Genomic DNA, 142,870 nt, shown 5'->3' on the forward strand with positions numbered 1-142,870 from the left:
CAGCACCTTTAGGTTCCTCCAGAGCCTCACGCGGGGCTGGGCTGGGGGCACAGGCAGGTGTGGGGAGGGCCCGGGGGGCTGGGGGTGGGTGTGGGAGAGCTGGAGGGCATCCAGAGTGGCGGGAGCCCTGAGGGAGGCCAGGTGGGGGGAGCTGCAGCCTCAGGAGAGCAAGGAGAGACGTCTTTGCGATAGTGACGCGATGGTGCCCGCATTCGCTGCTCTGACACCCGCTGGCTCCGGAGCAAGCCTTCCCGTGTCCCTGTCACACCTGCTCTGGCCCCCGCTCACTGGTGGATGGTGCTCTGAACCGGCTGGTGTGAGCCTGGTCTGCGCCTGCATGGGGCGCCAGTCAATGTTTCCTGCCATGTCGATGCCTCCCCCTCCCTTCCTCCCTCTCTCCCTCCCCTTCTCTCTCCCCTTCTCTCCCTCTTTCTCTTCCTCTCCCTCCCTCCCTCCCTCTCCCTGCTCTCCTTCCCTCTCTATCTCCCCCTCTTGCCCCGCATCAAATCAATGAGCACAGACTCGGGGGAGGATTTTTAAAAAGTCCCCAGTCCCCCTCACCTGTCACTTTCCAACCTCCTGCTTCGTTGGTTCTCAGCACTCCTCCGAATCTGCACACCGAGTGTCCTCTCTCTCTCTCTCTCTCTCTCTCTTTCTCTCTCTCTCTCTCTCTCTCCTCTCTCTCTCTCTCTCTCTCTCTCTCTCTCTCTCTCTCTCTCTCTCTTCGCTGTTTCCCATCCTAGACCCCAGGCTCTAAGCATAGAATGTGTCTATGTGGTTCGCTCCTGCAATCCCAGTGCTGGGAGCGGGACCTCCCATGTATGAGAGATAATGGAATACTTGGCGAGGGAACAAATGGACAAATGCGTGGATGAGTGAGATGGTGCTGGAGTTGGCAGGTGTCTGCCTGGGGGCTCCCCCAACGGCGTGGTCTCTGGTAAGAGGGACACTAGGAGCCCCCGGGTTTTCCTGGCCACCTCTGCCCCTGCCCAGGAGCTGCTCAGCAGCCCGGGCTGTCCAGGTCTGTGCGGGGAGCCCCGGGCGGCTCCCGGCCGGAGAAGGCGGACGGCACCAGAGGGTAGGCCTTGGCCCATGAGTTTGGCTAAAGAAGGACTCAGATCCAGGACTCAGCCGCAGGGAAAGTTTATCAGAAAGCCGGGGGCGGCTCAGCTGGCTGGGCATCGCCCTGTGCCCGGAGGTCACGGTGTGAACCACGGCTGGGTTCCGGCAGGCACGTGCCCACTTTGCAGGCTCGCCCCGGGCGGGATGAATGTTTCACTTATATAGAAATATTTCTCTCACATGGATGTCTCTCCCCCCTCTTCCTCTCTCTGCTAAGTCAGTAAAACAGCATTTTTAAAGAGAAATCACAGGGAGAAGAGGGGCAGCCGTGCCCTGTGGACTCAGAACCAGTTACAGAGGCCAAAAGGGAGAGGAGAACGGGCCCTTCGTCCTGCGGGCTTTGGTGCCCCCAGAGGCGGCGGGGCTCGCAGGGGGTCTCAGACGGGTGCCCTTCCGGGCCTGGGGCCCAGCTGGCCACGCCAGGGCGGGAGACATGGTTGCTGCCTGTGGTGCCTGGCTCTGTTCCCTCTGGTTTGTGCTCCTTGAGCCACCTCTGAGTGTTAGGGAGACATAGGTTGTTATGGAGACAGGCAGCTTCTGCCAAACAAACAAACAACAAAAACCCAAGAGAAAAAGAGAAAAGGAAGCCATGTTACAGATCTAGTATGTGCTGTTAAGGGAAGATGCTTAGAACATACTCCGTGTTAGGGAGTGAGATATCGGAACACCACACAACATGCATGTCTGAGTCTATAGGGGGTTCCCCACCCGCAAGGATTTATTCCCGACTTCACAGCAGCCTTTGAGGAGGTGGTCATGGGAAAGGTTTTTATTTTCTACTTTTCATATTTGTATTGTATTGGTTGGCATTTTACAAGTATGTGCTCTAGTCATGGCTTTTAAAAGACCTCATTGCACTTGAGGAAAACCTTTGTTCATAAGTAAAACGGGGCCATGGTGGTGGTGAGCTTCCTGTGATGGGCGTTCAGGCAGGAGCGGAGGAGTGGAGGAGCGGGAGGCAGGGGCTGTGGTGGGATGCACCCGCCATCTCTGAGAGCCGGAACCTCGGAGGACTCATCGCTTAGCGACTTGCTTAGTGGCTGGTGAGCGTGGGCTCAGCTGCGGGCCTGGGGTTTGGCTTCCCGCTGCCCTGAGTGGGCCTGGGCTCTGAGTGCTCCCGTGCCAGGCCCTGGGCTACCCGGCTGTGCAGCCCTCCTCCAGGCACTGCCAGCGGAGGGCATCGCTGGGGAGACAGTGGCTGTGCTCAGCCACGTCTTCCGGACACCGCAGGGAAGGAGGGGCAGCGTGATGCGCGCCCGCCCGACCCCGCGTTGCTGAGGGCCCGGCTCTGCCCGCAGGCCCATGGCGCTGCCCTGGGGGGCCCTGCTGCTGGTGGGCGCTTGCATGTCGGTGGTGTGGACCTGGCCTGAGGAGGACGGCGAGGACGTGGACGAGGACACCATGCCGCAGCCCCTGCACATCGTGCAGGAGGGCCACCTGATGGTGCTGACAGCTGCAGGCCTGGCCCAGATGCTCAACCAGACCCGCTTCCTCCTGGTGCTTTTCTGTGAGTGCCATCCCGGGGCGGGGCCATGGGGGAGACCTGCTCCTTGTCCTGGAGGACAGAGGAGTTTATGTATTGCTACACACGAGAACACATGTTACTAACGTTAGAAAACCATGTGTATGTAACCTCATCTCCACCCCAGAGGAGAGTGCAATGCATCTGCATTTGGGCAGCCTTCCTCCGGGCCGGGGCTCCATGGGGGAGGCGGAGAGGAGGGAGGGCCTTCCTGAGGGGGGACCACTCAGCTGGGGCCTGGGGTAGGCAGGCAGCAGCCCAGGCCAGATCCAGACGAACAGCTTTCTGGCAGCAGAACCAGCAAAGGCGGAGGCCAAGGAGCCATGTGCCGCTGTGGTTGAGGAGAAGCCCTGGGGCGCTGCTTATGGGGAGCAGCGGAACCCAGGCCATGGCGATGGAGCCCAGGCCATGGCGAGGGCGAGGGCGAGGGCAAGGGAGAGGGCGAGGGCGAGCGTGAAGGTGAGGGCTTTGCTGGCCGGCCCCGAGGGCTGGAGGGTTGATACCCATGGAAGGCCCAACCCTGGGAGCACCTGGACACTGTGAATTGCCCTCAGAGTGCAGATGGGTCATCCTCAGAACACTGTCTCCTGCGTGAGTGGGAGCCTGGTCTGACATGGGTTTCCCACCCTCAGCAACAGGGGCACTGCTGGGGCCACTCCCAGCCGTGCGCGGTGGGCAGTGCCTGTGTCTCCGCTAGAGGCACACACGCCAGCTTGAGAGCAGAGATGCCCCAGACATGTCCACCCGTGTGAGGAGGCGCTCCCCTTCCTCAGGGGCTAACTCCAGCCCTCCCCCGCTCGCTCTGGGGCTCACAGGGGGCGGACTCTCTGCTAAAGGCAGCAAACACTGGCTCTCGGCCATTGCCACGGCCACGTCTGCGTTCTGCGGCAGAGCACAGCCTGTTCACAGGCTCGCCCCACCCCCAGCGCCAGCCACAGGCGGGCTGCAGCCTGGGGCGGGTGACAATGCTGCCACCGCCTTCCTTCGCCAGGAACAGTGGTTCCCTCGCCCAGGAACAGTGGTCTGCTGGGATCCAGACATCTCCATGGGACCCGTCCAGAGGGAACCTGTCAGAGCTAGGCCGAAGGTTGGCCAGCCAGGTCACCATAGTGGTTCCAGTGGCTGGCACTCCGGTGCCAGCGCTTTGCTTCCGTGTAGGACCCTCCTCAGGGGCAGGACCCACTAACTTCTCCTTGTACAGACAAAGAAACCAAGGCACAGCCATGTTCTAAAAACATCTTACTGGGCCTCAAGTACCACAAGCCACGTGACTGTTTCATGGGGGAACCTAAGGCGTTTGAGTTCAGCGAGCGCCCGACATGTGCCAGGCTGGACAAGGTGGCACTCAGGACCTGAGGAGGCTGTGCCATCCCGGCGTCGCCAAGCCTGGCCACACCAGCGCGTCCAGCCGGCCAGGGCATGGCCACAAGCTCTGAGGGGGACGTGTGTGTTCATCTCACCTTGACATCCTCACCATCGGCCTCCTCCTGGTGGCAGGGCCAGCGACCCAAGAGTCCCCGGCTTCTCTCCCACTCCCACCCAGATCTGGTCTTGGCTCAGCACAGCAGCCCCCCAGGGCACCTCAGGCTCCAGCCACTCCCTGGCTCCAGCCCCCACCGCCTCCCCGGGCTGTCAGTGCTGTCAGGCCCCCCTGGCCATTACTTCCCTCTGATTTAATCTCCGTAGAGCACATACAGTATGTCAAACACAAGGCCCGCGGGCCAAATTCATCCTGCCAGGCCTTGCAATGTGGCCCGCACCGCGCTGTCATCACTGCACTCCGCTGTCAGTTTATGACATTGTCAGTTTATGACTGTTCAGTAAACCATTCGGCCCGCAATTTAGGTTGGATTTTAGATTTTGGCCCCTTCTCTGATTGAGTTCGACACCCCTACGGCGTAGAGCATTCAGAGAACCCAGGGCAAAGTAAGTCAGGTCACATCTCACTGGCCTCTCACCCTCCATACCTTCCACCGCCCTCAGGGAAAGACCAGTCTGTGCAGTGGCCTGCAAGGCCCTACCTCAGGGCTTTGTGCCTCCTGTTCCTCTGCCTGCACACTCCCTTCACATGTCACATGGCCTGCTCTCACCGCCTTCAGTTTTAGGAAATGTCCCTGCTCGGCCTCCCTGCTCAAACCCAGTCCCCTGACCCTCCGTGTCCTTAGCTCTGGTGGGCTTTCTCCCTGGCACTGACATCTGACCAGAATTGGCCCACTTCTTCCTTTTGCTTGTGATCTGTCTTCTCCAATGAGAGCGGGGTTTCTACCTGTTCATTGTCAATCCCAGCACCTACAGCAGTGCCCAGCTCAGGCAGATCCTAACATAGGATCTTGTGTTTGCCAGCTGGCTGGGTGGCCGGCTGACTGGTTGGATGGCTGGGTGGGTGGGTGGCTGGGGGCTGGGTGGATGGCTGGGCAATGGCTGGGTGAATTTCTAGGTGGGTGGATGGCTGGCTGGGTGGATTCCTGGGTGGGTGGATGTCTGGGTTGGTGGCTGGGTGGCTAGGTGGATGGCTGGGTTGCTGGGTGGATGGGTGGGTGAAAGGTTTGGTGGCAGAATGGGATGGGTGAGTGGATGGGTTGATGGCTTGGTGGCAGGGTGGATGGGTGGGTGGGGGTAGATGGGTGGATGGCTGGGTGGGTTGGTGGATGGATGGGTGGATGGCTTGGTGGCTGGATGGATTGGTGGGTGCCTGGCTGGCTGGGTGGATGGCTGGGTGGTGGGTGGATGGCTGGGTGGATGGGTGAGTGTCTGGGTGGGTGGATGGCTGGGTGGGTTGGGTGAGTGTCTGGGTGGGTGGATGGCTGGGTGGGTTGGGTGAGTGTCTGGGTGGGTGGATGGCTGGTGGATGTCTGGGTGGGTGGATGGGTGAATGGCTGGCTGGGTGGATGGCTGGGTGGGTGGGTGAGTGTCTGGCTTGCTGGGTGGATGGCTGAATGAAGCCCCATCACTGTTATAGGCAGGTCTTTGCCTTTGGCTGTCAGCTCCTGGCTATCACAACATTCCCTCCCTTTAATGTGGGAGCCTGAGTTGGTGTGGAGCTGTGAAAGCCCCCCATGGGCAGCCACCCCCGATGCTTCTCTTGCATGGAGCTGCTCCCTTAGAAGCCCAGGTTTGCACGCTGTCAGCCACAGGCCAGCCCAGGCCCACCGCTCTGGGAGGCAGCGGGAGAGGCCGGCGGGCAGGGCTGCAGCCTGGCTGGTGCTGAGGGAGGGCACTGAAAGCAGTGATGGCCAAGGCAGGGGGACATGCATCCTCTGTGGGGGAAAGCCCGACTCACTCGCTGACAGGGTGTTTGGTGAAAAGGACCACTCACTTCCTGGCCAGTGGAGGGCTGGCAGGGCCGATGCCTGCTGCTTGGGCTGGCTTTCTGGTCTTGCTTCACAAAGACTTCTCTATAGAACTTGAAACCTGTCTGTGGCAGTGGGGTGGTTTCTGTTCTCCAAGTGCCCCAGATGGACAAGGGTGCTGGAAAAAGATGAAGGTTCGGGCTTAAAAAGAAGCCAACGGCCCACTTCCCTGGCTCCACCCCCTGCCCAGACAACAGGCCATGAGGGCCCAGGTGTGAGGGCCCAGGTGTGAGGGCCCAAGTGTGAGGTTAGGTTTGAGTATCCAGGTGTGAGGGCCCAGGTGTGAGGGCCCAGGTGTGAGGGTCCATGTGTGAGGGCCCAGGTGTGAGGGCCCAGCAGTGTGAGGGCCCAGATGTGAGGACTCAGGTGTGAGGGCCCAGGTGTGAGGGTCCAGGTGTGAGGGCCCAGGTGTGAGGGCCCAAGTGTGAGGGTCAGGTTTGAGGGTCCAGGTGTGAGGGCCCAGGTGTGAGGGCCCAGGTGTGAGGGTCAGGTTTGAGGGTCCAGGTGTGAGGGTCCAGGTGTGAGGGCTCAAGTGTGAGGGTCAGGTTTGAGGGTCCAGGTGTGAGGGCCCAGGTGTGAGGGCCCAGGTGTGAGAGTCAGGTTTGAGGGTCCAGGTGTGAGGGCCCAGGTGTGAGGGACCAGCAGAGTGAGGGCCCAGGTGTGAGGGCCAGGACATTTCCCACCCTAAGCCCAGCCAGGAATTTTTTAATTTAAATTTTTAATACAGTGCTAGAAGACTGGTGTATGAAATTTATGCATGGTTGGGCCCCCTCGGCCCGGCTTGCACCTTCTCCAATCTGGGATCCCTCAAGGGATGGCCAACTGCCAGTTTGGCCTGATCCCACAATTGGACATTCCTCTCAAAATCCAGGACTGCTGGCTCCTTAACTGTTCACCTGCCTGCTGGCCTCATCCCCCTAACTGCTCTCCCCTGCCAGCCTGATTGCCCCAACCACCTCTGCCTCAGCCCCACCACCATGGTTTTGTCTAGAAGGTTGGCCGGAAGACATTCACTCTAATTAGCGTATTACCATTTTATTAGTATAGATAATTGGCATACAATGTTATATTAGCTTTAGGTATACAACATAGAGATTCACTTATATTCCTGACAATGTGATCATTAGGCTGTCACTGTACAAATTTTTTTTTTATTTTTAAAAATATTTTTATTGATTTCAAATTGGAGGGAAGAGGGACAGAGAGATAGAAATATCAATGATGAGAGAGAATCATTGATCAGCTACCTCCTGCATGGCCCCTGCTGGGATCAAGCCCACAACCAGGCATGTGCCCTTGACCAGAATTGAACCCAGGACCCTTCAGTCTGCAGGCCGATGCTCTATCCACCAAGCCAAACCAGCTAGCGCTCACTGGGGGTGGCTTCAGAGGGTGGGGAGCATCACAACCTCTTCCTACAACCCCACTTCCCTCCCTCCATCCCACACACTGGCCTCCTTACTGGAAAGTCCCCTGCATATTTTATGCAGTGGGAGGGCTGTGGGCCATTTGGCCTGTCAGCTCCTGGACTTGCCACAGGAGGGTGTTCCTGCTCTCCTGTCTCCCTGCTGCTCCTCTAGTGTCTGACCATAAAAATCTTACAATAATAATAGCAGCTATTACATGTCCTATCTAATAAAAGAGTAATATGCAAATTAACAATCACTCCGCTACATCCACAAGCCACGCCCCAAACCAATCAGGAGTGAGTATGCAAATTAACCCCAACCAAGATGGCTTTGGCCACAGAGTGAGCAGGAGAGAGGCTTGGGTTTCCCCAGCGATAAAGGAAGCCAAGCTTTCCACACACCCTGGCAGGCCCAGGCTTTCGCTCCAAGCTACAAAGTTTCAATTGTAGAAGATAAATAAACCCCAGATACCGGGACCTCTGCTTGGGTTTCCGGGGTATGTGGCTGGCCTGCAAACACCACAGGCCCCTTGCCCAGGCCACCCCACATCCCAAGGGAACCCTCAACTTGATCCAAGACACCCTTCAAGGCAAACCAGCTGGCCCCCACCCATGCACCAGGCCTCTATCCTATATAATAAAAAGAGTAATATGCAGATTGACCACCACTCCAACACACAAGATGGCTGCCCCCATGTCAAATATCCTGCCCCATGTGGATACAAGATGGCCACCACAAGATGGCCAGCAGGGTAGGGCAATTAGGAGGGATCAGGTCTGCAGGGGAGGGCAGTTGTAGGTGACCAGACCTGCAGGGGAGAGCAGTTAGGGGCAAACAGGCTGGCAGGGGAGCAGTTAGGCATCAATCAGGCTGGCAGGGGAATGGTTAGGGAGTAATCAGGCTGGTAGGCACAAGAGATTAGGGGCAATCAGGAAGGCAGGCAGGCAAGGAATTGGGAGCCAACAGTCCTGGATTGTGAGATGGATATCCTATTGCTCGTTTAGCACTGGGATCGGGCCTAAACAGGCAGTCAGACATCCCTCAAGGGATCCCAGATTGGAGAGAGTGCAGGCTGGGCTGAGGGGCACCCCTTCCCCCGTGCACAAATTTCGTGCACCAGGCCTCTAGTGTATAATATAATATGCAATATGTTAAAACTTATTTTATGTATGATGTATGTATATATATGTTGTATAAATACAACACACATACAGTGCATGTTGTATTTATATGTAACTGTATATTATTACTATATTAACGCACAGTAACAGCATGTGCTGAGGGTTTGGCAGGCTAGTGGGGGTTAGAGAGCCTCCGCGTGGGTGCTGATCCTGGCTCCACGCTGCCACGTGGCCCTGGGCAAATGGGTCATTTTGTTGCCATCAGTTTCCTCCTCTGCACATGGAGATAAGAAGATGTACCCATAGGGCCCTGGGAGGATTAGTGGCGTAACTCATGTAAAGCTCTTAGGCACTTCTAACCGACTGTTCAGTGAACCCATTGGTGTGACAACCCCAGGAGGCAGCCACTGTTTCCCACTTTCCTGTGAGGAAGGTGGGTTCGCAGGGTAAATCACCCAAAGCTGCATCGTTTCCAGGGAGACCAAAAGCCCCTCCCCCAACACCTGATACGTGTCTTCCAAACTGGCCCTGGCAGGGCCCACGTGGGCCATCTCTGACGCTGACCTGGCACCAGCAGAGGGTGAGATAGGCAGGGCACACCAGATGGCTCTCCCCGGGGAGGCAGCCCAGGGCTCAGTGGGCCCCCCTCGCCCACTCTTTCAGACGACCCGTCCTCCAAGCGGTCCAGGAACCTCGCCGCGGAGCTGGGCAGAGCCGTGGAGATCGTGGGCAAGGGCAAGAACGGGCTCGGCTTTGGCAAAGTGGACGTCACAGTGGAGAAGGAGCTGCGCCGGGAGTTTGGTGTTCAGAAGCCCCCGGAGTTGAAGCTGTTTTTTGAAGGCAACAGGCTGGCGCCCATCAGCTGCAAAGGTAACGGTGCTCCAGTCGGCGCGGCAGGGGCAGCGGTGGACACACACACACCAGCATCCCGGGGGCTTAACAGAGTCACAGACTAGTTACTGCTCCCGAGAAACCCAGTTAGCAGCTAGAGTGGAGAGGGGGCTCGCTCCTCACCACCGTTCACAGACCAGCCTCCTCCCAGCGGTGGCTCCTCTGTCTCCTCCGCGTCCCCCAGTGACGGGCAGGCCGCAGGGGGGCTGCTGGAGGCGGTCATGGCCCTGGTCTGCCGGTGGCAAATCACTTCTCTTCTCCTTCCGCTGACCAAATTCTGCTTCAGGACTCCACCCGCTGACACGCAGAGCATGTGTGCGGAGGAAAAGACAGGTTCAGTGAGCTTCTAGCTACATTCTCTACAGTTTGCATGCCAGCTGGCAGGTTCTAGAAAAGCACATGAGCTGGGATAGTGAGGTGCATGATTTATAAATCACCAGAGGTCAGAGAGTGAATTCCTAACTCCACCGGACCCCGCCCCCAATCTTCTCTCTGGAACCATTTCAGTTTAAACCTGGTCCCAGGCCAAGGAAGCACTGGCTGCCAGAGGGAGCTGAGAGGTGATGGAACCAGACAGGCTGGGGACAGGCTGGCTTTGACTCTTCTGTCATCACCCATGTCAGCCACTGACCCAGTCAGTGGCTGGCTCCCCCTCTGGATGTGGAAATGCTCAAGGAATTGTGTGCTCAGTGTGGCTCATGCCGGTCACAGCTCTAAAGGTGTTACCTGAGGCGGTGCCCCGCAGGCCCAGGGGGCAGGTGGGAGGAGCCTCAATAGTCAGTATTTTAAGCCTTCGGGCCAGGTGATCCCTGTCACAGCTGCTTAAGTCTGTGGATGCAACGGACCAGCAGCCCTGTGTAAGCAGGTGGGTGTGGCAGAGTGCGGATAAAACTTTTCTTATGAAATCAGTTGGCGGCCAGATGGAGCTGAGGCTGGCTGGCCTGCTCCTGCTGTGCTGCTCTGAGTGAGCGGCAGGAGGGTTCCTCTTCTCAAATCACTGCTTTCCTGGCCCCCCGGCAGGGCCTGGGAGGCTTAGGTTCCTAAGGGGCAGGTTTAGGGTTCGAGTGGGCAGAGTTGCAGGGCTGTCCAGGAGGCGGGCCGGGGCCTTTCCCACCCCCTCTTCCTCAGAGTCCCCACCAGGGGAAACGGCGTGGGTGCGGAGGGAGGGTGAGGGCCCGGACGGTATGCTGCTCACTGGCCATGAGAACTGGCCCAGCCTTTTGGTGTCTCATGTCCTCAGCAGAACAGAGTGGGTGCCACTTCTGCTGACTGGCAGGCTCCCTGAGCTGATAAGGGTGACAACATGACTTTCGTGAAACTCTGGGGGAGGCAGGTGGGCTTAGTCTTGTTGGGGCAGAGCCCCGGACCACAGGTCCAGCTCCTCAAGGCTGGGGCTGGACTGGGCTTTGGCTGTTTTTGAGGGAGCGGACATAGGTGCCTTCGGTACCTGCGAGGAATGCATGCACAGGGGGCCACCAGCCAGCATCCCCCGGGCAGCACTGTGTCCTCTCCTCAGACCCGAGCGCCAGGACACACCTGCCCAGTGGGAGGAGCTACTGCCAAGTTCAGAGCTACCTCAGTCCCATGGGGTCAGAGGGGCAAAAGGAGTTCACGGATCCTATAGAGCAGTGGTTCTCAGCCTTCCTAATGCCGCAGCCCTTTAATCCAGCTCCTCATGTGGTGGTGACCCCAGCCATAAAACTATTTCCTTGCTACTTCATAACTGTAATTTTGCTGCTGTTATGAATCGTAATGTAAATATCTGTGTTTTCTGATGGTCTTAGATTGAGACCACAGGCTGAGAACCGCTGCTGTAGAGCCCAAGACCATAAACCTAAGACCATCAGAAAACACAGATATTTACATTACGATTCATAACAGCAGCAAAATTACAGTTATGAAGTAGCAAGGAAATAGTTTTATGGTTGGGGTCACCACCACATGAGGAGCTGTGTTAAAGATCATGGCATTAGGAAGGTTGAGAGCCATTGCCATAGAGTGTGGCCCAAGGTCAAGTTCCCTAGATCCAGCTGATAAGATTCTTCACCAAACTCACCCTAAGTGACTTCTTGGGCACCCAGTCAGAGTCAGACACGTTCAACTTGGGAAGAGCAGGCTTGCTACACAGTTCCCGGGGAACCGTGGGGCTCACGTGTCTGTCTCTCTCCAGGAGTGGTTGAGTCTGCTGCCTTGGTCGTTTGGTTGAGAAGACAAATTAGCGAGAAAGTGTTTCTGTTCACTGACATCCACCAGGTGGCAGAGTTTGTGAAAGCCAGGCCCTTGGTGATCATTGGCTTCTTCCAGGTACTGAGTTCAAGAGGTGGGGTAGCTTTTCAGTGGGAGAGGAGTCCTGTGCCTGGGGAGTGGGGCGTGCTGGGCTGGGGGAGAGGAGAGGTTAATTCCTTGGGTTAATTTCTATTCTTCATTTTCCAATGAACTGGCTTTCTGGGGGAACTGCAGGGTTAAGATGAAGAGAGAAAAAAAGAAAGCTGAACGGGTAGGCAAAGCTGATGAGGGAGGTGGACAGGGGTGGAGAAAGGAGACTAAGCTGGTTTGATAGTATAACTGACCATTTGGGGTTTATTTAGAATAGCATCGAATAAACAATTTTCAAATTGTTTCCCCATTTGGAGAATGGGTTTCTTTACATCTTACCTCATTTCCTGTAACCTGGATGACTCCTCCCCTTGTCAGTGAAGTCAAAATCCTGGCACTGAGTCTACCCCTGGGAAAAGTTACTCTCTCGCCTGTCCCACTTTTTGACAGTGTTTTTGGCCCTAAATTTTTAAGCTAAAAAATGAAGCTGAAGCTACAGCCATATCTTGATACCAAAGTTATATTTGATGCTACATGTGGCCAATCAATTGCTCCTTCTGAAAGCAATTCAGGAATACATGTTACAAAGCCCCAAGCCCTCTAATATGTGGGGAAGGTCTACACTATCAGCTCTCTCCATCATCTCTATGAATTTGCCTATTCTGGCCTTAGTCATGGCCATAACAGTATTCTGGGCATGATAACTCCATAAAATGGGATTGAGGTGACTCAGCAAAACCTCAAAAGTTGGAAAGGTAAGGAGACAAATTGTTCACCACTTCCACCTTGACCTTACGTGAACCAGCATCTTGCATTTCTACCAACACCTTACCATCATCCTTCCCCAAACAGGATTTAGAAGAAGAAGTAGCAGAGTTGTTCTATGATGTGATCAAAGATTTCCCAGAGCTGACGTTTGGAGTGATGTCGATTAGCAATGCCATTGGGCGTTTTCACGTCACCCTTGACAGTGTCCTGGTGTTCAGAAAGGTAGGCCTTTGAGCCCATTGCTATTGAGGGGTCTCTAGTCCAAACAGGGGACTGTGCATGTATGTATGGGTTTTGGGTACCAATTCTGATTCTGCCCCTTATGAGCTAAATGCCACTGACAAGTTGGCTTTTGCAAAATCAGTTTTCTGACTTTTTCTGGCTTTTGTAGCCCTCCTCCTATAAGCTCATTCTCCTTTCTTCAACAAGGATGTGTTATTAAGTTCCACTTTCTGCCTTGTGTTTTCTTCTTGTCCACCCACCCTCACCCACCTCTATCAGCAGTTACTATTCAGTCACCCAGTGGCTTACAAGCCTCCACACTCCAGTCAGTTGTGTCTTTTCTCCAGACCTTTGTATCCATCACCAAATGTCTCAACATGCCAAGTCTTAATCTCCCCTCTGAGTCCCTTTCCAGGGGTTTTTCTCTCTCCAGTGGTACCACCCTCTCTCCCATTACCCATCTGAGCAAAGCCAGTCAGCCAGGCATCATTCTACACCTCCCTCTTCTCCATCCCGCATAACCAAGTCATCACTCCAACCCTACTGATTTTAAATCCAAAGATCCCTTGCATCTATCCATTTTTTTCTACTGCTTCTTTCCAGATGGAGTGACCATTATTTTCCACAGCCCAATGCAACATCCATCCAACTGATCTACCACAGTCTCTTTTGTTCTCTAATGAGCAGCCTTTCGAAAATTCACATCTATTAGCCCATTAATGACTTCCCTTTATTAATCCTATTATTATAGGGAAAAGACTCAAGTCCTTAAAGAGACCCACAAGGCCTTCCACAGTCTAGTCTCTATTACACCTTCCTCCTTCCCCTCTGGGGTCTAGATCTGAGCTATCCAGTATGGCGGCTGCTGACCATTTGTGACTATTTACATTAAGATGTTAGTTCCTCAATCCAACTAGCTTCACGTGGACAGTGGCTACTTCATTGGGCAGCTAGAGTCACAGAGCATTTCTGTTTTCACACAAAGTTTCACTGTGGTCCGGTTCCTTGAACATGCCTACTCCCTCCCCCCACCAAGCCAAATCCTTACAATAACCAAGCTACTCATAGGTGTGGCTCAGAGAGGTTGGGTTATTTGCCTAAGGCCACACAGGAGGTAGGTAGTCATACCCAGAGCTGACTGATCTTTAGAGAAGACTATGAGCCCATGGAAATCACTGAAAAGTGTTAATTCAGAGATTAAAATAACTTGGTTTGTGTTTCTTGAATGGGACAACACAGAGTCCAGAAATAGTCCCAAATACATATGGTGATTTACTATCTGATATCTCAGGTTAATAGGGATATGGATGTTGTTCAATGACTAGCCATTGAAAGCAAAACACTAAAGCTAAATTCATGAATCACTCTTTTCACCAAAGTGATTTCAGATTAATCCCTGATTAAAATATATAACAATGAGACGGTGGAAGGGTTAGGAGATAGCACAGGGGCATTTGCTTTGTGGTAAAGTTCTTTATAAAGCACGACAGAAACTCCGAAACAAGGGAAATAAACACTGCTACATTCGGACCACATAAAAGTGTAAAATGTCTGCAGAAAAACCCCATGGCAAAACCAAAGCCAAGTAGCCAGCTTGGAGAGTGCCTTGGGGAGAGATCTGGCCTATCCAATGGTTAAGGCTATGGCCCTGGTGTCAGATGCCTGTGCTGGACCCGGGCTTCCTACCACCAGCTTAGAGACCTCGGGCAAGCCTCCTCACTGCTCTGGCCTCGCGGCAAAGCAGGAGGACCACCATGTGCAGATCAGGAGGAGTTCTGAGGACTGAGTGAGTCAGGGCATCTGACGTGCTCAGAGTGGTGGCTGGTACACAGGAGACCTCAATGAGTCTAGTTAGCATCATTAGAATAGGTTTAAGGCCAGAAAAGACTGGACTTTATCTGGAGGACAACAGGGTCTATGAAGTGTTTAAGCAAGAGAATGACACAGTCAGATTTGCATCCTAACAACTCACTGTGGCTGAAGTGTGGGCTGGACTGGAGGACAGTGAGGGGAGAGATTAGAAGACCATTGGGAATTTTTTCACGAGTGCAGAGAACAGGTATGGACTAGACTCTAGAGCACATGTGTCAAACACAAGGCCCGTGGGCCAAATCCATCCCGCCAGGCCTTGCAATGTGGCCCGCACCGCGCTGTCATCACTGCACTCCGCTGTCAGTTTATGACATTGTCAGTTTATGACTGTTCAGTAAACCATTCGGCCCGCGATTTAGGCTGGATTTTAGATTTTGGCCCCTTCTCTGATTGAGTTCGACACCCCTACTCTAGAGGGTAGGATTGGTGAAGAGACGAGAAGGAGATAAAAAAAAAAAAAAAAAGGAGAGAAATTAGGAGATGACTGATTCTCCTTCCCCACACCTAGACTTCGATCTTGGGCTACAGAGAATTACAGTGTTCCCTCTGCTGACCAAGGTCCTTCTGAGAATAAGTCATCAAGCAGGATTAAACATGTGTAGATTAAACATGCATAGATTAGGCACCGAGACCCTTAATACCTGATGGAGGCCTGACCCGAAGGAAGAAAGAAGAAAGAAAGAAGGAAGGAAGGAAGGAAGGGAGGGAGGGAGGGAGGGAGGGAGGGAGGGAGGGAAGGAAGGAAGAAAGGGAGGGAGGGAGGGAGGGAGGGAGGGAGGGAGGGAGGAAGGAAGAAAGGGAAGAGGGAGGGAGGGAGGAAGGAAGGGAGGGAGGAAGAGTCCCTAGCCACAGGGGAGTTCTTAGAAGTTATCAAAGCCCCTTAGCAGAGCCCCTGCATGTCCCAGAAAGGGGTTTGCCTTGTATTCCTGACACACTCAGTCTTTGGTCAGGAGCCGTGGGAGGGCCATTCAGCATGGCACTGACTGCTGGATTTCCGAGCAGGGCAGCGGGAGTGCCGTCCACTGCACTCCTTGCCTTTGTGGATCTGAGGTTTCCACGCCACCACACACCCATGGCCTGTGGCCAATCGCCCGGCTACCTTCCTGCTGCTGTGCCTGGATCATTGGATTGCTTTGTCAACAGGGGCTTCCTTTAGTCCCCCCGGAAAGTGTGCTGTTTATGTTTATTGAGAGCCTGTATCATGGGAGCTGACGCTGCCAGTGTTTCCTTTTGTCCCAGGGGAGAATCGAGAGCCGCCAGGAGCTCATCAACGACAGCACCAACAAGCTTGTCCTCAACCAGCTCATCCGACAGCACCTCTCCGGCTTCGTCATTGAGTACAGCACCGAGGTCAGTGAGCGAGCTCCCGGGAAGGGCCGCCTGGCCTCGGTGGGTGGGCGTGACCCGTGTCCTTGTCATGCAGAGTAAGGACCTGATTTATCAACTGCACATCCGGAACCACATGCTGCTTTTTGCCTCCAAAAGCTGCAAGTCCTTCGGTGCGATAATGCAGCATTACCAGCTGGCCTTGGAGGAGTTCCACTACAAGGTCTGTGCGGCACCTTCTTCTCTTTTGTTTTAATAAAAAAAAACAAAAACCTTTGTTGTTGAGAGTATTACAGATACTCCTCTTCTCCCATTGCCCCCTCCACCTGGCTCCCCCCCACCCAGGCCTCATCCACCCGTTGTCTATCCACAGGTAATGCCCAGGTGCCCATCCAATCTTTGGCTAATCCCTTCCTGTCCCTCCTCCACCCCTTCCCTCCAAGATTTGTCAATCTGTTCCATGTTTGCATGCATCTAATTCTATTTCCTCCCAAAAATGTAGTTTTATTGATTTCAGAGATGAGGGGAGGGGGAGAGAGAGATAGAAACATCAATAATGAGAGAGAATCATTGATTGGCTGCCTCCTACAAGGCCCCAACTGGGAGTTGAGCCCACAACCCAGGCGTGTGCCGTTGGCCAGAATCAAACCCAGGATCCCCTTCAGTCTGCAGGCCTATGCTCTACCCATTGAGCAAAACCAGCTAAGGCTAATTCTATTTTATTCATTAGTTTTATTTTATTCATTAGATCATTTCATTTATTTTGATTTTTAGATTCAATGTTTGATAGATATGCATTTATTGCCATTTTCTTGTCATATTTTTTTTTATCTGTTTCTACTTCTCCTTCCTCATTTCCTTCTTCTGCTCTGTCTTCTGGAATTGGCTGAGTGGCCTTGTGTAATAGGTGTTCTGCAGGGCCCAGTGGCTCAGCCTCCCCAGTCACCTGAGCTGGGCACTCTAGCTTGGCTGGGCGTACAGTCTTGTACTTGAGCCTTGATTGCTGTTGGTGTCCAGGCCAATTGGCTGTGTGGATCAGCTGCAACTACAGTGAAGAGCTGCTGTGCAGGAGACACTCCTATGGGGCAGGACTTGCTTCAGTGGGGCTTAAGTGTATCCCTGTGGCTGTGTAGAGTTGTAATCTGGTGTGGTCTGAAGTTCACTGGATGCATTGGCTTTGGGTCCTCCTGGGCAAAGTCAGCCACTACCTGGGGCCACTGGGCAGGAGCTACAGAGAGATCTGCAGATGGCTACTACTTATATTGGGCCAAAGAATGTCCAGATGAGTCACAGCTGTAAAGCAAGGCAGGCTGGTGCTAGTGCCAGGTCTTGGGCCTCTTATTGATAGGTATGGAGCACGCTGACACCAGCTGCTACTTCTTTAAGAGATTTAAGCAAAATCTGAAGCCTGAGCCAGGACAGGCCATTCATATGGAAAAGCAGCTGCAAACCACTTGGATGGGACTGCAAGTTGGATGGGGCAGGATCTCAGGAGTGAGCAGTGTGGATCATGCTGATGGAGATTCAGATATGGTGCCAGTCAGCTCTGCAATGGGGGAGGTATCAGCACAGGAATAATGACCTCTGTGAGCACCCCTCTCTGGGAGAAAGCCGCCCCAAGTTCCTGCCCTAATGGCAGACCATCCAGTTCCTCCTTGTATGTCCCTGGATTCCCCCAAAGCTGCCACCTGGCCCTGGAGGTCAGAGGAGACAGGACCTTGTCAATTCATGTTCTGGCCCTTTAATACCTGGGACTCCAGCAGCCTCCATGTCACTCGGTCACAATTCCCACTGGTTTTTACAGCCTGAGGTTACAGGGTCTTCTCTTTCCAACACTGAAACCCTGGGCTGGGAGGCTGGTGTGGTGTTGGGACCCCTTGCTCCTCACAGGAGGCTTTGGAGATATCCCTCCCGATTAAAAAAGTGCCACAAGTGGGTTTTGGACCAGCTCACTTTGTGCCTCTTCCCTCCTACCAGTCTCAGCGCAGTTTATGCTTAACTTCTCTAGTTGTAGGATTTCCATTCAGGCAGTTTTCAGGCAGTTCTGAATGGTTGTTCTGTGTTGTGTGAATACCGGCGTCTACCTACACCACCATCTTGGTTCTATGGCACCATTCTTTCTTGGGGCTCCTGGATGATGATCCCAGACATGAAGACCCAGACACCATTTACTTGCCTTGCTGGTTATAAATGAAGCCAGGAATAAGTTGCATATTAATTTATATACCAGTTTACTGTTTTGCATTTCAGTCCTATGAATTCTTTGCTATTTAATTTTTAATCTTCTTTTTCTTATTTTTGACATTACAATGTCCCCCCTTTTTACTCCCTGTTGCTCTTTTCCTCCAATTTCACCCCCCTCTCCCTCTGGCTGTAGCCACATTGCTCTCTGTGTCCCTGGGGTGTGCATATATGTTCTTTGGCTATTCTTTCATCCTGTCTCCCCCTCCCCCTCTCCCTCCCCTCCTCTCTGACATCTGTCAGTTTGTTCCATGTGTCCATGCCTCTGGTTCTCTTTTGTTCATCAGTTTATTATGTTAGATTCCACATATATGTGAGATCATATGGTATTTGTCTTTCTCTGACCCCGAATAGTTGTAGCTATTTGTGGTCTTATTTCGCTTAGCATTAAAAACTCCAGGTCCATCCACACTGTCACAAAAGTTAAGGGTTCCTTTCTCTCTAAAACTGTGTAATATGTCCTTGTGTAAATGTATCACAATTGTTTGATCAGTTCATCTACCAATCGACACTGGGCTGTTTCCAGATCTTAGCTATTGTAAATAATGCTGCTATGAACATAGGAGTACATGCATTCGTTCTGATTGGTGTTTCAGGATTTTTAGGATATAGTCCCAGAAGTTGGATCACCAATCCAATGGCAGTTCCATTTTTAATTTTTTGAGGAAACTGTACTGTTTCTATATCAGTCTGAATTCCCACCAACAGTGCATTAGGGCTCCCTTTTCTCCACATCCTAGCCAGCGTGGTTTGATTTATTGATGGTGGCCATCTGGCAGGTGTGAGGTGATATATCAGTTACCTCAATTTTCATCTTTTAATTTTCATTTCTCTGTGGTTAGTGACACTGAGCATTTTATTCATGTTTATTGACCATCTATATATCCTCTTTGGAGAAGTGTCTATTTTGCCCATTTTTAATGGTATTGTTTGTCTTCCTAGTGTTGAATTGGGTAAGTTTTTATATTTTTTTGATATTAACCCTTTATCAGATATGTCATTGGTGAACATGTTCTCCCCTACAGTGGATTCTCTTTTCACTGTGTTGATGATTTCTTTTGCTGTGAAGAAGTTTTTTAGTTTGATGTAGTTCCATTTGTTCATTTTTTCCTTTGTTCCCCTCAGCAGAGGAGATATATCAACAAAAACATTTCTATGAGAGATGTTTGAGATTTTACTAACTATGTCTTCCGGGATTTTCTCCTTTTCCAGTTCATTCTTGTGTGTGGTATAAGTTGGTGGTCTAATTTCTTTCTTTCTTTCTTTCTTTCTTTCTTTCTTTCTTTCTTTCTTTCTTTCTTTCTTTCTTTCTTTTTTTTGCATGTATTTGTCCAATTTTCCCAACACCATTTATTGAACAGACTGTCTTTACTCCATTGTATGCACTTGACCCCTTTATGTAATATTAATTGACTATAGAGGCATGGGTTGATTATATATATGCCTGTTCTTGTGCCAGTCCTGGCTGTTTTGATTACGGTGGTTTTCAGTATAATTTGATATCTGGTATTGTGATTTCTCCAACTCTGTTCTTCTATCTCAAGGTTGTTGTAGCTATTTGGGATCTTTTTTGGTTCCTTATAAATTTTTGGAATATTTGTTCTAGATCTGTGAAATATGCCATTGGTATTTTAATAAGGTTTGTGTTGATTCTATAGATTGCTTTGAGTAGTATGGACATTTTAATAATGTTAATGATTCCAATCCATAAACACAGTATATGATTCCACTTATTTGTGTATTCCTCAGTTTATTTCTTCAATGTTCTATATCTTCCAAAGTCCAGGTTATTTACATACTTGATTAAATTTATTCCTAGTTACCTTAATATTTTTTGTTGCAATCATAAATGGGATTATTTTCTTAGTTTCTCTTTCTGATAGTTCATTATTGGTGTATAGAAATGCAATTGATTTTGGGATATTGATTTTGTATTCTGATACTTTGCCAAATTCATTTATTAGATCTGGTAGTTTTTTGGTGGAGTTTCTAGGATTTTCTATGTATAACATCATATCATCTGTGAACAGTTATGAGAAATTTGAGATGCAGGAAACAAAAGACAGAGAGTCCGGCCAGTTTAAAGAGGGAGGTTTTAATCTTGTGCTCCTGGAAGAAATTCGCTGGTCTGAGGATGGGCCAGGGAAGTTCACTCCAAAAGGGAGTATCAGTACTTCTTTTATACAGTGGTTTAGTCAGGGGAGGGCAGAGGGCATGAGCCATGTGGAATTTCCTCCTTGGGCCAGGATTCAGGTAGGAGCCAATTACCTGCATCACCATCTACCTTCTGGCTGCATGCATCGGCTCTGGACTTCCCCTCCTGTGGGGCCGGTCTATGTCCGGGCTTCGACCTAACAATTGACAGTTTTACTTTTTCCTTTCTAATTTGGATGCCTTTTATTTCTTCTTCTTGTCTGATTGCTGTGGCTAGCACTTCCAGTACTGTGTTGAATAACAGTGGTGAAAGCAGACATCGTTGTTTTGTTCCTGATCTTAAGGGAAATACTTTTCATTTTTGCCCCTTGACTATGATGTTGGCTGTAGTCTTTCATATATAGTCTTTATGTTGAAATATGGTCTTTCTATTCTCAATTTGGTGAAAGTCTTTAAGCATAAATGGGTGCTGTATTTATTGAATGCTTTCTCTGCATCTATTGATATGATCATGTGATTTTCATCTTTCATGTTGTTTATGTGATGTATCACATTTATTGATTTGAGGACATTATAATAGCTTTGCATCCCTAGAATAAGTCCCACTTGATCATGTTGTATGATCTTTTTTTTTTTTTTTAAACATTTCTTTATTGATTTCAGAGAGGAAGGGAGAGGGATAGAGAGCTAGAAACAACATCAATGATGAGAGAGAATCATTGATCTCTTCTGCACACCCCCTACTGGTGATCGAGCCCACAATCCAGGCATGTGCCCTTGGCTGGAATCGAACCTGGGACCCTTCAGTCTGCAGGCTGATGCTCTATTCACTGAGCCAAACCAGCCAGGGCATGTATGATCTTTTAATATTTTTCTGGATCGTGTTTTCTAATATTTTGTTGAGGATTTTAGCATCTGTGTTCATCAGGGATATTGGCCTGTAATTTTCTTTCTCTATAGTGTTTTTATTTGGTTTTGGAATTAGGATAATGCTGGCCTTGTAAATATAGCATGGAAGTCATCTTCCTTCCTTCCTTCCTTTTATTTATTTATTTGCTAGTTAATCCTCACGCAAAGCTATTTTTTCATTGATTTTTAAGAGAGTGGAAGAGAGGGAGAGGAGAGAGAGGACATTGATGTGAGAGAAAGACATCGATTGGTTGCTTCCCACATGCATGCCCTTGAACTCAGACCCAGCTAAATGCCTTTGACTGGGAATGGAACCTGAGACCCTTTGGGCCTGACTTTCTGACTACTGAGCCATGTTGGCCAGGACCCTTCTCTAATTTCTTTGGAATTGTTTGAGGAGGATAGGTATTAGTTTGTCTTTGAATGTTTGGTTAAATTTATCTGTGAAGCAGACTGGTCCAGGACATCTGTTTGTTTGCTTTTTTTTTTTTTTCTTGCTGCTTAAATATCATTATTTGTTATTGGTCTATTCAAGTTTTCTGATATTCTTGATTGAATTTTGGAAGATTGTAGGTTTGTACGAATTTGTTCATTTGACCCTGGTTGTCCCATTTGTTGGCATATAGTTGTTTGCAATATTTTTTTTTTACAGTCTTTTGTATTTATATAATGTCAGTTGTTTCTTTGCTCTTTCTTTTCTTAAAAATAATTTGTTTTTTCATTGTATTTTTTTTCATCGCCTTTATCTCCTTTATGCCCTATTCCACCTCCACCCACCCCACCTCTGCAATCACCACACTACTGTCCCTGTCCATGAGTTCTCTCTCTCTTTCTATATTTACTCAATCCCTCTTCACCCCTCTCCACCCCACCCCCTCCAACACACACACACACACACACACACACACACACACACACACTCTACCAGGGCTGTCTGCCTGCTCTCTATGAGTCTGCCTCTGTTTTGTTTGTTAGCTCAGTTTGTTCATAGATTCCAATATGAGTGAGGTCATGTGGTGCTTGTCTTTCTCTGTTGCTTTTTCACTTACATATGCTCTCCGGGTGCATCCATGCTGTCGCAAAGGGTGAGACTTCCTCTTACACAGCGAGGAGTGTTCCACCGTGTGAATGTCCCACAGTGAGGAGTGTTCCACTGTGTGAATGACCCATAGTGAGGAGTGTTCCACCGTGTGAATGTCCCACAGTGAGGAGTGTTCCACTGTGTGAATGACCCACAGTGAGGAGTGTTCCACTGTGTGAAGGTCCCACAGTGAGGAGTGTTCCACTGTGTGAATGACCCATAGTGAGGAGTGTTCCACTGTGTGAAGGTCCCACAGAGAGGAGTGTTTCACCGTGTGAATGTCCCACAGCTGTTCTATCCGCTCACCTCCTGGTGGGCACTGGGCTGTTTTCAGATCTTGGCTGCTGTAAATAACCCTGCAATGAACACAGGGTGCATACATTTTTTCAAATTAGTGTTTCCAGTTTCTTTAAATAAATTCCCAGGAGTGGAATCGCTGGGCCATAGGCAGTTCACTTTTCCATGTTTTGAGGAAACTCCATACTGCTTCCCACAGTGGCTGCACCAGTTGGCATTCCCTCAAAAGTGCACGCCACCCCTTTCATTTCTGATTTTACTTTTTTGGGTTCTCTTTGTTTTTTGATGAGTCTGTTGAAAGGTCAACCAATCTTATTTGACTTTGAAAGAACAAGCTCTTGGTTTCATTGATTTTTTTGTATTGTTTACTTTTAGTCTGTCTTATCATTTATTTCTTCTCTGTCTTTATTTCCTTCCTTCTTATGCATGGCCTGTCCTGTAGTTCTTTCTCTGTTCTTTTAGGTGCAGAGTTAGATTGCTTACTTGACATTTCCTGCTTCTGGAGGTGGCCTGCAGTGCTCTAAGTTCCCTCTCAGGACTGCTTCCCGTGTCTGAGCCTCCCCGTGCCTCTTCCAAACCTGCCAACCTTCTCTCACCGGCGCTCCTTCTCTCACCTGCTCTCCTTCTCTCACCTGCGCTGAGTGTGCTGTGCAGACTGATGGCTCCGCGGTGTTTCTCTGGGAGTGTCCCTCAGAAGCCGGCAGCTCAAAGCAGCAGAGTGTCTGGCACGTGATTACATTTCCAGGCTCAGGCATTGCACACACTGAGGTTAAATTCTCCTCCTGTTACCAGCAGGTTTTGTTTAGTGAGTTCCTTAAGCTCCCCACCTGTCACCTCTGGTGCACAGGGAGCTTGGTGGTGAGAGTTAGAGGTGCTTCATGTAAAGCAACAAGCAGATGCGCAATGAGTGGCGCTCATTATTGCTGTGGCTGTCCTCACCATTAGAAACCAGTCTGTTTTCTGAACACCATGCCTGTCCTGCTGCTGTTTCCCCACCTGGACCAGGGCCCGACTTGCTTCCCTTTTCTATTTTTACAAGAGGCATTTTTTTATTTTTTTTAAGAAAGCGACTGAAATTTAAACAAAACAATGAAAAACTCTGTAACTCCAAAAGAACACGGACTGAAGTGTCCAAGCCGCAAACCTGTTTAGTGGTTCGGGCTCCATTCCGCCCATCAGTCCCCTATGAGGTTCCAGGCACAGCCACGCTGCCGGAATGCATTCCTGGCCTTCCCATGGCTGTGGCGGGTGTGAGGTGATCGCTCTGGATTTGCCAGTTTGCTTCCTTACGACAGGAGTTCCACGGGTGTTGTTGACTGAATGAGTGACGTCACGGATGTCCTGGCCATGACAGGATTTAGAGTGCTGACGCATTGACGTGTTGAGCATTTTCTCCCTCCCAGTCACTGAGCACAGGGGTCACACACATCGTCCCAGCTAGTTCTCACTGCAGCCCTAGAGGAGCAAGCTCTGAGTCTCTGTGGCACAGACGAGGAAGCCGAGGCACAGAGGGGACGTACTGTTTTCTCAGGGCCCAGGATGAGGCTCAGGATGGCCTATGCGTGTGGATGGGGTGCAGACAGTGCCCAGGTGCTGGCTGCCCTGCCCGGTGGAAGGGGCCTCAGGAGACCTCCAGCGCCATGGACCCTGCATTGTGCCTTCCCTCTGCTGCCCCCCACTTCTCTCCCTCTGTGAGGGACTCAGTTCCTTCCCCCTCCATGACCTTCAATACCCCTTCATAGTGCATAGTGGGAGTGCTGACTGGTGCAGCCACTGTGGGAAGCAGTATGGAGTTTCCTCAAAACATTAAAAAGGGAACTGCCTATGGCCCAGCGATTCCACTTCTGGGAATTTATCTAAAGAACCAAAACACTAATTTGAAAGAATGTATGCACCCTGTGTTCATTGCAGGGTTATTTACAGCAGCCAAGATCTGGAAACATGGTGCTTCGGACAGGTGTGGTTGGGGTCTAGTACCCCGGTTGGCAAGCTGGGACAAGCTAATTTCAGGTTCTTGTCTCATGAGGTCTAAAGACTACATTCTCAGACTGAAGGATTTTAAGCAAAAGCGTGGGAGTTTATTACAAGCACATATAAACCCCCTGGGGAGGGGCCTCAAATGGGGAAATCCCCTCTCTCTCTCAAATGGATCAAGCCTCGTCCAGCAAGTCTCCGTCTGCGGGTTGATAAATGCTCGCAGCTTCTTTTTCAGTTCACCCCACGTTCTAACCGGACCTTCCTCAGCTTCTGTCCCCTGCACTTTTCCTAAGTGGCCACCTGCCCCTGTGCCCTGCGAGGTGTCCCAGCCAGCAGGACAGCAACGTGGGAGCGAGGAGACACCTGGAAGGGAATGAGGGAGGACAGGAGACGCGGAGAAATGGAGGCAAGACAGGGTTCTGATCAAGTCTCAAATTTTATTTGTTGCAGCCGCAATATATGTACACAGGTTGTAGGGGGAAGTTGCCGCGGAGACATTCCAGGGCGGGGAGGGTTGTGTATCAGCAGGATGTGTCTGCAGGGGAGAATACAGCAGAGATTCTCTGGGGCGGGGTGAGTTATCACAACAGGTGTGCCTTGCTCAATGGCCAGATATGCTGCTAAGCATTTAGATTGTTTCTAGTTAACTGCCACACCGCAGCTTGTCACATGAGTTCTGGTAAGTCAGAAACTCAGTGTCTAAGATGGAGGTGTCTTTTAAGATGTAGTCACTAATTCTTTTTTGGCTCCGACAGCGCGGTGTCAGTTTCATAGTGTCAAAGCCGGCTCGGTGCCCCCCCCCCCCCCAACCTGTAGCAGTCTGCAGTCTGGTGGCCAATCCGGCAGCTGGAGTGGTCCCGCCCGTCACTATCCGTTCCTCTCCAGGGACCCCTTCCCTAACCCTCTCCTGTCTCACATCCTTCCCATCTGGCAGATCCTCTTCATCCTGGTGGATGCAGACGAACCCAGAAATGGACGTATCTTTGAATACTTCCGGGTCACAGCGGTCAATATCCCATCCGTCCAAATCCTGAACCTAAGCTCTGATGCGAGGTACAAAATGCCTTTTGAGAGCATCACCTCCGAAAACCTTAAGACATTCGGGCGCAGCTACCTGACCAGAAACGCCAAGGTGAGTTCGCTCTCACAGAGGTTTATCCAGAAGCTCAAAGTCACTTTTTAAAATCTAATTCTGCTGGAGAAGAAAGGTGTTTCAGGCTTCAGTGTGGGAAATACCTGTGTCCTACTTCTGATCTGTCCAATTGTCACTGTCCTGACCTCCAGTTCCACTGTTAGTGCTTTACACTTAAAGTGACGGTGTTTCCTTTGCAAGGTGACCCACTGAAATGCTGGCCCCCCAGGGCTGGCACCTCGTTTGGATTCTGGTGTAAGAGGTGTCCTTGCCTGCCAGGCTCACAGCAGCCCCTGAGCGACAGACGGACAGGTCGCTCCACACAGGTCTCTGTGTAAGAGAGGCTGGGGACTCTTACTTTGGTCATAAGAGCAATCCTGTTCGCTTGCCTCATTGGCTTTTACTGTAACGACAGGTGAACTCAGATTCACCTCTGGGTACACTCAGCAGGGAAAGCACATGCAGGGTCAAGGTCAGGTCTTTAAGACTAAACAGAGATTCCAGCAAAACACCCAGGAGCTCCGGCTTGTTAGGAAAAGTCAAGGCAGGGGCTGCTGCCTTCAGCAAGGCCCCCTCAGAGGCCCGGACCTTCCGGAGAAAGTCCTCCTTCCAGACACCCGGTCGGTCCCGGGCTTCCCCGCATTGGCCTCAGGGGAGGGCTGCTTGGCGATGGGAGGGGCTGGATTGCAGTCAGTACCAGGGTTCAGCCTCAAGGCTCGGAAGGAGGCCATTTTGCAGAAAGGCAGGCTAAGAGGCTGCCCAAGGATGTGCAGCCCCTGCTGCAGCCCCGCTCCCTGCCGCCCCCTTAGCGCCTGCTTCCCTCTGCCCCTAGTGCCTGCTTCCCCTTATTGCCTGCCCCACTGCCTGCAGAACAGGGGGCCACAGTTTGTTTTCTCAGCAGGAACACTCTTGAGAGCGTTGGCAGATTCTTTGAGCGAATTCCGGAGCCACTTTCCAGGCACAGCAGCGTGCACGGTGGCCTTCGCTCTGCGGCTTCTGTCCGAGGCCTTGTCTGTCCCCACACCACCCTTCCCTGCTGCCCTCATGTGACAGCTCTTTTCTTAGGCGCATAGTCCTGGCTGATGTCCTCCGTGCCTCCGCCGTCACGTCTGCTCCTCCTCCTGCCTTCAGGATGCCCTCCCCCTCCCAGGTCCTCAGGCCCCATGGCTGTGGCTGATCTGCTCCGGGCCCCAGGTGCTGCTGCTCTCTGAGCACCCCTTCCACCCTCGGGGCTTTCGCTCTTCATTGCAGACCTCCCTCCACCCCGACTCTCACCACTTCCTCCAAAGAGAAGCCAGAGCCCGCTGTTCTTTCCTTCCCTCACTCACAGGCTATCCACTGAGGTCCTATCTGCCCAGCAGTGGGTGCTAAGTGGTGAAGGAAGAAATGCCCGTGACACCCTGTCCTGTGTGGCAGAGACACATTGATCAAATCCCAGAAAAAGAAGCCTGAGGAGTCACGCTGATAGGGACAAGGAACAGCACCAAGTGCGAGAGCGTGTGGTGCAGGCAGGGGAGAGTCAGGGTGCGGCCCCAGCCGGTTCTGAGGGAAAACCAGAGAGCAGCAATGCGCAGGCCTGAGGCTGGCTCGGGAGCTGGCAGGCCGGGTGTGAAGAACGGGTCGTGTAAATCTTGGCTCTGACTCTCATCTAATGGGGGACAGCTAATATTTTGTTGGGGGAACAAGCTCAAGATATTGAGGACATGAAGCTAGCTCTCAGCTAAGGTTTCTAAGAATCATGTATAGTTAAACCTTATTTCTCGAGTCTCCCATCTCGAACTATTCCAAATTGTTCACAGAGAAAACGTCTCTGTTGTTGAACCAAACTTCAACCATTGGCACAATTTTATTTTATTTATTTATTTATTTCTATTATTATTATTTAATCCCCACACAAGGATGTGTTTTCTGTTGATTTTTAGAGAGAAGAAGGGAGATTGAGAAACATCAATCTGTGAGAGAAATATTGATCAATTGCCTGCCATATGTTACGCCCAGACTTTGTAATCCCCAAGGACCACCAGGGAGCCGAGTCCGATGCAATAAACAAAAGAGCCTTTTCCATGCTAACATGGGCTCTGTCCCACTCACACTGGCAGCATGGTGGAAGAGAGCGAATTTTGCCCAGTCCAGGGGTTTTACTCCAGTCGGTGGTGAAGTCACTGCCTCGGCTAACCCCGATTGCTTGGGTGAGGGCTAGGGATAACTCCACCCTGCGGGGCGGAGTCGGGAGCTCATCTTCACCCTGCCCTGCCCTCTCATTCCCCCCTTGTCTAATGTGCCTAGTCAAATCATTGACTCAGCCTACTTCCTTTCAGCATAAACAACAAATACAGTTACCAAGACCCTTAGTACCACAGTTCCCATCAGTATTGTCCTCACTGAAGTCCAGTTCCCCTCCTGCAGGCATCAGTTCTCCTCCTGGCCTGTAGTTGCCAGGGGATCCAGGCCATGCAGGAACTGGGTGATGTAGTCAGGTCTGGGTGCCATCTATTTCAACAGCAGTGGGTGTGCTCAGGATAACAGTGCAGCGTCCCTTTGAGTCCTTGGGCAGTGAATTTCTTTACCCACATTGAGTTCCTGGGCTACAGGATCTGCGGCATTGGCACAATTTTAAAACATAGAGGCATCCAGAGCGCTGATGCGGCTGAGGGTGCGGGAGCAGCATGGCCAGGCCGCTGAGGAGGTTGATTTGGACAGAGGGAGAGCAGGGAGTCCTGCAGCGTGTTGGAGGCAGCGGTCTGTGAGCGAGCAGAGATGCCACTTGTTGACCGAGACACCGCAGTGGTCAGAATGTGACTGAGAGGCTGGGAGGGGCGTTCGGTGCAAGTAAAGTGGGAAGTGCTTGTTCACAGATCAAACAGCACAGTAGACATGCGCTGTGTGTGAAGAAGGTTAAAACGGACCCAATTGGGGTCTGGGAAGGATGTGTTACACTATTCCTAATGGGAAAAGGATTTGGTGCTGAACAAATTGATTCTTGAACCATTTGGAGCCTGCCACCTCCTCGCCTCTGACCCCCATTTGCTGGGACAGCCCAGCCTGACACCAAACTCACGATGGACGAACGGGGATGCTTTGGAATTAGTGGTGGTGGTTGCACAACATATGTAGGCATTTAAAATAAACTGATTAAAACAGTTCAATCAGAAATTCTGTTATATGAATGTTACTTTAAAAGAGTAAAATTTTAAAGTAAAAACACATGCTTTCCCAGGTCTTGTAAGAACCAGAGCACATGTTCCCTGGTGTGCAGGCAGGGCGGGGAGTGGGGGGCAGGGGGCGGGGGAGAGGGATTGCCGACCTTCTCTGGAGACTTCTGACTTCTCAAGGTGCTTCCTAGAAACATGAGCCCAGCGAAGAGGTCCCGCCACACTGGGACCAGGGGCCGGTGAAGCGGCTGGTTGGGAAGACCTTCGACGCCGTGGTCTTGGACTGGGAGCGGGACGTGTTCGTGCTGTTCTGTAAGTGCTCTGCGGGGTGGGGGCCCAGACACACCTTTCCAGTGTCCTTCCTCACTGCTTGGGCACCCAAACCTCCCAGTCCGCCTCAGCACCATGCAGGGCGGTCTCAGACACCGGAGAGTGCCTGCGGGGGTAATGGCCAGGTGCCCGCGGGGGTAATGGCCTACGTGCTATTGAAATAGTGGGGCACGGTTTCAAGGCCCAGAGCCTTGCTAGGCCCCGGGAACTTGGGGCGGGCGCTGTGGCTCAGCGCGGCCTTGACTTGCAGACGCGCCGTGGTGCCGCCAGAGCAGAGGGCTGCTCCCGGCGTGGGAGGAGCTGGGCGTGAGGTACCGCAACCACTCCACCGTCACCATTGCCATGATCGATGTCACGGCCAACGACATCCCATTGGTGCCCCTGGACCGGCACCCCTTCCTCCGGCTCTTCCCCGCCCGCTCGCAGCAGGTGAGGCCCTGGTCTCTGCCTGGGACCCGTGTGTCACTCATGATGCGGTTCTTCCTATTCCCACGCTCGGCTCTGGGCATGGCGTGCCCTCCTGCTCAGAGTGTCTCCCACTGAGCCCCACTCACTGTCACTGCCAGCCTAAGCCTGCGCTTAGCTCTGGCCCAGGCCCCGTGGCCAAGGGGACATGGGGGTTTGGATGTGGCACCCAGACTCGGGGGGATTGCCAGGTGAATGCTGGGGTGTGGCTGCTGGGAGGAGGATGCGTGGTGAGAGCAGTCCCGCCTTGGACACTCGATGTTAGTCAGCGGATGGCATCCCAGTGGAAGGAATGCACTCTCCACGCTGCTGGGCCCGGGGCAGGTGTCAATCAGAGGATGACAGCCTGGTGCCCGTGCCCAGGAGAGTGACTGAGCGTGGGGGAGGTCAGGGTGGGCCCACCTCCGCCACCATGGGGTACAGAGGCCGGGGTGCGGAGGCTGGGGGTGCGGAGGCTGGGGGTTGGGGTGCAGAGGCTGGTCCCAGACAGAGGAGGCTGGGAGAAGTGAAGCAGACACGGTCTTGAGGAAGAGTGAGGGTCAGATGAGGAGGAGCAGGAAGCGAGGGTGGGAAGCATAAGGGTGGCCTCAGCCACGAAGGGTGCCCCTAGGGCAGCAGGAGCTCGGGGAGGTGGGGTGAGCTGGGTCCAGGCTGCTCTCTCCAGACCCGGAGGCTGGCATTGTTTAGCCAGCGGGCAGGCAGGGAGCAGCAGCTCTCACTGGGAGCTATTCCTCCTCCCATGGAAATAACGGTAATAGCCAAAGCGGAGCTGATCACTCAGTCTGCCCGAAGCCCGCAGCCAGCCACGCAGCAGCAGGGAAGGGAGTCAGAGCGGAGCCAGACCATGGTGCCGAGAGGAGCCTGGGGTCCCGGCAGGTGGCCCGGCCCGCCGCTGAGGGTTTTGTCATTACTTGGAGCCTGGTGGCCCATGGCACACAGCAGTTGGGAATTCCACCCGTTCCTCCATGCGGCCATCCCGTCTCCTGCAGGCAAGGTTGCCTGACTGTCCGCCTTCTCCCCAGGCAGTGCTGTACACGGGGGAACACACCCTGCAGGGCTTCTCTGACTTCCTGGACAGCCAGATCCAGACCAGAACTGAGGAGGGAGATGAGGTAGGTGAACAGCACTGGATTCTTACCTCTCCCAGAACAGGAGCTCAATGGGCTGGGGAAGCGTGTGCTCCTGGGCTAGAGGGTAAACAGGCAGGCAGGTAGCCGAGGAGCCGATGGCAGACTTAGAGACCTGGGGGGCGGGAGGGGGGGGGGTAAAGGGGCGGGCCACAGAGGCTCTGAGGTTGCACAGGCTCCAGGCTGCGCCCAAGCCCCCTGTCCTACAGGTGACCAGGTGTCGCAGTGGGATCCTGGCTCTGATGACATCCTTCTCCTGATATCATCAGAGCTAGGATGACATCACTCACACTGGTGAGGATCCTCCGGAAGGTGCCGTACGCCCTGGTCAGGCTCTAAGCCAGAGACTGCTCTTTGGCTTAAACCACAGAGGGTTGTCCCCCACACCTGGCAGAACCCCGCCCGGCGGTCACTCACTTGGTCTGTCTCCACCTCTTTCTTCCATGCTGACCTCCCCTCCAGCAGCCGCTTCCCCCATACTGTCTGCTGAGCAAGCCCTGATTCTTAACAGCCACAGCACATGTTCTGGCAACAGGCTCCATCCCAGAGCTCAGCAAGGGGCAGCCACACCCCAGGGACTGAACCTGGAGGAAGGATGGCTCCTGCCCACAAAGCCACACGTGGGCACTCCCCCAGCCAAGCTCCTCCCCCAGACAAGCCACTCCCCCAGACAAGCCACTCCCCAACAAAGCCCCTCCCCCAGACAAGCCCCTCCCCCAGACAAGTCCCTCTCCCAGACAAGCCCCTCCCGCAGCCACAATGGGCTTCAGGCCCACTAGGTTCTCCAGGAAAATGGGGTTTTCCCTTACCATCACAACCACCACCTGCGATCTGCCTCTTTATTTCTTTATTCCCTCCTCCCTCACCCCTCCCTTCCTCCGATAGCTAATGTCCGCTGAGCAAAATGAGGCCACAGAAGAGGAGGCATTCACCGAGGAAGAGTTTCCTGAGCTGGAGAGTGGGACCAAGCTGGAAGAGCCCACAGGGCAGAAGGAAACTGCAGAGGTGGAGGGGGAGGAGGAGGAGAAGGAGCAGGAGGAGGAGGAGGAGGACGATGACGACGACGACGATGACAAGGAGGAGGTGGAAGAGGAGGAGGAGCTGGAAGCAAAGCCAGAGGAACCACCCAGACTGGAGAAGAAGCCTGGAGTGAAGGAGGAACTGTAGCTTCGTCCAGGGCAGGGGGGCATTCCGCTCTGGGGGCTCTGCCAACCACTGCACCTGCCTGCCGGGGGGTGGGGGGAGACAGCAAATAAAGCGCTGGTTTCCGCTCTGGTCACTGCGGTGCCGGTGCTGCCTGCCTGCGGGAGTCCTCGGCCTGGACCCGGGCTGTGGGAGGCCTCAGAGCACCCCCAAGGCAGCGTTACACCCAGATTTTGTGATCCCCAAGGACCACCAGGGAGCCGAGTCTGATACAATAGCAGAAAGCCTGTTCCATGCTAGCATGGGCTCTGTCCCACTTACACCAACAGCGGTGTGGCGGAAGAGCCCCAGCTTCAACAGATCAAGGGGTTTTATAGGGGTGGTGATGCCACTGCTTTGGCTGACCCTGATTGGTTGGGTGAGGGTTAGGGTCCAGTTACACAAAATGGATCAGAGCTCCGCCCTGCCCCACAGTACAAAATGGAGTCAGGAGTTAGCCCTGCCCCTCCCTGTCCTCTCATTCCCCCCTTGTCTTATGTGCATGAGTCAAATAATTGACTCAGCCCACTTCCTTTAAGGGCATTTGCTGTTCTGTTATCTAGCCTTACTTAGCTCTGGACTTTCTCACTGGCTAGTAAAAATGTTCTTACAGTTGCCAAGACCCCCAGTACCACAGTTCCCATCAGTACTGTCCTCACTGAAGTCCAGTTCCCTTCCTACAGGTATCAAGTCTCCTGGCCTGCGTGGAGCCCAGGCTGGGGATCTCACAGGGGAGGCCGCTAGTTGCCAGGATCCAGGCCATTTTTCTGGTGCAGGAGCTGGGAGTCATGCAGTCAGGTCTGGGTGCCATCTACTTCAACAGCCGTGGGCATGCTCATATAACAGTGTAGCGTCCCTTTGAGTCCTTGGGCAGTGAATTTCTTTACCCACACTGAGTTCCCAGGCTACAGGGTCTGTGGTGGGCACTGGCAGTGCATCTGGAACTACCAAACTTGAGAAAGGGAATGGTTATGAATTCCAGCTTTCAGTTTCTCCCTGACCCTGGGAAGGATGGAGAGATGTTTACCATACATGATCCCCAAAAGAGGGGAACCCGTCCCAGTAGGGGGTACACCTGGCCCATAAGAGGGCGAAGGGCAGGGGTTTGGTCCAATTTTCACTGGTTCTAGGACACATTTAGTTAAACTCCTTTTCAGAGTCCTGCTCATGCCTGTCCTAAGTCTTGAGCTATAGTTTGAGATACCTTGGCTACAAAGATTGGGCTGTTATCTGATCCTATGACTACTGGCAGCCCGAATCTAGGTATAATCTCCTGGAGTAATCTCTTGACTACTATTGAGGCACTTTCTGTCCTAGTGGGGTATACTTCAACCTAATCTGAAGTGTCTACAAAAACTAGACCTTAATTCTGGTGGCTTAATCTCTGAAATCCACCTACCAATGCTCTCCTGGGGAAGTTCCCTGGGACACAAATTCCCAGGGGGGACGCCATTATTTTGCTTAGTATTTACCTGTGCACAGACAGTACTTCTAGCGACTATGCTTTTAATTACCTTATCTAAGCTTGGTAGTATCTGCCTCACAGAAGTTCAGAAGTCTTGGTGACAACTAAGTGGGTAACTTGGTGTCACTGGGCAACTAACGTCTGACCTAGAGCCTCTGGGACCAACAGTCTGTCATCTGGAGGGTCCACCAACCATCTGGTCCTTTGATTGTTTGCGTTCAGCCAATTCCTCCTTTCCGGCTGCAGTTGGTAACCCTCTTTCCCTGTGGATGGCACAGTGTCCCCATCAAAGGGCCTGGATTAAGGCCAAAAGTTCAGGAACTGTGCCTAAATGGTGTGGTCCAGGTTGACTACCGCTGTCTCTGCATTAGTACTGCAATTGTTACCTCTATGCAGTCATGAATGGGTTCCTCTGGATCATCATCTGGAAGCAGGCTGGCAGGGTTGATGGCCAGTGTCTGGGATGTTGTCAGGGCTAGCTCCTGGCCCAGAATCTGCTTATCTGCCTCCTTCAACAGCAATGCTGTGACAGCCACTGCCCGGAGGCACGCTGGCCACCCTGCTGCCACAGGGTCTAGCCTCTTAGAAAGATAGGCCACAGGTCTTTTCCAGGGACCTAGAGTCTGAGTGAGAATTCCTTTGGCAATGCCCCTTACCTCACGTAGAGATGAAAGGGCTTCGTGACATCTGAGACGAGAACCTTCTTTAGCTCCTTAAAGGCCCATTGTTCCACTTCGGTCCAGTTTAGCAGCTGCTGTTCCCATCCAACAGAGGTAAAGAGCAAGGAACCCCCCCAAAACAAACAAACAAACAAACAAACACCCCCCAAAAAACAAAAATGATCTGGCCCGTCCTCTGACGTAAACTATACCTCCTGCCTCTCAAGTTGTGTGTGTGGGGGGAGTGCTTAGAGTTTATGAGAAATTTATCTGAATGCGTAAATGGCCGAGTTTCCTCAGAAGCCCATCATGTTGCACTCTTGGTAGCCATGCTGATGTCTGGTGTGTCATGGGGAATCCTGACTTGTGGCCTTGCCCAGCGAATGGAGTGGACCGTGCGCTCTGATACAATTGGCTCTCCCTTCCCCTTTGGCACATCGTAAATCTTCTTCAATGGACAGATAGGCTTGGAAGAGGAGAGTGAGTCCAGGGGCTCCTTTGGTCCCATACACACAGATCCCATTGGGGTTCCAGGAGGGGTGCCAATGAGTTTAAGCTAGAACTCAGATCACCACAAGGTTTGAGTCTGTCCTGTGTTGGTGGCCACTGTGAACAAGAATGTGGTGGATTAGTTATATTCACTAGAATCAGCAAAGGCTCATTTACTACACTCAAGATGCAGCTAAAGGAATAGTGAGCAGCTAGATGCCAGCAGCAGGTAAAAAATCACAGGTTGGCCTTGGATTCGGTTCTGGCAGAAGGAGGAACATGTGTAATGTTGGGGCCAGTACTGCATATTTGTCCCTGACAACACAGCACACGGACCATCACTGAGCCTAAGGCATCGGCAGCTTCAGTGACACGTGAGCTGGAGCCTGGGACCAAAGTCCTTTCTCTGATGCACTAGGCAGGGGTCTTCAAACTACGGCCCGCGGGCCACATGCGGCCCGCAGAGGAGTCTGATCCGGCCCGCCAGGTTTTTTGGGCAGTGAGCGCAGCCGAGGTGTTACAGTAGGAATTAGTAGTTCATATAGTCCGGCCCTCCAGCTCTCTGAGGGACCGTGATCTGGCCCCCACTTTAAAAAGTTTGAGGACCCCTGCCTAGAGCAATGGTGTCCATTTCACCCCTTTGTTTAGGAGCTACAGTGATGGGATGTCACATCGTCCCATGTCTTATCCAAGGGCTAATTGAAAACTCATTGACCAAACATCAGTTAGTCTCCTCCTGGATGCTGCAGAGCAGGAAAGTCAATGGATGTCAGCCAAGTTTGAAGAAAAGAGTTTAAATAAAGAAAAGGGGAGAATTGTGAGAAGAAACAAACCATCTTTTTTGTCAAAGAACAGTTTAGACAGCCGCCATTTTGGACTGTGTGACTTGGTAGCTGCCATGTTGGCCACAGGGCTTGCAGCTTCCATGGGGGCCGCCATCTTGAAATGGCAAAGGCAAACCCCTCCCTTTGAATTAGCTAATCAAAAAAGACTGTGCACTTGAACTTTAATCAAGAGTGAGGGATATGTCACATGTGTCAGGGATTATAAATCCTGAGCAAAACACCTGCTTGGTATGTGTGTGCTTCCAGACCACGTGCAGTCAGTGGGTAATTCCCTTGAGGATTTGTTTGCTGCATGTCCTGAAGGCAAAGCTATCAAGGAAAGGAGTGGACATGCCACCAAAAATGTGGTCTGCAGACCAGTAGCACCCACCTCACTGGGAGCGAGTTAGGGATGCAGGACCTGGAACCCCTTCCAGACCTACTGAACCAGACCTGCATTTCAGCAAGAGCCCAAGGTGACCACTTGCATGCACTGCAGTTACAAGCAGAGGGTGTGGGTCCAGACCTACTGCTGGATAACAATGCAGAGCACTGCCTAGGTATCCAGCCAGTGAGCAGGCTCAGAGGGCCTGGGATCCAGCTCAGAGGGGATGCCGTCCTGGTCGTCTCAGCCCCTCTCCCCTGCAGTCGTCACCCTCAGCCCAGGGGGATGGGTATGCTCAGCATGTGGGCAGCCCTCTTCCAGAGCCCTGCCTACATGCAGCCCTGCCAGGGCTGCCCCACAACCCTGTCCACCATGGCCTTTCTCCATGTGGGCCCCACGCTGTTGGGGTGACGTGTCCCGCTTGGCCTATGATGATCAATGGCTACCCTGCACCAAGTGGCAGCTACACCCAGGGCATCTGCAGACCTTGTGGAGCACTTTATTACCCAGGACAGGGAGGCCAAGGATGAGCTCAGGGACTTTCCTGGAGGCTGGCCTGGAGGGGGCCAGATGCTCATGTGGGACATTTTGAAAAGGAAGCAGAGAAAGGATGGCTGCTGTGTTTGTGTTTGTGCCCGGCCCTGTGTGGGAGTGGATCGGGGACCATGGATCTAGGAGAGGTGCCAGACGCCACAGGGTGAGGAAGGAAGGCAGGAGGGGACAGTGCCAGTGCTCATAGAGCACCAGGAAGCCGGCTCAGGTTGAGGGTGGGCTGGCCAGGGCCAGGCTGACATCACCCTCTGGCTTCCAGGAGGTGGTACTCTTAGCCTCAGGGCTGCCATGTTGCCAAGGCGAGTTTGTGTCTTTGGCATCAAATCTGAGTTGTGAAGTGGGGGACACAGGGCAGACGTCTCCTTCCCAGCCTCACTTCCATGCAGCCAGTGTCCCACCCACCTCCAAATCCATTCTGATCATAGTGTGAAGAGGCTGGGTGCCCACCTGGCCTGCACAGCACACGCAGGTCTCTGCTGTGCTTTCAGGATCTGCACATGTGTTTTGATGCAATTGTGTGAGTGGACAGAGGGCACACACTCCAGTTTAATCAGGGACTTCAGGACTCAGAAGTTCCCATTGTTACATTGGTAACAGGCACCCAGTGCCATAATGCATGGTTTCTGGTGCTGTTTTACAGCATCATCAGTATGTTGTACCTACAGTGCACCACATACTGGAGCAACACTTTGTTGTTGTTGTAATTAAAATTTTTTACAATATACAAAATAAATGTATTATCAGAGTGCAGATACAAAATAATTAGCCATTTACATGCAATAAACATTAATATTTTAAGAAAAAATGATTTTAATTTTAAATGTAATAATACTAGTGGCCCAGTGCACAAAATTCGTGCACATTTAAAAGGGAATTAGAGGAAATATTTTAATATTGCTATTTGCCCATTATCTATAATAGAAGTTCTCAGAGATGAAAGGTAATTAGTAAAATGTGTATGGAAATCTCCTCCCCCCCCCCCCCCCCCCGTCAGAGTCTGAGGTGCACTGCAGGATCCAGAGTTAAGTCCTCACCCACCCACACTTGCCTCAAAATTGTGTAAGTCCCAGACCTGGCCGGTACCACCCCCCATCAAGCCTGGCAGGGTGTGGGGGGTCTGGCCTCAGATCCTTCGGCCCTGAGCTGCAGCCTCAGGCCACCTGGCCCCAGATCGTTTATCTTCCTTTTGTTAAGTTGTATGAGTTTCCTTGTAAATTTTGGAGATTAAAATCTTATTGGATATAACATTGCATAGTAACTCTTTTTAAAAAAATATATTTTTATTGATTTTTTTACAGAGAGAGAGGGATAGAGAGAAACATCAAAGAGAGAGAATCATCGATCAGCGGCCTCTTGCACACCCCTTACTGGGTCTGTGCCCGCAACCAAGGGACATGCCCTTGACCGGAATTGAACCCGGGACCCTTCAGTCCCCAGGCTGACGCTCTATCCACTGAGCCAAACAGGTCTCAGCTGCATAGTAACTCTTTATTATATAGGATTACGTGCAATAAACATTAATATTTCAAGAAAAAAGATTTTAAATATAATATTAACAACATTGTACTAACATAGTATAATATCACAAAAGTTGTAGGAAATATTAAAAATCTGAAAATAAGGGAGAAACCAAGACTGCGGCATACGGTAGACACCCAAATGCAGCCTACCACAACAAATTTGAATTTAGAACTGGGAAACAGGGGAGGCATTGCTCTGAAGCACCGGATGGCTAGCTGAGAGGAGGCTCTGCCATCTGGGAAGGAGAAAGAAGGTGCGCTGAACCTCAGGAACTGTGAAGGTATGGAGAACTGTGCCCACAAAAAGGTGCATGCTTTCTCCCAGCCCAGTGAGAGGAAGGGCGGGACAGAGATTGCTGCTGGCATACTCTGGGTGCACGGAGAGGAGAGGGCGGGCCGGGCTGAGTTCGCTGCTGGCTTACTCCCTGCTTGCGGAGAGGGCAGCTGGCTTTCTTGTTCGAGAGGAAAACAGAATCACCCTATTGCTCTGATAGACAGCCCCAGACAGGGAGAGGCCAGACTGTCAGGCAGAGGGCAGAGATCTCTCAGAGGTGTGTGAAGCCAGAGGTCATTACTGAGGGACTTCGGGAGGAGCTGACGGGAAAACAAAGATTGTCTGCACCAACTGAGACTCCGCCCCATCCAAGCTGAGCACAGAAGCTTTCCAAGAGGCTGGCTTTCGCTAAGAAGGGACTGGCCAGAATCCAAAGTTTATCTACGCCTTTACCAAAGAGGTGCGCGCCTGAAACCAATCTTCTGAAACTCACCGTGAACAGGACTTTTCTAAGGTGAGACTGACAGAAAACCAAAGATTGTCTGCGCCACCCCGAGACCCTGCCCATCCAAGCAGAGTACAGAAGCCCTCATAGCTGAGACACTGCTAATCCTCACAGCCAATTGGCTTGGAGATCACGCTTCCCAGTGATACCAACAAGGCTTAACAACAAGACTGCATACACAGCCCACCAAGACTGTCCACCGGAGGTAACTGGGAAGGCTGTGCTACTGGGCTCTACCAGAACACCTAGCACACAAAGCTATTCCATCAAATCAGGGAAACAACTAAAATGCAGACAAGACAAAGAAAGGAGATGGAGGAAAAGAAAAGATTGGACATTGAGTTCAAAACTACAGTTATAAGGTTATTCAAGAATATTCTAAAAAAGGCCGATAAAATAAATGAGACCTATGAGGATATGAAAAGGGAGCAACTAGAAATGAAGAAAACATTGTCTGAAATAAAAATATTACAGAGTCCTAAAAAAAGACTGGAAGATCTCAAGAATCAAGACAAAGATTTAGAACACAAAGAGTCAGAGGACACTCCTCCACAGAAGCAAGAAAAGAGAATCCAGAAAGTTGAAGATAGTGTAATAAACCTCTGGGACAATTTCAAGAGAACCAACATCAGAATTATGGGGGTCCCTGAAGAAGAGTGAGAGCAATATACCGAAAGAATACTGGAAGACATAGTGACAGAAAACTTCCCCCACCTGGGGAAAGAAATAGACTTCTCAGGAAGCCCAGAGAACCCCAAACAAAAGGAATCCAAGGAGGACCACACCAAGACACATCATAATTAAAATTCCAAGAGCAAAAGACAAAGAGAATATTAAAAGCAGCAAGAGAAAAGCAGGTAGTTACCTATAAAGGCACACCCATACGATTGTCAGTTGATTTCTCAACTGAAGCCATGCAGGCCAGATGGGAATGGCAAGAAATATTCAAGGTGATGAATAGCAAGAACCTACAGCCAAAAATACTCTATCCAGCAAAGCTATCACTCAGAATCAAAGGCCAGATAAAGAGCTTCACAAATAGCTGAAACCGGTTTGGCTCAGTGGATAGAGCGTCGGCCTGCGGACTATAGGTGCTCCTATATTGGGTGCATATATGTTTACCAGATTATGTCCTCTTGTTGTATAAATCCCTTTAATATTATCTAGTGACCTTTGTTGTCTCTTGTGATATCCTTCATTTTGAAGTCTATTTTGTCAGATATGAATATTGCTACTCCAGCTTTGTTTTTCGTTTCCATTCCCATGGAAATTTTTTCCCATCCCTTCACTCTCATCCTGTGTGTGTCTTTTGTTTTGAGGTTGGTCTCTGGTAGATAGCATATAGTTGAGTCATGTTTTTCTATCCATTCAGCTACCCTACACCTTTTGATTGGAGCATTTAATCCATTTACATTTAGAGTTATTATTGCTATTTTACTTTTTTATTGCTATTTTAATTCTGTATGGCTAAGTTTCTCTCTCTGTTTATTCTTCTCAGCCATCCCTTATAGCAATCCCCTTACTATTTTTTATAATGCTGGCTTGGTGGTAATGAACTCCTTTAGCCTTTTTATTTTGTTGTTGTTCAGGAAGCTCTTTATTTCACCATCTATTTTGAATGTGCACTTGAATTAGTATAGCCTTGCTGGATATAGTAATCTCGGTCTCAGATCCTTGCTTTCCATCACCTTGAATATTTCATCCCATTCCCTCTGGCCTGTAGAGTTTCTTATGAGAAATCAGCCTTATGGGAACTCCTTTGTAGGTAACAGTTTTATTTTCTCTTGCTGCCTTTAAGATTTTCTTTTTGTCTTTAATTTTTGGCATTTTAATTATGATATGTCTGGGCAAAGGCCTGTTTGGATTCTTCTTGTTTGGGGTTCTCTGTGCCTTCTGAACTTGTGTGACTTTTTCCTTTACCAAGTTAGGGAAGTTTTCTGCCATTATTTCTTCAAACACATTCTCTATCTCTTTCTCATTTCTGCCTCTTCTGGCACTCCTCATATTCTAATATTATTATGTTTCACATTGTCCCAGATATCTAAAACTCTCCTCCTGTTTTTTAAAAAATTTTATTTTAGGTTCTCCAATTGAGCAATATTTTCAACTCTGTCTTTTTTTTTTTTTTTTTTTTAATATATTTTATTGATTTTTTTACAGAGAGGAAGAGAGAGGGATAGAAAGTCAGAAACATCGATGAGAGAGATCATCGATCGGCTGTCTCTTGCACCCCCCCCCCCCCACTGGGAATGTGCCCGCAACCAAGGTACATGCCCCTGACCAGAATCGAACCCGGGACCCCCCAGTCCGCAGGCCGACGCTCTACCCACTGAGCCAAACAGGTTTTGCTTCAACTCTGTCTTGTAATTCACTGATTCGATCCTCACCTTCCCTTAATCAGCTCTGTATTTCTTTCCGTGTGTTCTTTATTTGTGTTATGTCATTGTTATTCTTTATCTCAGACTGTCCTTTTTTTTTTTTTTTTTTTTTTTTTTTATAATTACTACTAGAGACCTGGTGCAGGAATTTAAGCACCAGTGGGGTCCCTCGGCCTGGTCTGCACTACTGGACTAAAACTGACTCTCTGACACCCCCAAGGTGTCCCAGATTGCAAGATGGTGCAGGCCAGGCTGAGGGACCCCACCGGTGCACAACAGGGCTGGGGAGGGACGCAGGAGGTTGGCCAGCCAGGGAAGTACCATGGGAAGGTACCAGGCACCAGGGCATGTCCGGCCCATCTCGCTAAAGTCCCAATTGGCTGGACCCCAGCAGCAAGTTAACCTATGAGTCAGAGCATGTGCCCCCTGGTAGTGAGTGCACATCATAGCCACTGGTTGACTGGTTTGCTGTCTTTCCCCTGATGGTCAGTGCACATGATAGGGAGCATTTGAACATCCTTAGCATATCATTAGCATGTTATGCTTTGATTGGTGAATGTGTGACTGGATGACTGGACACTTAGTACAATATATTAGGCTTTTATTATATAGTATATCTTTTTTCATACTGTTGAGCATTTTAAACTTCATTAATCTGAACTCTGTATTAGATAAATTTCTTATCTCCACTTCATTTATCTCTTCTTCTGGAGAATTTGGTAGTTGTTATATTTGGGGGTTTGTTTCTTTGTTTCCTCATTTTGGTTGTCTGGGTTTGTGACTATGTTTTAGGTAGATCCTCTATACCTCTCAATCTCTAGTGTAGGGCAGTGTTAAAGGCTATTTCTGACTAATTGGATCAGGCAGAGACTCAAAGCCTCCATAGACCACCTCTGCCTACAGACTTATAGGATTCCTACTTGAATTTCACCCCAGGCAATTTCCTCAGGTGTAGAAGAGTTGTTGTTTTTTTCCAACAGGGTGGGGCTGTTGCTTTTGTCTGGAGGCTAATTGTTATTTTTAATCACTTAAGTGGCCTCAGGGCAAGATGTTTTCCAATAGGGACGTCAACACTGTCTTCCCCCCAGGCAAGGCAGATGTCTATGTGGGAAAGACTCAGCCCAGAAACTTGGGGTGTCTGCCTTCTGAGCTCTATCCCCCAAGTTCCTAGTCCTGAGTCCTGCTCTCGCAACTCCAGTCCACTTCATCTTCCCTCTGCCAGAGCACAAGATGGGTGGCTCCACAGGGAGTTTAGTGTGTTGGCCCTTTAAGAACATGTCTGAATTTTCAGCTGCCACTCCCTGGCAGGCAGTACCCTACTGATTTTCACAGCCAGATGTTAGGTGGGTACCCTCCTCGGTTATGGTGTTCTCTGCTGGAGGGCCAACTTGGGGATGAGGTCCCCTGATTCTCAGTGGCAAACTCCTCCCTCCCCCTCGAGCTGAGATATCTCTCTGGGACTTTAGTTGCTGTCTGTGGGTGCCTGGCCAGCCCTTTTGTGCCTTTGGCCCTCCTACCAGTCTCTATGTGCTCGGGTATCAGGTTCTCTCAGGTGAGTTTTCATTGATTATTCAGGAAGTTTTTTGTATTTTATTTGTGATTCCATTTTGTTCCTAGGAGCATGTCCATGAAGCATCCACTTACTTCACTGCCTTTTTTAATCTCTTGGGAAGGTCTTTGAAAAATGAGCTCAATCCTTGCAGCTATCTGTGGCACAGGGTAATGTTACTGCTCCTTATTCACATCCAGGGAAACCAGGGCACGGGGAGACCGAGCAAGGGGTCCAGGTCACAACAGCGATTGAGTGAGGTCTGGATTCAGGAAGCCATCTCCACAGCATTTGTTCACCCAACCATGTTCTCTGCCACAAACCCTTCAGGTGGCCATCTACATGGTGGGGAACGGGGAGCCCCTGAGGGCCAGTTCTCTTCCCAGATACTCTGTTTTGTGGGAACCACAGCCTGGTCCACTTGCACCATGAAGTATCTGTGACATCACAAATAGAAACTGTAACCTGTGAGCCACCCCTCCCTGCACTTGTATGCGTGCCTCTAGCCTTTGCCCATCTCCCCAAACCAGAGACGTGGGGCCACAGACCCTGAAGGCATAAAGAGCCACATCTGCTGTGCTCCTCTGCAGGAGATGGGTAGGGGCTGGCAGGGGACCATGCTCCTGCTGGTCTGCAAGCTCTTCACTTTGGGATACTTTTCTCATTGCTTTTCAGATGGGAGAGAGAGAGAGAAACATGGATGTGAGAGAGACACATTCACTGGTTGCCTCCCGCATGCATCCCGCATGTGTCCTGACAGGGGCCCCGACTGGGGGGTGGGGAGCAAACCCATAACCCAGGTATGTGCCCCTGACCAGGAATTGAACCCATGCCCCTTCAGTCTGAGGATGGATGCTCTAACCACTGAGTCCAACTGGCCAGGGCTGAGGTTGCTATTTTAAAGCACCACATGCACCCTTTCTAAGTTAACTTTTCAATCCTTCACAGCAGCTCCGTGAGGTCTGCATCTTATCGGCTACTTTCTTTAGTGGGGAGAGTGGCTCAGAGAACATAAATGACTTTCCTAAGATCAACAGGTACCAAAAGGTAAGATGGGCATGAGCCTGGGAGTCCTCCCACCTCCTGCCTCACCCATCCTCAAGCCCAGCCTGAGGCAAGAGGCAACCTGCTGAGGGTCAGCCCCTCCCCGAGGCAGGGCCACAGGTAGTCTCCCTCATGGGAGGGCTCTGGGTCACCCTGTCCCTGAAAACCTGCTCTGGGCCAGACTCCACAGACCAGAGCCATGTCCCGAACATTGTCCCATCCGGGGAAGGGGAGGGGCCGCTCCCTCCGGAGCTCCTGGTGGAGAATGTTCTTGGAGATGAGGAGGGAGGACAGGACCTCGTGCTCGGGCGTAGGGGCTGGAGCAGGTGATTCTACGGGGTAAAGCTAACTGTCAGCTGCCTTAGTTTGCCACTTCTCACGCATGTACTCATTCATGACCTGCATTCCATTACTACTGTGTGCCAGACCCCAAGCCGGAGGCTGGGTATCTTACAGGGAGCAAAAACAGATCAGATAGTTAGATATAGATAGATAGATGATATAGATAAATAGATAGATGATAGATAGATAGGTAGATAATAGGTAGAAAGGTGATAGATAGATGATGATAGATATAGTAGATAGATGATAGATAGAGATAGGTGATAGATGATAAACAGATGATAAATAGATATCTAGATAATAGATGATTGATAGATAGATGGTAGATAGATAGATAGATAGATAGATAAATAATGGGTATAGATACAGATAAAAAATACGTTGGGGACTCTGAGCTCTTATAATATGAGAACAAGACCCTATCTGGAGGATTGGGGAGGATTAGAGCTGAGCACTGGTAACTGAGGCAGGAACAGGGGTCATGGAAAGGGGGAGGAGCTCTCTGGCAGAGGATACAGCCTGTGGGTGGGGCACCTGCTAGAGGGCTGGAGAGCAGGTCCTGAGGCGGGAAGGAGTGGGAGGGGGGAGCTGAGGCAGGTGAGCACAGACCCCGTGGGGCCTGCAGTTCTCACTAAGTGCTGGGGCCTTCCTTCTGAAAGCAGCAGAAAGTCTGCTATCTATCTATCTATCTATCTATCTATCTATCTATCTATCTATCATCTATCTATGATATCATCTCTATCTATCTATCTATCTATCTATCTATCTATCTATATCTATCTATCTATCTGTCTATCTGTCATCTATCTATCTCTATCTCTATCTATCTATCTATTTATCTATCATCTCTATCTATCTATCTATCTATCATCTATCTATCTATCTATCTATTATATCTATCTATCTATCTATCTATCTATCTATCTATCTATCTATCTCTATCTATCTATCTATCTATCTATCTATCTATCTATCTATCTATCTATATCTATCTATCTATCATCTATATCTATATCCCTGAAAGGCCCTGACCTGATCCCACGGGGCTTTGGCAGACCATCCTGGCTGCGAGGAGAAAGGCAGGCTGAAGGGCGTCTCCCAACCTCTGGCCCAGCACCTGCCATCTCCTTCTTCAGATCCCCCTCAACAGACATCCAGCCACAGGGAGCACTCTCAGGCCGCCATAGAGAGGGGGTTTGTGCTGGGTTTGTGCTGGGTCCCTGGCGCCAGGAGAGCCAGCCTCTGGCCTCAGCCCTGCTGCTATGGGGTGCCTGGGCCTGGGCTGTACCTGTGCACATGGACCCCTGTCCCTCATGGTGCATACCTGCACACAGCACAGGCATGCACAGACAGGAACATACGAACACACACCGTCCGTACATGTTTGCACACACATGAGGCCACATGCATGACTTCCTATTTGCACATGCAGCTGGAGTTGCATGTGCTTGTGTGCACGTGCACACACACACACACACACACACACACACTCTTCAGACCTGTGCACAGTGACATGCACCCATTGCTAGATCCGCACCCTGGGTAAGCTCCTTGGCTCATGTCTAACAGGGCCTTGACTTTCGTGGCCACTGGGTGGTCTGACGGGCTTGGATAAAAAGTGAATTTGTCACTGTTGCCTTAGTGGCTCCGGGCGCCTAGACCCGATGGGGCATCTGCACCAACCTGGTGTTTGCTCCTGGTGTCCCGTCCCCGTGCACATGACTGAGAGTCCGGAGTTCCTGACTGCCTGTCCTGTGACCGCCCAGGCGCTGAGGCTTGGGGCAGGTGGCACTGCACACAGGCCCTGTAGAGGGTGCCTGCCCAGGGCCAGAGGACAGGCTGTCTCCCTCCCCTGGGAGGGCGCCTTTCTGGTTTTCAGCCCAGAGAGGCACCTTTCCTAGCTGGCTCTTAGGACACATGAGGAGAAGGTTCCCTTTCATACATGGCCCACCCAGAGGACGTGTCCTTTCCCACCTGGCCAGGCCAGGGGAGGCATTCAAACGCCAAGGCACCGCAGTGCTGCCAACGCAGCCCCCCTCCCCTCACCTCCCCATAACCTCTGAAGGGCTGGCTGCCTCTGCTCAGTGGCCTCCTTGACCCTGAGGTTGCAGTGATTGGCAGCTGGAAAGCTGTGCTCTGTCTCCGGGCCCCTGCCTGAGGCTGGGGTGGAGAGCAGAAAGGGCTCCCACTCCATCCAGCCCGCTCTCATTCTCTACCTTCTCACCCTCGCAGCCACGACGGCCGTGTCTGTGAGTGCTGCCTTCTCTCAGAATGGACTGTGCCTGCCCTGGAGCCAGTCTCCTTAGCAAGTGTGGCAGAACAACACTCTTAAGAGCGCCCCATCTGCAAGCCGTCCACGCAGCCCTTGGCATTCCTGAGCACCCACTCTGCCGCGGACCCCTGTGAGGAATGCCAGCCTCCTGCCCCGCTGCACGGCGTGCCCAGTGTGGTCAGCCCTGGTGCTGTGTGACCTTTGACAAAATGCACAGTGTCTCCGAGCTCCACGCTTCCATTTTTTCAGCCACCCATTCATTGCTTAGTATTGAGCACCTACTATGTGCTGGCTGCTGGGTTACAGCATGAATGTAGGTGACACACTCCCCGCCCTTTTGGGCCTTAAGGTCTGGCAGGGGAAGGAGACGGTAACAAGCATGCCGGGCATTGCCTAGATGGAGGAGAACGGGCTGCTGTTTCTGGAATGGGAGAATAGCGATGCCCCATAGGGCTCAGGTCCTCTTCCAGCATCAGGATGTGCGTGAACCAGACAGACACAGCCCCTGCCGTCAGAGGACTCACCATCCTTAGAGACGATGCATCTGGACGTCCTAGGGTCCCTTCCCTGCCCTGCATGCACCGCCCCTCCCTCCCCCCCGCCCCAGTCCCCCAGGATGCTGACCTGCTCCCAGAGCCACAGCAGCAGAGAGCAGGCTCTGACTCCAGTTGGGAGGGATGCTTTGCAATGGGACCTCCTGGGAGCTCCTGGAGGCACAACCAGAAACCCAGGGGCCGCTGGGCCAGGAAACCAGAATCCCAAATGTCTCAGAGTTCTTTGCCAGAGTGGGCAGAGGAAGCCGGTGCTGATGGGAAATGCCTGCCGAGAGGCCAGCTGCCTCCCAGAAGCCAGCTGCGGCTTTCCAGGAGACGAAGGTCCTGACGCAGCATGAGAGCTTGTGGCCCAGGGAAAGCCACATGTGGCTTATCGGAAAGGGGCCTGCAGGGACAGCGTGTCTTGAATTAGGGACCTCTTATCACATGTAAACACACACGGAACCCACGCCTGCTGCTTTCACGTGAAGCTCTGGTGGACCACGTGCTCAGCCCAGCCGCCTGGAGTCAGTCTACAGTGCCTGATAGGGCCAGGTGCAGACTCATACTCCAACTCAGGTACAGGGACACAGGAAAATAAAACCGTGGGCAAGAAGGGAGATACATATTTGTCCTTTTGTCCCTCTGTTTCCTTTCCTTTCCTTTCCTTTCCTTTCCTTTCCTTTCCTTTCCTTTCCTTCCCTTCCCTTCCCTTCCCTTCCCTTCCCTTCCCTTCCCTTCCCTTCCCTTCCCTTCCCTTCCCTTCCCTTCCCTTTCCTTTCCTTTCCTTTCCTTTCCTTTCCTTTCCTTTCCTTTCCTTATCTTTTCCTGCTTTCTGCCAGTTATTTAGCTCAATAGTTAATAGATATTTTGAGCATAAATTCAAAGCCAGACTTTTCTAGACAGCAGGGAAATAGCAAGTAACCAACACAGCCCTTGCTGGTGAGGAGCTTAGTTTTGAAAGGGGGAGACATTGAAATAATAACTTAAAATGTCAGGTGGTGCTGAACACTTTTGGGGATAAAAACTAAGGTAATAGAAATATAGGGTGTTGCCTCACATGGGGTGATTGGGAAAGTCTCTGATAGCAGAGCTCAGAGAAAGAGAGGGAAGTGGGATACCTGAGGAAGAACACTGCAGGCAGCGGGAGAGCAGATGCAAGTGCCTGAGGCAGGCCCTCGTCTCGCTCCACCAAGGCTTGACAAAGGCTCGGACTAAGCCATAAACTGGGGCATCGCCCACGGAGAGGGTCTGAAGCATGTTGTGATTTTGTCACCTTGTTTCCTCAATAAGTACTAGGTACTGGTTAAGACTGCAGAGAGGACCCTGTCCACAAAGGTCCTGTAGCCTTCAGAGAGTGAAGATAAATCAACCGGCAAGGGGGAGAGATTGAAATCAGCTCAGACAGGCAGGAGCAGAGGAGAAAAGCCCAGAAAGCCTGGGGTCTTCGGGAAGGCTTCCTGGAAGAGGCAGACCTACATGACAGTGGTAGGAGGCTGGGAGTAGAGGGACTCAAGCAGAAGGAACATGCAAAGGTCTAGTTGTAGGGAAGAGTCCAAAGAACTGCAAATTGACTAGAGCAGCAGTGATGTGGGAAGAAGCTGCAGCCCAGGCAGGTGCTGTGGACAGGCCAGATTCCAGGAAGCCAGGGTACGGGCGTGGGAGGATGCTAAGGGGTGACTATGGCATCTGGCCATAGGGAAGAGGCGGGTTTCCAGTTTGGGTGACCAGGTGACCAGGTGACCTATAAAAGCGGTGCTGCCGTTTGTTAAACAGATGATGTGGCATCAGAGGAATAGCAGCATGGGGGCTCCCCTTGGTCTCTCCCCTTCGAAGTTTCAACAATTTGAACAGCCTTAACTCAGCAAAGGATTCCCTGCTCAACACGAGCCTGAGATGTCCACACACTGAAATATTTAAGGCAGGCAAATGAGAGCAAGAGGGGAGATGGTGTGGGGGAGGGCTGAGACAGCCATGGACCCAGCAGGAGCTCACAGCGGGTCTCAGCATAGAGTGAGGATGTACCCGGTTGTGTCTGGTGCTCCCTTCAGGCTGGAGGAGCAGAGCGTTTCAGTGGCATTCCTGCAGGAGCCACCAGTAGGAGCTGCAGCTGAGCCCAGAGTCTGGGAAGGACATGGCATGGGGGTGCTGCCATGGCTGTCAGGGTTCCATATTTCAGTCAGAGAAGCAAAGGCATGGAGCCCTGCACCCTGTGCCCTCCCAGAGCTTGCCTCCCTATGCCCTTGGTGTCGGGTTGGGGAGCACATTCTCTGCAAACCCAAGAACTGGTGCTGCAGAACCGCTTTCCTCCCTGAGCAAAGGGTGCACTTTGTGACTGGTTGAGGGGCTGGGCATTGCAGAGGGGAACCCCCACAGAAGTCTAGGTCATAATTACTGGGAGGGCAAAACAGCAAAGGAGCTGGCACGTTTTTCCAATCTCCCCGCCCTTCTCTCCTCCTCCCCCTTCCCCCCCACAGTGCACCACAGCTACACTGCTGGCAGGGCCTGGATGTGGAGGACAGCACTAGGATTTCACAGAGCTAAAGCTTTGTGATTCAGTGCCATCAGGCCATCTGCTGGGAAATAAGAGAAGTCCTCATTTTGTTAATCTACTAAAGAACTGCCACACTCACATATTGATGCCTAGACAGAAAAGAGATCCATCAAATAGCATGAATAACCAAGGTAGTGAGGCAGATTGGAAACAAAATAAAAAATCTCCAGAAAACAAACTTGGATTTTATCAAATGCTTTTTCTGCATCAATTGATATGACTATATGATTTTTATCTTTCAATTTGTTTATGTGATGTATCACGTTTATTGATTTGCGGATATTGTACCATCCTTGCATTCCTGGAATAAATCCTACTTGGTCATGGTGTATGATCTTTGTGATGTTCTTCTGGAGTCGATTTGCTAGAATTTTGTTGAGGATTTTGGCATCTATGTTCATGAGGGATATTGGCCTGTAATTCTCTTTCATTGAGTTGTCTTTATCTGGTTTTGGTATTAGGGTGATGCTGGCTTCATAGAAGGAGTTTGGAAGTGTTCCTTCCTCTTGTATTTTTTGGAATAGTCTGAGGAGGATAGGTTTTAGTTCTTCCTTGAATGTTTGGTAAAACTCTCCTGTGAAGCCATCTGGCTCTGGGCTTTTGTTTGCTGGAAGGTTTTTGATAACTGTTTCAATTTCTTCCCAAGTCACTGGTCTATTGAGATTTTTAGATTCTTCCTGATTGGGTTTTGGAAGTTTGTATTTTTCTAGGAATATGTCCATTTCCTCCAGGTTGTTCAGTTTGTTGGAATAGAGTTGTTCATAGTATTATGTAACAATCCATTGTATTTTGGTGGGGTCTGTTGTTATGTCACCTCTTTCATTTCTGATTTTGTTTATTTGGGTCCTCTCTCTTTGTTTCTTGGTTAGCCTGGCTAGAGGTCCATCTATCTTGTTTATCCTTTCGAAGAACCAGCTCTTGGTTTTGTTGATCTTATGTATTGTTTCTTTGGTCTCTATGTCGTTTATCTGTGCTCTGATTTTTGTTATTTCCTTCCTTCTGCTTACACTGGGATTTTCTTGTTGCTCTTTTTCTAACTCTTTGAGTTGTAGAGTTAGATCATCTGTTACCATTTTTTCTAGTTTTTTGCAATAGGCTTGTAAGGACATGAACTTCCCTCTCAAAACTGCTTTTTCTGTGTCCCATAGATTTTGGATTGTTGTGTTTTCATTGTCATTTGTTTCCAGGATGTTTTTAATTTCTTCCTTGATTTCTCTGGTAACCCAGTCCTTGTTTAATAAAATGCTGTTTAGTCTCCATGTGTTTGCTTTCTTTGGATTATTTTTATTGTAGTTAATTTCCAGTTTTATGCCATTATGATCTGAGAAGATGCTTGATATGATTTCTATCTTCTTGAATTTGAAGAGACTTTGCCTATGTCCCAAAATGTGGTCTATCTTTGAGAATGTCCCATGTGCACTTGAGAAGAATGTATATTCTGTGGCTTTGGGGTGGAATGTTCTGAAGATGTCAATTAATTCCATCTGGTCTAGCGAGTCATTTAGGATTGATATTTCTTTGCTGATTTTTTGTTTAGATGATTTGTCGAAGGGTGACAGTGAGGTATTAAAATCTCCTACTATGATTGTATTGCTATTAATCTCTCCCTTAAAGTCCTCCAGCAGTTTTTTTTAAAAAATGTATTTGGTTGCTCCTGTATTGGGTGCATATATATTTACCAGGGTTATTTCTTCTTGTTGGATTGTTCCCTTTAGTATTATGAAGTGGCCTTCATTATCTCTTGTTATGTCCTTCACTCTGAGATCTAATTTGTCAGATATAAGTATTGCTACCCCAGCTTTTTTTTCATTTCCATTTGCCTGGAAAACTTTTTTTCATCCCTTCACCCTCAGTCTGTGTGCATCTTTTTTTCTGAGGTGGGTTTCTTGTAGACAACAGATGTATGGGTCTTGTTTTCTTATCCAATCTGACACCCTATGTCTTTTGATTGGAGCATTTAATCCATTTACATTTAAGGTTATTATTGATAGGTACTCATTTGACACCATTTTTATTCTATACCCGTGTTCCTTCTTCACTTCCTATTTCCTTATTTTTACAGTAGACCCTTTAGCATTTCTTGCATTGCTGGTTTGGTGGATATAAATTCCTTCAGTCTTTTTTTGTCTGTGAAGCTCCTGATTTCCCCTTCAATTTTGATTGATAGCCTTGCTGGGTACAATATTCTTGGATTCAGACTCTTCCTTTGCATGACTTTGTATATTTCATCCCATTCCCTTTTGGCCTGATATGTTTCTGTTGAGAAATAAGTTGCTAGTCTGATGGGGGTTCCTTTGTATGTAACTTTCTGTCTCTTTCTGGCTGCTTTTAAGATTCTTACTTTGTCATTATTGTTTGTCAATTTAATTATAATGTGCCTTGGCGTCTGTCTTCTGGGATTTATTTTGCTTGGGACTCTGCGAGCATCTTGGATTTGTGTGGGTTTTTTTTCTTCTCTATTTCAGGAAAGTTTTCTGTCATTATTTCTTGAAATACTTTTTCCATGTCTACCTCAGTTTCCTTTCCTTCTGGAAACCCTATTATTTGAATATTATTTTGTTTTGTATTGTCCCAAAGCTCCCGTAGGCTCTCCTCCTGCTTTTTAATATTTTTTTTCTAGAAGCTGCTCTAATTGGGTATTTTTTTCCATCTTGTCTTCTAGCTCACTGATGCGGTCCTCTGCTTCATCTAGTCTACTCTTGATGCTTTCTATTGAGTTCTTCATGGTAGTGATGTCATTTTTCATTTCTTCTTCAATTCCTCTTGGTTCTTCTTCAATTCCTCTTGGTTCTTCTTCAATTCTTCATGGTTCTTCCTCATTTCTTCTTGGTTATTGTCAAATTTCTCTTCCATTCTTTTTAGCCATCCTATGATCATTACTCTGAATTCTTGCTCTGGTAGGCTGCATGCTTCTGACTCGCTTACTTCCTTTTCTGGTGATGCCTGCTTTTCTTTCATGTGCGGGCTATTTCTCTGTCTCACCATGGTCTCTCTTTTCAGGATGTCTGGTTATGTGGTGTTCCTTCTCCTTTCCATGGGTGATTGAAGAACTCCCTTGAATCCACGTGTTTGCGCTGATTGGGGCGTCACAGCTGCTCGATGGACTCCTCCGCTGTGGGTTTTCCAGGCCTCAGAGAAGCTCCTCCTTTTCTGGTAAGATGGCAGAGCCTTCCCTCTGAGCCCGCGGCTCCGGGAGAGCTCGCCACTGCAGCCGCAGTGCTGGCCGCTTGGTCAGGAAATCCTGTCCAGCGGACCCTTCCTTACCTTCCTTGAGAGTTCCACTGCCCCTTAGCTGCCAATCAACATTCCCTGAGTGACTCAGATGCTGCTTTTTTCTGTTCTGGGAGCAGGGTCAGAACAAGTCCATCTGTTCGGTCTCCATCTTCAAGCTCCACCCCCAGAAAACAAACTTAAAGACATAAAAATATGTGACACAAATGAAAGAGAATTCAAAATTGCAGTTCTGAAAATACTGAATGAGATGTAGAAAATACAGACAAGCAATTTATTGCTCATAGAAAACAAATCAATGAACAAAATTAGTACTTTACCAAGGATACTGAAACTTTAAAAAAGAACCAAACAGAAATTCTGGAGGTGAATAATTCAGTAAAAGAGATCAAGAATGAAGCAGTGAAATAGAATGGAGCAGATAGAGGAAATAATTAGTGATATTCAAGATAAAAATATTGGGGGGAAAAAAGCATAAGAAAGAAGAAGCAACTTGAGCATAAAACACACAAAAATTCTATAAGAACTATTTGACTCCATTAGAAAGACAATCATATATAATAAAAGGTTAATATGCAAATAGACCAAATGATGGAGCAACCAGAACAACCAAACAACCAGTCTCTATGACATGCACTGACCACCAGGGGTCATGCACAGAGCATGACAGGCATTGGCCATGGTGGATTGATGGAGCAGGTGAGCGGGGGTGCCAGACCAACGTGGGGTGCCAGTAGCTTGGTGTGAACCTCTGGTGGTTACTGATAATTCTTTGCTCCTGTCCTGCCCAGTGCTTGCACCTGCTGCCAGTGTAGGCCCCACTCACATCTGCTGCCGGTGCCAGAGTTGCTGCTTGCATCCACTGCTGGCACCCAGCGCCAGCCCCAATCTTGGTGCCATCAGTGGGTGCAAGCGCAGCTGCTGGCCCCAATCACCCTCAGGGTTTCTCCACCTCCCTCTACTTCTGAGGGGCAATTAGGGCAGCAGCTGGAGCTCACACCCACTGACAGCGCCAGCCCCGCTTGCACCCACTGCTGGCACCAGCCCCAATTCCTTGGCGCCTTCAGCGGGTGAGTGGGGCTGGTGCCTTCAGCATGTTGGAGCAGCGTTGGTGGATCATAGCTGCCGGCAGACAGGGGACAGGGGACTGCAGTGGGAGGGGCCAGGCAGGGGCATGAAGGATGGGCTGAGACCCACCCCTGTGCCTACAGTTCTGTTCAAAGTGCATGCGTTCATGCACTGGGCCTCTACTATTAGAATAATAGACACCTCAGAACAAAAGAGGGAGAAAAAAATGGGAAGGCTACCCAAGCATAGTGGATGAGAACTTCCCAAACATATGGAAAGAACTAGGTCTTCAAATCCAAGGAGCAAACAGAACTAGGTGTTCTGTTTGCTCCTTGGGTTTGAGGACCTAGATACTTCTATCCAAATAAGCCCTCTCCAAGGCACAGTGCATCAAAACAGAGAAAAATTAATGACAAAGAAGCAATTCGCAAGGCATCCAAGAAAAAGAAGAAAGTGACCTATAAAAAACTCTATGAGGCAGGAAAGAGTGGAACAAAACATTCAAACGACTGAAAGACAGTAATTATCAGCCAAAAATAATATATCCAGCAAAGTTATTCTTTAAGTATGAAGAGGAAATGAAGAATTTTCCAGACATACAGAGCTGAGGGAATTCTTATCAGAAGATTGCCATTGTAGGAAATACTCCAGTGGTTATTCTACCTGAAACAAAGAACACAATGTCACAACACTGTGAGTACAATCACCAATAAACTAATAGCATAAGCAGGGACAGTTTATGAAAACCAAAACGTACAAGGAGATGGAGAAACGTCTGAATTTGCAAAGGGGAATGGAGATCAGATTCATTTAAAAGAAAAAGGACTACTGCATATATGGAACTTTCTTTGTCATAACCTAAAGGTAACCACACACACACACACACACACACACACACACACCATAAAACTGGGACACATGGCTTTAAAAAGTGGGGAAGAAGTATGGAACACCACCAGACAAAAGCCACAGGCAGAAACACAAAGGAAAGGAGCCAACAGAGGCACAGAGCTACCAGAAAACAGAAGATAAAGTGGCTGTAAAAACCCTCCTATATCAAAATTACCCCAAATGTAAATGGACCAAACTCACCAACAAAGAGGCTCAGAGTAGCAGAGTGGATAAAAATAAAAACCCAACCATATACTGCCTTCAGGAGACACATCTCAGTTGTAAAGACAAAGTTAGGCTCAAAGTGGAAGGGTGGAAAATGGTTCTCCAAGCAAATAGCACCCATAGAAAAGCAAGTGTGGCCATACCTACATCTGACAAAATAGATTCCAAGTTAACAAAGGTAATAAGAGACAAGATGGACACTTTATATTGATAAAGGGAACATACATCAAGAATATATAACACTTCTTTGAGGTACTTTCCTTCGATTACCATTTTCTTGGGTGTTTTAATCATACGGCCATATATGACAAACCCTCAGCTAATATTCTCAATGGTGAAACACTGGAAATTCTTCCTCTAAGATCAGGACCAAGACAAGGATGCCTACTCTCACCTTTCCAATTCAGCATGGTGCTCGAAGGCTTAGCCAGAGCAATGAGGCAAGAGAAGGAAATAAAGGATCCAAATAGGAAAGGAAGAAGTCCACCTGTCACTTTTCGTGTATATAGAAAACCCTAGACTCCACGAAAAGATTAGCAAGATACAAAAATCAATGTACAAGTCCACTGCTTTACTATATACTAACAATGAAACTTCAGAAAAAAAAAAAAGCTATTCCTTTTTTCCATTACAACCAAAAGAACAAAATACCTAGGAATATACTTAATAAAGGATGTGAAGGGCCTATGTACTATAAACTATTAAGTATAGTTATTAAAAGAGTTTGAAAAGGACAGAATAGAATGTAAAGATGTTCTGTATTCATGGATTGGAACAGCCAAAATAATTAAAATAGCTATATTACCCAGGGCAATATACAGATTCAATGCAATCCTCATCAAAATCTCAATGATTTTGAAAAAGTCACCAGATTTGTATGGAACCACAAAAGACTTTGAATAGCCAAAGTGATCCTGAGAAAGAGGAATGAAGCTGAATGTACCAGCTACCTGACTTCAAATATACTACAGAGCTGCACAACCCAAACAGCATGGTTTGGCAGAGAAACAGACAAGGATCAATGGAATAGAACTGAGAGCCCATAAATAAAACCGCACAAATATGGATAGATAATTTTCAACGAAAACATACAATGGAGAAAAGAAAGCCTCTTCAGTAAATGGTCCTGAGAAAATTGGAAAGCCACATGGAAAATAATGAAACTAGATTATAGTTTGTCCTCATATATAAACATTAATTCAAATGGATCAAAAACTTACATATAAGATCTGAAACAATAAATTACATATAAGAAAACAGGTACTAAACTTATGGACTTTGGCCATAGAGAACATCTTATGAACTTGGCCCCAAAGGCCAGGGAAATGAGGGAAAATAGCAAACTGAAAAGCTTCTGCACAGCCACAGAAACTAACAACAAAACAGGAAGGTAACCAGCCAGATGGGAGAGGGTATTAGCAAACAATAGCTCTGACAAAAGGTTAATATCTCAAAAGTGTGAAGAACTCATATAAGTCAACACTAAGCAAACAATCTATAATAATACAAGAGTAATAAGCTAATTAGACCAGATGTCCTTCTGGATGTCTTTCTGTCCTCTGGACGTAGCGGGGCCTGCGAGGGAAGCTGGTGGCAGCACTGGGGGAAGGAAGGCCTACTCTTACACGGATTTTGTGCATCGGGCCTCTAGTCCAATGTAAATGGCAGAGTACCTCTCCCAAGGAGACATGTGATGCTCAACCTCACCAGCTGTTAGGGAAATGCAAACCAAAGCTGCAATGGGAGAGCACCTCACCCCTGTTAGAATAGCTGTTCCCCACAAGACAAGTAGCAAGTGCTGGAGAGGCTGTGGACAATAGGGAGCATCCTTCTCTGCTGGTGGGAATGTAGACAGCCATGCCACTATGGATAAGAGCATGGCAGCTCCTCAAAATATTAAGACTAAAGGTATCACATGACACAGTTCCTCTTAGGTATCTCCCTGAAAAGCTTGAAAACATTTACTCACAATTGTTTCCTTAGAAACAGCTAAGAGCCATATGATTTCACTCAGATGTGGGCTATAAAAAGGAAACTCATAGACACAGACAGAAGCATGGTGGCTACCAGAGGGAAGGGGTGGGGTGGTAAAGGGTAAGGGGGCACAGATGTGGTGATGGAAGGATGTCACTGGGTGGCGGACACACAGTGCAGTATGCAGATCATGTGTCATAGGGATGGACACTTGAAACCTATTTAACCCCATTAACCAGTGTCACCCCAATAAATGTAAATTTTAAAAAGATAGATGATGCAACAAGGAGGGAGAGATTTAAGGAAATTGATGAGGTGGTATTTGGAACTTCTGAGTTCAAGATGCCACCAGCATCTAAGCCCACACAGAGAGGCCAGCACGCTGCTGCGTAGGTGGCCTGGGCTTCAGGGGAGTAGTCAGGAATGGGGTTCCAGATTTGGAGTTCCACCAGGAGTTCCCATGACACCTCCTAACAAGAGCCAGGGAGTGAGAAGAAAACTGTGACCTGCCATTGTTTTCCGGGCAGCGGGAGGGAGAGGGCAGGAGCAGGTGCACGCGGGCAGAGGGAGTCAGGAGTTGTGCAGGTAGAAAGGACCACGGTGCCCGGGTCAGCAAAGCTACCCAGTGCCCAGGCCGTGGACGTGCCCAGGAGAGGACCTGAGTAGCAGTGGTGGCGATGGCCGCAGGGCTCAGCCTGGCCCGGAGCTGTGGGGACGGACGTGGAAAAGGCAGTGGCCTCTCAGAGGTTGGGAGGACTGAGGAAGGAGGCGGCCCTGCCTGCTGACAGGGAAGGAGACAACCTTCAGTGACGTCAGGGTGTGGCCTCGGAGAAGGGGCGTGGTGGGAAGTGGCACCTGGAGAGGTCACGGGGGAGGGGCTGGTGCAGTCCACAGAGAATGGCTGGGCCTTCTGCGACCAGACGCCTGCTCCTCCAAAGGCGCTGGATGTGGAGAGGTGGCTGCGTGGCCTCTCTGGTGCCGGGCTGAGGCTGTGTGAGAAGGTGTTACTGATGCCACGACCCCTGCCCCGCTCCAGCCGGCTCTTTACAGCGTTTAACACGGCAGAGGCAGTGGCCGCTGTTTGCGAGAGCGGTGGCTCTTTTCCCACCTCCCTGGCCTCTGGGCCACAAGCCAGGCCCGGGGCCTGGAGTTTAGGTCCCTGATGCACAGCCGCCTCCCAGATCCTCCCTCCAGCCTCCAGGGCAGCCACAGGCATAGAGATGGGAGGGTCCCTGGACACCCATTCTGCCCAGGCCCTCGCTACCCCGTACCCGCGTTCACCGTCAGCGGCGGCCCTGCCCGGTGCCTTCACCGTTCACGGAATTGTGAAGCAGGAAGAGAAAGCTGTGCTCCTCTGGCTGTCACCTCACACTGACAGTGACGGCCACAGCGCACTTCCCTGCTCAGAGGACGAAGGAGGCCCCGCCTTGGCTCAGCCTCTTCTGACAGGGGGTCAGAGGCCAGCAGTGCCCAGGCCAGGCCCAGGGGGCGTCCTTCACTCACCCCTCCCGCAGGGTGAGGTGGCCTCACCTGGCCCCGCTGGGTGTGCAGGGCAGCCTGACAGTGTGTGTGTGTGTGTGTGTGTGTGTGTGTGTGTGTGTTTGTGTGTGTGTGAGAGAGAGAGAGAGGAAGAGAGAGAGGGAGGGAGGGAGCTCACACCCCTCCATTGCAGTGTGCTGTCCAGTTTCCTCACTGGCTATAGCTGCTCTCACAGAGCCCCTTTCATAAGCTGAGCTTCTTCATGTGGGCGGAGGCCCAGCACTGCCCGTGGCTGCGGGCACTGCCGTGGCAAGGGTGACACGGAGGCCGAAGCGGAAGGGAAGCCCGGAGTGTTTACACGGGAGGGAAGGGCGGAGGGCCTTTCTTTCATCATCCGTGAGGCAAATAGCTTATCTCACCTCCAGGCCACGCCCGGGAGTGAGCCCAGGCTCCGGCGCCAATGGTGGAGAGCCACATGGGAGGGAAGGGCCATAAAAGGCCGGCAGCCCGCAGCTGCGCATCCAGGCCGGCGAGGAGCACTGAGTTTGTCCGGTAAGTCCTGCGCAGCCCAGCGGCTCCAGGCCCCCACGTGGGCTTACGAGGGCCATTTGTTTCTGGAAACTTTCAGAACCCAGCACGGAGCCTGGACACTGGCCCTTGCCCATGGCCCCAGACGCCACTCCGGCCCGTCCAGTGCTCTTCTCACGCTTTCACACTGCCCCTTCCAGACACAGCTCGCTCTCCTTAACCCATGTCCCCAGCGGTGGTGGGAAGCCAGGTGGAGGCTGCCCGTTGGTGAAAAGGGTTTCCCGAACACACAGTGTCACTGATGTGGGCGTCGGCACTTGTCTCTGCCAGCCCGCCCGCTCTCATTTCTTAAGCCTTGACTGAGCACCTCAGAGCCAGACCCTGCCCCCAGCATGCCCTGGCCAGCCTGGCCGGCCGCTTCACTGAGACCTGTGCTCCCCATGGCAAGCAGGGGTCTCAGCGGGCCTGCACACAGCACAGGACAGCCCCTCTCTGTGGGCAGTTGTCTCCACACCGCACCCCCCACCCAGCTCCCAGACCCTCCCCGGCCTGAGAAGGAGCGGGACCTGCCAGACCCGAGGACTCCCGCAGAGCAGCTGAGGAGCTCCCATCCTCTAGCTCCTCCCACCCTTCTTTGCTGACTCCTCCGCCTGTCCCAGCTGCTCCCAGACAACAGGGCCTCCGAAAAGGAGCATGTCCCTTCTGAGCCATAAGCCAACGGCTCACGTGCTGCGCCGCCTGAGGGGCTCACTGGAGGTTCCGGACCATGTTCTGGAGCCTCAGTGTCCACCCTGCAGGGCAGCAGCATGCGCCCTTGGAGGCGGCTCAGAGCTGTAGATGAGCCTGTGCCAGAGGGGGATGGGTCTGGTGGGCACCGTGCAAGCTCCCTCCGGCCTCGCACCCTGACTGGCCTTCCTCTCCAGCTGCATGTAAAGTCGGAGCCGGTGAGTGAGCCGCAGTCTGGATTGTGGAGAGGATGCTGAGCTCCCCGGTCCTGTGGCTGGTTTCAGCCACCTGTGCCCTGGCCTTGGCCTCTACAGAGCAGCCTGGTGAGTGCTCTGCCGCCTGCAGCTCCCTGGGAGTGAGAGGAGGCAGTGCAGGCAGCTGTGGCCAAGGAGAGGAGCAGGCCTTAGGAGCTGGGAGTCTAGGGGCCAAGGAGAGAAGAGCCAGAACCGAGTCCCTTTCCCTCAAGAGCTGGTCAGAAGCCCCCGCCAGGAGAGTGGGAGCCAGTTAACAGCTCCCCTGTCAGGGTGGGGGACCCTGGGTTGTGAGGCAGGAACCCCGATGCTCCAGGCTCTGGCCTGGCTGTGGCAGTGCCTTGGCCAGCCTCTGTCCCGTGTGCCCAGTGACCCCTGTGGTTCACGAAACCCACGATGGTGCACCCGCCTGCCATGGGAAGGGTCCCTGTCACACTCGGTGAACATTTCTGCAGGGGTCACCTGTGTGGGGGCGGGGGGGAGGGACCTCCGTTCATGGCCTCCCTGGGAAAGCCCAGCGTGTGTGGAACCAGTGCAGAGTCCTTCCCTTAGAACAAGCACAGGCGCCCCGGGCTCGAAATCCCTGACGCCCTGCGCTCACTCAGCTCGTCCCGCGGGCGCTCACACCCCGTCTCAGCTGCAGCAGGCCAGGCGCTCTCTGGACCCTCTAAGGAGCCTTCCAGGCTTGGCCTCCCATGTGGGGCACCCCCCACCCCCCCCAGGGACCGCGGGTCGCGGGTGCATGGTGAGCTCCTACGGGATTTGGTGCTCCATGTTTCCCTGTGCATTACACACAGAGCCATACGTCGTACTCAGGGTGAAACAGATATTACGCCTGGGGTGAAATAAATTTACCTAAATGAAAGTCATTGGAAAAAGCATCTGAAGTAAACAATAAGACAGAGGGACACAGATGTGTGTGTGTGTGTAGGGGGGGGGGGGGGTTGGAAACCACTAGCTCACAGGTGTTGTTTTGCAAATGAGTCTCAGCAGAGTTGGGCCACCAGCCAAGGCCAAGGCCATCCAGCCAACAGGTGTGGAGCTGGCTTTAACCCCAGACTGACCAGCTGTGGTCCCTCCCCTCCCGTGTCTTCACACTCAGGGCCCTGAGTCAGTGAACACCAGGAGGCTCTGTTCCGTCGCTGGTTCGGGGGTGGAGGGTAACTTTGCCCTCGGGGACATGGGCATGGATGGAGACAGCTCGGGGAGGGGGAGCCGGCCGGGGAGAAGAGCACGGAAGGCGCTAAGCTCCTGTGCAGGGCGGCCGCCGTCCTGGAGGCCTGAGGTCAGGTCTGTGTCTGCCGATGAGCTCGGGCTCTGGGATGTTAGGAGCGAACAGGGGGAGAGTGCACACTTCCCACCCGGACACCAGACTGACCGCAGCGAGGGCTACAGGCTGGCACTCTGAGGGGGAGGAGGGGCGGGCTGGCTTTCACTTGAATGGCACCGAGTTGTTTCCAATGAGCTTGTGCCATTTGCACTGAGGAAGGCAGGCTGGTCAGACAGGACCTCAGCGTGGGACCCAGTGGGGAGTGCCTCCTCTTCCCCCCAGCCACCCAGCTCCACAGATATATTTACCTTTACTGACCTCAGAAAGAGGCAGAAATGTCAGTGATTCGAGAGAATCATGGACTGGCTGCCTCCTGCAGGCCCCACACTGGGGATCCAGTGGCAACCTGGGCAGGTGCCCTCACTGGGAATCGAACTTTGACCTCCTGGTTTAGAGGTCAGTGCCCAACCACTAAGCCTTGTTGGCCAGACCGGAGCTTCTTTTTTTAAATTTTTATTAAAAAATTGTAATGTTGACATTATTGCAGGGTCCCCTCCACCCCCTTAGCCCACCCCCCCTTCCTGCCTCCCTCCCCGGCTTCTCATACTGGTGTCTGTGTCCATGGGGTCTGCACATGTTCTGGAGCGAATTCTTTCACCGTCTTTGCCTTTAAAATCTGCGACATGGCCTCTTCATCAGCCTGGCCACGGGATTGTGATGTGAGGCGGAGGGTGATGTGCCTCAGTGGGTCCCCAGCAGAGTGTGGGCTCCTCGGTGAGCCAAGCGCACTGTCCTCTCCAGGCGACAGAGCCCCTGTCACAGGCACCCCCTACGGGCTGGAGCCGGTGTGCGGAACTCCTGGGGCCCCGGAGCCCCCCCTCTGCTTTGACCCCTGCCAGAACCACACCCGTCTGGACGACCCCTCCCGGAGCTCAGAGGTCACGGAGAGAGCCCAGAAGTGTGACCGGGAACTGCGCGGCTGGTTTCGCTTCGTGGGCGAAGGCGGCACCAGGATGCCGGAGACCTGTGTGCCCATGCACAGGTGCCAGACGGACGCTCCCATGTGGCTGCAGGGGGCCCACCCAGCCCCGGGGCAGGGCATCGTCACCCGCACCGCCTGCGCCCACTGGTCCGGCAACTGCTGCTCCTGGAAGGCGGAGGTGCAGGTGGCGGCCTGCCCGGGGGGGTACCACGTGTACCGGCTGGAAGGCACCCCTTCCTGTAACCTGAGATACTGCACCGGTGAGTGGCGTGGCAGCGACCTCGGGCAGCCGAGCCGGGAGAGTGGGTGGGGCTGTGGGAGGAGGCCCCGCAGAGTGGCCTGTCGCTGACAGCCCGAGAAGGTCAGCAACACCAGCTTCTTAAGAAAAACCCGACCTTCACACTCCAGGGGAGTCGCTGGCATCAGTTCCCCAGATCCCTAGAGTAGGGTGCTCCCATGAACCCTTTCATGAGGCGGACGAGGTCAAGCTCAGGAGGAGGGATGGTGAATGTGGGTGGGGACAGCTGGGCTCCTTCCCAGACCTCAAATAACCACAAGCCACACCCTATGCCTGGGAGGGCCAGCTCCCGCTGGGCAGCCCACTCACAGCTCCCGCAGGCTCAGTCCCTGAGCTCATGCTGCCCGCGGCCCAGCAGCCAGCCCAGCGCTGCTCAGGGCGCTGCCAGGAGGGGCTCCCGGGAGCTGGTGGCCGCCTGGCACCGGGGTGGCTGCCTGCAGCGGCTGCAGCAAAACACCCTCCAATGCTGCAAAGAAGTGGGGTCTCTGTCAGGGACACAGGCACCTGCACGTCCGGCCGCTCTGGCTCAGCACCAGGCTCCAGTGGACAGTGCACTTGTCTTCTCCGAGCTTCCACTTTCTGGTCCAGGAATAAATAGTGACAGCATAACAGCTCATGCTCAGGGCTTCCCAGGTCCTGGCCCGACCACAGCACATGAGACTCACTGGCCACTCACCGCCTCTGGAGGCCATCAGTCCCTCCTCAGCAGGGGAGGTGCTGGGCACGGAGGGTGGCAGCTCCTCAGGTCCCAGAGCTGCCTCTGCCTGCACGCGCCCCCCCCCCCCCAGCCCTGTGAGCTGACTGTGGAGAGCACCCCAACAGTGCCTGCATTGGGAGCATTGGGACAGCAGCTTCGGGTGCTCTCTTTGCACGTCAGGACCTTCAGGGTTGTAGGTTGGCTCCGCCATGGAGACCGGGGCAAGTCCTCTGTGCCCAGTGGAGGCGCAGGTCCCTGCCAGGCGTCCTGACCGCCTCGCCCTCCCCGCAGACCCGGCCACGGCCGAGAAGGAGACCAGGTGCGAGCAGGCCTGCCGCCCGGAGGAGGAGTGCTCCTTCCTCAACGGCACCTGGGGCTGTGCCTGCCGACGGAACCTCAACAGCTCCGGTGAGCGGCAGCGGCCAAGGGCCAGGTGGGGGGGCTCCCCTGAGCAGGTGCAGGGCCAGGGTGGCACAGAGGGTGAGGACAAGGGGTGCACCCAGCCGGGTTGGACCCTCAGAGCACCCATGATGAACTTTGTGGACCTATGCCTGGGTATCCTCTCCTGAGGGGGACCAGACGGCCCTTCAGACTTCATCAGCCGCTACTCAGGATTCCATGGCTCCCAGACAGCCCTCCTGACCTGACTGTGCTTCTTCCCATCTCCCCCAATTCCCCCCATCTCCCCCAGCTCCCCTCCCATCTCCCCCATCTCCCCATCTCCCCCATATCCCCTCCCCCATCTCCCCCAGCTCACCCCTGTTCTAAGTTCCCACATTTCTGGACTCTGGGTGTCTAAGACCCCATCCTTTCTTTTGTGGCCACTTTACCTCTGCTGCTCCTTTAAGCTGCAATGTTGTCACCTGCTCATTCACTCTCAGACTGCAGCCTCTGGGCCTGCTCTGACTGACTCAGCAGGACCTGTGCGCCTCCACACTGGCACACACACCTGCTTGCCCTTCACACGCTGTTGTGATGGCAGCTGGTGTCCAGGTTCCACAAAGACTGAGTCCTCATGGCCGGCCCACGTGTTCTTTCCTTTTTACTGTGTGTGCCCAGCACGTGGAGAAAGTGGTTCGTACATGTATGTTAACCTGTGCATTCGTAGGTTCCATGGACATTGCATTCCTCTTCATTTACACTCTCCTCTACTGGAATGCTAGCCCTTCTGGCTCTGAGTGTTGTGTTTTGGTAGCCACTGTGTCCCGGTGCCTGGATCAGCACCTGGCAGGCAGCAGAGGCTCCGGAAGTCTTTGTTGATTATGTTGGATGAATGAGTGAAGGCTGTGGCTCTGACCAGGTCAGGTGGCCTCGCAAAGCCAGGGGGTGGGGGTGGTGTGTGTCGGCTTTGACTCTGGCCTGGGGGACAGGACAGTCCTGCTTCGCCAGAGCGCTCACGCCCACGGCACGTGGACACGGCACCTGCCGCCCCGCATGTAGGATGCTGGACCGTCTCCCACCAGGGTGTCTTTCCCAGGCTTGCCTACCAGCCTGGCGAAGCCCAGCTGGCTGGCCCTTCTGGTCTCCCTTCCTTCCTGGCAGGCACAGGCTTCTCCCGAGGCAGGGAACGTGCTGTGCCTGCTGCTCCAGGCCCTGGCCACAAGTTCCTCTCTGTCCCCAGACATCCACAGCTTGCAGCCGCAGCTGGACTGTGGGGCCAGGGACATCAAGGTGCTGCTGGACCGGTGCCAGCTGGAAGGCCTGGGTTTTGGGGAGGAGGTCACTGCTTACCTGCGAGACCACAACTGCAGCAGCCTCACCCACAGAGAGGAGGGGAACTGGATCTCTGTGGTCAGCCCCGCACAGGCCAACGCCTGCGGGAACCTCCTGGAGGTGACGGCCCCCTGGGGAACCCCCTGGAGGGGGTGGGGAACCCCCTGGAAGGGGAGGGGAGCCTTCTGGAGGGGGTGAGACCTGGGCAGGCTATTTAGCCTCTCTGGGTTTCAGGGCCCGTGTAAGGAGTTTTGAACAGGCCTGGTGCTTGAGTTCCGTACCTGCAAACAAGGCTTGTGCTTGTCGTGAGGAGGTGACCTGGGAGGGGAGAGGAGCGAGGACTCTGGGCCGCACGCCCGTCCCATCCAGGGCGAGTGTGGGAGGGGAGGCCCGTGCCACCGTGAGATCAGAGCGGAGGCGTGTGATTGAGAGCCCTGACTTGAGCCAGACAGGCCGAGTGCAGAGTGATCACAGGAGCCTACACACACATGCACGTGCTGTTGTTTTATGCCACAGAGAAACGAAACCCACGCCATCTACAAAAACTCCCTGTCCCTGGTCGACGAGCTAATCATCAGAGACACCAAACTCAACATCAACTTCCAGTGTGCCTACCCGCTGGACATGAGGGTCAGTCTGCAGACCGCCCTGGAACCCATCGTGAGGTGCGGCCCTGACTCCCTTCCCCTCCCGGGGCCCTGACCTCCCCCTTCCCCTCCCGGGGCCCTGACCTCCCCCTTCCTCTCCCGGGGCCCTGACCTCCCCTTTCCCCTTCCGGGACCTTGACCTCCCCCTTCCCCCCTGGGGCCCTGACCCCCCCTCCCGGGGCCCTGACCTCCCCCTTCCTCTCCCGGGGCCCTGACCTCCCCTTTCCCCTTCCGGGACCTTGACCTCCCCCCCCCTGGGGCCCTGACCCCCCCTCCCGGGGCCCTGACCTCCCCCTCCCTGGGGCCCTGAGGTGGTTGCTCTCACTCTGGAGCGCTGATTCCTCCCCTCGTTCATTCTACACAGTTTGCTGATCACATATCAATGATCAATGCGCAGGCAGACACACTGTTTTGTGGTGTTAGGTTATGATTATGAAACAGTGTAGCGGCATGACCAGTGTTAGCTATGCTGAGGAATAACAGGTGACAATTCATTTCTCTTGAGGAAGAAGGGCAGTAACAGCTGCAATTACAAGTGAGGGAGAGCATGGGGGGAACTCGGGCTGCCCGCTCAGGGTGAGGGGGGGGCGGCTCCTTGGGCTGGGATCAGCGCTGCTTGGTGAGCGCTCCACAGAAACAGGCCCCTCTCCCCCGGGAGGGCTGCCTCCAGCGGCGGTTTGTGCCCAGGCAGCACTGGGCACCGGACAGGCCCAGGCTCCCTCACTCGGACCTGCAGTCCTGTCTGGGGCGTAGGAACTCCCCCGTAGCTCCTGGCTCATAGATGGCAGCATTCAAAGGGTTGCATATGTTCTAGTCCCATGGCTCTTTGACTGTATGGTGCTGGGCATGAACATTAAACCATCATCCTGTTAGAACTGCTGGATCCCGAGGATGGCGGGTGGGTGCAGAGGTCTGCGGCTCAACACTGTGACCCACAGGCCTGGTCCCAGCCCGCTCTGCAGGGGGGTGGGCTGGGGGATGGAGACAGCGGGTCCTTCAGGTCGGGGCTGTGCGAAGCTGAGACATGCCATCTGCTTGTCAAGCTCAGAACTGGAAGGCAGCAGATGCTGATTAAAATGAAGGCGCTCTCAGGCGCAGACACTGTGCCCTCAGAGCCTGCAGCGGGTTGCTTCACTCTGTCCCCCCGCAGCTCCGTGAACATCAGCCTGGCGGGCCAGGGGGAGTTCACAGTCGCCATGGCCCTCTTCCGGGACCCCAATTACACACTGCCCTACGAGGGGCGGGTGGCCGTGCTGCCCGTGGAGGCCATGCTGCACGTGGGCGCCCTGCTGGAGCGCGGGGACGCCGCGCGGTTCCGGCTGCTGCTGAGGCACTGCTACGCCACCCCCACGGCCAACTGGGCTGACCCCCTCAAGCACTTCATCATCAGGAACAGGTACGCCCCGCCTGCCGGCGTGAAGTGTGTGGGACGGTCACCCGTGCCTGCAGGGCAACTGTGATTGCTTCTCTCTTCTGGAAAATGATTTGATGTGACGTTTCATGGCCGTGCCCTTTGACCCAGGAATATCCCTCCTAGAATCGTAGCCAATGGTGTTCAGGCTGCTGGCAGGGTGAGAAAGGCCATGGCTCCCATCTCAGCTTTCCTCACTCCTGGGCCATGGGTCACTGGTGAGGCACCAGCTCTGAGGACACGGGAAGCAGTTCCCACGCCGGGGCAGATGGCACTGGGCACTGCTGCCCGCCAGAGCAAGGGGACTCAAACGCGGCCCGGTTTGCCTGTGCTTGCATCTCTCACCGATGCTCACGTCCCCGGGGGTGCAGGGGCCGGTCCCCCAGATAAGACAGGCGGGGCGGGCTTGTGAGGGAGCAGGCATCTGCTGTGACCCGGCAGCTGGAAGCGGGTCAGGCTGGGTTTGAAACCAGCTTGCCGCTCACGGACCATGCCCCAGAAAACGGGTGAGGGGATGGACAGCATCTCGGACCCTGAGGCAGGACGCCTGGGGGGCGGGGCGGCTGGGACCCTCGGGCTGTTTGCTCCTGAGCTGCTCCCGAAGGAGGGCCTTGCCCTGTCCCCCAGCTGCCCAAACCAGCTCGATGGCACCGTCTCTGTGGAGGAGAATGGCGTGTCCGCCCAAGGCCGCTTCTCGGTCCAGATGTTCAAGTTCGCGGGCAACTATGACCAGGTCTTCCTGCACTGCGAGGTGCGCCTGTGCGACGCCCTGCAGGAGCAGTGCCAGCCGGTGAGCACCTCCTTGGACTCGTGTGAGAGTCCGGCCAGGGCCTGGGGGCCCACGCATAGGTATTGGGATATAATGGGTGGAAAGAAGGAAAGGGAGGGAGGCAGGAAGGAAGAGAGGGAGGGAAGGAGGGAAGGAGGGAGGAGGAGGAAAAGAAAGCTGAGGGATGAAGAGATGAATGACGGACGGTGGGTGCAGGGGAGGGTGGGAGGAAGAGAGGAAAGGAAGAAGGATGAGCGGATGGGTTTTAAGCCTCCAAAGCACCAGGTATAAGCGATTACCGTGTCCCCAGGGGAGGACCCTGTCCACAGGTCTCCTTGGCACTAGACACATCTCAGGTGATATGATAACGGGTGCTTTTCAGTCCTCTCTGTGCTGAGCACTGCACCCAGACGCCTTGTCTGATTGAATTCTCACCACAGCCACATCAGTAGATTTCCTTAATGACCCCATTGCACAGACAAGGAAACTTAGGCTCAGAGAAGTCCCTTGCCTAGGGCCACATAACTCCCTCAGAGCTAAGGTGTGGCTCCAGGCCCAAAGTGGCCTCTGCTGCTGACATCTGGCCTTGGCCGAGTGGTACTGAGTGCCTGGTGCTGTAGACACACCGCATTTAACCTGCCCAGCGGGAAGGCTCTTTGGTCTGGTAGAGGTGAGGTCACTGTCCCAACCCAGCTGGTCAGAGGCAGCTCCACCCCAGGCAGCTGGACATGGCAGCGAGCCCGCTCTGAGTCCTTGGCACCTGGATGACAGAGAACTCTCCATCCCCACAGTTTTGCTCAAGAAGCCAGCTCCGTAGTGAAGCAGTGGCCATCGACCCAGCCCTGATCCTAGATCTGGGACCCATCACTCGGAAGAGTAAGTGGCCACGTCCTGGTGATAAACCTGCGGCCCAGGGCTGACCATCAGCCGCCAGGGCCTGGTGTCTCTGGCCTCCCGAGGCAGAGCCGCCGTCCTCCCTGCCTCCCCCCCACCCCCAGCGCCTGCCTTCCGAGGGGTGCTCTGGGTGACACTGACAGCATGTGGCTCGCGGGCCAGACTGAGCCCAGTGTCCACTGGCTCGCTTAACCTTTGACCCAGTCCATTTTATTGGTGAGAAACCAACGCTCAGAGAGACTAAGTGACTCACCAGGCACCTGGCCTGTGAGCAGCTGCAGTGAGACCTGCACCGGGTTGATTCCAAAGCGTGTCCTCACCCTCCTCCAGGGCCCGCAGCCAGTCCCTTGGGGTGAAGGCTAAGTCGTCCCCCCCCCCCCCAGCTTTGTTTGCTGGTGAATGACTTTCTCACAATCCAGTTTCCGTATCAGGGCGTGAAGTGGGCATGCTTTCCACGGCTCCTCACAGGAGAGAGAGAGAGAGAGTTAGAGAGAGAGAGAGAGAGAGAGAGAGAGAGAGAGAGCAAAATCCATGTGAAAGAAAAACATTGGCCAGTTGCCTCCGAACTCACCTCACCCGGGTATTGAACTCCCAGCCTAGGTATGTGCCTTGACCCGAGTCAGACCCTGGCCGGGCGCAATTTTTTGTCCTAAAGAAGCAAGGACACGTTACGTTGTGGCAGTGACAGCAGCAATGAGGGCAGCACTGCGGACCCTGACAGAACGCTCACAGTCACAGCAGCTCGGGAAGTGAGCGCTGTTGCCACCCCTTCTCCACGGATGGCCACGGAGGCGGCTTCAGGGGGGCTCTGCCCAGGGCTGTCCCCCCCTTGCTGAGCCCTCCCCCCACTGGACGCCCCAGGTGGTGTCACAGGGGCTGGGGGGAAGGGGAGGTTTAGGGGCTCTCATTTGGACTCAGACAGATTGGGGTTAGAATCCCAGCTCTGCTGCTTACCAGCAGACAACATGGCACGTCCCTTGACATCATTGAGCCTTAGTCTTCTCATCTGTCAAATGGGGATGAGAATGCTCAGGTGGATTAGGGTTCCAAAGCATGAGACATGCTTAGAAAAGTCCCTGCCAAACACAGAAACCTCTGCGCCACGGTGGCCAGGCCTGGAGACGGCGCAAACTGGCCACAGTGACAAGGCCAGTGACCCGGCCACAGTGACCCGGCCACAGCAACCCAGCCACAGAGAGCCGGCAACAGAGCCCTGGACAGTGACCTGGCCACCTGACCTGGCCACAGAGCGGCCACAGTGACCCGGCCACACTGACCTGGCCACACTGACTCGGCCACCTGATCCGGCCACCTGACCGGCCACACTGACCCGGCCACAGAGAACTGGCCACCGTGACCCGGCCACAGCGATCTGGCCACAGTGACCCGGCCACAGCGACCCGGCCAGAGTGGCCATAGTGTGGCTGTGCAGGGATACTCCCGAGCCCTCATCTCTGCTTTGTCCCCAGGTGCCCAGTCTCTTGGTGTCATGAACGGGACCCCTGGCCCTGCAGGTACCTCGTTTCTCTGCCCCCCACGTTCTCCCTTCCTTCTCACTTCCGGCACTGTCCAGCCGGGCCCGGTGCTGGAACTGTGCCCACTGAACCAAGTCCCTCTGAGACGGATTGGCAATGCCACGTCTCACAGGGGGCCGCTTCTTAGCCACAATCTGTTCTGAGTGCCAGCAGCGCTCCAGGCCCCGAGGGCACAGGGAGACCTCCAGGCCCCATGTGGAAAGGACGTGGTTCATTCTTCCCTTCCGGAGGGTGGGAGGCCGACAGCAGGCAGGTGGTAGGTGCTCTAGAGAGAGGGGTGGGCAGGAGATCCCGGAGGTAAACCCCTAAAATCAGACGGAGCCTTTGCTCTCAGCATGAGCAAAGCCCCAGGTGAGCGGGCTGGTGGCAGCACATTCACCAGGGAGCTGGCTCCCTGCCCGCCTCCCCGCAGGGCTGGCAGCTTCATGTCCAAGGCGGCGGTCCAGGCCGCGGGAGAGCGAAGCCATGCGGGAGGGGAGGGCTGGCTCCACATGGCATTGGGGAGGCTGCCCACGGTACAGCGCCCAGACACCTGTGGAGGAGGCGGGAAAGTGCAGTGTGATGGGAGCATGCCAGGCTTGGGGATAGGTGGCTGTGCCCCAAGCACAGCCCATGCTGCCCTCAACACTCTCCAGGCCAGTCAGGGACTCCGCCTGTGCCCTGTGCAGCAGCCAGTGGGGCAGAGGGTAGAGGGCAGAGGGCAGAGGGCAGCAGCGCCCCTGACCCCCTCCTCCTTCCAGGGCTCCTGGGAGCCGGGCCTGGGCTGCTCCTGCCCATCCTCCTGGCCCGGCTCTTCTGAGCTCCGGGTACAGAGCCCTCCAGCGACGCCTCCAGTCAGCCTGCGGCTCCTCGGACCTCCCGATCCAGACGTCCAGTGCCAGTGACCAGCTGGGCCGAGTGGGGAAAGGGAGGGCGCCCTGGGTGGCTCCGGGCCCTGTACCCCTCTCTCCGGTGCCAGCTGTCAACCGCCTGGCTGGCTTTCTCACCCTCCAGTGGTTTCTTGAAAACAAACCTGCTAGGCCTCTGTGGCTCTAGCCTCCCCCGCAGTGCAGCGTGCCTTTGTGGCTCCAGGGACCAGGGACTAGGGGCTGGGATGCAGGGAGGGGCGGGGCAGGAGGCTCCTAACAGAGGCCCCTGTGCTGGTGATGGAACAAACTGTCTTGCTTTCACCACATCCTCTGGCACATGCCCGTCAGGGCTCACAGTCGCCATGGGAACATGAGTGAAGGGGCCCCCCTCAGAGCCCGCCTCTGAGAGACATCCCACTGCTTCCTGTCCCCATGGCACTGCGGACAGATGAGATATGCCTGGAGCCACAGACCCCTGCCCTGGGCTGGTGCTGGGGGGTCTGCTTGATGGGGTGCAGCCACCTGTGGGCCCAGAGCACAGCACAGCTGTTCGCAATGGTCTCGCCCCCGCCCCCCGAATCCCAGAAGAGGGTGAGGCATCATTCGCTAGGCGAATAGAACCACAGAGCTGGGAAGGGTGAAGGCTCTGGGAACCTGGTAGAGCCTTCACAGCCTGGCAAGGCACTCCTTCCCCATGTTGGCCTCAGGGAAATGACCAGGTCAGGGCCGCCCAGGGCTGGGGTTGGGTGAGGGTGGGGACTGTCCACCAGGCACCTGTGCAGATACAGGGGGTTTCAGGAAACAGATCCTGCCCAACGTACTCCAGTGGAGGTGAGGGAAGACAAGGATGCAGGAGCTCTGTGCCAGGACAGACAGACGGCACATGAGACAGACAGCCTCTGGGACAGACGGCCCCCAGGACAGACAGACGGCCCCAGGACAGACAGCCCCCGGGACAGACGGTCCCCGGGACAGACGAATGGTCCCTGGGACAGACAGACACCCTTTGGGACAGATGGCCCCCGGGAAAGACAGCCCCCGGGACAGACTGACGGCCCACGGGACAGACAGATGGCCCCTGGGACAGACAGCCCCTGGGAAAGATGGCCCCGGAATAGAAGGCCCACTAGTACCCAGGTTCTCCCTCAGAAACTTGTTGGTATGTCTCTCCATCTGCACTTCCTGAAACCACAAACCTTCACATCTGCTCATCTGTGTCCCCTGTCCTGTCCCCTCTGAGAGCAGCATTTCCTGTGTATTTGTCATCACGTGATGAGCTCAGCTTTGCGGATTCATACCGCAGGGGCCACGAGACTGACCGCATCGTGCTATTCCACCTTCAGCAGCACCGGTGGTCGGACTCCCTCCTGTACCCAGGGTCCCCTGGTCCAGTCGTCTGTGGCAGCGCATGGGCTCATCCCCACAGCACCGCCAGTCGGCCTGAGGGCAGGCCAGGCCACTAGGATGGTGGCCTCCTCAGACAGAGTTTCAGGGAGGAGGTGCCTCCCGGTTCCCCCGAGTCAGGATTCGGAGTGCTCCACCCAGGCCATGTGTGAGGAGGGGCTGAGGGAGAAGCCAGGGCCTCACACGTCCTCTCCAGGCCTGGGTGGGGCTGGACCCAGGCCTCAAACATACAGAAACTCCTTCTTTAAAGACAGTTCTACCTAAATAGAACTAGATAGTTTTTAAGTTGAGATTAAAAACAGATAGGATCTTGCTGATGTCTGGGTCCCCTCCTCCTCAGCCCTCAGAGGAACTCCGTGATCACCACAGGTTACCCGGGCAAGGGCCTCCCTGGGACATACGGCCTCAAAGATCTCTTCCAGCACAACATACTTGGGATTCTGCCTAAACAGAGCCTATCATCTACCTATCACCTATCTATCCTCTGTCTATCAACTATCTATCCATTATCTATCTTATCTATCATCTATTTATCTATCTGTCTTTCTATAACCTATCTATCATCTATCTATCCTCTATCAACTATCTATCCATTATCTATCTTATCTATAATCTATCTATCATCTATCTATCTATTTTTCTATCATCTATCTCTATCATTTATTTATCATGATCGTCTATCTATCGATCATCTATCTATCTTTCTATCATCTATCTCTATCATTTATCTATCATTGATCGTCTATCTATTTATCATCTATCTCTCATCCATTTATCTATAACCTATCTATCTATCTATCTATCTATCATCATCATTGTCTATCTAACTATATCTATTTATCTATAATCTCTATATATATCATCGATCATCTATCATCTATCTATCATCCATTTATCTATCATCTATCTATCTATCTATCTATATATCTATTTATATCTATCATCTATCTATCATCATCATCATCTATCTAACTATGTCTATTTATCTATAATCTATATATCTATCATTGATCTTTCTATCATCTACCTCCTATCGCATCTTTCTCTTTCTCCATCTAGCTGGCTAGTTTCAGTTCTGTGTTTTCTGCTGATGGGTGTGCTGCATGAGTGACAATATCAGAAAATCCAGTCTACTTCATTCTTTTGATTAACACTAACCTCCTGGGCAACTTGCTATGTCCCAGGCCCTGGCCTGGCTAAATGATGAAACACAGTCCCTGTGCTGAGAGGTTCGAATCTGGTGGGACATGAACACACAGAGGGACTCCCAGGTACAGCACAGTCAGGCACACGTGCTCACTGACACTCAGATGCAGGGCTCACCCCTGACAGAGAGACAGGCTTTAACTGCTGTGCATACCACCTCATGGGCCCAGAGACCTACTTCTACACAGCGCCTCATCTGGGCCTGCTAGCCATCACTTACACATACATGTCATGGCCATGGATAATTTAGTCACAGCCAATGTGTTTTGAAACATGTCCTGTGCACCAGGCATTATCAAAGTGTGACATGGGCATTACAGCGTCCAGCTCACGGTAGCTGTCTGAGGCAGGTACTATCACTATTCTAAGTTTAGAAGTGAGTAAAACCCAGGTGTAAAGAAGTTCATTACTCAACAGGGTCTGTCATTGTTAAATGCTGAACTCAGAGCTTGAACCCAGGCAGCCTGAATTTGGAGTATGTGCTTTTAACTAAATGCTGCCTTCTACCTCTGTCTACACACAACACATACACACACTCAAACTCTCATATTCACACATGCACCACCATACATACATGAACCCAGGAGCATGCAGGTACATGGGAACATACACATATGCACTGACACCTGTAGACAGACAATACATTTGCCAACACAGAGGCCCTCACACATACATGGCATTGACATTCATGGACAACCCAATTGATAACATATACATGCCCACTTATGCATGCTAGTATACACCTTAGTGTACTGTGTGTGCGTGTTGTGTACACTAGAAAAAAATAACACAGAGACACTTACACTGAGTGGCCAGATGATGATGATCTCTGAACGCATAATAATCTGGCCACTCAGTTTATATCCTATATAATAAAAGCGTAATATGAAAATTGTCCCAACAACCAAGAGTTTGACCAGCAGGCATGCCGGCCAACCACCCATGTCCTCTCCCCTTGGTTAGGCTGGCCGAACTCCACCCATGTACGAATTCATGCACCTGGCACTAATATATACACTGAGTGGCCAGCTTATTATGATCACCCCATAAGGACTTCATTGGGCCACCTTTTGCCTTCAGTACTGTGGTGATTCTTCTTGGCATTGACTCCATGAGATGTTGAAAGGTGATGTAAGGAATCTGACACCGTGCCTGATGAATAGCACTGTCCAGTTCTGTGAGATTTGATGGTTGTGGAACCAGCTGCCTGGTGGCTCTTTTAACTTTGTCCCACAAATGCTCCATTGACTTTCTTTTCCCGATGATCAACAGTCCAATCCTTGTGTTCCTCTGTGAACTGGAGATGTTTTATCTTGGTAACTGCAGACAGCAAAGGTGTTTGAGCAGGCCTTCGGCTTCTATATCCCATACGAGGAAGTGTATGGCTAATTTGCCTACAAACATTAGGTGGTCATAATAATCTGGCCACGTAGTGTATATTACCTAACGATGTCTCCTCCCCTACTTCTGCAATACGTGTGTTTAAGAGTGTGGAGCCACAGGTCTTCCTGAATGTGTGACAGTGGGAACCCATCCCTCCAGAAGACACTTATAGTCTATCACACACACACACACACACACACACACACACACACACTTGCTCACACACACACACACACACACACACACACACAACACACACACACACACACACACACACACACACACACAGGTACATAGCCATACGCATACATGCTTCTCCTCCCCCATTAGCTATCCTCCTCTCCATCTCCCATTCCTCCCAGCTGGGCACTGGGACAAGAAGTACAAACAGGGGACACAGTGAAAATGGGCCTGGACCCAGATTTTGGAAGTTCTGGAGTAGAAGAATGATGGAGACATGAGAAACGACCTGACCCCTATTCAAGAAAACTAGCATCTGTGCTGAGGACCATCTTGAATGAGCCTGTTGCAGAGAGGATAAGAGCAGGCTGAGCAACTGCTGGGAGAGAGGGCATGAAAGAGAAGCCAGGTAAGGCTGAGATGGACGCTGAAGCGGGAGCAAAGGCAGAGCTCAGCCCAGCAGGAGAAGAGGGAAGTGTTCTCTTCCTTTTCCAGATGGAAACCGAGGTTCCAAAAGGAGGAGTGCATGGCCATTCCATTCACAGTTCCCTAGGGGATGCTGGAAGATGTGTCATACCAGCTGGTAGAGGTACAGGGAGGAAAGCTGTCCCCTGAAAGCTGGTCACCTGAAGGAAATGTGGAATGGGAACCCCTTAAATAAATGCCAGCCAATCTCATTTCATAAGCTCGCCTCATCAGCTCCTTCTAACCTCTTTCTCACAGGAAGGGCTAGAAATCATGCTTTACCTCCTCACCACCATAGAGTCTCCTGTCAAAACTTCAGCAAATGCTTCTCCATCTGACCCCATTGACAAGCTGTCATCTCTTACTTGGACCCAAAACAGCTTTCAAACTGGTCTTTCTCTGGGCTCACCCTCCCCATCAGTTCCCTACTGTGCAGCTGGTGAGCATTTGAAGCAAATTCACTTCTCTCTTTGAATCCCTCCAGTATCTCCTTCTATGGAGTGAGATTGCCTGTCAGCTAACAGACAATGTCCTCTACTGTCTGAGCCCTGTACGCTTCTCCTGCCTTCATCTCACACCTATATCCTTCATAATATTGAGCCTCCATCCTTGCATTCAGCTAAGAAAGAATTCAGAGCCAGGAATTCTGGCACAAGGAATACAGATGTTCCCCCATTGCTCCTCTACCTGGTTCATGTCTCACCCCAGGTCTTCACCACCTTATTGTGTTCATAGTAATGCATATCTATATATATATAAAAGCCTAATATGCAAAGTGTCCCTTCAGGAGTTTGATTGACTGGGAGTTCAATTGTTTGTTATGATGTGCACTGACTACAAGGGGGCAGCACAGAATGAAGGGAGGCTCTGGCCTGCAGCTGCTAGGTGCCCTACCTGTGCAAGAATTTCATGCACTGGGCCTCTAATATGCATATAAGACTTTTTGTTAAACTCTCCCCCTGCCCTTTCCCTCTGAGATTCATCAGTCTGTTCCAAGTCTCCATGCCTCTGATTTCCTGATTTCTTATTGATTTTTTTCCCTCCTTCTCCTTTTCTCCCCCTTCTTAAAACACACACACACACACACACACACACACACACACACAACAAATAAACAATCAAACAAACAAACAAACAAAAACCCTTCAACATTTCATGTAATACTGGTTTGGTGGTGATAAACTCCTTTAACATTTTCTTGTCTGTGAAGTCTTTTATCTGACCTTCAATTCTAAATGATAGCTTTGCTGGGTACAGTAATCTTTGTTGTAGGTCATTGCTTTCCATCACTTTGAATATTTCTTGCCACTCCCTTCTGGACTGCAAAGTTTCTGTTGAGAAATCAGCTGACAGTCATATGGGCATTTCCTTGAAGGTAACTAACTGCTTTTCTCTTGCTGATGAGTCCTTGGCATTTTATTTTATGTTTTTAAAATATATTTTATTGATCTTTTACAGAGAGGAAAGGAGAGGAATAGAGAGCTAGAAACATTGATCAGCTGCCTCTTGCACACCCCCTACTGGGGATGTGCCCACAACCAATGTACATGCCCTTGACCGAAATCAAACCTGGGACCTTTCAGTCCACAGACTGATGCTCTATCCACTGAGCCAAACCGGTTTCGGCAATCCTTGGCATTTTAATTATGATGTGTGTTGGTGTGGGCTTCTTTGAGTTCATCTTGTTTAGGACTCTCTGTGCTTCCTGGATTTGTAAGTCTGTTTCTTTCACCAGGTAGGGGAAGTCTTCTTCTTATTTCTTCAGATAGGTTTTCAATATTTCACTCACTCTCTTCTCCTTCTGGAACCCCCATGATGCAAATGTTAGTACACTTGGAGGTGCCCCAGAGGCTCTTTACACTATATTCATTTTTTTAAAAAAATTATTTTTTCTTTTGCCCTTCTGTTTGGGTGTGCTTTGCTTCCTCATATTTCAAATTATTGATTTGATTCTCAGAATTCTCTACTCTTGAATCACTGTAAATTATTCTTTATTTTAGTTAATGGTTGCTTAATTTTTGACTGATCCTTTTTCATGTCTTTGACATTCTCACTAAGATCATTGAAAGTCTCACTAAGTCCCTTGACACTCTCACTAATTTCCTTAAAGCTCTTATTAAGTCCCTTGAAAGTCTCATTAAGATTCTTGAGTAAACTTATAACCATGGTTTTGAATTCTGTATCCAGTAGTTTGCTTGTTTCAATTTCTTTCATTTGTAACATGTTTATTTGTCTCCATATTTTGGCTGCTTCCCTGTGTTTGATTCTATGCACTGGGTAGAGCTTCTGTGTCTCCTGAAATTGTTAGAGTGGCCTTGGATAGTAGGCGTCCTATAGGGCCTTGTAGTGCAGTCTCCCAAATCACCTGAGCTGGTCACTTTAGGTTCACCACTGTATGCATAGTCTTGTTGTAGTTGATCCTTGATTGCTGTTGGCATCACTTGGAGGAATTGACCTCCAGGCCAATTGACTGTGAGGATCAGCAGTGTCTACAATGGAAGAGCTGCTGTGCAGGAGACACCTATATGGAGCAGAACTTGCTTCAGTGGGGCTTTGATGCTCACTGAGTATGCCCCTTGAGTATGTCACTTAAGGATGTGTAGAGTTGTAATCTGCTATGATCTGAAGCTGTCCACAGGGTACACTGGCTCTGGAGCTTCCTGGGTGGTGCAAAATCAGGCACTGCCTGGGGCCAACTGGCAAAAGCTACAGAGAGATCTTAAGATGACTGATATTTGTATTGAGCTAGGGAGTGCCTATGCAAAGCCCAGCTGTGATGCAAAGCATGCTGGTGCTAGTGCCAGGTCTTGGGCTTCTTATTGATAGGTATGGGATGCACTGATTCCAGCTCCTGCTTATTTAAGAGATTTTAGCAGAGTGGGAAGCCTGAACTAGGACAGGCTATTCATATGGGAAAGCAGCTGCAAACAGTTTGGGTGAGGCTTCAAATTGGATGGGGCAGGATCTCAGGGAATCACCAGGGTGGAGCAAGCAGTGTGGGCCAGGCTGATGGAGACTCAGATATGGCTGCCAGTCATCTCTGTGACAGGGGAGGTCCTAGCACAGGAACAATGACCCCTATGAGCACCCTCATCTGGGAGAAAGCAGCCCCTGAGTTCTTGCCCTAAAATCAGGCAGTCCAATTCTTCTCTGTATGTCCCTGGATTCCCCCAAAGCTGCTGCCCAACACTGGAGCTCCAAGGAAGCAAGACCGTATATGTTCATGTGTGGGCCCTTTAACGGGAACAGTTGGGACTCCAGCAGCCTACTTGTCACTCAACCACAATCCCTGCTGGCTTTTATAGCCTGAAGTGATGGGGACTTCTTTTCCCAGCTCTGGGTCATGGTCTAGGTGTCTGGTGTGGTGCTGGGACCCCTTGCTTCTCACAGGATGCCTTGGAGATATCCCTTCCATGTGTGTTGGACCAACCCATTCCATGCCTCTGATGTCCTATCAGTCTCAATGTGCTTTCTTCTTTAATTCTCTAGTTGAGGAACTTCCATTCACCCAGGTTTCAGGTGTTTCTGAATGGTGCTTGCTATGTATTTTAGTTGTAATTTTGATGTGGTTAGGGGAGGTAGCGTGTACCACATTTCCTATACCACCTTCATAGTTCTATTGGAGAATATCCATAAGGAATTTATTTAGAAAGTCACAGGGTTAAGATAAGTGAACTGTGGATGAAATAGATTCAGGAAACAAGTTATGGAGGCAAAAGAATAGCCCTTGGAGCTTAGGAGACAAAAGCAAATGTGATGTGCCTGAGGAAAGTAGAGGGGGAAGGGCTTGGGCATGCTCCAGAGAGAAAGAGAGAGGGAGAGAGAGAGGGAGAGGGAGAGAGAGAATGTGCACTGTTTCCTTCTCTTGAGGACTTTTAGAGGTTGGGAGTTTAGGGGAGATCTCCAGGGAGGATCTCAATAGAATATTCATCAGCCTTCCATGTGTGTCCTTCCAGGACTTTGGTCTCTACTGATTGCTTGATGCTGGGACAGGAGGTCCTTAGTCATTGTAGCTGGTCCCGAGGTCAGCCATGCCATCACTTTATCTGGTTTTGCTGCTTTTTTGTGTGCCTAAATGTCATTTTTAATTTAACCAAAAGTATTTGATGAGGGAGAATCCAAGATGGCAGCATAGGTAACACCTAACTGCAGCCTCACACAACAATTTCAATAAAATACAAAATGGACATTACCCAGAACTCCAGGAAAGTCTACTGACTGTAGTTCTACAACAAGAAGGAAAGAGAAAACCAGAAGGAAAATCAGAGGAGCTGTTTTAGTCTAAGGTACGGAGACACGTTGCGTGCGTGGAGAGGACAGAGCCAGAGAGGAGGGGGAGGCTGAGTGCCTGGCTGGCGTTCCCTAGCAGAAAGGATATAAAAGCTCCGGACTGTGCTGAACCCCAGATCCGACAGCACTGAACCCCAGTTCTATGCCAGACCCTGGGGACCCAGGCTCATACAGAGGGAGCCTGGGCTGTAAGGTGGAAACCCAGGGGAGCGGCGAAAGGAAGTCTCGGAGGCATGCACATTGTGCGCAGAGAATGGGTGGTTGACTGTGCCACTGGATTGCCCTAGTGGGAAGGAGACAAAAGCTTCAGACTGCTCTGAACCCCACTTTCAACTGCACTGAACCCCAGTTCCAGGCTCATTGGGGGAGAGCCTAGACTGTTTGGTAGCAGGTGAAACTCGAGGGCACCTTTCTCTCAGAGGTGCTTGCAACGAGTACTGAAGGACCCTGGGGAATACTGAGACTCGGGAGCCTCATAGGGCATGGCTGATGGAAGCCAAAGCTGTAGGCTTCACCCTGAAACTCCACCCATCCAAGCTGAACACAGAGACTTTTAAGGCTACCAACTCAGGGAAGTTGTGAAAATGCCGAGACAAGGAAACAGATCACAAACGAAAGAAATGGAGAACAAAAAGCGACTGGATATTCAAAACCACGCTTATAAGGTTTTTCAAGAATTTCCTAGAAAAGGTTGATAAGACCTATGAGGATATGAAAATGGATCAACAAGAAAAAATAAGGGATCAAAAAGAAATAATAAAGGATCAACAAGAAATAAAGAATACATTGTCTGAAATAAAAATATTATACAGAGTCCTAAAAACAGAATGGAAGATCGCAAGAATCAAGTCAAAGATTTGGAACATAAAGAGCCAGAAGATAGTCCTCCACAGAAGCAAGAAGACAAGAGAATCCATAAAGTTGAAGATAATGTAGGAAACCTCAGGAACAACTTCAAGCGAACCAACATCAGAATTATGGGGGTCCCAGAAGAAGAGAGAGAGCAAGATACTGAAAACATACTGAAAGAAATAGTGACAGAAAACTTCCCCCACCTGGTGAAAGAATTAGACCTACAAGTCCAGTAAGTGCACAGAAACAAAAGGAATCCAAAGAGGACCACACAAAGACAAATCATAATTAAAATTCCAAGAGCAAAAGACAAAGAGAGAATATTAAAAACAGCAAGAGAGAAACAGGTAGTTACCTATAAAGGAGCACCTATACGATTGTCAGCTGATTTCTCAACAGAAACCATGCAGGCCAGACGGGAATGGCAAGAAATATTCAAGGTGATGAATAGCAAGAACCTACAGCCAAAAATAATCTACCCAGCAAAGCTATCACTCAGAATCGAAGGCCAGATAAAGAGCTTCACAAATAAATAAATAAAAAAGCTAACGGAGTTCATCCCTGTCAAACCAGAATTATATGAATTGCTGAAGGGGGTTCTTTTGGAAGAGAAAGAAAATAAAGATAAAAATTATGAACAACAAATACATAACTATCAACAAGTGAATCTAAAAACTAATGGAATTAAAATACCTGATGAACAATATTAACTGTTGAATATAATAGAATCAGAGGTATTGAAGGGGAGCGGACTGATGATTCTCAGGGAAAGGAGGAGTGGGGGGTGCAGGACGAGATTGAACATAAACTGTGTACCTATGGATGAAAACAATGGGGGGTGGGGAAAGGGCAGAGGGTGGGGTAGGAACCTGGTGGAGGGGGGGAAAATGAGGAACTTTTGTAATAATATGAACAATAAAGGTTTATTTATAAGTAAGTAAGTAAATAAATAAATAAATAAATAAAAATAAAATAAAATAAAATAAAAACAAAAAAACAAAAGTATTTGATGAGGGTCAGAACCTCATTGTCCTAAGTATTTAATGCTTAAGAGAGTGGTGCTACCAAGGCTTTTATGGGAGTTGTGTGAGGTTATTCTCTGCTCCCTTGTTTCTCCTCTAAGGAGTCATGCTAGGGGAGGGAAGGCCTGGGGTCTTAAGCACGTGACTAGCCATATGAAAAATCAAAGGGTCTAAACTGCAAGACATGTAGGGGAGAAAAGGTCACCCGGGGTAAGGTCTTACCCTAGAATACTTGTTTTCCCAATTCTGTCCATTGCTAGGCACCTAGGACTTTCTGCCCTGTGACATTTCATACCTGGCCTAGCGTTCCTGCTCTGCTCATGAAGGTCGAACTTCCTCCTCTATCAATACCTTACCTTCTTTCTGCTCTGAATTTCCCATAGTCCCTTGCCCTGTTTTATTCCACCTTGCACTCCATTTGCATGTGCTGTTCTTGCCAATGGGAGAGCTGATAGAAACACCTCCCCAGCTTCTGGCAGAACCAACCAGTGGGCATGAGGCCCAACTCATTGGACTACAAGGGGTCCACCCTGCTGAACCCTGGGACAGTGAAGACCTGGGAGGCCTGGGACTGACACACCAAGGTGCCAAACAACCTCAGAGCATAATCCAATGAGCTCCACAACAGCATGTCCAAAGTGACTGCAGCAGGCACAACACTGCTGAAGAAAAGCCCACATTTTCTTTTTTAATCTTTCCTTTATTTGTTTTTTTCTTCTCTTTTTTCTTTCATATCTCTTTCCTTTTCTTATTCTATTTTCCTCTTTCTTTTCTTATTGTTTTTTTCCATTTCTTTATATTCTCTTCCTCCTTTATTTTCATGTTTTATTTTTCATTTCCATTTTTCCCTCTGATTCTTTTTATCTCTTGACTTTTATTATTCTTTTTTGTCTCTCTTTTTTCTTATTTTTGTTGTTTCTTTTGTTGTTATTGTTGTTTTTTCCTATGGGATGGTCTGTTTTGTCTTGTCTTGTCTTGTCTTGCTTTTTTCTGTCAGTACCTGTACAACAGTTTGCATGATGTTGAGGTTGAGCCTCACAGTCAGCCAGCCTGAGGGTTGAGCCCATCAATGAGCAGAACAAGAGCAATCAAGACCCAATTACAACAGAGGGTCCACATAACTCACACAAAGGACATTCTTAGAACACCTAGCTCAGGATATCAAAGAGACTGAACCACTGAGCTTCACAGGACAGAAGGCCATCCCATGAAGACTGAGAGTCATAGCAGTTCTATTTAACACATAGAAACAAACACAAAGAGACAGCCAAAATGGGAAACAAAGAAACAGGTCTCAAATGAAAGTACAGAAGGAATCTCCTGAAAAAGAGCTAAATAAAATGGAGGTAAACAAATTATAATCATAACAACATCTGTATCATATGGTTACCAGAAGAAGAAGAAAGTGAACAAGGACTAGAGAATCTGTTTGAAAACTTCCCTAACTAGGTAAAAGAAAAAGTCACACAAATTCAGAAAGAACAAAGAATCTCAATCAAGATGAACCCAAAGAGATCTATGCCAAGGCATATCATAATTAAAATGGCAACAGTTAGAGACAAGAAGAATCTTAAAGGCAGCAAGAGAGAGACAGTCCATTACCTATAATAAAGCTGCCATTACCTATAAGGCTGTCAGTTGATTTCTCAACAGTAACACCAGGCTAGAAAGGAATGGCATGAACTATTCATAGCAATGAAAAGCAAGGACCTGAAGCCAAAACTATTCTATCCAGCAAGGATATCATTTAAAATTGAAGGTGAAATAAAGAGCTTCCTAGACAAAAAAACAAAAACAAAAACAAAACAAAAAAAACAACAAAAAAACAAAAAACACACAAAAACAACAACAACAACAACAACAAACTGAAGGAGTACATTACTACCAAACAAGCATTGCAAAAAAAGTTTAAGGTACTACTTTAAGAAGGAAAAGAAATATATATAGAGAGGAACATGGGCATAAAGAATAAAAATTGCAATAAATAAGTACCTAGCAATAATAACTTTAAGTGTAAATGCATTAAATACTCCAATCAAAAGACACAGGGAGCTGAATGGGATAAGAAAGCATGATCCATATATATACTGTCAGCAAGAGACCCACCTCAAAAGAAAAGATTCACATAGGCTGAAAGTGAAGAGATGGAAAAAAAATCCATTTGAAATAAAACATAAGCCGAAACCGGTTTGGCTCAGTGGATAGAGTGTCGGCCTGCAGACTGAAAGGTCCCAGGTTTGATTCCGGTCAAGGGCATGTACCTTGGTTGTGGGCACATCCCCAGTGGGGAGTGTGCAAGAGGCAGCTGATCGATGATTCTCTCTCATCGATGTTTCTAACTCTCTATCCCTCTCCTTTCCTCTCTGTAAAAAAATCAATAAAATATATTTTAAAAAAAGAAATAAAACATAAGCTGGGTTAGCAATATTTATATCTGACAAATAGACATTAAAACAAAGGCCATAAGAGAGACAACAAACAAGATCACTGCAGGATACTAAAAGGATCAATTCAACAAGAGGCTATAATGATGGTACAAATATATGTACTCAACATAGGAGCACCTAAATATCCTAATATATACGTAAAAAGCCAGGGGCCATTATGACAGAAACAACTGGACAGATGACCGAACAGCAGGTTATGTGGGGCAACAAGGCCAACATTGGGAAGGTTGGGGGAGACCAAGCTGGAAAAGGAGGGCAGCTAGGGGCAACCAGGCTGGCAGGGTAGGGCAGTTAGGGGAGACCAAGCTGGAAAGAGAGGACAATTAGGGGTGGCCGAACCAGCAGGGGAGGGAAATAAGTGGTGACCAGGCTGGGAGGGAAGCGCAGTTAGGGGCAATCCAGCCATCAGGGGAGCACTTAGGTGTTGATTAGGCTGACAGTGGAGTGGTTAGGGGGTGATAAGGCTGGGAGGCAGAAGTGGTTAGAGGAAATCAGGCAGGCAGGCAGGGGACAGTTGGGAGCCAGCAGTCCTGGATTGTGAGAGGGATGTCCGACTGCCAATTGGGCCTAAACAGGCAGTCAGACATCCCTCGAGGGGTCCCATATTGGGTACAGGCTGGGCTGAGGGGACTCCCTACCCCCACACCTCTGCATAAATTTTATGCACTGGGCCTCTAGAATCCTATATAATAAAGAGGTAATATGCAAATTGACCATCACTCCAACACACAAGATGGCCACTCTCATGTGGTCAAAGTGGTAGCCCCATGTGGACACAAAATAGCTGCCAAAGAATGGGAGGTATAGGGCCTAAACAGGCAGTTGGACATCCCTCAAGGGGTCCCAGATTGGAGAGGGTGCAGGTTGGGCTGAGGGACACCGCCCCCCACCCCCCATGCACAAATTTTGTGCACCGGGCTTCTAGTGTATATGTATATATATGTGTGTGTGTGTGTGTGTGTGTGTGTGTGTGTGTGTGTGTGCGTGTGTGTACTAATAAAATAGTAATGTGGTAATTAGACCAGGAGACCTTCCAGAGACCTTCTGGATATCATTTCAGACAAAGCCATGGTGATGGGGTCGAGGCAGAGGCAGTTAGGGGAGATCAGGCCAGTAGGTGAGAGCAGTTGGGGGTGATCAGACAGGCGGGGGTGGGGGTGTAGTTGGCAGCGACCAGGCTGACGATGGGGGGCAGGTGGGGGAGACCAGGCCAGCGGGGGCAGGGGGAGGGGGCATTTGGGTGTGATCAAGCCAGTGGGGGGGGGGGGCAATTGGGAGTGATCAGGTCAGTAGGCAAAGGCAGTTAGGAGTGATTAGGCTGGCAGGTGGAGGCGATTATGGGTGATCAGGCAGGTAGGCGAGTGGTTAGAAACCAGTGGTCCTGGATTGCGAGAGGGATGTCTGACTGTGGGATTGGGCCTAAACTAGCAGTCAGACATTCCCGTAGGGGTCCTGAATTGAAGAGAGTGCAGGCCAGGCTGAGGGACCCGGTGCACAAAATTCTTGTACCGTGTAAGAATTTTGTGCATCAGGCCTCTAGTATATATATGTACTCTTAATGGACTTTAAGGAGAGATCAGCAGTGATACAGTCAGAGTAGGGGACTTTACCTTGCTGACTTCACTGGGTAGGTCTTTGAGACAAAAAAATCAATAAGGGAGCAGTGACCTTAAATGACACACTAGATCAGATGGATTTAATTGATCTCTACAGAACTTTTCATCCCAATGCAGAAGAATATATGTCTTTTTGTTCTTGCATGCCTTTTTCCTTCACCATGTTAGGGAAGTTTTCAGTCATTGTTTCTTCAAATAGGTTCTTGATTTTTTGCTGTCTCTCTTCTCTTTCTGTTATGCCTATGATGTGGATATTATTACACTTCATGCTTTCCCAAAGGTCCCTCATACCAGTAGTCACCAACCTTTCGAACCTCACAAACCACCAGTGGTCTGCGGACCACTGGTTGATAATGCTGTAAACTATCGTCATATTTTTGTATTATTTTTTCTTTTTGTTTCTCTAATTGGGTGTTTTTTCCTATCTTGTCTTCCAATCTTTGATTCTATCCTCTTCTTCATCTAGCCTATTGTTTATTCTTTCCAGTTCATTCTTTATTTTAGACTAGAGGCCTGCCATCAGGCACCCAGGAGCCATCAGGTTATGCTGCTTCTCTCTGGCCACCATCAAGCACCCAGGACCCAGGCTTCCCTTGCAGCCCTGGCTTTGTCGAAATGGACAATCTGTCTAATTAGCATATTATGTTTCTGTTATTATAGACTAACTAGAGGCCCAGTGCACAAAATTCATGCACGGGGGAGGGGGGGGGATAGGGGGGTGGTGGTGTCCTTCAGCCCAGCCTGCACCCTCTGGCAGTCCAGGACCTCTTGGGGGATGTCCGACTGCCAGTGGGATAGGGCCTAAATGGGCAGCCAGACATCCCTCTCACAATCCAGGACTGCTGACTCCCAACTGCTCACCTGCCTGCCTTCCTAATTGCCCCTAACCACTCTGCCTGCCAGCCTGATCACCCCCTAACCACTCCCATGACAGCCTGATTGATGTCTAACTGCTCCCTGCCAACCTGTCTGCCCCCAACTTTCTTCCTCTGCCAGCCTGGTCACCCCTAACTGCCCTCCCCTGAAGGGCTGATGTCTCCCAACTGCCCTCCCCTACTGGCCTGATCACCCACAACTGCAGGCCTGGTCCTCCCAACCGCCCTCCCCTGCTGGCCATCTTGTGGGGGCCATCTTGTGTTCACATAGTGGCAGATCTTTGATCACAGGGAGCAGCCATATTGTTTGTTGGAGTGATGGTCAATCTGCATATTACTCTTTTATTAGATAGGATAGAGGCCTGCTACACAGGTGGGGGCCAGCTGGTTTGCCCTAAAGGGTGTCCCAGATCAGGGTAGGGGTTTCCTTGGGGCGTGGGGCAGCCTGGGTGAGGGGCCTGTGGTGGTTTACAGGCTGGCCACATGCCCTGGCAACCCAAGCGGAGGCCCTGATATCTGGAATTTATTTACCTTCTACAATTGAAACTTTGTAGCCTGGAGCGGAGCCAAGCTTTCTGCTTTTTCCCAGGCTGCCACCATTTCTATTTGGATTTGTTTACCTTCTATAATTGAAACTTTGTAGCCTTGAGTGGAGGCCTAGGCCAACTAGGGCAGGCAAAAAGCTTGGCTTCCTCCATTGCCTGGGAAACCCAAGCCTCACTCTTGCTCTCTGTGGCCACAGCCATCTTGGTTGGGGTTAATTTGCATACTTGCTCTGATTGGCTGGTGGGCGTGGCTGGTGGGCATGGCTTGTGGGTGTAGCAGAAGTATGGTACTGTATTTTTGCATATTACTCTTATATTAGATAAGATAGCCCTGCACACGAATCCATGCACCAGTAGCTCTCCGTAGGGCCTGGCCACTCCACTCCTGCTGCCCAGAGGTTCTCCACGGCCAGAGGTCCATCTGCAGCTGGGAAATGCAAATGACTTCCCTCCCTGTTCTCAGGAACTCCAATAAAGGGCTTCCTTCCTCTTTCTCAGCTGTCTTTTACTTGCCTCTGCCATCAGCCCCGCTTGTCACACTATCCTCCACCTCTTCCACCCAACCTCTGGCCACCCAGACTTGACCTTGCCCAGGAGTTGGGGGCCACTCAACTCTGCTCAGATCACTGATTCCTTCTCTTTCTTTTTTTTTTTTTTTTTTTTTTTTAATATATTTTATTGATTTTTTTACAGAGAGGAAGGGAGAGAGATAGAGAACCAGAAACGTCGATGAGAGAGAAACATCGACCAGCTGCCTCTTGCACACCCCTTACTGGGGATGTGCCCGCAACCAACGTACATGCCCCTGACCGGAATCGAACCCGGGACCTTTCAGTCCGCAGACCGACGCTCTACCACTGAGCTAAACCGGTTTTGGCTGATTCCTTCTCTTTCTACATAAGCATTCTGCGCCCCCGCCTGGCCAGAGGCCCATTGGGGCAATGAAGCAAGCATTCCGCCAGGCCGCTCACCCTGCCCACTCTCAGCAGCTGCCCTCCCAGGACTGGAGAACTCCAGCAGGGCTGAGAGGACTGGGTGCTGCCATCTTGTGGCTATAGGCGCTGCCATCTTTGTGATGGAGTGATGGTTAATTTGTATATTACCCTTTTATTAGGCAGGACTAGAGGCCCAACACATGAAATTTATACATGGGGAGGAGGTCCCTCAGCCCAGCCTGCACCCCCTGGCAGTCCAGGACCTCTTGGGGGATGTCCAGCTGCCGGGGGGAATGGGTTTATGCCAGCAGTTGGACATCCCTCTAGCAGTCCATGACCCCTTACTTCTTATACCCACCAGCTCTCTGCTCCTTACTGTGGGGCTCACTGCTCCTTAGCGCTGTTGTGGAGGCAGGAGAGGCTCCCACCACCACCACTGCACTCGCCAGCCCTGAGCCCAGCTTCTGGCTGAGCCGTACTACCCCTGTAGGAGTGCATTGAGCATCTGCCCCCTGGTGGTCAGTGCATGTCATATGACTGGTTGTTTCGCCATTGGGTTGATTTGCATATTAGCCTTTTATTATATAGGATATGGCACTTTTCATTTCTGACTGCTCCTTTTTTATGGTTTCTATGTCATTTTTCAGGCTCTTGAGCATCCTTATAATCATTATTCTGAACTCCATATATTTATATATGCTTTTCTTCATCTTATTTAGCTGTTAGGGAGCATTCTCTTATTCTTCCACTTGGGGCCTGTTTCTTTGTCTCCCTATTTTGATTGCCTCTTTATGTTTATTTTGATGTCTTAGGTAGATCTGCTGTAACTCCCAGTCTTCCTGGGGTGGCCTTATGTAGTATGTGTCCTGTGGGTCCCAGTGGCACAGTCTCCCTGATAAGCAGAGCTAGGTGCTCTAAGTATGTCCCTTGTGTGTGCTATGAGGGCCTCCGTTTGATTCCTATTGGCTTATTTGTGTGTGGGATCTGTCCTTAGGCTGGCTGACAGTGAGGATTAACACCCAGCACAGCATTCAAGCTGCTGATCATTTGAAATAGGAATCACCTCAGCAGGTTTGGTCTCCGCTGAGATCTCCCTGTGGATATGCTGCTTATGAAGCTAATTGGGCTCTGCCCTGAAGTTGTCTGAGGATGGCCACTGGGAGTATTGGTTCTGGGCTTTTTCAGAGGAACTGGGGTGCAGGCCAATCTTGGGCGATGTCTGTGACTGACCCAGGGCAGTCTGTCTGGAGCTATCAGCGACTCACAGCTATGGCTCACTCTGCTGAAGCTGGGTGTGTGAGAGAAGAACCTAGCCTTGCACCAAGGTTTGCTTTTCCCAGCACAGGGCCCAGGGAAGGCCAGCAAAAGTCTCAAAGCACCTAGAGATCCACCTCTGCCTACAGGCTGTCTGTTGGGCTGTCTCTTACAGGGACTGGGGCTGTACTCAGCAGGGTATGAGCTCCACAGGGTGGGGTGAGAGGGCTTCTAAGGGATGGGTTTATTACTTCCCTCAGGCTGATGCTGCATGGAAGGGAATGCTCTGTCTGAGAAAGATGGAGTCTGCAACATGGGGGAAGGACTCAGCACAAGGAACCTGGCAGCTGACCTCTCAGCTCTCTCCCCAGAGCCACCAACCCCAGACTCTCCTCACACAGCTCTAGTCTACTCTTCCCTACTGCTGCTGGAGCCCAGAATGAGTGGCTATGGATGGAATTTATGAGTTGGCCTTTAAGGGGGCACCTGTGTCTCTTCCTGGTGGACAACAGCCCACTGCTTTTTCCGGCCAGATGTTATGTGGGCGCCTTCTCCTGGCTTGGGTGCACTGGCTGGGGAGCTCAGCCTAAGCTTGAGACCCCACAATCCTCAGGGAAACCTGCAGCTGAGCTCTCCCTCTGGCACTCAGCCTTCACCGTTGGGTGCAGGGCCAGCCCTCTGTGCCTCGATCCTGCCTACCAGTGTCGATGTGCTCCTGTCCTTGGCTATAAGCTTCCCAGCGCATCGGCAGTGGTTATTCAGGAGGGTTTCCTATAGTATTTTAGTTGTAATCCCAGTTTTGTCCTGGGAGGAGGCGAGTGTAGCTTCCACCTGCTCCATCCTGAATCTCCTACTGACAATTCTGGGCCACGCACCGGGGAGCACAGAAAGGTGTAAGTAACTCAGAAAGGGTCTGCCATTGACTTCGTGCGGGTGGGTAAGTCAGCTTCAGTTTTCACATTTTACAGACTAGCCAGCCGAGGTTCAGAACTAAGGGTGCACAGTGTATAAATTAATCAGAAACCTCATTTACATGGGCGCTCTGAGGGCTGGCAGGGGGAGCTCTCCCGCCTTCAGTCCCTAGCAGAGCCCACAGGAAGAGCTCTGCTGTAACAGCTCTCCTAGTGGCTCCTAGTGCTTCCTGATGATTCTTCTGCATGAAGGACGTACTCATGTGTGTGGCATGTTTATATGTGTGTGCACGTATGTATGTGGTGGCGGCCACTACAGTTAGCTGTGGCTAGCCTAAGTTATATATCCCGAATGTCCTCTAGAATCTAGATCCTTCCACACCCAACAGGAACTACAGGAACTCGAAAGAGTCAGAGCCTCAGAGACCCATGGAGACTCACAGAATCCTACTCCCCAAAGTGTCCCAGGAAACTGACACTCAGTGTGCACCAGATGGGAGTTAGGACATTCACATTTCAGTCTGCCATCCGCTGATGTGAACGTTCAAATGCCTCTCACTCTCCCCTGGCCGCCGTGAGTTAAGGTGATAACCTCCCTCGACCACAGTCATGGGCTGCCTTCTGGCCTCAGCACAGCCCTCGCATCCAGCCAGGGCTGCCTTAGGACAGGGCCCCCTGCTGGGCTTGACCCCAGAGCCTGCTGGCTCAGGAGCTGGGAGAGCACCTCTGGTTAGGCCGAGCCAGGCAGAGAGGCAGCTCAGGACTCTGCGTCCTTCCAGCACCTTCCCAAGAGCCAGTGGGCCGGTCCCTTTGCCGGTCTGTCTGCTGCTCCAGGACTCATGGAACGGGTTACTTGTCAGGCGCTCCCCTGCCTGCAGCTTCTCAGGTGAGAGAGGCACTTGGGCCTCATCCTCAGGATAGTCAGGCTGTGTGGCTGGTGGTGACCTGAGTGTGGCTGACAGGAAAAGGGTGGTGTTACTATGCAGCCACATCATGTTTGATTGACATACCATCTATGTGCTATGCACATATCTCACATGAACAACTTGATGAATTTTAGCCAAATGAGCACTCCCATGCAACCACTGCCAAGTTTAAGAAATTGAACCGTGCCCACTGCCTGAGGCCTCCTTCCTGCCTTAGCACAGCCCCTCTGAAGGCCACCCTGTCCCTGTGGCTAGCCCAGCAGTCCTGCTTTGAACTTCCTGTACGAGAAATGTGACAGTGCCCGCCTCTGAGCTGGCATCTTCCATCAGCATCGCCTTTGTGAACTTGGTCTGCATGGCTGTGCTTAGTCATTCTCCTCACTGACATTGTCCTATTTAAATGTGACCTAATTTACCATCCTTCCTACTCCCAATGGGCACAGGGGCTGCTGGGAAGGTGGTGCTCTCTGCCAAACCTCCAGTGAGCAGGCTGCTATTTCTGGTGAGGTGTGTGCATGCAGCGCTAGTGATACAGCCAAGCAGTTTCCACAGCCAACCACATTTCCAGTGGTTGTACTTCCACTAGACACACGGTTTTAACATCCCAAGATTCTTTACCCTCCATATCTAGTAGCGACTGACCTCACTTCCTTTCATCCTCGAGCTCAACAAGGCCTTGACTCACCTCAGGGCCTTTGCACATGCGGTTCCCCCTGGCTGTCATCTTTCCTGCTGGAGGGTGGGCCTGCCCCTCCGTGGGCCTCAGTGCAGTCCCTCTGCCTGCTGTGCTCACCCCTTTACAATGGCACCTAACCCAGACCTGGTAAGGGGTTGGCATTAAACAAATGTTAGCTAACATCGCTGGCGTCACAATACATAGTCTGTAAGTTACTCTTTCCCAAATCCTCAGATTTCCCGAGTTTTATCCTGTGCCCCAGGGGTTCTAAATCTCCACCTGAGAGGGGCAGCAAGCAGGCCTGGTCCCGCCAGCAACTCAAGACCCCTTCCTCTGAGCAGACCCTGCGCTGCACCGAATGGCCAATAGATGGCACTGTGGGCACATGGCCAAAGAGGAGGGTGCTGCTGGTCAGAATTAGAGACAGAGTGGGATGATCTTCATTTGACAGATGAACAAACAGATGCTCCCCTGAAGGAGGCTGCTTCCTGAAGGAGGCTGCTTCCTAAAGGAGGCTGCTCCCCGAAGGAGGCTGCTCCCCGAAGGAGGCTGCTCCCTGTAGGAGGCTGTTCCCTGAAGGAGTCTGCAAGCAGGAGCGGGGCAGAGCAGCTGCGGAAGGAGGAGGCTGCCTCCAGTAATCTGGCCCAAGAGGGAGCCCCTGTCTCCCAGAGACCAGGAGAAGGGCCCCAAAGCCTGCAGGGTGACCCTGGGAGGGACGATGGAATTGAGTCCCATTATAGAGAGAGGGGAGAGGAGGGGAAAGCAGGAGTACCAGAGGGGAGAGGGTGGTGGCGGCTCAAGACATTGGTCAGGGCAGAGGGGAAGGTGACCAGGACAGAGGACAGGAGCTGGGGACCGAGGAGAGGGAGAGGCTGCAGGGAAAAGAGGAGCCAAAGGTTGCCCAGTGGCCGAGCTGACCTCTCCCCAGTGGAAGAGCTGTTGCCATGGCAACACAGAGCCAGATGGATGCCTGGCTGGGACATTGGAGCTCTCAGCCCCCTCTCTTGCCTGAAGACACCATGTGAGTGGGGAGGGGAAATCATCCTCACTTCCCAGAGTCTGAGTGATGGCAGGGACCCCAGAGCCAGGCACTGAGAGGGGTCAAGGGCAGGGCAGGGGTCCTTGGCCTCCCTCCCAGCTCCTCCCAGGATGGTCGAAGGGTAGAAACAGGCTCCCCTGAGGGCTGGGAGCCTCCAGGCTGCTGTGGCCATGTCCTCTCCCCTCAGCCCCAGGGGCCCTGAAGGCTCCCTCAGCCCGCAGGGGGAGTTCCTCTGAGGTCCTCCGGCTCTGGAAGGTCACGGCTGCCCGATAGCTGTGCTGTGGGTCGCCGTCAGGATGCCTGCAGAGCCCATGGCACCCCTTCCTCTGGGTCCCCTGGGCAGCCAGGAAGGCCTCCTGCCGCGGGAGGACCCGCTTGTCTGAGCTTCTTGTAAAAATGCAGCAGCCAGGTCCAGCGGGTGTAGGCACACCCCCAGCCACCGGAGGCTCTGAGCACCGAGATGGGGCTGAGCTCGCTGCAGGCCTGGGCCTGGGGCGCACGCCCTGGACTCAGTGTTCCCCGGAAGGAGGCGGGCACGGCGGGCCTTCACTGAGGACAGAAGTAAAGGCGCATTCAGGAGTGAGATTACCGTGTGAGTATTATGACCTTGTCAGCCCTGCGGGGAAGTGGTGTTTGTGGCTGAAGAGGAGCAGCCTGGAGCAGCCGGGACGGCCGTCTGAGCTGAGCTCCCTGACAGCTCTGCTGGGCTTCACCCCATTTCACAGTTAAAGAAACCGAGTCTCAAAGAAGTGACGTCTATCGCCAAGGCCTGGGATTCGAACTCAGGTGTCCCTGCCCCAGACCAGTAATAAGTGTTGCTGTCGAGTTGAGCCTCCGCCCAAGGAGGCCCGGGCGTGGGGGCAGGAGGGACAGGGCCCCATCGGAGCAGAGTCTGTCCTTTCACGGAGACACCATCAGCCGCTGTCCAGGCTGCTCCACAGACTGACTCAGTTGGTCCAGGACGGGCCACCACGTCCAGACCCCAGGTGTTTGCTCGCGAACGGGGTGAGGGTATGATGCCGATTTTCACGTGCAGTCCCCCAACCAGCAAGCCGGGGTCACCCAGGAGTGGTCAGAAACACGCAATCAGAAACGGGGGGCTCAGCAGTTCCACAAGCCCCCCTTAGGGGGCTCTGACGTGCCCTCGGGCTTGGGGCCTCGGGGTGAGGACTCAGCCCTAAGCTCCTGTTTGTGGCTGCCCCTCAGAGGAGCAGGGGAAGGGCTGGTGGGAGCAGGAGAAGCCTGGCAAAGCTGGCACAGCCCAGAGAAGTGAGCGAGGGGGCTGGGACGGAGTCAGGGCGGCTGGTCCCGGCCTGGGCGTCACAGCCCTGAGCCCAGTGGCCAAGCTGCGGGAGCGGCCCCGATGGAGACGCCGTGTCCTAGAAATCCATTTACCAGGAGGTGTTTTAGGGAAAAGATTAAATTATTTCATCAGTGAGTCACTGGAAACATGGCTATTAGATCAAAGCACACAGAGACATTATGCACAGACACCACCTGCTGACGCTCCTCTGAGAGAAACAGCAACCCTCCCAGAGGGTCCATCGCCTCCTCCGGGAGCTGGAGGCCAGCCTCAGGCCCGGGCCAGGGCCCTCGCTCTTTGGTGGGTTGATTGACGAAGGGAATAGCCCCTATCTTGTGCTAAGTCCTCTACCTGACACCAGAAATGGGCAGAGTCTGTGCCCTGGAAAAGTTACAGGTGTTGGGATCGTGTGGGCCCTGACTTCACTCCACTCGTCATACAAAATACATGTTATTATACACCGTGCACGGGGGGGGGGGGGGGGGGAGGAGCAGGTTGGAAAGTACTGTGGAGTTGCGGTGAGGGACAAGAGCTGTGCTGCAGGCAGGAGGCCCAGGCGCTGGCCATCCTGCGGAGACACTGAGTAGATGGCTCTGAGCTCAGGTCCTCATCTGCTATGATGACCTGCAGAGACGTGGGCGAGGATGGTGCGTCCAGGACCCGGGAACCCCTGCCACATCCCGCTGCTCCCGACCCGCAGGGGACGCAAGCATCTGAAGACTCTGAGCGGCTTCTCACGTCCTGGTGTGACTCAGGGGAGTCCCTGCTCTCAGCTGGTTGGTCATCACTCAACAAACATGTACTGAGCACCTACTGTGTGTCTGACATAGCCTACAAGGTTCTACACTTCCTAATCCCCTGACCCCTCTCCTGCAATTGGCCTCCCAACACTGGCCTCTGAGTTCCGCACACGCGTGACTTTCACCCACTGCAGGGCCTGTGCTGCTGCCTCACGGCGGCTGGAATGTTCTTCCCTCTGCATCAATGACTGGGTCTTCTCCCTTTCCACCTGCACGGCTCTTCCCACAAAGCCGGGCGTCCGCACCTCTGCTCATGACCTCCTCTCCTGCGCTGGCGGCATTCGCTGCCATTTGACAGAACCAGACGTGCTGATCTGGGTCCTCACCGCAGCGGAAACTCCACGAGGGGGGAGCCGTTTGTCTGGTTTGTGACAGGCTCCAGCTCTGACACCACACCGTCACACAGTAGGTGTTATAGACCTGCGGGGTGAGAGAGTGGATGGGTGAGGCAGCGGGTCTGGCAGTGAGCCGGGCACAGAGCACTTCCTTCGGCATCGCCTGTCCCACCGTCTCTCATTCCTTCAGAAGGAATGTTCTTGCCCTTCTCACTGAGAAGTCTTTGTAGTCGCGAATCCAAGAAGCTTTCCGTATGGAGCCTCCTCCAGGCCCTTCGGAGGCTGCGTGATTGTCTGCTAGCGTCTGCATGGCTCCACATCCCGATGGAACGCGTCGTGGCTTTTAAACCCAGCAGACCACAGGCTGTGGCCTTGGCTGTGGTCCCGCGGGGATGGACCAGTGACTGTCCTGCTCGTCCTTCGCAGTGGCTTCCTGACATCTGACTTGGGCAGGAAGGAGGATGAGGTGATTGCTCTGCTGTGTCCTGTGGTGAGAGCACGGCTAATTTCTGCTCGGCGCTTTGCCATCTTGTGCATTTTTTATGGACTCAGGTTCAGTTCTGCCCTGCCCCTGCCTGACCAGGATACCTGCTTGTCCTCTAAGCAGGAGCCTGACCTCCTGCGCAATCACGTTCGCCCCATTCTCATCTATGGGGAGGGGGTGCGGGGGAAGGGAGGGAGAAAATGGAACAGAATTGTGAGCTCCTTAGGGCCGACCCTCTTTCTGGGACAGGGTGGGAGCGCTCAGGAAGGTGGGTGACGTGCCCACAGGAGCAGAGCCCAGCAGCTGAAGGCCCCGCTGCTTCGAAGGTGCACTGTGCCGTGCCGTCCTGGTGCAGAAGGGGCATGTGGCCTGCAGTGGCAATGCCGTGCGGTGGAGTGGACGTGCCCCTCAGTGCTCTCTCAGTGGTGGCGCGGGTTCCCACGTCCCCCCCTGCAGGCGGTGGGAGGCCGCCCGCCCGCCCGCCCGCACCCTCAGGCAGAGCCTTGCCCTGCTTGGCAGAGTGCCTGGGGCTGCTCCAGCCCTGCCCTCGCTCTCCTGGCTCCTCCAGCGCCCGCCCTCCCGCAGGGCCTCCTGGGAGCCTTTGGGTTTCGTCTGAGTGACGGAGGGTTTGGGTGCGAAGAGAACTGGAGGTGCAGTGCGTTCACATCGTGGGTGGCCCAGATGCGGGCTCCCTTAGGTGGAGGTGAAGAGCCAGGAAGCAAGGAACATCCCATCAGCTCGACCCCATGCTCCCTTTCCAGCCTCCACCCAGTCCTGCTGGCCCGGCTTCGGATCCCTCACACACACACCCCTCCCCCCAATGTCTGTGGCACGCCTCCATCGCAGTCATTCATTCAGCACGTGTCTGCCGGTTCTCGCATGTGCCACACACTATGCCCCCTGAGGCATCAACCCTCTTCTCACCCTCAGGGTGCTCTTCCCACGGCCACCCGCTCCCTGCGACGCGGTAAGGCCTACGCATGTGCCTGACCCTCCACTCCTGCAGCCCTGTCCTCCAGCTCTGGCCCCCGATTCTGTGTGCCTCTGACGGCCTGAGCACACTCCTGTGCTGAGAAGCCTGTGGGACTGAATGCCGGGGTCATCTCCCCCTCCCCTCCCCGGTGTGAACGCTGGAGGCAGCACACCCAGGCCCTCTGGACGCACCTGACAGTCTGTGCCCAGGAGCGCAATGGACGCGGGCAGAAGGCAGGACTCAGCAGCTGCTCTGTCCACCCACGTCCAGCACCCACGCTGCAGCTCCTGAGGGCAACCGACCCCACCAGAGCCCCAAACCTGCCCAGCTGGCACTGGAGGGGGGGTGTTTCACCCACAAACATGCCTGTACGACCGGGGAGGGGGACGCTGTCCATCTCTGCCTGCCTGGGACTGGGGGCAGCAGGCCCCTCAGACATGCTGGTGTCTGCGTGATGCCAGCACCTGAGGAGCAAGCGCCAGGCTGCGGTGGGGTGCCTCTTCGACACCAGGTCCCTGCTGCCTCCCAGCCACAGCTGGGTCCCGAGGATGGAGCGTGGACACCAGCACCTTCTCCAAAGAGGCAACAAGGCCAGTGGAGGGTTGTGGCCCCAACCCTCAACCCTCCCCGACCCCTCCCCTCCGCCCCCCCTCGGTCTTTCTCCACCCCTCTCCTCAGTCCCTCCCTCGGCCCTCCCCCCCATTCCCTCCCTCTGTCGGTCCTTCCCTCTCCCCTCCCCTTCGCCCCTCCCTCAGGCCCTCTCCTCCCCTCGAACTTCCCTGCACTGGCCCCCGTGGAGCCTGAGCTTTGTGTGGTCCCCTCAACCACAATGACAGAAGCCATGTTTCCCAGTTAGCACTTGGGGGCGGGGCACATTCTCTGCCCAGCAGGCCTCTGACTTCTGTAACAGTGAAGGTCCTGAAGGTCAGGCAGTGACTGTCTTCAGAGGAATGTCTGGCAGGAACCGCCCCTTACCCAGCTTCATCTGCCATCCCTGCCCCCTTAGCCCACCGCCCAGAGAAGATGACGAGCAGTTCGGGGGCCTGAGCTGTTAGATTTCTCCCCACAGGATGGCACTCCTTACTAAAGGAGTGTAACCTCCCTTTTCCGAGTCAGCGCTGCAATGGAGCACTCTGTGTGTGAGCTGAGTGCTTGTCTATCACACCGCAGTCTCAATGGCTCATCCTGCTGTCCCTGGCACTCAGCTGGCCTCTGCTGCTCACTGTCATCCAGGAACCTAGAAGCCCAGTGCACGAAAGTCCGTGCACTCAGGGGGTCCCTCAGTCCCGCCTGCACCCTCTCACAATCCAGGACCCCTCAGGGGATGTCCACCTGCCAGCGTAGGCCTGCTCCCCAGGGGATCAAACCTAAGCTGGCAGTCAGACATCCCTCTGGCAGCCTGGGAGCGCTGGGGGATGTCCACCTGCCGGTTTAGGCCCGCTCCCCCTTAGTGCTGCCAAGGAGTGGGGAGAAAGCTCCCACCACTGCCACTGAGCTCAAACCCGGAAGCCTGGCTTGTGGCTGAGCAGAGTTCCCCCTGTGCTAGCACACAACCACAGGGGCAGCTCCTGGGTTGAGCATCTGCCCCTTGGTGGTCAGTGCACATCATAGCGACCGGTCATTCACAGTCGTTCTGCTTTTAGGGTTAATTTGCATATTACCTTTTTATTATATAGGGCTAGGGGCCCAGTGCACAAATCCATGCACCTTGAAAGGATCCGTGGGCCAGGAAGCTGCAGTGGGCACAGGGACAGGTCTCAGCCCATCCTCTGCACCCCTGCCCGGCCCTCCCACTGTGGCTCCTGGTCCCGTCTGCTGGGAGCTGCTCCCACCATTGCCACTCTCACATGCTGATGGCGCCAGCCTGCTTATACCCACTGACGTGCAGAGCGATTGAGGCTGTGCCAGCAGCAGATACAAGAGGCGGCTGCTGCCCTCATTGCCCCTCAATATCAGGGGGAGGTAGAGAAGCCCTGAGGGGTGATCAGGGCTGGCAGATGCCATTTGTACCTGCTGATGGTGCTGAGTGATCGGTGCTGGCCCCAGGAACCAGCAGCAGGTGCGAGCGGGCCGGTGAGGCATCAGGTGCGAGCACAGGGGGGACCGTGGTGCATGGGAGCAAAGAATTTTCAGTTACCACCAGAGGCTCGCCCCAATGACAGTGACTGGCACCCCACCTCGGTCTGGCGCCCCTGCTCACCTGCTCCATTATCCTGTTGCAGCCGATGCCCAGCATGTTCCGCACTCTGCTGCCTGCTGCCAACACCCACCATCTCTGCATGTGCCCCCTGGTGGTGAGCGCACGTCATAGTGACCGTTTGTTCGGTTGTTCCCCTGTTTAGTCTATTTGCATATTAGCCTTTTATTACATAGGGTTCATTCTTCCTCTTTTGTGCATGTGCATATTTAGATGCCTCGCTCATGCTTTTCCCAATGCAGTAAGTAGGCATGCTATCATGTTAAATGTTAAAGAGATATTTGCTGAAAATACTTTTTCAACGTGCCTATTCTTTAACTTTGTTTTCCTCCCCCAGGAAAATTTTAAATTGTGTGATGAAGCCCATCACTGCTTTCCTGATAGTCTCTGGCTTAGTTGCTTCTTCTAACTTCAAAGGGCCTTGCCCCTCTCTTAAGAGAATGGGACCTACATATTCACATATATATATTCTTTTACTTATTTATCTTTAAGTATTTTAATAACATGAAATTTATTTTGGTATAAGGTATAGGGTAGGAATCTAACTTTATCTTTTCCCAGAAAGTTAGCTTATTTTTCTAACGTACAATTAGCACTTCCCTCTGATCTGAAATGCTACATTTATATTATATAAACTACTTATATATTTGTGTGAGGTAGACACATTCTCTTAAGACAAATTCCTTCATTGCTTTAATTTTTTCAAAAAAACTTCATATATTTTCAGATACCTATTCTTCTAGATGGATTTTAGTATCTTGTCAAGTAATAAAGAAAATTCTGCTAATATTTCAACAATATTAGATAATGTTCATACAATATGGGATAAATTGACATGTATACAATACTGAAAACATGAGTTCCATTTATTTGCCTCTTATGTTCTTCAATAAAGATTTGTAATCTCATACATAACATATATACATTTCTTATTAAGTTCATGTCCAAATATTTAACATTTTTATTGTATCAAAATTTAATTCTAACTTTATTAGTGATTTTTGCTGATGTATAGGAGAGTGATTCAGAATTTTGTGCCTATTTTGTAGCTGCAATTGCTTTTGAAGATGATTATTTGACAGCTAAGCTGTCTCATTGTATGTCCTGGTTCAATTCATCTGGAAAGCGGCTGGCAAAAGACTGGCTGTGTTACTTGGAAAGTGCACCAAGCAGAGTTGTATTAATTGTTTGTAAACATTTTTATTGATTGATTTTTAGGGAGAGAGGAGAGAGGAGCATCGGTTTGCACTCCGTGGCTATCCTGGCAGGGCCCTGGCGGGACTGTTGCACCTTGGCGCATCGGGACAATCTAACCAGCTGAGCTACTAAGCCAGAGTGATGGCTACCCTGTTTTCTGGTGATGCTTTGGCATCCTGAAGTGGTGCTGGCCTGGGAAAGACTGCTCTTCCCAGGCAGGGGATTCCTGAGACCGCAGACCACTACCCTGCAAGCACACCTTCCACATGCACAGCCACTGTCCAAACCCGGGCCAGCCACTCCCCGGGGAGCGTTACACCCCGGGGTGCCCATCACTCACTGCCCTGCATTCAGGTGCGAGACGGTCAGAGGGCCCTGCCCCCCCGAGCCCGATGGAGTATTCACACCGGCGCACCCCAAGTCCACGTACCCCGCCTCACCTGTTTCCTCCCAGGGGGAGCCACACTGGAGGCTCTTGCCCCCACTCTCCTCAGGCTCCCCTGCCTCCTGACCACCTGGTGGCTCTCACGTGGCTCTGTGGGGTGGTGTGGCCCTCTGCTCAGGAACCAGCACACGCTCTCCAGGGGCAGTCCTCTCCCAGCGCTGGCTCGTCGTGCGGAATGCCAGTAAGGCTTGGGTCACGCAGCAGCGTTAGGGCCAGCAGGGGCCGCTGGCCCCGAGCAGGAGGCCTGCTCGATCAGGCTACACCGGGCGGTTAGAGTGCGGGCCTCGGGCTGTGTGACTGCTGACCAGGACCCCGCACCCCGGATCTCCGTTTCTCCCTGCGAGGTGGCAGGTGGCTGGACTGGGAGTCATACCCAGGACACAGGCTGTGCCTGGAAACAGTCACACTGCACGGCATCTCAGTGTGGTCCCGCAGGGCCACACCTGCTGAGTCCCTGACACCGCACCCAGTCTGAGGCTCCCATGCAGAAGCGGGGAGCGCGCGCCCCCTTCTGCCAGCTGGGCCCAGAGTGCTGTTAGCCCTGGGGGGTTGGAGTATCACTGACCCAGGGGCTGCTCTGAGGCCAAGATGTGCCCACATGCCAGTGGCCACGGACACTCAGAGGAGCGTCTGGCTGCATGCTCTCTGCCCCGCCAGCTCCCCACAGCCCTCAGCCTACGCTGTGCTCGGAAGGAAGCAGCAGGGTCTCCCCTCCGGACACCCCCTTTGCTTTCTGCCAGGGCTGTGCTGAAGAGCTTCTGCTCACAAACACACGTCAGCCTGGCTGCCCACGAAGGGAATAGTCACGTCTCCATCCTGTGGATCAGGAGTGGACTCCGGGGGTTGAGAGTAACCCAAGGACACGTGTCTCAGAAATGGCAGAGCCAGGGCCAAAACCTAAGCCTGCTGGCTCAGCCACTGTGTCCATGGCCTCCCTTTCCGCATCCCTGGCACCCGGGCACACATGGCATCGACTGACTGTGGTGATCTTCGGTCTCAGTGAAACCCTCGCCAACATTCAGGTCATTTCGGCGACGGGACGAGCAGCGGCAGGAACTCGGCAGCGCCGCGTCCTGTGCTTTCACGGGGCTGTGGTGGCTCCCTGTGTGTCCAGCGTGGCTGCTGGCCTGTCCACGGTGCCCGCGGCCCCGGAGCAATGAACGCTCCTACACCCACACCCACACCCGGGAAATGACCGTGAGGTCACGGGAGGTGCTGGTGGTGGGGACACAGCAGTGCAGAAACTCGGCGTTAAGTCTGCGGTCCGTGCTCCTCGCTGGCACTCAGTGTCCCTCCCAGAGGAACTGCCCAGCAGCTGGCACTGCCATTGCTCCGCTGTCTCTGCAGGTGCCTAGGCCCGAGCGCTATGGGTCCCACCTGCCGCCGGTGCTGATGGCTGCCGGGCGTCAGAGCACCTGGCTCCCCCAGGAGTGGCGGGAGCAGAAACCCTCCTTCGGAAATATCAGCATTGACATGAGAACTCACCTGGCCAGGCAGCAAGAACCGCAAAGCCTCCGGTTCACACGTGCCCTCGGGTTTGCATGTGCCCTCAGGAAGCCTGGGCTGCCTGGGCAGGGCCCTCCTCACTGTGGATGTCACCGCGGTCTCACCAGAAGGACGTCGCTGGGAGGACACAGGTCCGGGGCCAGGTGGATGTGAAGCAGAGGAGGAGGGCGGGGAGTGTGCCTGTGCCCTGCAGGTCAGTGCTGGGCCTGACGTCCCTTCCCCTCAGCCAGAGGCTGAGGAGCGGGTGGCCAGGGCAGGGGCTGCCGCCGTCGGGAGAAGGAGCCACGGAAGGCTCATGCTTCCCCAGGAGTGAAATCCATCTGTTGTGATGGTCCCAGAGAGAGGGGGCCTTGGGCTTAGAGATGAGCTTCCCCCACGTGGACACATTCAGCAGCATTGTGTAGGCGCAGTTTGGACTTGACCGTGGGGTTTTCTGGCAAAGCCTCTACGGCAGCTTCTTCATCACTCGGTGACGGGCACAGCAGGTGTCTCAGAGCCTTGTCCCAGGCCCTCACCCAACCGCTATGCTCTCCACCTCACCTCACCCGCTGGGAGGCGGGGCGCGGGGCTCACTGCGTCCCAAAGCCTCCGCGGTGACAGCAGAGAGGGAGCACATGCACAGCGGTTAGGGTAGTAGACAGAGTCGGGTCCCCGCCACCTGCTTCCTCTGTGATCTGTGAAGTGGGGTGCAGTGGGCTGACAGGTGGCCCCAAAGACACCACCAGGCCCTTCCCTGGAACCTTAGAATGGGGCTACATTCATCAGAGTTTGTAGATTTGACTAAATTAAGGATTTGACGTTGGCCAGCACTGGGATTACCAGGTGGGTGCTAAATGCCTCCCTCGGAGCACGTACAGGAGGCAGAGGTGCTACTTGGGCAAACACAGGAGAAGTCGGCGGCGCTGAGGTGCCAGTCACTGACCGGCTGGGGCTGTGAGAACCAGTGACCCCCTCATGCACTGCCCCTGTGATCGGGCCGTGCTGTGTGCTCTCCCGGCCTGCTCAGCAGGAAGACAGTGTCAGGGGGTCAGGGCGCGGGGGCTAAGCCCAGACCCAGGCGCAGCTGGAGGGGGGCTCCAGAAAACCAAAGATGGAGCACAAAGCACAGCCAGTCTCCGAGCCAGCAGGGAGCAGGGTAAGAAGCTGATCAGGCTCCTGCCCGTGCCCTGGCTGCCCACACGAGTGGCTGTGTCTTCCTCTCAGACCGCTAACCCTGCCGTCTAGGCTGTGGGAGGTGGTTCTGGAAGGCCGGTAACAACGGTAACGGTCATGCCTGCTGACACTTACTTTCACTTGCCGCGTGCCAGGCTTCAGGCGCATTTTTGCAGGTAATAAACACATGGTTCAGACGGGCTGCGTGGCATGCCTAAGGCCGAAGTGAATTCAAATGCAAGTGCGTCTGTCCTCAAGTCCCGTCTAGCAGCCTTTCTGGTCCAGTGACAGCTTAGGAAGTAGCAGGCACTTTGCAGGGGCTTCCATTTCCTTTAACTGCTTTACACTGGGGCACCCTGTGCGCAGGGCAGCTGTCCAGGACACCCCTAGAGCCACCTCTGAACCAAGCCCTCTGCTTCGCCTCCTCCGTCACGGCCCAGGTTGCACGCAGGCGGCCCCCGGGGCTTGGGCTGCAGCAGACCCTGAGTGCATCCTCCACCTGCTTCTGAGAAGCCGAGAGGAGCGGCAAATGAGCTGCGATGAACCTGAGTGCACAGAGTATCTCCACCCACGCTGACTTTACCCAGGTCCTCAAATGCGCGGGTCATGCCCAGGCCCAGGGAAGTGTGCGGTGCCCGGCGGTGCAGACTGTGGGCAGTGGTGACTGTCTCCATAGGACATGGTCACAGCTGTCCTCTCTCTAAGACCCACTTCTGGGAGGCCCTGCCCACAGGGGGACCCTCCCCTGGGCCTGAGCCTGTGGCCTCTTCCTCTCAGCCCTGAGATTCTGCTTCGTGAGGAAGGCTCCCCTGAGCCTTTTCTGCACTTGGTCTTCTCCGACTCAGACTGGAGCAGCAGGAGCTGTGCCTGGCTCTCCCCTCTCCATGCCAGGGAGGCCTGCGGGAGTAGCTGGAGGAGGGCTGGCAGGGTTGGGTTTACCTGCAGGCAACCTGTGCTCACTGCATGCTGAGCACACTGTAAGGCATGTGCACTCGTCCTCACTCAGCGGCCTGTGACGGGGTTATTAGCCCTTTTCATAGCTCGATCTTTTCCAAGATGCTGTGGCGAGGATGCTGATGCTGGTATCACTGCCTCCCTACTGCCATGGACACTGCGATGAGATCTCTTCATGCCTCCACGCACCCAGCCCACAGCTGCCTCAGGAGGTGCTGCAGTCCTGATGGCTATTAGGTATTATTCTCCCATTCTGCAGATGAGGAAACGGAGGCACACGTTAAATAGGGCCATACAAGCAGCAGCAATCAAACTCCGGTATTTTACTTCCGGAATCAATAGTGATTCGTGCCGGCCGCTGCCTGTTTCTGTAAATCAAGTTCATTGGAGCAAGCCGTGCCCAATCACTTCCTTCCCAGGGTACTGTCCTGTGTCACAGCAGAGTGCAGTAGTTGGAACAAAGATGATATGGCCCACAAAACCCAAAATAGTTACTGTCTGGCTTCTTACAGAAAAAGCCTGCCGACCCATCTGGCACCAGAAGAAGCGGCCTGTACCGTCTATCCGAAAGGCCACGCCCCGAACACCCAGGCGGGCTACCGGCCACCAGGCCGCATGGGGCACAGCTCGCCTTGCGGCACCTGGAGTTCCTCTCTGTGAGCTTAAGGAGGACCATGTCCTGCTGGCAGACTATGTGTGCATGGCATGGTAGGGTGCCACAAGCCAAGTGCCAAGCAAGAGCAGGCACACAGGTGCCCTGGCATTACTGAGGATGGTGGGAGCCACCCTTCACCAACCCTGTATCCCAGCAGAAAAGGCATCAGCTCCACCCACCGACCCATGGAGAAAGCACACCACCACCCCATCCAGCGCACACACTGCCTCTTGCTCGCACTTCCCCAGCTCACACTCCCCCAGTTCATACTTCCCCCTAGCTTACACTGCGCTCTAGCTCACAATTCCCTAGCTGACACTTCCCCCAGCTCACACTTCTCCAGTTCACACTTCCCCCTAGCTTACACTGCCCTCTAGCTCACACTTCATCCAGCTGACATTTGCCGCAGCTCACACTTCCCCCAGCTCAAACTTCCCTAGCTCACACTTCCCCCAGCTCACACTTCCCTAGCTCACACTTCCCGCAGCTCACACTTCCCTAGCTCACACTCCCCCCAGCTCACACTTCCCCCAGCTCATACTCCTCCAGCTCACACTCCCCCAGCTCACACTCCCCCAGCTCACACGCCCCCCAGCTCACACTTCCCCAGCTCACACTTACCCAGTTCACACTTCCACCATTTCACACTCTCCCCAGCTCACACTCCCCCAGCTCACACTTCCCCCAGCTGACACTTCCCACAGCTTACACTTACACCAGCTCACACTTCCCCCATCTCACACTTCCCCCTCTCACACTTCCCCCATCTCACACTTCTCCCAGCTCACACTTCCCCAGCTCACACTCACCCCCAGCTCACAGTCCCCCCAACTCACTCATCTCTCATTTCACACTCCCCCCAGTTCACACTTCCCCCAGCTCACACTCCCCCTAACTCACACTTGCCTCAACTCACACTTCCCCCAGCTCACACTTCCCTCATCTCACACTTCCTCCAGCTCACACTTCCCCCAGCTCACACTTGCTACTTCAATGCACTGTTGCACCTGCCAGGCACAAGGAGTCTGACAATTTCAGCCCAGCCACAGCCCCCGTGGTGGGGGAGGAGGAGGTGGAGCAGGAGTGAGAGAGGGGGAAGGGAGGGAGAAAAGGTAGGAAAATGAGATGGAGCCAAGGCCCAGAACCTCCCAGACAACTGGAGGCCTTTCCCACCCCTCCAGTCCTCCTAAGTGACCAAGTGGTCCTGCCTCCAAGTTGAACCAAAGGCCTCTAGAACTGACAGGTGGAGTTCCCAGAAGCTGGTTGCTTCTGCACAGTGCCTTAATCCTTAGACTGCAAGGGACAAACAGACCTGGCCTCTGCCTGCAGGCCCCCACCCTCCTTCGAACTGCAGGAACGGAACAACTGGGAGGGAGGCATCTACTGGTTCCCTGAACAGCTTCCGGGGCCACCCTGGAGCCCAGCCAAGAGTTACAGCCGAGACCCAGTGGGCACTTGGCCATCCAACACTCACAGTGGCCAGTGAGGAAGTGTCTGTGGCTCCAAGGAGCCGGAACCACCACTGTCTCTGACGTGGAGGCTCAGGGAAGCCCTGGACCTGGCACCGGGAGGGTAGCTTTCCCTGGCCAGCCCCCAGCCTGGGCCGTGGGAGCCCCAGGAGCTGCTACAGGCTTGGCAAGGGGTGTGGCAGGAGGCCAGCAAGAGGCCATTAGACTCATCACATCAGCCACTCCTGCGACGGTGAACTTCGGGGAAGTCTGCCCCGGGTGGGGACTGAGGCAGAGCCAGGGGACGCTGGGACAGCGGGCCTCTATTTTGGGCCACATAGATAGCCCAAATTCAGGGGTCTGCAGAAGACAGGAAGGCTAGATATTAGGGAAAATTATTACACAAAAATATTATCACAAAATTGAACAAGGGTAGGCAATTTACTGCTCACATAATTCCTTCAAAGGCCAACCATCAAACAACAGGGTGCAGACATGCCAGCCCTGGACATGGAGAACCAGCAGACACTGCCTGTCTTCGCCGGCTCCCTGCCTGTCACCTCCCCATGCGGCTTCCTGAATTACACATTCTAACATGCAGACGGGAGACAGGCCCAGTGCCATGCTAGGCCAGCAGCTGTGGCTGGAGGGCAGTGTCTTGTAAGAGGCTCTGCTTCCTCTAGGTGAAGAGCATAGAGGCCTCCCACATGACAGGAAAACGAGTAGCACGACTGAGCAAGCCACCTGCACATCCTTCCCGTCATCTGTGTTTCTGGCTAATTGTCATGTCAGCACCTGGAGGTCCACGCCCCCCACATGCTGGAATCGCTGGTGGGCATTAGTCGGACATTAATGCCAGGTGTTCCCTGAATGATGGTTCTTAGGCTAATCCCGAGGGAGCCTCAGTAGGAAGCGTGGCAGCCATGCGGCTGAGAGGGTGGCAATGGCTGGAGAAACCCGGGCTGAGGTTCGCTGAGCTTCTGCGTCCAGCTACAGGAGGTTTCTGGGTGCACACGCTACCTGCGCCAGAGGTTGCCTTCTTTACCAGCGTGCTTCTGCAGTCCTCCACGTCGCAGGGAGACTTGGGGGCGGGGGGTGGGGGGGAGTTTGGAACATGATCATCAGGGATTTTGCAAGGTTGCTCATTAACCTAATTCCCTTAATTAGGAACCAAAGCAGCTCTTGTTGAAAATTTTCCACTAAGTATCACAGGGCCGTAACTCCTGCTCATATGGGCCCTTGCTCTGAATTTTAATGGCAAACCTTCCCACTATGGTCTGTGGGGGCTCAGCTCTCATTTCAGCAATAGCTAAGCTGCTATGTGCTGAGTACTACTGGGATTTTTTAAAAATTGCTTTTAGAGAGGAGGAAAGAAGGGGGGAGAGAGAGAGAGAGGGAGAGAGAGAGAGAGAGAGAGAGAGAGAGAGAGAGAGAGAGAGAGAGAATGAGCAAGATGCTTTTGGGAACAGTGAGCAGCTTCTCAGCGTGTGGAGGGGGTGGAGTGAGGAAGGGAAGGGCTCCTGGAGTCGGCACTCCAGGCTATTAAGGGTTGGTGGGGACAGCATGTTCGACATCAGAGACATGAAGGACAGTGTGAGGTCCCTGCCCGCGGTGGGTCAGTGACCTGCTGCTTCCTGAAGCTGTGCACAGGGTGCATGGCTCCAGGGCTCCCGAAGGAGCGAAGTCAGTCAGCGCCTGGGCCACCGGGCAGGAGCTAGCCTCTCATCTTCCCTCTGAATGCTCAGGTCTGCACCGGCGACGTGACAAATCCACCTTGCCATCTGGCCCCTGAAATCCCAGCAGCTAGCCAGCTCTCCATCCAGGCAGCAAAGAATCCATTTGGTCTCAGACCTGAAACCCTCTCTGTCAGTTCACTCCACAATCTTCCTCAGAAAATGGGGAGAAGAGATTTAGAGGTGTCTCCTTGTCTGACTTGAGGAGATCCTCTCTCAGCTTGGGGTTTCAGCTCTTCCTCAGTGTGGGTTTTCCGGAGAGTGTGGGGTAGAAAGCCAGAGCCCAGCCTGGAGAGGAAGGCTCCCCATTACAGGGCTCAGTTGAGCAGGTGCAGATGTGGATGATTTGAACGTGAGCAGATACATAGGAAAAAACTGGGCCAGGATGTTTAAAAGCAGTGTTAACTACAAAAAAATTAATTGAGAGTTGTCACATGCTACCATTGAAGTACTACTGCATCACAGTCAGAGCAGACCCTGCATGTGTTGTGAACATGCATTAGAGACATATATGAGCATGGGCATCTGAGGGGAGGAGGTTGGGAACGGGGCCTGAGGATGAGCATGGTGGGTGGTAAATAAAATGAGGGTTTTCATAGACAAGTGATTATGTGCTGATCGTGAAAGTGTGAGAAATTCAGCTCTCTGGCGCCTGAGGTTACAGAAAAATAATGGAAGGAAGGAAGGGACAGAGGAATGAGGAAGAAAGCGAGAAGGAAACGCAGCAAAGTGCCAACACAGCTGTGCTTCAGCCAGGGAGCATCTGTGCATCAGGAAGAGAACGGGCAGACACTCGGCTGGGCACGGAGAGCCACAGTCCCGGTGCTCTGCCTCGCTCCTATGGGAGCAGCGAGCTGCCCGACCGGCCTCAGCCTGCCCTCCTCTGCAGACCTGCTCTCGGCTGGGCCCTCACAGAGGCCCATGCAGCCCCACGCAGGGACCCTTCACAGGGCCCCTGCCTCTGCAGCGGGTGACCCTCCCTCTCCCCAGCTGGTCCCCGGGACGGCCTCCCACTGTGGGAACTGCAGATGTGAGGTGGAGCGCGAGCCAGCTGGCTTAAAGGGCACCAGTGAGCGTGAAGGGGGCGGGTGGAGGACAGGAAACAAAAATGGGCAGGAGGGAGGTGAGAAGACGGAGGAAAGAAAAGATCGGTGCGTCTTGTACAGACCGCCCCTCCGTGTTAGGGGCAGTTACTTGCTAATTTCTCAGGAATCCAGTTTTCCTAAAGTGGCAGGAGTCAGGCATGCATGCTCTGGCTCAGCCAGAGCTGGATGTGACTCCTGCTCTCCCCTCCTAGCTGTGAGCTGGTCCTTCACCTGAGACCCCATCTGACACACGAGGCAGGCTTCTCATAGCCCCTGTAGCATTGAGTGAGATGAAATAAAATCTTTTTAATTGCTTTCAGAGAGGAAGGGAGAGGGAGAGACAGAAACATCAGTGATGAGGGAAATTCATTGATTGACGCCTCCTGCATGCCCCACATTGGTTATGGAATCTGCAACCTGGGCATGTGCCTTGATCAGAATCCCACGTGACCTCCTGGCTTATAGGTCCACTGTCACCCCTGCCGGCCCTGCTATAATAAAAGATTCCAAAACTAACCATCCAACAAAACCATCTCCACAGACATGTCAGCTGTCATCAGAGCACTCTGCTTTGTCCTACCCTGTCCTCTGTGTAAGCAGGGTGTGTCTGCGCTGGAGACAGCTGCTGGGCATCACTGCTGAGCCTGCGTGCTCTCCCAGGCCCCCGCCTACTTACCTAATTGGTCATTAGGAGGCATGCTCAGGGCCTGGGCTTGTGTGCTAATTGCCTGCGCATCCCCTTAATGAGGAGCTCCCCAGATCCCTGTACATGGGCAGACCCTGGCTCCCCCCTGCACCGCAGTGCAAGCTGGAAGCCCTCCCGAGGAGAGGTTGGCGAGTGTTGCATCTGATCAATTAATTAGGAGCCAGTGAGAGGTCTGACTCTGAGCCTCGTTAATCACTCTATTAATCCCCCACCCCCCATCCACATCCGCACCCCAGCCATGCACAGCCTGCACGGCCCCCTGTCCTCCCTCAGCAGGGACTCCCGCCCAGCCGCCTGCTCGCTGAGGCTGAGCCACTGGTGGGAAAGAGGACTAAGCACACTGGTGGAGTGATGATGGAGGGAACTGGAGCGTGACAGGTTGGAGGAACCAGAGGGTGACAGGATGGAGGAACCAGAGGGTGACAGGATGGAGGAACCAGAGGGTGACACAATGGAGGGTGACAGGATGGAGGAACAGGAGGGTGACAGAATGGAGGAACCAGAGGGTGACAGGATAGAGGGAATGGAGGGTGACAGAATGGAGGAACCAGAGGGTGACAGGATGGAGGGAATGGAGGGTGACAGGATGGAGGAAATGGAGGGTGACAGGATGGAGGGAATGGAGGGTTACAGGATGGAGGAACCAGAGGGTGACAGGATGGAGGAACAGGAGGGTGACAGAATGGAGGAACCAGAGGGTGACAGGATAGAGGGAATGGAGGGTGACAGAATGGAGGAACCAGAGGGTGACAGGATGGAGGGAATGGAGGGTGACAGGATGGAGGGAATGGAGGGTGACAGGATGGAGGGAATGGAGGGTTACAGGATGGAGGAACCAGAGGGTGACAGGTTGGAGGAACAGGAGGGTGACAGAATGGAGGAACCAGAGGGTGACAGGATGGAGGGAATGGAGGGTGACAGGATGGAGGAATCAGAGGGTGACAGGTTGGAGAACCAGAGGGTGACAGGTTGGAGGAACCAGAGGGTAACAGGAAGGAGGAACCAGAGGGTTACAGGTGCATCACAGGGGAGACCTCACTGCCCCAGGACCCCTCTCAGTCCAGCTCTGGGCAGGACACCCACATGCAACCCACACACTGGTCTACCAGCTCCTGAGTGAGGAGCTGCGATTCCTCAATCGGCAGAGTGGTGGTGCACCCTGGACAAGGCTGGAGCAAATAGTGGGTGGGGGTGTCCCAGAGGGAGGCTTGCCTCCCGCCCTGCACCTCCCCCTTTGCTGCCTGAAGCAGGTGCAATGCCTGGGGAGGAGCCACCGTGAAGAAGCCAGCCTGGAAGGAAGGCTGGGGTGGGGGATGTCTGTAAAGGCGAGAATGGCCTCCGGGTGGGAGACGACCACACCTTGCTTGGCGTACACGGAGCGGTGCTGCCTGAATGTGGACACACTCCCCCTGACACGTGGTCTCAGCGCAGGCCTAGCCGCAAACAGTGGAGGAATGGAATGAGCAGGTGCTCATAGGATCCCGGAGAGCTACGTGGCACAAGGCTCTACTCTCCGTGCAGAGACAGCACAGGCAAACCCTCTCGCATCTTAGTTTTGTTAGAACTTGGGGCAAGAGCATTGGTGAGACCACGAGGAGAGCCAGTGGGTGTGGGCGCACCATGGAAGAGACCCTCCAGCCCTGGCCAGAGCCTGCTCTGCCTCACCCACTGCCCTGCAGGCAGCGGCTTTGTAATGGGCCTGGGCCTTGGGCACAACAATGAAAACAAGTACGTTGACAACGTCATGATGACATGCGGTTGTTTGGGGAACAGTGTCCCTGCTTTCCATGGATTAGAAACGGAGAAGGAAAATGGAAAGGCCAGGACTGCCTGGGCTCAGTCCCACACTGATGACATCGTTCTTTCTTGGCTCTCTTCCCTGTACACCCTTCTCTTTCCACCCCACTTCAGTGACACCACATCAGTAGCTTCAGATCAGCCATGGCAGGAATGTTTAGACCTTCTAAGTCAGCAAGCATGACAAACCAGGGCACATGTCTTCCTGAGGGCTGGCTGACCGTCCCAGTCCTCCCACAGCCAGGGCCTCCTTCTCATTCCTGCTGGGAGTGGGGTTGGGGGAGGGTAGCCTGGAGCCACAAAGGGATGCGGGTCACGTGACTTGTGTACAATCCAGCTCTGCCACCTGGCAGTGATTGGCCCTGTGATTTTCTTACACTGTCCAAGCTCACGCTCCATATCTGTAAAACAGAAATAATGAAATAGTGACTTACTCTCAGGGTTAGAGTGAGATCTAATGAACTTATTCAGGCACAGCGCTCGGCGCTGATGGGGACAGCTCTAAAGCACAAGTGACAGTATCATCACTTTGCTTGTGGTCCTGTGGTCTTTGCCGGAGTTACTTGCAACACCGTCCAGCTGTCCCTCTTGCTGGCCCTGCCCATTTCCCCCGCCCTCCAGGGCAGAGAAAGCATGTAGAACCACTGACATGGGTGCCGCTCCCCTAGTAATGAGCCTCCACTGCTCCCTGTGCCTTCAGGAGGTAGTCCCTTCACAAGCAGGAGCGGACCTTGCAGATGTTAAGTGGCTGTTCAAGCCCCGGCCGAGTGGAGTGTCAGCTGCCCAGGTTCCAATCCTGTCAGGGCACACACCTGGGTTTTGGGTTCTATTTCCAGTCAGGGTGCATACAGGAGACAACAAGTCAATGCAGGTCAATGTTTCTTTCTCACACTGAACTCTTTCTCTCACTCTCTCTTCCTCTCTCTTCCTCTTTCTCTCACTCTCTCCCCCCCGCCCCCTCTCTCCCCCCTCTTCTCTGGAACAAAAATTTGTTCAAGGTCAAGGAGTAACAGATGACACAGACCTGGAATCCAGTTTTCCATCTCCACATTCCACCTTCTTACCCCTGTGCTGTAGTTAAGATGAAAGGGTATGTGGGTGAAGGGGGTGCATGCATGAGTAGATGCAGTGACAGAAGGACAGAGGATAGAAGGAAGGATGGATGGAGAATAGAAAGATGCAGGGACCCTCCTATGTTGCAGCCTCCCCTTCCCTCTGGCCTGGCCTTTCTCACTTGGACATCTGAGCATGCAGCATGCCCTGTGGACTCTCCCACTCCCAGCTCTGGATTCCTTTCCTCCTGCCAGCCCAAGTCCCCCCAGGGGGTCAGCTTCCAGTAAGCAGACTACCCTGTCTTCCAGGAGCTTAGGTTTTCCATGAAAAAAAAAAAAATATATATATATATATATATATATATATATATATATATATATATATATATTTTTTTTTTTTTTTTTCTTTTTTTTTTTTTTTTCCCCCAGAGAGGAAGGAAGAGGAGAGATAGAAACATCAATGACAAGAATCATTGGTTGGCCGCTTCCTGTATGCTCCCTACTGTGGATCTAGCCCACAGTGGAGACATGTGCCCCGATCAGGAATCAAACCATAATCTCCTGGTTGATGCCCTACCCTGGAAGATCCTAAATGGTTAGGTGATGAGCTAGGGGACTGGAATAGGAAACATTATCATGCCTGTGTGATCCAAGTGTTGAAATATTACCACTCGAAATACTTGAACTACTCTAAACTATCAACTGTAGACAGAGGGAAGGGTGAGCCTTTGTGGAAAGACTCAGGGAGGCACTGACAAAGTACGCTTCTATGTCCCCAGATTCTTTTGTGGTCCAACTCATTTTGAAAAACATATTTGTAACTCAATCTGCTCCAGACATTAGGAGGAAACCATAGAAATTGGCATTTTCCCTGAGGGTACCCTAGACAGCCTCCTGAAAGTCACCAGTTCTGTCTTTTACAATCAGGACCAAGAGGAAGCCGAGGAAAGGAAGGCCAAAGAAAGGGAGAAGGCTGTAACCCTGGTTGTGTAGCTCCATGATGCTAACATCATCAGTCGGGGTCCCAAGGGATCTCCCACAGTTACTTGCTATAACTGTGGTCAGCAAGGGCACGTCACCTCCACCCAGGAGCCCTGGGTAACCCTGACTGTTGAGGGCAAGGAACTTAGTTTCCTCCTTGACACTGGAGCCACCTTCTCACAGTGACCTTCTCATAGTGATCTTAAGGGTGCGTCTGGCAAGCACTTTTCTCTCAGCCTTTGAGGGTTGTTGTTATTGTTTGTTTGTTTTTGCACAGGCCTTCTTGATTATTCCAGAAGGTCTGACTCCCCTGTTGGGGTGACCATCTAGGCCAGTTTTGGTACCACTATAGGCATGACACTAGAGCAAGAACTCTGCCTACCGTTAGTGGAAACTGAAATCGACTCTAAAGTGTGGACAACACAGGGGAAAGTTGGCAGAGGGATCAGGGCAAACCCACTCGGATATCTTAAGGATTTAATTCCTTTCCTCATCAGAAACAGTATGCCCTCAAGCCAGAGGCAAGGAAGTGATTACAAGTCCTCATATCAACCTGAAGGCCAAGGCCTGGGTAAACCTTGTACTAGCCCATTCTGGGTGTCCAGAAGCCCAGTGGAGAATGGAGGCCTGTTCGAGACCTCCGACAGTTATGCCTATTCATCCTGTGGTTCCTAATCCTTAGACCTCAATCTAGCCTAGAATCCAGAAGATACTGAGTGGTTCACAGCACTAGATCTCAAGGATGCTTTCTTGTGTATATCTTTACATCCTGACTCAGTTTTCTTTCGCCTCTGAAGATCCTCCAACCAGTCTACCCAATTAACTTTTGCCCCAGGGCTCAGAGAATGCCCCCACTTGTTTCTTCAGGCCCTAGCTCAGGATTTGTGCCAATTCCAATAACCACAGACTAAGGTCAGACAGCACATTGATGACATTTTGCTACGTGCTCCCTCAGAGGAAGCTTCGCAGGAAGGCACCAAAGTCTTGCTCAACTTCCTGGCGGAAAGAGGATATAGGGTCTGGGGGTCTAAGGCACAACTTTGCCAAATATCTGTAACACATCTAGGCTTAGTCTTGAGGAAGAGAGCTAGGTTCCTAAGAGAGGATAGAGTGCTTTGCCCCAGACCTAAAGACAGTTGATAGGTTTACTGGGTATGGCAGGATTTTGCTGTTTATAAATTCCAGGGTATGGGGAGATTGCATGTCTCCTGTTCCAGGTGATGAAAAGCTCAGAAAGAGAGCTCACCTTTTCTGGAATGGGAGTCAGCAGCTGAATTGGCTTTTAAAGAACTCAAACAGGCCTCCTTCAAGCTTCAGCTCTGAGCTTTCCACCCAGCCAGGACTTCAATCTATATGTGACTGAAAGGAGAGGCATGGCCTGAGGGGTTCTGACCCAGCCTGTGGTCCTGTAGAGCAACCAGTGGGGTACCTGAGTAAGGAACTGGGCATCAGCAAGGGCTGGCCAGCCTGCCTCGGGGCTGTGGCAGTGGTAGCCTTGCTGATACCAGAAGCTACCAAACTGGCACCGGGAAGAGACTTAACTGTCTGCACCCTATAATGTGTCTAACCTTTTAATCTCCAAGAGGAACTTTAGCCCTCGGTCAGCCGTGTCCTCAGGTACCAGGCACTTTTATTAGAGGGGCCAGCTGTCCAGTTAAAAATGCCCCACACTGACTCCAGCCACCTTCCTTCCTGGGGAGAGTGAAGACAAGGCATTACTGTGAGCAGATTGCACTTCAGACTCATGCAGCAAGGAGGACCTGAGGAACCCCTTAGAGAACCTCAGTTAGTACTCTTTACAGACGAGCAAGGCGTCCGGAAAGCAGGCTATGTGGTTGTAACCTTTGACATCACTATGGAAAGTGCACCCCTCTCTCCTGGCATGTGCCCGCTGGCAGAGCTGACTGCCCTCATAAGAGCCTCAGAGGTAAGCCAAGGTCAGAGAGCAAACATTTACACAGACTCACTTATGCAGATTTGGTCTCCATGCCCAGGCAGCTATTTGGGAGGAAAGACACTTCCTGGCGGCTAATGGCTCTCCCATTCAATGCCATAAGGAGATCGGGAGGCCCTATCAGCAGTCTCCCTTCCCCTGGAAGTGGCAGTCATACGCTGCCGAGGACATCAGAAGGGCATGGGCAGGATTTCAGAAGGGACTGCTGTTCTGGGTAAGTAACGTCCCTGACAGTCCAGGCAGGGCTCAGTCTGCCTTACACACTGAGGGAATTTTGGGTATTGTGCACTTTTATGGTTTTCTCTTCTCTGGGCATTTCAATGGTAGCATTTCTTCTTTGGAACTTTGTTCATCTGAAACAGGGAAATCACGCTGTCCCTTGACCCTACTTTAAATTCCCCCTAACCAAAACCAACCCCCTTGTTAATTTTGAGTGCCATACTCCTTTCTTCCCTCAGCCTGTGGTGGCTATGGATATTACCACCCCACGATCCCTTCTCTGTCAATTATGGCCAAGCTGGGAAATTATTCTAATTTCTGGGATTGTCCCAAAGTGCACAATCAAACACACCCTGACCAATTCCCACTGGTGACTCTTGTCCCCGGAGCAGATAAATGGATCCTGGCAGGGCTTGAGTGGAACAATACCTCCCACAGTCTGGGATATCGGAGCCAACCATCTCTCCACTGGTGAGCATGGAGACACGCTCACACATGCACAGGGTAGAGACAGTATCTGTGATAATAGGAAATGCCTCTATTTGCTTTAAGTCATAAAATTCAGCAGGACCCTTACTGGGATGGATTCCCTGGAAGTACTGCAATCACACCCTAGTCTTTCAAAATTCTTTCCTTTTATACCAACAAAACATCTCTATCACATCTGATATGCCAAATGCCACTATTTTTTTTTTTCTTGGGGTGAGGAAGAAGTCAGTTTTATGAGACAAAGCTTCCTGCAACAATCAGGTGATTCTTTACTTCTTTGTGAGATTACAGGATTGATTGTTGCAATCAATCCCAATTGTTAACACTCCTGGCAATATTTTTTAAAAAATATTTAGAAGTGCCATATGTAGTGTCTCTCCCAAACATGCAGCCTGGGAGACTACCCAATTTAATGGAACTAGGGATTGTGATATTGGGGTTGGGGCGGACACACCTATTACAACCCCCTTCTCAAGAGACCAGGCATTGGTCGTTCCATTCCAAGAAGTTCTTTTGGTTTTCTGGGATCCCCTGCTCAAGAGGTCTGTCCTTACCCTTTCTATCCAGTCCACCAGTCTTGGAAGGCACAGTGGGGGCAATTGAAGCTCCGCAGGAATCACTAACTCTCTGGCGCCACTGGTCCTTCAGAACCAAAAGGCCCTAGACATACGAACAGCAGAAGTAGGAGGGACATGAGCTCTGGTGAATAAAACTTGCTGCCTGTGGATTAACACATGATCATAGAGAGAGGAAAACCTTCATATTATAAAAAAGAATATTAAACTCATTGATGACCTAAAAGTGCAAGCAAGATCAGGTCCTAATTGGCTGCAAATATTCTTATCCCAATTTAAGAATTTCTTATGGTCCCAGCTTCTACCCTTGCTCTTGCTGCTTATTATGATCATACTATAATAAGTTGTTGTTTAGATCCTGCCTTTTAAATTTATTTGCATGCTTTTCTTCCTCCAGGATAGAAGCAATCAAATTCCAAATGGTCATGGAAATGGAACCCTGAATGTCAGCTTCCATCTTCTGTGGCCCCTTAGATCTCCCACCTCTGATGCAGCATTAACACTCCCCTCTCTGTCCCTCTTCAGCTGGAAGTAGCCAGGTCAGTCATCATCCCTATTCCCAATAGCAGCTGGGGGCTCCAAATTGGAGGGGGAATTAGGAAATAGAAGAGAGCTAGGTAGTTAGGGATGAGACCATGGGAGGGAAATAGAATATAGAGCTGAACCCAGCTGCAGAAACAAACAAAGTGTGACCCAGAACTAAACCCAGTTGAGCAGGAAAAGACAGTGACATCACCTTGGACCTGACATGGCAGTCCTTAATCAGGCTCATCTGGCTGGTGGGAACTTGAGTTTTAAAAAGTATGGATGTTGCTAAGGCAGGCAGCTTGCATGCCCAATCACAAAGCAGTGAAGCATATTAAATAACCAATCTCAAAGATGTTGCTAAGGCAGAATTCTTTGAAAGAATCAATCAGAAGCCAGTAGGATATATATCTACCCCTAGACCAAGAGCTTCTATGGCAACCCACTTGGGTCCATTCCTTGCTAGAGGGAGTCTGTGTACCTCTCAATAAACTTTGCTTTCACCTTCACTTACCTTCTTTGTCTGTGAACTCATTCTTCAATTTTGTGAGACAACAGACTCAGACCAAATAGAAAATTGTTATCATCCGGAGAGGTTCAGTAGTGAGTAGCAGAGACTGTGGCAAACTGAGAACAAATACTAAAGAGAAAGCTGATACAGAACTCCAGCCACCTGTAGCCCTGGAAGAATTGGGGTGCAGTGTAGCCCCAACTTATGATATTTTTTTAAGAAAGGAAGGCTTCTTATTATACTTCAAGTCAAAGCCAAAGTCCTGACAATTGCTTATAAGGCCCCGTGGATCTGCTACTCTCCCCCTCCCATCATCTCTATGGCCTCATTTCCTACCACTCCTGCACACCCATAGAGAAAAGGCCATGTGAGGACACAGTGGGAAGGGCCCTTCAGCAAGCAGAGGAGAGAGACCCTGCTGGAAACCAACCCTGCCAGCACCTTGATTACAGACTTCCAGCCTCTAAGACTGAGGTTTAAATTTTTGTTGCTTAAGCCGCCAGTCTGTAGTATTTTGCTATGGCAACCCATTCTAACTAATGTATCTGAGCAGCTGGATTTCTATGTGAAATCTCCTGTTATATTCTGTCCACTGTTTAAAAATTTAAAAATAATCTTTAAAGGTCTTTCTGTAGACCAAAAGGTCTACCCTCCCTCCACAGCTAGCGATTTCCTACTTATTTTTGAAGCTTAAGCACCACCTCCACCAGGAAGACCACCTGGATCCCCTTATCTTGTCTCTGCCTCAGCATTCCACTGCTGTGGGTAGCAGAACCATGATTTCTCTTTGAGAAAAACTATCCCTCCTCTGTTGCACACACCATTAATGGGATCACAGAAAATGACTGAATATTTCCCTCACTCATTTCCTCTTCCTTGGTACAAAGGAAGACTACATTTCCCAGCCTCCTTTGCTGTGAGATTGAAACAAAATAACTATCAGTGGCTGGGCATGGGTGGAGAGACAATAAATGCCACCTCGAGGTATAGCCCCGAATGGTTGCCCACATTCTCTCCATCTCTGTGGTAGCCACAAAGGTTCCATGTTGAAGACGGCTGAATCACATGATGGACGGGGCCAGGATGCCAGGATTACAGTGTGGAAGAGAACCAACAGTACAGATGCCGTTTTCACTTGGTCTGTGATGGGAGTGAGAAATAACCTTCACTGATGGAGCCTGTGGATTTGGGGGTAGGGCTGATGTTGGGGTTCACTATTGTGGTCTAGCCACTGTAAGTGTCAGAGCAGCCTGTCCTCCCCTTTAGACCAAGCCTCTCGAGGTGGAGAGAAAGTAAGCCACTGGCTCTGATCATTCAGCAGAAGTTCCCTTGAGAGGCAGCCCATCATCCTGTTTCTTATAATCTGTGTCCGTCTGGATCTTGGCCTTTTGCTGTTGTTAATACTCACCTGAGGCTATTTTCCCATTGATTTTTAGGAAGAGCTGGAGAGAGAAGGAAAGACAGAGAGTATATCGATGTGAGAGAGATGCATCAATTGGTTGCCTCCTGCATGAGCCTCAATCAGGGCCCTGCCAGGAAGGAGCCTGCAACCAAGGTACATGCCCTTGACCAGAATCGAACCCTGGACCCTTTGGTCCTCAGGCCAATGCTCTATCCACTGACCAGACTGGCCAGGGCTGAATCCTGCCCTCTGAAAGCTCAGTAAACATGAGTCTGAATTCCTGCCTCATTGTCCCAGCTTTGGTCCTACTGACCTACTCTGACCCCTGGGGTTTACTTCCTAATCCTAGTCCCCCTACCAGTTACCTGCCTGAGAAACCTAGAAATTCTACACCCTGATGGCCCTACTCCTGGCCCCGGCCACTCAGAGCCCTGCACCGGCCACACCAGGATGGCCGTGACTGTCCAGTCCATGGCGCAGCGATTCCACAGGGCCTGAGCTCCTGTAGTCACCTGCCCAAGCCTACTCATGAGTCTGACAGGCTGCAGAGTGACAATAAACTCATGTGACCTGATTGCTTTTGTTTAAATCTCTATTTGTTACTCACTAGCCAATGACCTTGGTTATAACTCTCAGACCCCAATATACTTGTTGGAAAAATGGGCCTAATAACAGTCTCTAATGTCAAGACTTGTATGCAGATTTAATAAATTAGTATATGCAAAGCACGTAGACCAGGGTCTGGTACAAAGTAATGCTCCCTGAATACGAGCTGCCGGGCTGCGTGCCGCGGGCTGCCTGTTTTCTCTTTAACCTTCTGGTGAACAGAAGTGCATGCTCCTGCTTCCAGGGGCCGGTGCGGCTCAGAGGTTAGGAACTGCCCTGGACCAAAAACTCATCGGAGGTGCAGCCAAGTTCTGAGGCGTGTATTTCTGTCCCATCTGCAGTCTGCTTCTCCACAGCCAGGAAGCAAGGCTACCGAGGCTGACAGCACCTACACGTGTCCCAGGAGCCACGCTGCTGCTTTGTACAGGCCAGCAGCCCTGTGCAGCGTCACATTATCCCAGGCAGCACATGGAGGAGCTGCCTCTCGGGAGGGGAAGTGAGGGGCCCAAGTTCTGCTCCCAAGAGCATCGGGCTTTGAACCCAGGCCAGTTGGATTCCATAGCCTGGCTCCCTCTCACAGCTGTCAGAGCTCTCTATGGGGCTGCCTCTCGGGCCCAGGCAGAGCACAGCTCCATCAGGCAGGCATCACCTCAGGAAGCCCGGAGCCCACAGCTCCTGCTGGCCGAGGCAGGCGGGCACTCAGCACTGCGGCCTCCCTTCCTGATACTCCCCACACTCTACTGCAGCCTCAGCCTGCAGGACCGGGGCTCCTGCTATGGTGGATCCCTCCCACCTCCTCCTGGGCCACATCGCGGCTGTGCCAGAGTGTTCGTTGTATTGGGTGCTCTTACTATAACTCGGAATTGACATATTTTGGCCCAAACTGGAGTTTCTGTGCATGCTGTAGAAAAGGCCTGGCCTGCCCAGCAGTGGCCCAGTTGGTTGGAGGGTCGTCCCACACACCAGAAGGTTTTGGGCTCTATCCCGCTCAGGGTGAGTGCGGAAGGCAAACAATCGATGTTTCTCTCACATTGATGTTCTTCTCTCTCCCCCTCTCTTCCTCTCTTCCTTCCTCTCTTTAAAATTAGTAAACATATCCTCAGCTGAGGATTAAAAACAATTTTGTAAAAGGATTGGCCTAGCAAATGGGGTGAGAGAAGATGATAGGCATTTCGGGACACATGCAAAGCCCTCCTTATCCAGGACGAGGCTCATGCACCTGAACTCTCATCCTTTGGAGAAATGGTCCCCAGAAGGATTGTGGAAGGGCTTTGGGGGCTGATTAAGGGCCTGAGCTGCTGTCCTCGGGGACTGGTGGGCTAGTCCAGCTCTCCCCACAGGTGAGAGACCTGCCAACCCCAAGCCCCCAGGTGTCCCTTGGAAGGGTGGAAAGCTCACTCCCAGCATGCCTCCTTCCTGCTGCGGGGAGGCCAGGTCCTCCAAGGGTCCCGGTGAGGGTCTTACAGAGCTTGGAGGAGTCAGAGCACAGGTCAACAGGACCCTTCTGCAGAGAGCAAAGTGCATCACAAATGGCTAATGAAACAAAAGCAAAAGTGTCAGGAAATTACCTTTCTAAGAACTTTCTTATAGCTCTATTAATGACAACACAAACCTGGAAATGATCCACATGTCCATAATCTCAAAGACGTTATGTTGAGTGTAAGGAACAGACACAAGAAACTAAGTGTTTCCCGCTTCCATGTCCATGAAGGTGCAGCGCAGGTGGAGCTGCTGGGTGGGAATGGAGGAAGACCCTGCCAGGGTTTCTGCTGTCAGAGAGCGGGTAACAGGAAGCAGGAGGACTCTGGGACCAGGATGTCCAACGCACATCCTGGCCTCATGACACCAGATGTGTGATCCTGGGCACGTCGCTTAACCTCTCTGACCACCCATTTCTCCCCCTATCTGGAGCTGTTGAAGAGTTAAGATAGCATGTAGTGTAGTAAGTTAGATAGTGTCCCCCAAAAAGTTCATATCCAACCAGAACCTTGGAGTGTGACCTTATTTGAAAATAGGGTCTTTATGACAAGGATCCTTAAGACAAGGATCAAGAGGAGAGCATATTGGGTCTAAGTCCAGTGACAATGTCCTCACAAGAGACAGACAGAGAGAAGCGGTGGCTGATGAGGGCAGACACTGGAGTGATGTGTGTGCCAATGAACATCAAGACAGCTGGAGACCCTGCGGCCTGGGTGTCAGGGCTGGATCTGGTAGGCCCACCCTCGTGTTCTCATTGTAACTTACCCTTTTAAGATCTCACTTGCAAATACAGACCCTCTGAAGTGCTGGGGTTGGGCCTTCAACATATGCACTTTGGGGGGGATGGGGGGGGGCGGGGAGACAGTGCACTGGAACAACATTGATAAATGCCTACTGTCCTGAAGCAAAAGCTTGCAAAGGCAATTCTGACAGGGACCGAGGGTCGCTGAGGGCCCCTGCAGCAGCCAGGAGGCACCTTGTCACGTCTCCTTCCAGAGAGCCTGCTAGTGAGCAGGGTGATGTGACAGCCCCCAGACATAGCACCTTTGTACCAGGTCCATGCTCATCACCTGTGCTCAAATACCTCAGACACAGACAGGTAACATGAAGATAGGAACCTGACCAGGTATAGGGCCTATGGGGACCTGGAGAGAAAATGCGTTCAAATGCAAGCTTTTAAACCAGCCAGAGAAAGCCCACGGGGGACAGAAGTCACCTGCGGAGGAGTCTACAACTCTTGCTTTGCTTCTACATTATTGTCATCATCCTTATCCTCATCCTCATCCCCCTGCTTCTTCCACTTGGAAATCCTTTCTCTGTCTAATCTGGTGAAGTCCTCCCCACACCTCGAGGCCCTACATAACTGTCACCTGCTCAGGGCCTTCCCTCACTCCCAACACAGGCCCGCCCTCTTCTCGGTCCCCACAGCACTTCACACATTCCTCATTCCAGCAAGGAGCCCTTCCTCTGCAGGCCTGTTCTCTGCTGGATGGAAGCTCCCGAGGCTGGGCCTTGTTCTCCCTGTTCTGCTGCTGAGGACGGGAAACCAGTGGTTACTGAGTGCTTCCTCGTGGCCAGGCATGGCCGCCGCACTTCCTCTTCACACAAGCATTTCTCTGACCTCATTTTGCAAGTGGAGATTCTGAATCCAGAAAGATGAGGCCACTTGCCCCGGGTCCCAGGACCAGCAGCACTGGCAGAGCCAGATTCAAGCACAAGCACCCGATGCCAACACTCAACCTCATCTCTCATCTCTCATGCCACCTGTTCCTCCAGCAGCCGGAGGGCCAGCTGCTGGCACAGAGCTAGGATCGGGGAGTGGGCATTGGGGGAACCCCTGTCCTTTCTGGGTGCTGAGGGGTGGACCAGCTGGGTGTTAGCTTCATCCCTGCGCTGGCGTCTTCTGGGAGACCTGCCTTCTCTCCTGCGACACGGCCTGACCTATTCAAACAAGTTCCTGCTGGAAAAGCCAAGCCTGCCTATGGGTGGAAACACGTCTCGGTGCGGCCTCACCAACGAAGCAGAGGGTGTGCCTGTGCGATTCCTTGGGACTGAAGACCCAACTGGATTACCGGCTCCTTCAGGTGCTCTGAAACCAAACTCCGGGGTCACGCTGCTCAGCTGTTTAGCTGCTCAGCTGGTCAGGGAGAAGGTGGCAGAGGGATGGACATGCTCAGCTCCACCGCTCCCTCGATGACTATCTGCAAGCTGGGTTCTTGGTCTCACTCTTCCTCAGTTTCCAGGCCTATAAAATGGGGTGAAGGATGGAGCCTCTGTAGCTGGCTGTTGTGGGGAATAAACAAATGACTGCATGTCTATAGTGCAGTCCTGTGCACAGGAAATGCTGACAACCTAAGTCATGGTTAGTAGAAAGGGCCTTTGCAGAGCTTTGTAGTTGCTCACAGGACAGCGCTCACACTCGGGTCATACTCAAAAAGCCCTGAACCATCTGGCCCCTGACCACCACTCTCCCCCCCCTCTCACCCCCCCCACACACACAACCCTATCACCTGCTCCAGCTCTTCTCCCCTCTGGCTCAGGCAGGAGGGGCCTGCAGGTTCTTTCATTGCAGCATACCGTGAGTCGAACATTATTTGGAAGCGAAGAAAACCAGACCAGGGGCTAAAGGTCAGCCTGTGGAGGGCAGGGCTGGGGAACCCTGCCAAGGGCACAAAGTTATCACGTAAAAGTTGCTCCACAGATTTGGTCAAGCCTTTCATTACCCACCTTGGCAGGCCAGACGATGATTTCTCGGACTTCTACAGCCGGCAGCTGAGGGCCAGACCCTCCCCAGCCACCCCAGAGGGAGGTGGAGAAGCCTCTGTGAGAGGGCGGGGCCTAGGGGACCTGAGGGAGCTGGAGCAGGCAGAGGGACAGCAGGCCCAGGAGCCCCTGGGTCTGTGGCTGACAAATTTGGTTGGAGCTGCGTGAACAAGGGGAACGTGGAGACAGGAGAGACCAGAAAGTGGGGGCACTTGACAAGTGGGGACTCCTGAGCCAGGGCAGTAAACAGGGTGAGCGCCCCTGTCTGGTCACCCCTAACCCACCCTCCTGAGAACAGAGCCAGAGGAGGCGAGGGAGGAGGAGGCTGGGCGGGGGGGGGGGGGGGGGGGGGGGTAGGGAGGGTGCCCGCTGTTCCCAGCGGTGCCTGAACCAGGGAGGGTGGGGAAGGTGGGCAGTCTCCGCAATGAGCACTTCCCCTTCAGCCCAGGCATGAGAGCTGATGGGAGTCAGAGTCGGAGCCCAATGGGACCTGGACCCTCCTCATCAGTCCAGCTCTCCACAGGCCGGCCGAGCCCAGCTCAGCACCTTAGCCTCTCGGCTCCCTTGGCCGCTGTCACCGCTGCAGCAGACCGAAGAGAACCATGATGCCTCAGAGAAGAGGAGGGGCCCTGTGTAATACGCCGGCGGGCTCAGGGAACAGCCGACCAAATCTGAGCGAAGGAACACGCATGGGGCTTTCCTTATATCTCCTCCCTATGGTCCTTGTCCCACAAACACGGATTATGTTCCGGTCCCTTTCGCAGGCCTTGCAAGAAGGCCCCCAGGTGCTGGGAGTCTCCAGGCCTTATCAGATGGCCTGGCCTGGTGCTAGCGTTAACAACCCTCCCTCCGGGGCAGGCACTGTCCACAGCCCCATGGCTGCTCCGCCTGTATCTGGGAAGGAGGGAGTGACTTAATTACAGGTTATCAGAGATGGACACTGAGCTTGCTGGCATGGATTCTGATCACTATCCCCCAAATATCAGGGTTCCATTGGAATGAGCCCTTTTAAGCCTTCTCATCACTACCCTTCGAGCTCTGTGCTTCAGAGAAACAGACCGCAGAGTGCTATTGCATTTTAGAGGCTGCGGGTGAAACTAAGAGCAACTTGCTCTTCATTTATAATTCATGCACCACACTCCCAGCTCCTGAGGCGCTCTCACTGACTTCACCTCAAAACCACCCACAGTGACAGAAAACATGCGCTCAGAGGACCCCTAATGGCACAGGAACTGTTCCGACCGGCAATGAGAGGATAGGACACCATTTGCTCTAATATTGTCATGTAATTAAAGGCAGATCCGGAGGGGAAGGGAGAGCGGGAGAGGGGAGAGGAGGGGAGTAGAGGGGAGGGGAGGGCTGAGTGGGGAAATGAAATGGAATGGCGCATTAACCCAGTGCCTGTGGGAGAGCTGGCTGTGTTAGGAGCTGCAGGCTCACCCTGGTGCTCTGCTCAGGCCAGACCCAGACCGCAGGTGGAACTGGTACAACCACCTCTGTTCTGTGCGGGTGCCTGTCTGCTCCACTCCGGGAGGAGGCCACCGCCACTGGGGGTGCTATGATTAGTGTTTCCAGTGCCTTTTGGACACAGGGCTGTCCCCAATACCCAGTCTGTGGGTGCGTGGCTTCCCATTGGCCAGGACCTGTCTCTGGGAGACCAAGGCAGGGTGGAGAAGCCAGGATCAGGGACGTCCAGGGGCAGCTCTGGGGCTGGCTGCTGTCCTGGGGAGCCGGGGCCCTCTTTGAGTGGCAGTGTATTGCATTTGCCCTGTTTGTGTGCCTGGATGTGCTGCCTCATGCTTGGAAACTCACAGCCAGTCCTGAACCAGCCTGGCAGGGGCGCAGCTTCACAATCGGGAGGAGAGTTCTGTTGGCCTGAGGCATGGGTGTTCCTAGGGATTAGGGAACAGGAAGGGTGTGCGGCTGGGCGTCTGCTGGAGGTTGTGAGGGGGGATGTGTCTTCAGTGCAGTCTTTTGGCCTCCTGAGGTGTCAGCATTCACTCCCACACCACAGCCTCTCCCTCACCCTCCCCCTGCTTCCCCCAGGGGGCACTTTCTGGGGCCCACACCAGGGGAACCCATGGGAATGGGAATGGCACCCACAACTCCCTGAATCGCCAGGGGCTCCAGAGCCTGAGGAGGACACAGTGCCTGCTCCGGGGAGGGGCTGGGACCCTCAGGGCGGATCGGAGTTCTGCTCCTGAGGGTGTGATGCTAGGTGCTAGGCTCCGGAGCAGAATGACCACCTTTATCTGAGCCATGAGCCATCCAGCAGGACTCCACACTCCCTCCCTCTGCAGGGGAAGGTTCATGGCTCCCTCTGCCAGACTCCATCGCCACAAAGAGGCTCCATGAGCCGGCCTGAGCTCAGAGTTACCAATGGCGTGGCCACGGGAGGTGGGAGCAGTGAAAACGGAATAAGGACACTGACCAGCGGCTTCGTGAGGGGAAGGCCCGCTGCGCTGGGAAAGTGCAGTCCGAGTCTCTGCGCTGGACCAGGCCCTAGAAGCAGGGCCTCACACACACACACATACACACATGGGGGAAGGAGAGAGGGAGTGGACGTGACTTGGGGAGAGAGTGGCCTTAGCGGGGACCAGAATGGCCCTATGGGGACCAGGATGGCCCTATGGGCACCGGGATGGCCCTATGGGGACCGGGATGGCCCTAGGGGGAACCAGGATGGCCATATGGGGAACCAGAATAGCTCTATGGGGGACCAGGATAGCCCTATGGGGGACCAGGGTGGCCCTATGGGGGACCAGGATGGCCCTATGGGGACCAGGATGGCCCTATGGGGACCAGAATGGCCCTATGGGGGACCAGGATGGCCCTAAGGGGACTGGGATGGCCCTATGGGGACCAGAATGGCCCTATGGGGGACCGGGATGGCCCTATGGGGACCGGGGTGGCCCTATGGGGGACCAGGACAGCCCTGTGGGGACCAGGATGGCCATATGGGGACCCGGATGGCCCTATAGAGACCAGGATGGCCTTACGGGGGACCAGGGTGGCCCTATGGTGGACCTGGATGGCCCAATTGGGACCAGGATGGCCCTATGGGGGATCAGGGTGGCCCTATGGGGGACCAGGGTGGCCCTATTAGGACCAGGATGGCCCTATGGGGGATCAGGGTGGCCCTATGGGGGACCAGGGGGACCATATTGGGACTAGGATGGCCCTATGGGGGACCAGGATGGCCTTATGAGGCACCAGGATGGCCCTAGGGAGGGACCAGGATGGCCCTATGGGGGACCAGGAGCAGACTGCACTGAGGAGTGACGGGGACAGGGAGGCCACCCGTCCAGAACCTTCCTGCTGGCATCGGGGACTCTCCTCACCTTCTCCTTCTGTTCATTTCAACCTGAGCCAGAGCTGATTCCTGGTCACATTCAGGCTTGCGCTCCCAATGTTTCCACTGGGATAGGGGTGGAGGGCCATCTGGAAAGAGGGAGCCTGTGGGTTACGCGGATCCACTCACCTCAGGGTCGTCCCAGGGCCACGGGCAGTGGGTTTGGGGGACAAAGAGGCTGTGAGTGAGTGCAGCTTCCCCATGTCCTGACTTTCAGAACGTTAGCCTCTCACTGCAGCTGTGCAGTGGGCTAGCTGGGGTGGTGCCATCAGGACGTCTGATCACAGAGGGCCTGTGCTGTGGCCCGGAGAGCGCAGCCCCCGTGTTTAACCTCCCGCTCCTCCTGTGTGTGAGTGTATGTGTGCACACACACACAGTGCCTAGTCACACACGTGTGTATGCGCACACACACACATATACGCACACACACGCACACACACTCATGCACATACATACATGCTCGCGCACATGCACACTCACAGGCATGAGTTTGCCATCTCTGGGGCTTTCTGTGCTGCCTCCTCTGCCTCCCCAGCCACGGTGCTTTACACAGGCAGCTCTCTGCTCACCTCCTGGAGGCATCACTGGGAGCACGGCTGCTGGGGGGATATTGTCTAGCTGCCCCGCTGGCACCCCTGCTGTCTGCCACTGCGGTGCTCCACGCACACCCTCCCCCACAGAGCCACTCCTGCCCAGGTCCCACCTGTCCTCCAAGCTGCCTGCAGCTCCCCAGCCCAGGCGGCTTGCTGTGTGAGTCAGGGAGGCGGTCCCTCTGGCCGCCTGGCTCACAGGCCACCAGTGAGAGTTCTGAGGGCAGGGTCTCCATCTCCTTGATTTTTCCCTGCTTCTGCCCCCCTCTTAGGCTCCTGGCTCCTGTCAGAGTCCTGCTCTCTGCACACTCCTGTTCTCAGGAGCTCCAGAACCAAGGGGACCCTAAGACTCCCAGGAGTCAGGCAGCCAGAGAATCTCACTCCTCTAACTCAAAGACATACTCTGGCCAAGTTCAGAGGAAGCAGTTACAGAAGTGTGACCCTTGTCCCATTCCCGAACAAGTGAGGATGTAAAACCCTGGTGAGGGGGGGGGGGGGGTTTAAGATGGATAAGGGCCTTGAGGCCAGGCCATCCTCACTAAATGCAATTCTTGCTGAATGTTCCATGCAGACCAGCTGTGAACAGGATGAGTTTGACAGGAACCCAAGCAAACAAATGCCGCCATCATCACAGGAGAAATCAGTGTGCCATTGGCCGAATAGCGTGCATGAGCAGTGGCCGGCCCCGTGCCGGAGACAGAGCTCAGCATGGATCCACGTCCACCTTTCCATGACCTCGCCTCGCTCTTGGCAGAGCGTCCCAGCGAGGAAGCCCTGGAGCTCAGTGACAATGCCAACAGCCCATTTCTCAGCGCGCTGTAAACAAGATCATTCTCAAGGCGCAGACATCGTTTTAATGTTAATAGTTAAGCATTCATAGGTGAAATGAGCATTCCTTAAAAATACAGCGATCATGCCTGGGCTTGGCATGCTGTGGGCTCCACTTGCCTCTCCAGATCCGGCCTCCACCCCTGCTGCCCGCTCCCTGCACAGGTGGCTCCTTCAGGCCTGGCTTTTGCTTGATTAGGGCTGACAGGGATCCAATGATGAGGGGCAGAGGAGAGAGGGGTATGGTGTTTGCCACCTCCCCCCACACTCCCGGACTTACCCTGGTCTGGGAAGACCTCTCTCAGCTGCCTGAGGTCCTGTGGGTCAGGCTCCCCCATTAACACCCAGCTCCTCCTCTCCCAGTTCCTGATGTCCCGCTGTCCTTTGCTGCTGCTCTCAACCCCACAGCAGTCCCTTCAGTAACCACTCGTTACTGCTTCTCAAAGTTTGAAATGCACAAGAGCCACCTGAGGACTGGTCCCCACGTCTGTCCCCATGGAGATTCTGCCTCTGGCAGCTGAGGGGGCCTGGGAGCTTTATCTTTACCCAGCTCTTGGAGGTGCCATGCTGCAGTCCCCACCACACTTGCATAGCAGCCCTTCAGTGTGACCCTGTGGTGTGCCCTGTGCCCCAAAGGCCGCTGCTGGCCATGGAGGTCACAGTAGTGGCTGCGTGCGTGTGTGCAGTCCTGTAGTCACCTGCACTCCCTGGTGGGGTGCCCCAGGTCCTGGGCTTCAGAGACTGAATTTTTATTTTATTGGATTTTAATTGATAAAAATAATTAACTCTAAGCTAATGAAAGTCAGTTGGCACATTCGGCATTCTACCTAGAAATTCCCATAACCAGACTGACGCATCCACGAAGCACCATGTCTGTCCCCCTGTTATGGCAGGGCATTTGCGAGTTGTTCAGGCATTTCTTTTGCCTCCAGTAGCCCTTCTAGCCTCCATGGCAGTCCCCTCTGGGCACCTACGCCCCTGTGCCTAGCTCCAGGCCATCGCCGCAGGCTGTGGTTTGTATGGCATCAGCACCTTGCTACTAACCCTCTCTCTGGTATGTCCTGCTGCGGAACACACCTAAGATGTGGTGAATTCAGTCAGCACCCACCGTGTTCCCTCCTAACTCTGTGTGTGGACTAGGTTCAGCAGGTGACTCTTCTGCTCCATGGGTGTTGGCTGGGGACAGAATTGTCTGGGGGTTCAGTGTGATGGTCTATTCACTGGTTAGCAGCGGGTCGCTGGATGCTCAGACAGGGCTGTCAGCCAGAGCACCGCTATTCCTGTCCATGCAGCTCGGGCCTCTCACAGCATCACAGCTGGATCCCAAGTGTCAGGATGAAGAGACTCACAGATGCCAGGGCATAGCGTCTGGTGCCCCCCAAGGCCCAAAGCCAGTCACAGACCAGCTCAGATTCATGGCATACAAGTGCTTCTGTATCTGAGAGCAACATGTGCCAAGACCCCAGATGGTGCCTGAGGCCCTAATAGCAGCGGACCCTGTCCACATACACATACGACGAGCCTTCGGTTATAAGTGAGCCAGCCAGTGAGAGATCCACAACACAATAAGGAAACAGGATGGACGGCACACTGCAATAGAGGGGTGTGAGCTCTCTCTCTCTCTCTCTCTCTCTCTCTCTCTCTCTCTCTCTCTCTCACACACACACAAACACACACACACACACACACACACACACACACACACACACACACACACACTGTCGCTGCCCTGCACACCCAGCGGGGCCAGGTGAGGCCACCGCGCCCTGCGGGAGGGGTGAGTAAAGGATGCCCCCTGGGCCTGGTGTGGGCACTGCTGGCCTCTGACCCCCTGTCAGAGGAGGCTGAGCCACGGCAGGGCCTCCTCCATCCTCTGAGCACGGCGGTGCGCTGTGGCCGTCACTGTCAGTGTGAGGTGACAGCCAGAGGAGCACAGCTTTCTCTTCCTGCTTCACAATTCCGGGACAGAAGATTCAGTCTCACTACGGACCTGAACAAGCTCAGCATGAAAACTTTCCTTTCCTCATGAAGTCAAGAACTTTCACCTTTTCACTCAGAGGAAGACCTTCGCCGTCATCACACTCTCGTGCTTTGGGGCAGTAATGAGTACCGTAATAGGAGTTCCCTGAGCCCAGCCTGTGACGCTGTGGTCAGTCTGCAACCTGAGGAGGCTGAGTGGCCAGTGGGCAGGAAGCCTCTAGGAGAGAACGTGAAGGGCTGACCCTTGTCTGGGGGAGGGGGGGTGTCTTGAGATGGAGCAGGACCCTTGAGATTAGTTTGTTGGAATTTTCCATTTAACATTTCAGATCGTGGCAACCACGGGCACTGAGCCAAAGAAATGAGCCCAGCGAAGGGGCGGCTGTAAGTGACATCACTCCACTCACACTCCTGCAGGAACTCCACTGCCTTTGGGTCTGAGTATCCCAAATCCTCCAGAAACCCACCCCACCACCCCTGCCCACGCCCTGGGCTCCAGCCGCCGCCACCATGCCCAGCTCCCCTCGCTCAGCCATGCCACGGCCCCACGGCCTGGCCTGGCACGGTGGCCTTAGCAAGTCCCTTCACCTCCCTGAGGCTCGCTGGACACATCAGGACCACGAGGCCATGGCGTGCTGTCCTCTCGAGGAGGACGAGGGGGACGACAGTGAGGAGCCTGGCGGCCCCTGCCTGGCAGAGCCTCCCTGTCAGTGGCACACCTCGGAGTTTCTCACACCGTCCTGTCCTCTACCCAAAGTTCCCCCACCCCCAAAAAACTAACTCTGAATGAGTTCCTGGGAACTAAAAGAAAAAAAGCAGTGTGTTTTCTCTCCTGTGGCCAAGGGAGAGGGAGAGACAGACAGCCTACAGCAGCGGCTCTCACCCTCCTAATGCCAGCTCCTCATGGGGTGGTGACCCCCGTCCTCCTAATGCCGGCCCCTTAACACAGCTCCTCATGGGGCGGTGACACCAACCCTCCTAATGCTGGCCTTTTGACACAGCTCCTCATGGGGTGGTGACCCCCAAACATAAAACTATTTTTGTTGCTACTTAATAACTAATTTTGCTGCTGTTATGAATCCTAATGTAAATATCTGTATTTTCTGATGGTCTTAGGAGACCCCTGTGAAAGGGGTCACGACCCACAGGCTGGGAACCACTGGCCTGAGGAAGAGACAGCTTTGCGTGGTCAGTGGCAGTCTGGAGGTTCAGACTCTGCTGGGGGATGAGGACCAGGGGGATCATGTCTCTCTCATTCCAGACTGAACACAGTGCTTTCGCGGTTAGCTATGACCAGTGGTCACCCTTGGGGAAACATGAGTAGAAGGGGAATATTAAAAAGTATTTTATCCTTAAAGCCCTGCAGGCTTGTGGATGAATTGCCTGCCATTACCACAGGGAGCTTTCAAATGGTTACTCGCCCGAGATCCTCATAAGCTCAGCTTCGGCAGTCGGAGACTAAATTGAACTCAAGGGACAAGAGGAAGAGCATGAACTTTAAAGACATAATCTTTCAAGTGTGTCCCTTCATTTCCTGACTCTTTCTTTTTCTTTTTCTTTCTTTTTTTTTTTTTTTAAACTGTTCTCTTTTTTGTTTGCACTGCATGAAGGAGTCAGGGGCCATCAGTCTGATTTCTCACTCACCACACCCGCAGTGGGACTCGGAGAGAAGTGTTCGGAAAAAGCGGAACCTGGCATTCAGCAGGCCCTGAGCCATCACGTTCCAGTGCCATGGCATCTGGAGGGTGGCTTGTCCTCCAAGCCACGGTGTCTCACCTGTGAAGTGGGTATAGCCATGCCCACCACCAGGGGGTGCTGTAAAATTTAAGTGGAGGTACATATATAACAGGCAATATGTAGTGGGCACTCAGAGAGTGGTTGTTCTTGTTATTGTGCGTGATATACTCACAGCACTTTATTAGCCACCAATAAGGGCTCTAAGACCTCCATCCACACCTCGACACTCTTTCATCCCTCCTGCTTTGTTTTTATTCATAGCTCTTATCAACACATGATATAAAATATGTATTCCCTTATTTTTAATTCTATTAATTCCTCATGGGAAATGTGAGCTTGAGGACAAAGATCTTGGTTTTATTGCCAAAATCCCAACAGTTGTCACATGCCTGCCACAAGCAGATATTCAGTAAATGTTTGTTGGATGAATGAATGAATGAATGAATGGGTGAGTGAACCTACTGCTGCGCTCTGGTTTCTAGCTTTCACTCCAGCCATTGAGAAGGCAGAGCTACCTCCTCGCCTGGTGTGCCCTCTGCAGGTGCAGCAACAGTGAAGGAGGTGGAAGCATCTGTGCTGTGAAACACGCCACCCTGCACTCCGTGTTTAAAACACAGCCACCTTACTTTGCTCACGATTTTGTGGACAGGAATTCTGGGGTCACAAGCACCTGCCGCCAGGTGCTGGCTGGCTGAGTCCCCTGAAGGCCGTGTTCACAAGTGATGGCACGCATGCTGGCATCCGAGGGAGCCCTGCAGGGCCTCCCAGGAACCCTCCCACGGCCTCCCCGTGGACAGTCCTGGGCAGTGAGATACCTCACAGGCTCCCCCACAGCGCGCCCCGGGGACAGGGCCAAAGCTCTGCCTTCATGGCCTCGCCTTGTGATCATGTGGTCGGAGCAGCAGGCACCCCACCAAGGGCGTCAGCAGGAACAGGGCCCCCTCTGATGGGGGAGAGCTGCAGCCTCTGAGGCCAGTCTAAACCTGCCCTGTCTCAGTGCCCCGGGGTGGGGGGATGGGCATGGAAGGGACGGGAGGGGTCTTGGGCAGGAGCAGGAAGCGGTGGGGACTGAAGGCCCTTGGCCTGTCAGAGGCCATGTATCTCTGGCTCGGGGAAGGGGAGTCTGCAGAGGAACTTTCCAGCTTCACCAGCACCGTGTGGGCCGAGGAGAGCAGTGTGTGGGCCTGGGTCCTCCGTGGGGACTGCCCGAAGCCGGTGCCCTGTGATGACCGATTAAACACAGGTTTGATTTCATCTTGGCCTTCCTGCCCTCTGCTGCCTTCCCTGGGATGGGGCAGCTCTGGAGCAGCCAGGGGTTTCCAGGGCGAGGGAGAGGAAGAGGTGATGTCTTTGTGAAGAAAACTGAGGCTACCAGTGTGCCTCGGTTACTGAGGGATGAGTAAAGGATATTTACAACGTTAGCGTAGGTGGCTAGATATTAATAAAGGGAGGAAGCAAGGGAACCTTTGCTTAATATGAAACAAACTTTAAACAATAGCCTTTGTTTTGGTCTCAATGAAGACAAAATTGGACTTTCTCCACCATGGGACAATCAGAGATGTGACATTGGAAAACCAGGGCAGCCTTCTATTTCTACCCAAATGAATCTCGTTACACCAGTCTCCTGTGCGTGGGTCTGTGGAATGCTCTCCACAAAATCCTGTGAAAGAACACAATGTCAATGGCGGCAATAGCACCAATGACAGTATCTGGCACTGAGTAGGTGTTTAATACACATTTGCTGAACTGATGGCTGAAAGAACAAAATTGATACCGTCATAGTAAAGGCCTATTGAAATAGCACGACTGGGTAACAACAGCAGCTGACAAGTACCAAAACTGTTATATCAATAGAACTTTCCAATGTATCTAATCCCCATTTCAACTATAAGGTCCCCATTCTACAGGTGAACAAAGGCCAAACGATTCAGACATTTCTCCTAATTATATCTCTGGGAAGTGTCAGAGCCAGCATTTAACCAAAGATGTCCAGCTCCACAGGCCACATGGGTAAGCGCAGATGGAACACAGGGTGGAGGAACAATGCTTGGAGCTGGCATGGCAGGGCCCCACTTTCCTCTCTCTAAGATCAGGAAACGGTTAACATGAAGGTTAAGAGGATGAGCACTGGAGACAGACACTTTCCCTCAAGTCCCTGCTCCACCACTTCCTAACTCTGTGACTGCAGGCAAGTGACTTAGCCTTTCTGACAGCCAGTTCGATGGAGATGAAAATGATACTCATGATCCTGGTGATGAAGGGAGTAGGGCAGGAGAAGAGGCAGTGTTCAGGGAAAGGGGCTTCTAAAATGAGTCTTTAAGGCGGGGAGAAACATCTCAGTCAGTGCCAAGAATAATACCCAAATGGGCAGGGGTGTCAGGAAGAATGGCTCATCCAGAGGCACAGATGTAGAGATGGACCAGCTGCCCCTCTTTGCCCAGGATGTCTTAGTCACTGAGAAGGAGAGGTATATACCCCAGGCAGGTATAGAGAAGAGGAACAGAAGGCCCAGCAGCCCATTTTCCAGCAAGTCTAAGATCACAGCCCAGGTGACTTCACTCCAGGACATCAGACAGAACACACCTTCCTCAAATCAACACCATATTGAATTTCCAGCCACAGGCTCCAGAAACATTCATTTTGGCAGAGATCCTATTTGCAGGGACCATCAGAACTGCACTTAAGTGCAATTCCCTAATCAGAATATCCTCCTCCCAGGGCCCTGACTGCCAGCAGGTTCCCTGGGGTTTTGCTGAAGCAGTTGAACAGGAACCCACACCTGGAGAACCATTTGCTGCTCATAAAGAGCCATCACTCAGAAATGCAATGACTGGATTCAAAGAATAGGCCACCGACTGTGGCTCTCTGCAGTGGATGACCTTAAGGAGTGAGGTCTCTAAGATTTGGAGTCTAATGACATTCTGTTACTCAACAGAGACCCCCTCCAGTTGGCCTAGAAACCAGAGAAGCATAAATGAGAAGCAAAATATTGAGAGAAAGCAGGTTGAGTCTCCTTCCTCTTCATCCCTCAACAGGTCTTCCACTTGCTGTGTTCCTTATCACCTTGGCTACTCAAAGGGAGGACCATGGGCCAGAAGTGACGGCACCACATGGGAGCCTGTTAGAAATGCAGAATCTCGTCCCATCCCAAATTCGCTTAATCAGAATCTGCATTTAGACAACATTCCCAGGTGATTCTCATGCACATTAAAGTGTGAGAGGGAGTGTTTAAAGGGAAATCACAGACTGAACCCATGTGGTTAGAACCCATCAATCTAAACTTAATTAACGGTAAAGCAGTAAGATGTCCATGAAAGAATCAGGAAAGCTGCCCTTTACCAAGGGCCCTGGCATGCCAAATGCTTTCTCATCCATGTACCTTCCAACCTTCTAGATGTCAGTGCTGGGATTTGGAGAGAGAAGGCAACTCACACAAGGCCATCCCTGGAGTAAGTGACAGAGCTGGGCCATTTATGGTTCATCCCTAGAGGCTGAGGATATAGTTCGCCTCCAGGGCACTGGCCACAGGACCTATGACTGAGGAAGAGGGTGTGGTGTCTTTTGGATGGGAAACCAACAGGCAGCCTTACCTGGACAGGAAGAGTAGAATTCTTCCACAGAGCCCTGAGGCTCAAAAATTGGAGACAGCCCTCTTAAGAGAGAGCAGCCATTGCCTGGGAGAAGGGAGGATTAAAAGCAGGTAAGAAGCTCTCTACTAGTTCCAGGGTACCAAAATATTAGTTCTAAGATATAACTAGTCCTTAAATTAGCACAGGAGAGAAGGGAACCACATGATCTTATTTATTCCTCAAATAGGTCTGCCATTGTTCCCAGTATATAGATGAGTAAACTGTGGTGTGTAGAGATAACATCAGTCACCCAAAGAAAGCTGGGACTAAGATCCAGTCTGCCATGACCACTTTACAATATGACACACACACAATGGTAAAGTCCTAGGTAAGAAAGTGGCATGAGGAATGAGATAAATGGGGGAGTTCCACAAAGGAGAACCTGCCAGCTGGGCTATTGTTGGGTAGGAAGGCAAAGGCCATGTGAAAGGCGATTCCATAATGTGAAGTTGACCACAGTTAGGCATAATTAAGACACTCAGGGCCCTCATCCTATCCAATGAAGAGGGAATACATTAATTGACCCTTACACTGTCACAAAGATGGCAGCTCCCACAGCCAATAAGGAAGGAATATGTTAATTAGCTGTCCTATCCTCAAAGATGGTGGCACCCACAGCCAATAAGGAGGGAAAATGCTAATTGACTGCCCGCCTTCAAAGATGGCAGTATCTACAGCCACAAGATGGCAGTGCCCACTGGGGCGTCAGGTACACAGAAAGGCCAGCCCCTAGGTAGGTCTGGCCACTCTGCATGCCTGCCTCCAGAATCCACCAGTCTCCTCAGCCCCCAGCCACCCAGGGCCAGCCCGAGGTGCAGGCAGCCTCAGATGGTGGCTGCCCAGCCACCCAGGACTGCCCAAGGTTGAGGTAACTAGGGCTGGCTGAGGCTTGGGCTACCAGCAGTGGCAGCAGCAAAGTTGTGAGGGGTGTCGCCTTCCCCTGAGAACCGGGTCACCTCCCACCCCAGAGGGCTCCTGGACTGTGAGATGGGGGTAGGCCGGGCTGAGGGACCCCGCCCCCCTCCAGGGCATGAACTTTTATGCACCAGGCCTCTAGTCCTATATAATAAAGAGGTAACATGCAAATTGATTGTCATGCCCTTGCACAAGATAACCGTCCCATGTGGTCACAAGATGGCCACTACAAGATGGCTGGCAGGGGAGGGCAGTTTTGGGCAATCTGGCCAACAGGGAAGGGCAGTTGGGGGAGGCAGGCATTCTGAGGAGGGCAGTTGAAGGGGACCAGGCCTGCTTGGGAGGGCAGTTGGGAATGACCAAGCCTATGGGGGAGGGCAGTCCCGAATTGTGAGGGATGTCTGACAGCCAGGGTCGGGCCTAAACCAGCAGTCCAACATCCCTAGAGGGGTCTCAGATTGGAGAGGGTGCAGGCTGGGCTGAGGGATGCGGTTCCCCCCTCCACCTCCTGCTCCCCATGCATGAATTTTATGCACTGGGCCTCTATTCTAATCATAAAATGTTTTGGGGTAAATTCCCAGAGTTTGAGAAAGATGGTGACTTGCTCAGTCACAGGCGTGCTCTTTCCCCTCGTCCCTCTGCCCAATGCTCGCATACATTTTCAAAAGGGAAATAAGTGAGACCAGAGGGAAAGGGATGGTGACTGGAGCCTGCAACATCCCACCCACTGGACAGGCTGGAATGCCCCCAGACACTGCTGGACAGACACATACTCCCTTCTTCTCATCTTCCACCTCCATTCCCAGCCCCTCTCATGCAATTGGCCATCCAGCTTAAACCAAAAGGGAATGGAAAGTAATGCCTTCCCCCTTAACTCCCCACCTTCAAAGCTGGAGAATCTTGTGCCAAATATTTAAATATTAAAGAGGGGGCTTTCCCCTAAGCACATGAGCGTTGCTAAGCCTAATCTCAACTGGAAATAACTCAGAACAAAAGCTAAATGTCCTTTCAAGTAAGGAACCCCAATCAAGGCTGATGGATCTTCAGAAATCCAGAATCTCTAGTGCAGAAACTATGGTGATGGCCTCCTAACTGTTCATCTGGTTCTGTATTAAATGAGGATTGACATCACTAATGTTTCACTCAAGTCTCTCTTCTACACAACTTTCAGAGTGACATTTTAATATCCAAATCCAATTACATCAGTCTCCTCTTAAAACCTCTTAGTGGCTTCCCATTGCACTGCCCTCACATGGTGCTGGCTCAGAATGTTCAATGTGACTGCATCCCTGCCTACTTCTTGCATATTATTTGGTGCCTCTGTCTTCCTTAACCCACCCGTAGGTCTGGGGGGCCAGGGCCCCACACTGGGGTTCCCAACTGTTGTGGGGTTGAACCCTGGGTTCAAAATAAGACCACCAGAGGCTGATAATTTATTTTTTAAAAAGCAGGCAAAGATTTATTGAAATATCTGGTCAGGACAGCCGCAAGAGCACCACACGCAGGAGGACTCCACAGGACTGCACTGCTTCAGGGGCAGGTAGTTCTTTTTAAAGGTTCTGAGAAGGAAAACCACTATTTTGCAACAAACTGTTGTTTGGAATTTTCTGCTGTTCTTCCTAGACAAAATGTTGCTGTCTGACCTTGTAGGCCAGAGACCAGATATGCCCACAATCTCAATACCATGCCAGGTGCACTTTTTCAATTGGATAGAACTGTATTGTTTTCAAGGCCAGCATCGAGATAACCACTAAGTGCACATAGGGCTGGCTCTTTAATAAAAAATTTTTTTAAAAAAAGGAAGTTCTACCTGTAACCTTGCTTAGAATTTGAATTCATCCTCCCTAAGCCCATCGCACAATGAACAAAGCAAGTCTCTCCAAACTCTCCCCCTGCACTGTCCAACCTCTCGGGAACTCTGCAACAGTTCAAACCACAGGAAATTTCCTTTGTTCTAAATTCTAAATCCTAAAGACTATATTCTAAAAACTGGGGTCAGCCCACAGGGTCGTTCCCAGTCACATCCTGCTGGATATTGAAAGGTGGCCCTATCTTGCAGAAGCAGAACTCAGTGGTTAATCTCCAAAGGTTATGGTCCCAGGCACAGGAAAATTGCCTTAGCAGGTTTAAAATTCAAACAGCAGTTTTTACCAAAGTATGGTTGCCACTATATTTCACCAACCACATATCATAAACACACAGGAAAATAAACTTATTGAAGAACACTAGGGCAGCTCTTCAAACACTTGAGATCTGGCATTGAATGGCAGCACAATGGGACCCATATTCCTGATATCCATGCTCATGACTAACTTGAGTCAAGCCCCATGGAAATGCTTCCTGTACCCTTTCCTCTGTCCCTTTAAAACAAAGGCACTGCACTCACATGCCAATGAAGGGTGCTTCTGGGCCTCTGCTGACTTTGGAAGCAGACACTGCCTTGGAAGGCAGAGATTGCAGCATTGAAAACACCGAAGTAAGAGAAAATTAATTAACTTTCCACATCCTTCCCGTAGACAGCACAAATGAAATATATTCTAACAAAGTGAGGCAATGTTTCCTAGTATTTCCAAGCAGCCATTTTCTTGCTTCTCTTCATCTTTCAATTTATGAGTTCAAGGGGACTAAAAAATTAGCATGGCATTTGCAATGGTTGGATAGGACAGATGAGAAATTCTTTGTAATATTAAACGGTTTATTATACTCTGGACTTTTTATGTCTGTTGATCTAGATTCAATTCATGACAAGCGTGAGCATGGGCTCCATTCTTCTTGTTGAACTTTGCATGCTAAGATCATTTAGTAAGTTTGAATTTAAGTTCTTAAAGCTAAAATACATTTCAGTTTTATTTAAATAACTTAGATTTGGATTTTGATATTTGTTATCATAGATTGGAAAAATTAACATCATTAAAATGTCCTTATTAATAAAAGCAATCTAGGTTCAATGTAAGTCCTACCAAAATAACAATGGCATATTTCACAGAACTAGAACACACAATCTAAACATTTATATGGAGCTGAAAAGACCCCAAATAGCCGGGACCAGTTTGGCTCAATGGATAGAGCGTCGGCTTGGGGACTGAAGGGTCCCGGGTTCGATTCTGGTCAAGCGCATGTACCTTGGTTGCGGGCATATCCCCAGTAGGGGGTGTGCAAGAGGCAGCTGATTGATGACTCTCTCTCTCATCGATGTTTCTAACTCTCTATCTCTCTCCCTTCCTCTCTGTACAAAATCAATAAAAATATATATATTTAAAAAAAAAAGACCCCAAATAGCCTCACCAATCTTGAGAAAGAAGAGTAAAGTTGGAGGTCACATGATATCTGGTGTCAATCTATGCTACAAGGCTGTGGTGACAGAAACAGCATGGTGCTGGCGTAAAAACAGACACAGATGAATGGAACAGAGCAGTGAGCCCGAAAGTGAACCCAGGCCTGTTTGGCCAGTATTATATGACAAAGGAGGCATTCAATAAATAATACTGGAAGTGGGAAATGGGACAGATACATGCAAAAAAACAAACTTAGACCACCTTCTTATACCATATACAGGAACAAACACACAATGAATTAAAGATTTAAATGTTAGACTTGAAACCTTAAAACTCCTAGAAAAAAACATGGGCAATAAAATCTCCGACTTTTCCCTTAGCAATATTTTTACTGACATATCTACTCAGACAAGGGAAACAAAAGAAAAAAAAAAATGAACAACCGGGACTATATCAAACTAAAAAGGCTTTGCACTGCAAAGGAAACCATCAACAATACAAAAAAGACAGCTTACTGAATAGGGGGAATATTTGCCAATTATGCATCTGATAAGGGGTTGACATAAAAACTTTATAAAGAATGCAAACAACTCAATACCAGAAAAACAAACAATCCAATTTTTTTTTTAAAGGGCAGAGAACCTAAATAGTCTCTTCTCCAAAAAGGACATACAGATTTTCCACATCACTAATCTTCAGAAAAATGCAAATAAAACCTCAGTGAAATATCACCTCACCTGTCAGAATGGCTGCCATAAATAAATACAGCAACAAATAAGTGCTGGTGAGGATGTGGAGAAAAGGAAGCCTTCAGGCACTGTTAGTGGGAAGGCAGCCACTATGGAAAACTATATGGAGAATCCTCAAAAAAATTAAAAATGGAACTGCCTCATGACCCAGTGATTCTACTTCAGGGAATATACCCTAAGAACCTGGAAGCCAATTAGAAAGGAAATTTGCACCCCTACGTTCATAGCAGCAATAGCTAAGACCTGGAAACAACACAAGTTCCTATCGATAGATGAGTGGGGGGAGGAGATTGTACTTATACACAATGAAATATTACTCAACCATCAAGAAGAATGAGATTTTACCATTTGCCACAGCATGGATGGACCTACAGGGTATAATGCTAAGTAAAAAAGCCAGTCAGAGACAAATACCATATGAATTCACAAGTAAATGAACAAGCAAAATTGAGCCAGAATTAGAGACACCGAGAGCAGACTGGTGATTGCCAGGGGTTTGGGAGTTAGGGGACTGGGTGAAGGAGGTGAAGGGATTAAGAAGTACAAATTGGTAGTTACAAAGTAGTCATGGAATGGAAAGTACAGCATAGGGAATATAGTAAATAATATTTCGATAACTATGTATGGTGGGCACTGGAAATATCGGGGGAACATTTTGTAAAGTATATGGCAGTCTGACTACTATGCTGTGCACCTGAAGCTATACAAAGTAATATAGGAAGTAAACTGTAATTGAAAATGTTTTTTAAAATGTGGGGTTTTTAAACAGACAGACCCACCTTCAGTTCTTGGCTCCACCACTTACTTACTAGGTATTTAATCGATAGAATGGGCTCAGTGCTCAGGGAGTCAGGTTGTCATGAGAATTAAATTGGCTAATGCAAGTGTCTGGTATGACACCTGGCACTTAGCAAGCAGGTACTAAGAGGCAGCAAGCATTATTATTATAGTTATCAATATCATCACCAAAATTGTGTGAAAAATTAAAATTAAGCGATTCAGTCAGGGTCTCAGCACCTGTAAATGGTGGGCCAGGTCTTTAAATCGACATTTGAACATTCAGTATCATTTCACTTCCCTGTGAGGACTGGGAGGGGCACTCAGCGTAGCCTTCCTTAATCACAAATGACAAGCACTGGAGAGCATGTTTAGGAAAGGGAACCCTAGTGCACTGCTGGTGGGAATGCTGTCTGGTGTGGCCACTGTGGAGAACAGTATGGCATTTTCTCAAAACATTAAAAGTGAAACTCCCATTTGACTCAGTGATTCACTTCTAGGAATAAATCCTAAGAAACCTTAAACACCAATCAGAAAGGATATAGGCACCCCTATGTTCATGCAGCACAATTTACAATAGCTAAGATTTGGAAATATCCTAAATGCCCATCAGCAGGTGAGTGAATAAAAAAGCTGTGCTACATTTATACAATGGAATACTAAGCAGCTATTAAAAAAAAAGAAGAAAAAGAAAGAAAGAAAGAAAGAATTCCTACCAATTGCAACAGCATGAATGGACCTGGAGAATATTATGCTAAACAAAATCAGCCAGTCAGAGAAAGACAAATATCACATGATCTTACTTATATGTGGAATCTAATGAACAAAATAAACTGATGAATAAAATAGAAGCATAGATGCAGGGAACAAACTGACAAATTTCAGAGGAAAGGCAGGGGGGAGAAGAGTGATTAACCAGGGAACTTACATGCAAATATGCA

General features: G+C 51.9%; 2 protein-coding genes across 2 annotated transcripts; both read left to right on the forward strand.

Moving 5' to 3' along the window:
- Window positions 1-2,424: 2,424 nt before the first annotated feature.
- On the forward strand, window positions 2,425-32,197 carry PDILT (protein disulfide isomerase like, testis expressed; the record flags this gene model as incomplete). Its single annotated transcript, XM_084882151.1, has 11 exons — window positions 2,425-2,629; window positions 9,110-9,394; window positions 11,586-11,719; window positions 12,584-12,721; window positions 15,833-15,943; window positions 16,017-16,142; window positions 25,513-25,710; window positions 29,054-29,174; window positions 29,443-29,621; window positions 30,680-30,769; window positions 31,670-32,197. 11 exons carry the CDS (start codon window positions 2,425-2,427, stop codon window positions 31,949-31,951), a joined length of 1,869 nt encoding a protein of 622 aa, XP_084738277.1. The 3' UTR covers window positions 31,952-32,197.
- Window positions 32,198-58,642: 26,445 nt separating this feature from the next.
- LOC311622038 (pancreatic secretory granule membrane major glycoprotein GP2-like) lies at window positions 58,643-70,946 on the forward strand. Its single transcript, XM_084882738.1, has 11 exons — window positions 58,643-58,731; window positions 59,631-59,756; window positions 61,756-62,196; window positions 63,223-63,339; window positions 64,553-64,764; window positions 65,161-65,309; window positions 66,442-66,687; window positions 67,330-67,492; window positions 68,263-68,347; window positions 69,835-69,879; window positions 70,641-70,946. Exons 2-11 carry the CDS (start codon window positions 59,684-59,686, stop codon window positions 70,697-70,699), a joined length of 1,590 nt encoding a protein of 529 aa, XP_084738864.1. The 5' UTR covers window positions 58,643-58,731; window positions 59,631-59,683; the 3' UTR covers window positions 70,700-70,946.
- Window positions 70,947-142,870: the final 71,924 nt, after the last annotated feature.

Source organism: Pipistrellus hanaki (assembly GCF_964339955.1).
Source record: "Pipistrellus hanaki genome assembly, chromosome: 4".
In the NCBI taxonomy this organism is placed as follows: domain Eukaryota; kingdom Metazoa; phylum Chordata; class Mammalia; order Chiroptera; family Vespertilionidae; genus Pipistrellus; species Pipistrellus hanaki.

Excerpts from the sequence above, each read along its gene's own strand:
- LOC311622038 (XM_084882738.1), top strand. The coding sequence starts at position 59,684 with ATGCTGAGCTCCCCGGTCCTGTGGCTGGTTTCAGCCACCTGTGCCCTG. Across the intron at positions 62,197-63,222 it reads TAACCTGAGATACTGCACCG|ACCCGGCCACGGCCGAGAAG; the intron begins GTGAGTGGCGTG and ends CCCTCCCCGCAG. Across the intron at positions 63,340-64,552 it reads ACGGAACCTCAACAGCTCCG|ACATCCACAGCTTGCAGCCG; the intron begins GTGAGCGGCAGC and ends CTCTGTCCCCAG.